A 134,854-nucleotide genomic window follows, 5' to 3' on the forward strand; every position below is an offset into this window, starting at 1 on the left:
ATATATATATTGTCTCAAACATGGTAAGATGCACCCCAGTTACCCAGTCAAAAATAATTCATTGACATCTCTTGTGTACTCTATGGCCTGTGGTGTACTATATCAATGAGGGGGTTATTATCATTGAGATTCGTTATTTCTTGTCATTTGTTATTTAGTACTATGGTTTTTCACTCAAATTTTTTTTGAAAAACTTTTGAGACACTTTATTCTTCACTCGTGATAAGTGTCGATCGAAGAGCCATTTGCTATTACCATCAAATTTGGTAGATGCATTTTTTTTAAATTTGATTTACTTTTAAGAAAAACGTACACGAGTACTTTTAATTGGTGAGTAGCGACTCTTCTAAACACATGATATTATTAGTCGGAAGTTTACGTAGCGCATTCTAGCTCTACGTTTTTGCATTATTTCTTCGCCAGTTTTCCACCGTTCCGGTACCTCAAGTCCTGTTTTCAATATCGAATAGTATCTTCTTATGTTGGCAGGACTTTTTTACCCTTGCAATAGCCAAAAATAGTTCTACCTGTTCATTTCTGCTCGGTCTTCTGCACATGTTCCATCACACATTCCAGCATCGACAGCAGCGGCAGCAATGGCATCAAACAAGATCGAGAGCCGCAAAGACACTGTTCTTTCCGGTACTCACTTTGACCTCTTCGTGTGCGCGCGCTTCTACGTTCGAAGCAGACATCTTTCGTGGGCCTTTGACAAACACTTACAAGTCTTGCCTGCTCGAACCGCAGAATTAGGCGGTTATAAGCGACGAAACCAAAAAATGCTTGTTCATCTCGCCAGACTAACAGCGGCCGAATGGTGGACACATTGACCTAAGGCACAGCGGAAGCACTAGAGAATAATTTGTCGTTCATTATTTTTAAAGTGGGTGTTGTTGATATTTGCCCTCATTTCTTGCATGCCATACATCTGCTAGCCACGACTGTTATGGTAGGTAGCTATTAGGTCGAATAGAAACGGCAGCATTTTCTCTATCTGGCATAGCTATATATATATATATATATAGCTAATAGACAGCATTTTGAGCGGCGTTTATTTAGCGGAACTACAGATATCCATTTGGATACACCCCAGTGGTAATTTTCGTCCAGTGCCATCTTAGCCGATGATGTTGTCCTGCTAGTTTCAGGTGCCTGCTTGTGTTTCCAGTAGGCTTCGTTCCAGTAGATTTCGTTTTTACTATTCTTGCGAAGGATCTCTTCGACTCGCGTTAGTAATAACAGCTATTTTGGATTCGTAGGCCCGCTCCTGCCGGCGATGACGCGGGTGGCAAGCGTATTTCGTAGCGTCTTAAAATGTTTTGCCGGACGGTTAAACCGAGTCGTCTGTTTACGCATGCACTATCTGCGTGGCCCTGGGAAGCGTGATACGCCAACGGGGTGACAGAATGCCCTAGGCGACCAATGACCTTAAACCCGATTTTTTAAAAATATTCTTCCTACGCGTTGCGCTGAATTTGAGACAAGCTCAAAAGAGATGACTTCAATACGTTGAATTGGTATGAAAAACGGTACTGACAGCAGCGATGCCTTGTTGACCCTTCTTCCTTCTCTATCACCTCAAAGACGCGTGAGTTGCGCTCGGACTCGAAGGCTTTCGTAGCGTTAAAAGCCGCTGCGGATGAAAGCAGCAGGACGGCGCTGGATGCTGAGTGGCTGGCGTTTCAATGCTACAAGCTAGTGGCAGGCAGCTGGGAAGCTATTCATCTTGACAAAACGCGACCACCGAGATCCAACAGCTCCACGAGGGGCTGGTAGTTTCAAAAGCGCTGTTTGCCAAGGACGTTACCAGCACGTCAGAAGATGACGCCACAAAGAAATGATTCATAATTTTTGCTTATCCGTTATTTGTTTGTAATTCATAGTCTGTTGTGTTTCTCACGTTTGCGCTAATTTCTTCTTAATTTTTCTTTAATTAACTTGTAATTTAAGGGCACATTTAGGAAAATAACTTTTTTTTTTCTATAACGTGTAACTATGGCAGCAATTGAATCGTTCTTTTCATTAAGTTCATCAGAGCTATAAGCATAAATGCACATTAATAATAGTTCGTCTTACTATGTAAAAGTTATGGTACGTTTCTTCCATTTAAAATCCGAACGATTTGGTTGTCCCGTCCTTTGCGAATTACCAACAGATTTTAGTATGATATTTCCAATGGTGTCCTGTTAAGGGCCGTACTTTTTAAGTAGCATTTTCCAGATAGTGCTGGTAGTCGAAAGCAATCCGCTTGGAAAATTGTTAGCGAACATTGATTCTTTATATTAGGACAACAGGTAAGGATCCCGAGCCTTCTCCAAGATCTTTTCAATTTTAGAGAAAGATTGAAATTAGTTAGCGGAACATCTGTTTTACATCGATAGTCTGCCAACTAGATAAACGTTATAGAAAACTAGTACGTATAAAAACAAAAAAAAAAGAACGGTTTAATTTAATTTTGTATGTTATAACTTCTTAAGTTAATTGGAAATCAGGATAATCGTTTTATGGGTGATATTTAGTGGCCGCCATGTATCCAAAGTGGTTCGTCTCTTGAACTTGATTCTCTAGTACGTGCATCATGAAAAGCATAATTGGATTATATTTTTAAACATGTATGAATTTGCAAAGACTCCGAATAGTTTTACTGGACATACCGTTGATTTGATGTAAGTTACACACGTAATCTTTAATTCGTACCAGCTATTAGCTAGGATCAGGATAGCTCATCATTAGCTAAATGACATCAAGATAAGGCAAAGTGGTGTAGAACTTTCTATCAAATGACCAGTGTAATTTATTTCAACAATTTCGACATTCCGCTTAACTGAAACTTTGCTAACTTCACCTGAGCGACCCTATAGCGCATGACAAGACAACATAACGCTCTAAGTTTCCGGCGTGCCGCTCCAACGTACACAAAATTCAATCCTACACTAGTCAGAAATGAAATTCAGAGCGTGTTTTTGAATCGCTCTCGCTATCTGTGCTTCAAACCTTAATGCACTAGTGTCTATTTTGATTGTCCTTGCAGATCTCTGTAAGATCTTCCTAATCTGTCACCCATCTACGGCATCTTTGGTTTTCAGGTCAACTGATACTGACGTACGCCAAAAGAAGAAGTACCAGCCGTTAGATAGTATTTTGACAGTTCTAGAAGATAGACGATTACTTATATATAGTCTGACATTATAAAGTACGCATTTTCGTCCAGTTTAACCTTCCAGCCAGTCATAACGGAATTCATTACGGAAGGAATCCTATGTGACAAAAGATCAGATCTCGAACATATTTTAACCATGCGTAGTCCATTGATTTGTACGACAATATCTATTTTAGTCGGAAACTTGACGGAAAGTGGAGCATACACATAGTTACATGGTAGAATGTCGCTACAAAGTTACTTTTCTTTAAGTCATCTCCGATTGTATGCTACTGTTTGATTTTGGGTAGGGTCGATTATGAAGTGCTGCAGTATTTTCATAGCAAAATTCATAGCGTTTATCAAGGGGGTAGTGAAGAATATTGGAAAAACGTCGAAGATCCTTCCTAATCATATGATACAGTCGAACTGAAGGGGCAAATCGCTCGTGCGAAGCTTCACCACTAGGCAGAAATTGTCGCGTCTATAAATGTTGCATATACACAAAAAGCGACGGATAAGTCACTTGGGTATGCATTCGAATTGCTCGATGAGCAAAAAAGCAGCGAACCCTCAAAGTGATAGATTTATCGGGAACTGCAAACAGAGATTATCTAAATTAGATAGAATGATTTACCTTCAAAGTGGCACACATGCATCTTTGGAAGGCAAGCTCCAGTTGGTCTTATCAGAAGAAAAGTCTGTAATAACTTCCTTTCCGATAGTGAATGCAGGATTTTCTCTCAGTGTAAACGTACTCTTTTCTTCACGTCGAACTTATTCCCTTATAATCTATCTTACCCTCCGCCAAACCCTTCGTTGGCTCTTTTCTGGATCGCTGAGCGGGATCCTACGTATTCCTACATTAGTTATTCTCGTAGCTGCGTCTTGTCATCACTTCCAATTACGACTCATGTATTGTCTACGGACTTACATTTATTCCGATATATTGTTTCCTTTGTTAAGCAAATTCGCTCATTCAACAAAGTCATGTACCTTGTTTTGCTACGGATAAAGCCACATTTATTTTTTCGAATCACGAAAGGACTAATTGTTCATTGCTTTTCATACGCAAATTCATTTGCTTTTGTTGACGCAGCGTATATTACCTTAGCTGAGCCTCCTGCAACATTCACTGACAAAAGATATCCAGCGCGACCTTCTACAAAAATCAAGCCGCTTTGGCGCCTTTCTTTTTTCGATGTTCGTATCCTTATCGTCTTCTTTCGTTATCTCTCTCTCTCTCTCTCTCACTTTCATTTTTTCTCTGTAGCTAAAAGGGATACTCTCTATCTCGTCTGCTAGTAGCTTAGCCCAATAAAAGCAGGCAGACCAGACATCGCTGTCCATTCGCAAAAAGATGACTTGCACCGGCAACCACTACCGCCCATAGGTGCTCGCCGTTTTAGCCATTATCGCTTGGCTTGCCGGAGGGCACGACGGAGGCTGGGATGGGGGTGTAGCCAATTGAGCTGGTTTGGGGAGGTGTGCAATAAAAATGCAAATTAAATAGTTTTTGCTTTCCTTCGAGATCCAGCTTTCGACCGCTAGCCGAAGGCCGGAACCAGCTTTTTCTCGCCCGTACTCTCTCTCTTTCTGTGGCAACGTTTTGCTCTCGGGCTGTTGTGTATGCTCATGCATCTGTGGGCGTGTGTATGTATGTGTGTGCGCGTATTTCTTCTGTGTGTCTACCTATACGCCTAAGAACGGGAGATCGTGTTTGGAACGACAGGCCAGCCCGTTGGCCGTCCCTCTGGGTCAGGTTGCTATTTGGGTTTCTTCCGAAGAATCTGTAACGATTTTAGTTTGGGCTGTACATCGCCAAGGCGCCGAGGTTTAGTGAGTGCCGGTTGACATAAAGAGAAGAAGGGCAAACTCGGCAGCGGCTGTGTGCTGAAATACATAGCAAAAAAGCCATTGCTGATGAGGAAGTTGTTACGTCGAAGGCGCCGTCAAATACTTCACGGTGAAGATATGAACTTTAGGAAGATATTTTAAGAAAAGAGATTAGCTTAGATTGATGTGTATACTGGCTCTCGCAGTATCTGCGTTTAAGTAAACAACGTTTATAACGTGTCAACATTCAACGCAGACCTATAATGGTGGTTCATCTTGCAGGATTGTCCATAGAGATGCATAGTATAGCTCTGGACAGTTTGATAGAATTTTTAACTTCATGCTACAGACCAGCATTTTATCCCTTATAATAGATAATTTTGGTTTCTATGAGGTTATGCTGACATTGGACAGACAGTTATGAGTGCAGAGAGTTTATCCTGCCTGGATAACGGCAGAGTAAATTACATTTGAGGGAATATTTGCATACAATTCGAGAAAAAATATCGCTATGTAAAAACAAAATATCCGACACACTGATCCGAAGTTGGGTTGTCCACCTTGCCTTAGATCAACGAGATTTTGTCAATTACGTTGCCTGATAACACTTTGCTCAATATAAAATTTCCTGAAACGATTATGATAATTTATAGCCCTTTCTGGTAGCCATTTTGCCTGCGTAGAAGTGGGTTATCCTTACTATACTAGCTGTTGCTTGTACAACTAATATCCGTGCGATCAATCCGAAATGTCGATTAGTATCTTTCGCGGGGTTAATCCATTTCGGATAAATCATATGAATCATGATAATTATGCAACCATCTTCCGATCTTCTCTGCTTACTGCCGACCCTCTTTACTAGCCGCATTGCCATCCTGTTAGGTATCTTACTGAGGATATTTTCTGTTGCCTCGCCGCTTCTTCTGCTGCTTACTCTTTCCACTAAGCTCCTCCTTGCTGAAAGTCCTGTTTAGCCTCGAACCCATGCACCAGTTTCAACTCGCATAAGCCATCACAGTAGCATAACTACACGTTGCCTAACCTTGAAACAAAAATGGCTTAAGCATCCAAGTCTGGTGCCGGGTTCCCGTCTTGAAAGCTTCATTCGCCGAAGGCCTAGCCGACCTCCGAGTGGCTGAACTGGTCCCAACCCCCAGAATTTTCCGTGGAATGTATTTTGTACCCGAGCACCAACAGTTAGTAGAAGGGTCGTTCTACCACAAGCAAACCGCACAGGCGAGTGAAGTGAGTCTTTTCATTCTAACCATTTTCCAACCTTAGATCTCTCTCTCTCTCTCTATCGCTTCCACACCTCTTCCACGTTTCGGAACTTCGCCGAAATAGAGAACGACAGAGGGCAAAATGGAGAGGGACGTGTGGTTCAGAGCTCTACGAAGCGAAGCGGAAGGCTCTCCCGTTTATCCGACAGTGGCCAACGACTGACGCCGTACAACTAGTTCTCTTCTGCTGTTCACCGGACGCGCGCTATCCCTTTTATCTCTTTTCGACATAACCCGGTTCCAGGTCCACCAAAGTCCCAAAACCAGCTTCTCCGGCATGACCCGCGGTTCCCCAGCCTTGCCTCTTTCCCGAGGGCTCAACTACGGTTCTCGAACAGCAGAAGCGAGGGCTGTCTCAGCATCAGCAAAGGCCTAGTTGTTATGCATAGCATGTTGCCTTCGCATGGTCTACCCTGTTCCGCACTCCTCCAGTCAAAGCTAATGGCGGTAGCTGCAGCGGCGGTCTGTTCCTCAAGCAAACGAGGAATACGATGGCATAAAGATAAATTCTTTAGGATTTTACGTACACAGGCAAGCTACTTTCGACCAGCCGGCCCCTCGGCCTCCGGCCTGCCTGCCCGCTTGCTTGGTTCAGCCGTACATCGCCTATGCTCATTTCTTCGTTGTCTCTTGGCCCTTTTCTGTTCAACAAGGCTGGACGCGAACGGCAAATGCGGTCAGCACAAAGGCTACGATAGAGAGCATATGTTTGAAAAGTTTTAAATTCCCTTTCTATTGCCCCTGCCTTTCCTCTCTCTGGCACCCCATTTTAGTCCAATATCTTCTTCGTCTTCCCCGCACTCTACTCTCAGCTATAAAGCACATGACGCCTAGCCTCATCCCGTGCATGTATGTTTTGGAAACGACCAACTAACGACAGCATGGAAGCAACCCGTGAGAAAAAGAGATGGCTAGAGTGACGAAGACGAAAAGCACTACAGAAAAGAGAGGGCAAAGGCAGGGAGTTCAAGACTAAGAGCTAAAAGACTAAGAAAAAAATAGAAATAACAAATAAACATAATCCTCTTGCTAGGGTAACACGGGGCGCATAAACTCTCACTCGTGGCCGCAGCCGGGATGCTGATACTAACCCTAACGCGTCGCTTGCGCCGACAGCTACCACCAGCTTTTCAATAGTGTTCAAATAATAGTGTTTATACTCATTTAAATTCTAGGACAGTCTGAAACATTTACACCTAACATACAGTTGTTAAATATGTGTCTTATAAATGTCTGCTTTCTCTCTCTATGTAATACCGAATGTGTGTCTGAGACATTTTTGTACATATTTATATAGAAGTCTTCAGCACACGCTGTGTTTCTAAAGAAGCAGGCACGAATACCCATGTACACGGATCGCCTTGTCTGGAAATGTGATCGATATATTTCGAATCCTATACTCAAAACAACGGAGAATGTAAATGAAGCTCACGGCAAATAAAGTATGATGATACAGTGCTTTTAGATGAGGCAGTAATTCTGCTTGGCTAACAAGCGAAGGACAAAAGGGCAAAAAACATTTCCTGCGCCTAATAATTACTAACGCGCACCTGTTACAGCTTCAATAAAACATTTAGTTTTTTTTGTTTGGTGATTGACATTGTAGTTTCTCGGGGAAAAGTTGAATACATCTGGGAGGTCCTTGTAGAGGCTTCATCTTCAGGGTTGGTTGGCTTACCAAGCTCGGAGTAAAAAGGAAAGCGCCCAACGCTTGCCTCAGTGGCTAGTTTTATCTAGATCTTTATTGATACAAAGATTACTGACAAGTACTTGATAATTGACGCTAGTACAGATATCAGAAGTGTACATAGTATTTACCGATGCCTGATAGTTATTTACCAAGTGTTTAATTGAGAGCATTTTTTAGATGCTACATGTTAGGATTATGATGATTCTATTGTTTATATTTGGAAACATGAAAATTTCAGACATAAGATAAACATGTATGATACGCCTTTACAATAAAACACATGAAGACTGTATATACACAGCATCCGGCAAATTTCTTCATTTTTTCCAAACGCCAAATTGTATAAATTACATTTAAATACTCATTTCTGTTTAAGTAGTCCGAACGCAGGCAAATTAAATATATAACATCTATACCTACGCTGTACTTATTTTAACTTACACTTATTTTAATATAGAAAATCCGCTCCTTTTTTGATGAAAGAGACTTTGAAATAAGCACACATAGAAAGCCCATTACGTTCGACAAAACAAACAAAGATAAACACCGCACGGGCGACAGATCCTGTCTAAAAGACGATACTTGAAATGATCAGGGTGGTGGGCGATCGTCTGAGGCAGAAAAAATGACAAAGAAAAATGTCACGCGCAAGCAACGGAATAAAGGATCTGCCTTTTGGTCGAAGACCGTATTCATGAAGTCATCTCACAGCCCAGCTAGGAGATCTGGCTCGATGCTAGTGGCCACCAGCAGTATCCAGAGATGAAAGCACGTTTTGAAAACGAAATATGGCCTGGCAAAAACTTGAAGAAAAAAGAAGACAAAGCGAAGCTCTTTATTCTCAATTTAAGTAAATGTGGCTATTGTCGAAGAGCCTAGAAGTCCAGCAAAACTTGACATAACACTCGCCGTTGTGTTATTGTGACAGATTCGTTGCACCGTGTGCCCATCTTCGTACATCGTAAAACGTGTTCGAGTGGTGTGTCTTTATAGAGTCTATTGGACGACCGGTCTGGACTTCATGTACCTGTAAGTTAATGAGAACGGGTAAGTTTTAACTTTATATCTATGAACAACATATCCGATTGACTGAATCCTCAAAATGGATTGTTTGCCACAATTACTAGTTACCATTGTGCGAGTTGGACGCATTTGATTCCTCTTAACGCTTTTTTTTTGGATCTGGCTTTTCGTGACTACTAGTATTAAATGAACAAACTAAGCCTGAATGTACCTTTCAAGTTCTTATAACACAATTTCCCACCATCACATAGTTATATTCTGAGTGCTGCTTGCTTAGCTGGGGCAAAGTTTCCACTAAAATTCTCGATTGAGGTACTCCCAGCTTAAATGGCTCTTTCTGTCTATCTCTGACGGTTTGGGAACTACATTATTCTTAAACGGCTTTTACGTTTGCTTTACTCTATTCTATTATCTCCGCAGTTTTGTTTTCTTTTTATTGAGTCACGACAATTTCTCGACGTCATCCGTAGTAAACCGCGCTTCTGTCTTGTAGCACAAAAAGCGTTGATCCACTAGTTACTGCTCCTTTATCGCTAATAGCGTTGCTTCAGGGGTTTGCGATGGGACGCTCTAGGAGATCTATGGGTCTGCAGGGTGGCGGCCGGTGATCGTAAACTACTGAGGGTCAACAGATGAAGAGCAAAACGAGAAGCGAAGAAAGGGAAGAGGAGGACATGCAGATAACAAATCACATTATAAATACTATAGCTACTGTTGACTGTAGTGGATCCCGCTGCTAGCTATGTTGCATAGGACATTGTGCGTGCATAAAAATTCATGTAATTTCGTTTGTATCACTATGAACGGAGACACGACCGTTCGGTCTCCAGTTCGTCTGCCTGTTACCCGAGCTATATGTAAGAAACACGGGAGAAGATGACTTGCCACAGCCACCACCATCACTGATCTGATCCACTCTCCTTCGACCAGTGACCCCCACAAACTTCTTTTCGTTCTTTCTGTAAGTGTCAGAGAAAGAAAAAGTTTTCAGCTTTGCCGGTCGTCGACCGGGCTTGCTCGGGAGAGTGGGGTCTATTCCTCTGCTGCCATAACCTCTATACGGTGCCGCCTTTGTCGACATTGCCCTTGCCGTAGCCGGCTTCCACCAGTCACCGCTTTTGCCTTCTTCAAGACTGGCCAAGTAATAGAAACATGGCTGGGCCTGGCAGTCAGCTAGCCCCTGAGTTGTTTGCCTGAGGGTATATTTATTATGAGTGGGTGTTCTTTGCGTAATAGAATAAGTGAGAATAGATTTTATTTTAAGAATAGCAACGACACGAGATGGCCGCACTTCTCTCGGAGCCACCGCATCCTTCCGAATTCCCTCAGCCCCCAGCTTGCTGCACATTGCGCGCTCTTTATCTTTTCAGTGCACATTCTTCACTTATCTCTCGCTGCCAATTCCGAAGTAGTGGACCCCCATTACCCATATAGAAAGTGCGGTGAAATTGCCGAGGGCATTCTATGACGACAAAAGCAGGAGCGACGAAAAGTCGCATCTAGGGGCTCTATATCAGCGGCCTCGGCCTCGGCAAGTCTCAGAGATGAACGTGGTTTACCTTGAGACTCAGGTGGCCGTTGTTCGAACTGGTTACTGGGCGAGCCCAGATGTGATATGTTTCTGAGTCGATTTGGATTCACGATGGGATTCATGGGTTGACATGAAAATATAGAATACTAAAACCTGCTGGGGGTGACATCATGCAGCGCAAAGGGTTCTATAAAATTCAGGCTTATTGTAGGGTTACTCCGTTACCACAGTTGCTCTTTTTAGTGAGCGAAGTAGGTATTTTTAAATGCTGTTGCCGTTGTTGCAACGATGGATGTTTGAGCTTCCACCGTCGTACCCACTGCTGTGAATGGATTGGCGGAAAAAGGTGGATACGAGGCTTAGCCAAGGCTTTTTTCGTTACTGTTTACATTAATCACCTTTACACAACCTCAATGCTTGGAGCTCTACGTCCGGCGCAGTCGTTAGGCGTTCCATTGAACGGCTGATTCTCAGCGCGAAACGGATTGTGTCTATCCTTGAATTCCAATCCTTGTCTCTAATATTAGCACGCAAATACATTTACCCACGAAACCATCACGAGCACACATTTAAAGAACCTGTAGACAGTATACCTAATATTGATTCGTGTCAACGAGTGCTTGCGATATGCGATGCGTGAATGTCGTAATTTGCTTCCTTATCCTCACAAAGAAGCAAGCTACGAGCTAGTCTTGGCCTGAGCAGAAAAGGCAACAAAGGGTACATCTATCCGCTTTACTGGCTTGTTGTAGCGATTAGTTGTCTGATTCGTGTGAGCAAATCAACAGAGCTCTGTTATTTCCAGAATTATGCAATTTTTTCTAACTAGAGAAAAATCTAAAGATGAGATTAGATGCGTACCAGCTGTCGATGCTCACGTAGAGGATGAGCTGACCGCCCCTAAGCCTTTCAGTAAACTGCCCAAGCGGATCGATAGAAACCAGCCTGTCACGTAAAACACTAGAAAAAAGGTCTTATTTTCGCTGCTGTTACACAAGAGTCAAGTATCAAATCAGATCAGGAATAATGCGGCTTATGCAGTAACTAATTCAGTTCTTACGATAAGATATAGATCTTTCGAACTCTACTGCAATGTGCTATTCTGTAGGTCAATTCTAACACACCTGTTACCTTCTCTTATCAATTAAGGGCTGTGACACTCATCAATTAAAAATAATTATTTCGGATTTTTACATCGGATGATTTCTACTATTTCGAACGTTTCTATTTGAAAATTTCTGCATTGCTACAGATGGGTCTCGGCTGAGCGATTGTAGGGACCGCCATCCCACCTAGTGCTGAGAAGTTGTTTGTTTGCTTCCCTCTGGTTTTGTCGGCATATTGGCAGTGTTTTTTTCCTTAACCTTCAGTGCAGGTCTAATATATTATACGTACGATTTAAATCGTTGCACGTCAACGTATTTGTGTCTCTCTGTGCAGCAACTTCGCAACGCGGAGATCTTTTGCATCACATTGCTTTGCACCCTTCATGAAGTAAATGTGTTCCTTCAATGCTCTGATCTCAGCTGAGAGCGAAAACAGACTCGAATATAACTGATCGCCTCAATTCTTTTATCACGTATTATCATTTGTTTTCCTATTGATACAAATACGTTAATAATTACAACTTCAGAAACGATTTCATTTAACTAGACTCCACTATGCGCCCGATATGTGTTTACTGCCATTCTAGTTAAACCACTGTCGGTAGAAAGTCGTTTAACTATAAAAAAAAAAAAAAAAAAAAAAGGAAATATGTTATACTCTGCGCGAAATTTGATGATAACAATGTTTATTTGATTCTGTAACATGTCAAGTATCTAATTCAGCTTCTATCATCGCCACCGTATGCCTTAATTTTTAATTTTCCATGTAAATTTTTTTCATTTGCTTTATTAGAATTGCCTATAAGAAAAATTGCTGACTGAAAACGGCGTCCGTGAATACGAATTAGGAGTAATCCTAACTCGAAGTGCGGGCAGTTTCCGGACTACCTGCTTCTACGTTCTCGGCCTACAACAAATAAGCTCTTTCGGTAAATTCGTACGATATCGTACAGCGTAAAAGCCGTCAAGGGACTGGTCCTGAATTTAGCAGTAAATTTTTCTAATTTTACTTATTTCGTGATTTTTTAGATCACATGTCAACTTGAGGCGTCCACCTTACTTGAATAGGGAATAGTAGACACGAATAGCGCAAGTTATATAACAGTTTATTTATTATGAGTATCTAGAGCATCATGTCTCTAGAAAATGTGAGGGCCAATAATCTGTTTTTCCTGATACAGTACGCTTTCTCGTATCAACTTTGTGCCATCGCTGGAAATTATTGATGACAAATGACAACGTCGTTAATTGTCTCATTTCTAATTCCCGATTAATACCCAACATATATATATATATATATATATATATGTATATGTATGCGCGACATCCACTCCTCCCGAAACGGACGCTACCTGCGACGTTTCCTGTGGGCTCGTCCTTTGATCGGTTTATATTTTCGTTTATGTCTACTTTTTTTCCTGCTGCTAAATATCGCTACCTCGCCAGACGACAAAATCAATCCTTTTATGTATATGTATTTAACTTCACCATTTTATCTCTTGTAGTAACTATTCAAGATGTTGGCAGCGGGGTAACTAATCGTTCCATGAATACAGTTTTTTTTTTCCAAACGAACCCGACGCTGTGCAAGAGAAGATTCTTTTTAAGCCGTCTGGAGCATCGTTATATGTTGTTGTTTGCGGCCTACTTTTACGCTACGTCCCTGTACACATCCTAGCGGACCCTGGCACCGACGTCGGATTATTTGTATAACAACAACAATGGCATCGATGGCACGAACACCACCCGGGCTAGGACCTGAAACTCGGCAGGCCCACTCGTTGGCGCCAGCCATCTTAAGCAAGTTTCTTGCTTTCGACAATTCTTTCTCGAGGGCATGTCCTCATTTGCGCTTAACCCGGCCTGCTTCTTTGCCTCTTCCTCGTTCCGCTGGTTTCTTCTGATCAGAACCAGTTCCCCGACTTTTTGCGGGCGAACGACTACGAGCCTCTACGTACTCGGGGTTACTCCCGAGCGGTCTGAACCAGTCACAGCCGTCAGTAATTAATGCTTCCTGGCGGATAGTGTTGGGCCTGCCCGAAGGACCTCTGCAGCTGGCGCAGCTACGGGCTTGACTATTTGCGCCTAGATGTATTTAGCTTATCTGTATAGCACTGCTCGTTGTTATTGTCGTCTGGCTGTTGTTTAATTAAGACGCACTTTATTTTAGCTCGACTCGATTGCTCTTTAGCCTCAGTAAGCGGCTAGGCGTCCAGACATCGACTTACAACAAGGAAGTTACCGTTTCTGACTGTGTCCACTACCGCGACTTCTTTTCTTATCGCTCCCACCTTTGTCTCTCTGCTATGGCCTATTGCAGCTCCACGGGCACCTGCTCGCGTGCCATCGTCCTCTGCACGCCTACTTGTCTACCGGCTTCACTGTTGTTAAGGCTACAGTTGTTCGGCTAACCCGCACGAAATATACAGAATTCGTATTCGTCACGATCTCATGAAATAGCAAGAGCGGGAAACGAGAGAGTATTAATGCAGTTTCGATGAACGATGTTTTCTTCCTCCGCACGACAACAACCAGTCTCCTTCTGCACACAGTACATTCATTTCTTGGCAGCGCTTTGCCTGTGCTGGCTTTTTCCGTTCAATAGGCCTACGGCGCCGCTCCACTTTCATCGTTTACAGTCTCATGTTCCTAAGCGAGAGACAGGCGAATGACAGGAAAGTAAGGAAGATTATATATAGATATATACAGGGGCAAAGAGAGGAAAAGTGGTTGCACGGACTCTAATTACGTCTTTGGGTTTCTTGCTCGCCTGTCTGACTATCCATCCGTATTGTATAGAGCCATGGGGTAGTGGGTAGCCATGGGCGATTGCCAGCAAACAAACAATTATGGCCACTCCACTATTTAGCAGAGTCGGGCTGTCTGGGAAAGGTGGGGACCGGTTCCGATTGGCCTCTTTTGTAGAAACTTCTGGGGTAGCTGTACGAGACAGGTTACGGCAACCACTGTCGCCGTCGTACTGGAGCCGTAACATTCATTTGCGGTTTGTCGCTTATCGACTTCGTCCGCTGCTTCCCTGCAGAAAACGTGAACGAGTGTTTAGCTGTGGTCAGGAAAATCAGCCGCATAAAGTAACCAGCTGGCAACGATCTGCACTTCGGCGTCAGATCTGCCGTTGCTATGTGAGGCAGTGAAGATCTGCGTTACTACGAAAAGGTTGCCGTTTATTTTTTTGGCGTACTACGATCTGAGCACGGTACAAACATGCGTACACATATAGCATCACTCAGCACATACAAGGCCACAAATGTAATTATTACTTAGATTATGGTAAAGCTAAAGAGACGCAATTACGTAAGAGTGTCACTAATAAATTTCAACCGGCCTCGCTGATATATATCTTAATGTGGTACTACTGTTAATTTCGTTTTCACTTAGAGATTTAGATTCCTATGTCTTAAAAGGCTTTTGCTCGAGTCTGCTTGCTCATAACGGCATGCCAGGACCCATACAGCTACTGTATTTGTACTGTTTACGTTGCTTTTTAATCCGTCAACCAAAACTGGTAGGCGAGGATTGGAGGTAAAGTGTGGTCGCTGAGAGGGTTATTGTGGATGCTCGACGAGATTTACGACAGGGGAGCCTGTTTTGCTGCTGACACTAGCCAGGGGTCGTATTCCCGTCCGTGGGTGCAGCGGGAGAACGGCAAGGCAAAGCAGGGGGAGTTAGAAAGAATGGGGCTGGCCCACAGATGGGGGTTGTCGATGAACCCTGCCCGGATTCGAATAGCCATTGATACATATACGCAATTTACAATGCCTGTCTTGTATGTGCAGTGCCTTACGGTCATCGTTGCCTACACAGTGAAGCAAAAAAATAGTATTTTCATGTGTATATATATACTCTAACTCAACTTATATATAAGATGAGTTAGAGGGTAGAAACGCTAGTTTGCTTCAGTCCTTATTGCCCTATACAGCTGGCCACTCAATTCTGCTACAGGTCTCTCTGCTACTGCTGTTGTTGCAGTAGCCCTCTACAACGCTTGTAACGACTGCTCTCAACACAGCGGGTCAAGGAAAACCAGATCGTACCGAAGCGGTCCACGCGTCAAGAACGCTGCGGCAGCACCACCATCGGCATAGCTGGTGCTGCTTTTGCCCTGACGGATTCACCCAAGTGGCAAATCTTTGTTCGGCGTGGCCGTTCTGGCCTGACTCTATTGTACTGTACTTTGCCAGCACAGATACTAGCGATACCGCAGAAGAGTGCAAGGCAAAGAAAACGGTCTTGGACTACTCCGTCTTTCTCTTCGTCGTCGGCGTTTAACGCATCCAACTTTTTTAGTTCTACAAGTAAGACCGTCACAGCAGCACTGGCACCGACAGCGTTCAGTCAGTTAGTGAGCTCACTTTGCCACTAGCTGTCTCATCGTCACTGTAAGTGGTGTGGCCGAACGGCCTAGGCTTCGAGCCACCTTCAATAGCAGCAACGGGGGCGACAGCAGCAACAGCAGAGGAAAAAAAGGGAGCAGGGGAAAGATAAAGCAACCGCCGCAGCCGACGCTTCCTCTTGGTCATCTTTTGGGGGGAATGGCCCGTCAGTGCAAGAAGAAGGCGTGGGGTTCTAGCCCGGCTCCGCACGAACGGTTACTGCCAAGAGGCATTGGTAAGCAGTTTTTGGCAACGCTTGGTCGAGCGGCGTGGCAAACAGCGTCTTGGCTTCGTGCACAACGGCCAAAAGAGCCCTGGCGGCAGGGCCAATCGCCAGATTGATAGCTAGATGCCCGTTTTCTTGTCTACCCGCCCACAATGAGTCTAGCTGAACTGGGTCGAGCGATGTGCGAGAGTTGGCTCGGCTTGGCTTGGCTTGGGCGAGGCTGCAAGAAGAAGGCAAGTCGATTTGCGGACACATGAAAGCACATAAGCGCGGATGAAAGGACAATTTCAGGACTTTCAGACAGCAGCAGCAGCAGGCGTTTGGTGCCCTTTGAAAGCACGGTAAGTCGCGAGTGGATCATTGTGTTGTGAACGCTGGCCACCCAACGACTAGAACGGCTAAGCATGACCGTTCAGCGAAACTAGGAGTAAGCAAGAAGTACGGCTGGTTGTTCGAGTTATAGCTTCGGCTGCAATTTAGACTTGTTGCTATTTCTTTTGTACCGCACGCTTAATTGACACAAGATGGTATATTTTGTTCTCGCAAAATCCACAGAAACTAATAGTTCAATAAAAAGAACCTCTTAATATCAATAATGCTGATGTGTGCATCGCCTTTGCATTTGTTATTCTAATATGCCATGACGATACCAGGAATGAGGAAATAAAAATCCTGTTTGTTTTTATAAAGTAGTATAAATCTAGGTAATAAACTCATTGAACTGATTCAGCGATAAGAAGGACGTCGATACCTGCAGATAGCTAATTGTTGCCAACGCCGTAACTGTTTCTCCGAACATGGGCAAACGAAGTTTGCGCGGCGACACACTAAATACTTAATGTTACAGTTTAACTTCTCTATAGTTCCGTCGGTTTTCTCTAGATCTATACGAATTGATTACTGTAAACGAATGTCTTAATCGATATGATGAACTGACGACAGAACCGCTTCCGTCAGCCTAAATAAAGTCTGTGACCGCCATGCTACCGGTACATGATACCGGCAGTATACATTTAATGAACCGAAACGCATCATGTATAGGATTCTTTTGAGGTATATTGAAATTCTATTGATAATATACGTCCTACAAACAAACGTTTGGCGTACGTACTTGAAAGGAAATATATACAATGAACAAGTATATTCATATGTTGAATTTTGGAAAGCGATGTATCATTATTACTGACCAACATGTGATACAGGTCAGTTTTTGGGAGCAATGCCAGCTAGGACACTTGACCTTGATTCAAATAGGACTTATCACAAAACAAATTCTTCCCAACTGGTGTTTCTCAAATACAATAATGATAACTAATGAAAACCATACATCGACTGATGATTATCTGCTGCGTTTCTGTTCGATTTGAAAGTAAAGCTGAGACTTCGTTATGGAGTTCCGCTTATTTTCACATTGATAGATCATTCAACAAGATTTGCACCTGATTCAAGTCATGTATGTGTGCGTGTATGGGAGATTTAGAGTCTGAAGTCGAGTTCTATTGGCTCTACGGCATAACTACTTTAGATGATGAGCGGCCAGCAACGCTTTTGACTGTCTCGAGTGAACGGTGCGGCCTCCAAGAGTACCTTCAAAAGGCCGAATTACTTAAAATGGATGTGGCGATAACGTCGAAGATGAAATCGTAAAAGATGGGGAGATGATGCTAGATGGGATGTGGCCTAGTGGCCGGAAAACGCAGTCGCGGCAGAAAGGCAAGAAAAAGAAAGAAAAACCAGTATGGTTCGGGCTGACATGGTGTGCAGCACGAAGGGTTGCGTAAACGTTGCCGCATTGTGTATTGTCAGTCTGTGGATAGCAGTTCGTCGTTTCAGCGAGGGGCAGCAGTAGGGAGTAGGTTAATGGCGTAGGCGTCAGCTTTCGGTCGACTGGGCAACTCAGCGAACCTACGAGCTCTCTTCTCGGCAAATCCACCTCTTTCTAGACGATCATGTCATCCGTCACCGATGCAATAAACCATGAAGCAGAATATCGACGTTAAGCACGCTCTCTCTTTTTGCACATATATATACCTTGTCCGTATTCGCCAACGCCATTCGGTCCTGAACGGAATTGGCGCCGGTATGAATAACGGCTTGCGTTACTGCCGAGACTCATCGGGCGCCGTTCAAATAACAAGCTTTGTCTGTCTCCATCCTTTTATACAATATAGAGAGAGAGAAAAAACCGACGCGACTATAGTTGTGGAGCAGTTCTGCTTTATACGCAAGGACACCGAGGTTCAGGCGGCAGCCGCCACCTTACCATCATACTGCTCATGAGTATTAGCACGTTTTCTATGTTGACAACCTTCTAGAATTCGCAGGTTGTGGCCATCTTTGCTCTTTTCAGAAATCCGACAATACGGAAAGGAGTGGCATGTATCTTCTTCTTTTACAGGTCATTGGCCTGATTTAGTGTGAGCATCCATGTGGACGACCTGTTGTGCTATGGGAATTAACTAAAGTCACCCCTAGTACGGTCAAAAGTTATATTAAGCTGCGTTTTGATCAGCACTCACGCTCCAACGGAAAAGTGGCGATTGAACTATACGGCATTATGGTGCTCTTTCAAACGCGTCTCCGTCCGAAGCAGGTTTGGCCAGTCGCATTGAACGCCATTGACTGGTTGTCAGGGGTATAGGGAATCCCATCGTTAACAGTCTACAGCGATCTGGCAACGGGATTAGGGAGACGGCACTCTTATTCACAGCAGACCCGGCAGATTTTAACAATTGATCAATTCGTCTTTTTGCATCTTCTCGCAAGAAAATCTCTAATTTTTTCTACCGTATTTTAGTGGCCGTAGTACCGTTGGCCAACCTTGCTACAAAACGTCACGTTTCAGCACTACTTGAATTGCCAGAGTACTGTTTTAACTTTTACCCTTGGCTATTAGTACTTTTCTTTTAAAAAGTGAAAAGTAGAATAGAAAATAAAACAAATTATTAGAATATCATTTAGTATACCTGACTATCATATACTTATTGTTCATTGTGATACGACAGGACGTCAACGTTGGCTCTTTACAAAACTCTATTTACAGTTAACGATAAAATCTTCATTGCGTTTTCGAGCACAAAAAGATTCACCTATGAACTTTCCGTTATGTTTTCGTTCCAAAGGTAGCTACTTCGAATTGATCATCAATAGCTGCTTTGGAAAATACTGCTTGAACATGCTGCGGAGGTACTATTTGGACGATTTTACTGGTCGACAGCAGCATAACCCTACTATTGGATTACCGTGTACAGAGGCATAGTTGCTTGATAATGATCCGACACCACTGAAGTTCTTGTTTGCCAGTCGTACTGATCATCTGTCAGATACCTACGGCAAATAGCCGGTGTCGTTAGATATCATTCGACACTCTAATATATCGATACGTATATTTTCTAGGTAATGATAAATAATTTAGTTTTAGTCATGAGAAACGCGCGAATATTCTGTATGTAGCTTTTTATAAACATATGTTGGAATTGGAAAAAGTACGATGCGCTTTACAGTTACTGTTGTCTCTACTCTGATACACTCTATAGATTCAGCCAATGAGTTCCGCGACTCATGTACAGGCGTGAAATGAACGTGACCATCTACCAGAATCGTTATTCGAGCGGTTTTATCATTCGAAATTAGAATCGTTACCGCAGTGGATTACACTCCGGGAGACCTTTGTGGCACAGCATCATCTTGCATCTTTGACTCGATAAAATAAGCATGCATGACCTTGCACGGTGAAAGGCCAGATAGGGCCGAAGCTGTCGGCCGTCTCCCTTTGTAGTCGGATGACTATCACCGCTATATATAACGGACTTCGTTTGCCCGGAGCAAAATTTTTTCTTAGTATCCATGATATATATATATATATATATCATGGATATTTTTTAAAGTAGAAACGGTTCTGAGTGTGGCTTGCTTTTTATTTCTTAAATATTTCTTTAAAATTTAATTGGTAATTTATTAAAATTTAGAATAGAACGTACCTCATCGTTAAGATATTTCGGTATTGGACCACGGCATCCGCTTAATGTATGAAATTGCATAGTATGTTATATTTTCCCTAGAGATCGAACGGCACGTAAAATGTATTACACAACAACAGGATGGAACCTAACCCATTTGTTAGGTACCATTCTTCGCAGTGCATTACTATATGCCGTTGACGGACGCTATTTAAATACAATGCATTGATAATAAAATAAGGTAAAAATATTGCGACTGGGCTTGCTTTAATACAACTATCACGAATACATCCAGTTTTAAGTTCAATGTTCAAAGTTTAATGCAAGTTTTAAATCATTTAATACTGATATAGCAGAAATTCTTCCAAGACGTTCTGGAATTAAACAAAAAATCTCTAAATATATGTTGCAAGAGGAACGTGTTCCTCATCCATTTCAGAAAGCAAAAGGAAGCCTAAAAATCGATACCTTCCCAACGAAGTTAATAACATATGAGTGCATAACAAACACACAGCAGAAGTCAATAGTACACAGGGAAAACTTCAAAAAACTCATTGTGAAAAAAATAGAAAATGCAAGGAGTACATGTATATTATGCTTTAACTACGCGCCGCTAGTAGATGATGTGTGCCTGCTAAATTTTTAGAAACTTATTAGTAAAAACTGGTCGGGGCTACCCTAGCTGAAATGAATATAAAAAAAAACATTTTGTAAATCTCGAAAATTTTATTTATCGAAGGCCACAGGTCTGCGGAAATTCATCGAAGACTGATGAGAACATTGGATAACGAGGACTTAAGTGAAAGCGCAGTACATGGATGGTGCAAGAACGGAGATTGTAAAGTTCAGGGCCACTAAGGAGGTGACCGGATCTCGGAGCCTGAAGGACAAAAACACATCGCCCTAATCGAGAAGGCTTATCACAGCCTTAAAGCAGAGCCTAGACTCTAAAAATTCTGTAGATCAATCAGGTATTTGCGACTGGCATTTCACATGTAATGTGTTACAGAATTATAAACCAAATACAGAAACCGAGTAAAAAATTGATCTGGGCTGAATTGATTTAAGGCCAGTTAGAGATGTGTGTGGCGTGTCTTATGAGCAGCTTGCAGAATTTTAATCAACAAAATACCCGCCTGGAAGATCTTGGTCGCCTAGGATGAGGCTTGGTTCAATCTTTACTACGAGCCAGAGAGAGATGAAGCGACGGACACTGCTGTGGAAGGAATTTAAGTTAGGTGGCGGTGTGAAGTAGGCTCGAACGTAAGATCATGGTAGTACTTGCAATAGACATCAGAAGTACCTGCTACTATGAAATTATTACCGAAAATGAAACGATGCGGTTTGTTATTTCGAGTTTCTCAACACACTCCCGAAGTGTCGGCGCGACAATGCCAGCTCTTATCTCCGTACCTCAGTTATTCGTTAAATAAAGCGGACAAATATCTAAATTGGCTTTAGGCCTTTTATCTTAATGCCTTAAAAAGGGGCGACTGATGAGTAAGAATATCTCTATTGATTTTCTTCGACAAGCTATAAGTAAAATAATCGTATAAAGGCTCGCAGCTGTTTTTCTTACGGCACTGAGGCAAGCGTATGAAAAATAAAAGAGAGAGAGAAAAAATCATCATTTTAATCTTCGAAATACTTCGAAAGCTATTCAACTTCAAAGTCCTGTTTGCGATAGCGTAATATTTTCAATCATCGTATTAGTAATATCACCAGACTGACGGGAAATTTAATCGTTCGGTTGAAGCAATCATGCCCCGTAAAACATTTTTTATCCATATAAATACGATAAAATAAAATACTGAAATCCGCAATTGTTAGTTACGTATAGTACGGCCTAAGCGTTGTCCAATCCCATTCTGTTTTACATATGAAAGAAGACCTAGCTGACGTCTTTATTTGCCTAAATGGCCCTGACCGCTTTTTACGTTTTCACGTTTGAAATAATTGTCAACATCTTGTAAAGCTATAAAGTCTTAGTTCAAGACGAAGAAAAAATCATGTTCACAAAATCCCGATTCATTTCTAACGAGCTTAGCTAACATTGCTAAGTTCTGCCTGTTGATCAAACCGAACAAATGAGATAGAACAGTGAATAGGCGCATATTCCAAGGGTGCGCCTATATAGAAGTTGATGCTATCAATTTTGGCAGAAATAGATATTGACGACTGTATATATTGAAAAGTTTTAAGTTTGCTTGCACAAGAACACCTTGCCTCGGTTGCCCCAGTAGACGTTAAAGTATCTATCTGTCAGCTACTTTCTCTTTACCTATATATATGTCAACCCAACCTTGCTTGGTTGATGGCGAGTGAGTCGCTGGAGGAAGAACAGTTTGGCTTCTGTTCCTGGGTCTGTGTCTGCAACATGGCAATCCGCCACTCTTATTCCCGACCTGTTCCTTTCTGGTCAACATGAGATCCGCGCTCTTTTCTCTCGTATACCTCATCTCGCTGGCACAAGGCCTAGTTCACACGACCTCTTCAGTTTGTGCTCTTCCTATGCTACTGCCAGTCCCCTGATGGGCGTTCGTTGAGTCTTCACCTCAGCAGTTTCTACCTATTTTCCCAGCAGTTTCGATCTATCCTCAGTTGTACCCCAACTGAACCCCCTCTTTCGGCTCCCAACCTACTAAGGCTGTAACGACCGCCAAGTCTATCAGACCAATTCTAAACTGCTGGTGCGTACCCTGCCGACGAAGAAACCCCAGTCGACATCTCTAGGAGTCCTCAACGCAGCAGACGTGCTATCCACCACTTATCCTTTGTCGCCTTTGCTTGCTCGCTAAAATTAGCTTTCCTTTTGGCTCCTCTTCCTGGCTAGACTCACTGCAAACACTAGAACACTCTCTAACGCAGCCGACACCAAGGAACCCCCACCCACAACTTTACCTCCTACCTACTGACCAGCTGCGTAGCTTAAGGAACGTCAAACCTTAAGGTCTGACGACTGAACACTTCAAGAGTTTCAGTAAAGCCTCTCCAGACACACACATTTACAGATATAGACATACATACTCACTATCAGACTGCACGGCTGTCCTGGGCGCACGACTTCTCCAAACCACTAATACACACACCACCAACATTCTAAGAAATCTCCCGCTACCCCCTTCTATTCTCAAAAGTAGGCACACCATTGATAACCCACGACTGACTAATTGCATGCTTCAAATCCACTTATAGCAGTAGACCTGCCTTTTTTTTTCGTTGACCCCACGCCAATATTAGTCTAGTGTGGTTCGCACAGCTCTGTTGTCGTCTTCAATAGAAAGCATTTTCAAAAGTTCATCAACCCACTTCTGCGACCGTTTACGAATGCAGTTCCGATTACATGCTCAATATGCGTCGGTCTATAGCATATACGGCATAGCCATTAGCAGAAAACTGTAAGAAAACTTGTTGGCGCAACGGTTTGGCCCTATAAGCTTATAATGACGTTGTATATCTGCTAATATGTAATCCACCGGAAAAGAAATGCCGCAGTTATAAGATGTTCACACTTGTGAAAAATACAGGTATATTAACGTGCAGTAGTCGGAGGCTATCTTAAGCTAGTCAGAATATGTTTTGCTTTGATAGCGATCATTTCTGTCTCTCTCTCCCCCTCTGAAGATGGCGGCACAAAATGATGACGATGATAACGACCAGTATTCCTCTGTCGACAAAAATACTGCATTTACCTATATAAAAAGAACAGAGGCCGCGATGAAAGAAAAGTCGTACACATCGCATGGTGCAGCGTATCATGGACGCAGACAGTTGTGACTCTATCGTATAAGGACAAAGACGATTTCTCCACTAGCCGTAGGAGCGGAAAGCGCTCCTTATATACCCTAACATATAACTTTGGTCAGGGTTGGCAGACAACACACAAAGGAAGAAGCGTTCAGCGCAGCTCAAGAAATGGGAGAATTGAGTAGGACGGGGCGGGAGGTGCAGTCGTTTGCTTGTTGAGACAGTAGCGTTCGTCTGCGGCGGCCGATTCGTAGCAACGAAAGTGGGTCTGGAGTTGAGTCTGTGAGCGTGCACATTTACGCTACCCGAGCGCTGAGCACGACAAGGACAACGTGTCCCCGCCAGGCATCTACAGACATCTACCCACCGACCGATATCTAGCCGTGATTTGTATTTTACTACGCTCGAGATCCACAGCGAAGTAGCATACGTGTATGTGGGAACGTTTCATTTTGCTCTTTATATTTATGGTGATTCTACGATGAAAATCAGTGGAGCAAGGGATGGGCCGAAGGGAAAAGTTCGTAAAATTCGTCGTGCCTTATGGCATATCAGTGAAGAAGCTAGGCGAAGAACTGAGACAACTATGTATAGCGGATGTGTTTCTATGAAGCCAGTTTCAAATATGATCGCCGTCCACCGACGATTAAACGTGATAAATGCCGTAGCCTCCACTACCGTTGCTTATGGTAATTGAATTTAGGTCTCTTGCGAGCTCACATTCCGTGCAATTTGCTCTGGGTTCCGAAAATGTGGCGTACTCGTTAACAATACATCGAAAATTTAAAATTCAACTTCTTTGGAAGTGATTATTTCCTCCGTCGAAACACAGCAAACCAAAGCGAGGATGAAAGATGCGAAAAAATCATGTCGGGTGACAAAGAATCAAGGTCAGGGTAAAAGAGCAAAAAGTAAATTACTAGAATCTAATTTAGTTTATCAGGAGTCATAATATTGGACCTATACCTGCGCATGCCGACGAAACAGAAAGATTAACGATAGATCCGCGCGGCACGTAGATTACTTTGTACGGCATTAACTCTTATCAAAAGCTTTTTATTTCACGCACTTCGTACAGCGACGGGAACGAAATCGGATTTGTCACACAAAGCTTGGCGCATAAAAGAGATTTTTTCTCGGTGAAGCCGTATTCGAGCCGTTTCCAATAAAGAAAAAATGTGCTTCTTTGAAGCTCATAGTGATAAACGGTGAAGTACCCAAGATCGCAGACATTGTGAAGTGAAATGGCAGCTCTAGTCACCATTACACTACAGTGAGGTATTAGCTTATTTATGTACGTATGTGCAAAGCCCATACGTTTAATTAATAATATATATATATATATATATATATATATATATATATATATATAATAGGACGCAATGGTCCGGCGTAATTCAATCGTTTGCGTAACAATTATTTTACTCGAGTTAACAAACGCAATTAATGACTGTAAGAAGCCTCATCGTGGCATGAGTTCAGTCCGGATTTGAAAAAAGACAGAGGTGAATAACTGAAGGAACAATGATGCCCGAGATCTGAAAACTCAAAGGCTCAGATGTTTGAATGATATCAACTCAACTGAAGTACATTCAGGCATAATCATAAATCGATGAAAAAATCATATTGGGTCACAAGCTCCTAGTTAGCATAGCGTCAAAAGTTATATCTGCGGAAGCCGCGGTGACTTAGCCTTTTTCGAAATTCCACCATGATATTTTCTAAATTCTGCGCACAAATAGCTGTAGTAGACGGTGTAGAACAGACAAGACTTATTGAACACACGACATTGTTCCTTCCCCTATAGACGTCACATGCTCTGCAATAGCCGATCTGTTGAAAGCGTCAAAGTGCTACTATTGTTGAGCTTAAGTTAAGCATACACTGCCAAAGGAATCGATCGCAGCAGGTAGCAGGGTAACTTTACACATATACAGACACACCCACCAGCAGCTGTCAACTACTTCGCCGGATTAAAAGTATGAAAGTTAAGGGGAAGCTTGTTATAGAACTTACGCTATTGCTGCCGCGTACAGAATCGTTCGGTATTAAGGAAACCTAAGTTCCACAGTCTTATAGCTGCGCTTTTCTAAAGAAGTGTAAATTAAAAATTAAAACTAATGGTGGAAATACATAGACTTCTCGGATTGTTTTAAAATTATAACGTGTAATCACCACCAGATCACAATAAAAAAGTGGCTGAAATTGTTACAGTATTTCACGTTTTACCCGTAGTCTGAAATCATCGTTGAAGTCTTCAGTTTTCTGTTATCGAAACTTGTTTCGAGAGGCTTTACTATCAATGAGCACAAAAGTGAGTAGTCCCACACCCTGCTAGAACTAGGTTAGGATATATATCTCTATATATGTATATTGCATATATCCGGCTATGCGCATGTGGGTATTTATTATTCATCCTATACGCAGAGTATAAAAAGATTCAACACATCTCATCATTCGTCAGGTCGATTTTCGCAATCTTCCACAAACTATTTACATTGCACACATTTCTTTACATCACTGATGGTGTGGGTGTCCTTCTTGCTTTTATTACTATCGACATCGTCAGCGGGGCTCACTGACTCGATACGCTGGCAGTCCAGATAGCATGCAAATAATACAGGTTTTTCTATAGGCATCTTTGTGTTCACGCACGTTCTGCTCTATTTCATGAGAAGTGCATTACGGGAGTAATTCCCCTACTCGACTAAGTAGAGTATATACTACGAAGAACGAGTCCCGGACGTTTTATAGTCGACGCCGACGGCATCGGGTGCTTGCAAAATCTTATTTAATACGAGAAGCATAGCCTAAGTTGCCGGCAATTTCCTGTGTAAAGCTAACCCACTCAACGGAAGTGGCCGGCAGTAATAACAATGTGTTCTTCAATATCAAGAAACTCCACAAAAGCTAGATCAGCTTTCTCTCTCTCTCTCTCTCTCTTACATATATATGCATATATATATATATATATATATATATATATATATATATGTTCTAACAATGACGAACATCGAAAATTGAGCGGAATTTCTTATACTGGCTGATTAAGCCGCCGACTATCGATTGGCGCGAAATTTAATCTACACATTATCGTCACGGATGAGATACCATTAATACAGCTCTATTATACTTACGGTTTTTTCATATGAATACGCGTGCACGCCCGCATCCGTAATCTCTAAATGGCCTGGTATCGTATAATAACGTATATTTGCTATCGCTAACATAACTTCATTTTAGTAATTGATTTATCAGATAAGCTACAAGCTAGCATATGTAGGACACTATTTACTTGTTCGTTTGTAAGCAATATGCACTTTCGTTGGTGACACGCCATAAACACTCATAAAACGACAAGAAACAATCCTCTCCCTATGTCCTTGAATTCTCGTATGTCGGTCTTATATCTAGTAGAATATTCCCTTCTTGAGGTCGCAGCGATCTGAGTGATACCCCAATAAGCCTTGCAAAAGCCTGCACCTTTGACAAAACGTTCTCGAAGTTCGCCGGTCTCGCTGGTCTACCCAACCCATTACCGCTTTCAGTTCACCCTTTATCTTTTGCACGACCGCCGTTAGATTGCCACTTACCGACTTCTGGCCAGGTTGCATCATCAACAGCCGCTATCGGCTTCATCATGAAGGTTGATGTGGCTTCTTGAACTTAGAACTGTCGCATAGAACAGCGCCATTAGAAACGTTCGTTGCTCACTATACTGGTACCAATGAACGATTAACATTAGTTCCTTCCGCGCCCAATACGATTCAACGGTAGCCCTTTCACTCGCCCTGTATAAATGACTTCCACTGGCCAGTCGTCAACGAAGGATGACCACTACTCCTAAAACATTATCAGTTCAGGACAGCTTGTCGCTTCTCTCAACACCGCGTTTATTTGGTAGCAAGGTCTGACACTTATTAGAAGCTTTAGATTTTACACTGTCGGGGTACGACAATACGCACAAACAAAATCAATGCATGACACAATTTGGCCTAAGGCATGAGATATGACTAATAGTTGTAATTCGCGGATGGAATAATTCGAAAACGACATGGCGTGAGACTAAACCGGCCACTAACTACCCTGTCGCGGACCCGTTTCCATTACAGCCGTTACAAGGATTTCGAATCGAAACTCCTAGCCGTACTATTGGACCCAAAACACCGCTTGGTCGGAGCGTATCTACAAGAAAGCTAGATGGTTAACTTATGATGCACTCCGCCGGCTCCCGAAGGAGGAGGACTAACGGTGAGAACGAAGTCGAGTCGTCCGCCACGCGCACGTACACATACTGATAGGCAGACACAGAAATCCATCGAGATACTTCTGTACTTCGAATTCTCGGTGCTGGATTATACTCTTCATCGCCTGCTACCTGCCTACTCGTATGTGTGTGCCCTCTGGGGAGGCCGCGCGGCTTGATGGGAAATTATTTATTTGCCATATTGGCGGCGTAACCGCTCGGCTTACAGCCGGATCGAGCTGATAGCTAGAGACAATTCGATCCGATATGAACCTTCGTCCGCTATGGATCCTCATTTTCTCTCCGGCCAACAGGCAGCTCGCTACCGGCTGTCGCTGTGGTGCTATCTAACACTGCAAACGAATGATAACCGACGCTTTTCCGAGTCTGGGCCATGACCCATTCTTTCCCTACCATACAATACATCGAGATATGCTGATACATCAGCATGAAGCTGTGACAAGCGAGGGGTCGGTCTGAAGAAGTCGAGCAGAGCAGGGCAGAGCGAGCAGACCTGGCCACGCAATACTAAGAGTTGGTTATGACAACATGGCAGTTACCGGCCTATCGAACTGCCGGTATTAAATTATAAACATGTCCGAGAATAGAAACACATCCATGAGCAGTTGTACTCGTACATCACTCAAATGAAAGTTACCAGTATATACAATGCAGATGACTTGCTTAGCAGACATGTTCCTAAAAAGAAGGTGCCACTGAAAGCTGAGGTCTCGAGCGACCTCAGTGGTAAATGAATGTGAATCATTGAATATTAAATGAACAAATCAGATATTTACTTTCAATATGTACGCTGAAAATACTACAAGACAAGAATGCGGCACACTAAAGGGATCAGATTATTTAAATCACTGTATCTATATATTTTGTCTACCTACTTCTCCGTGTACCTTTGTACAAAACTTCTATACTTCACTGTAGTAATAATAGGCAATAAACCACCATTAGCGGTTCGTGAGAAATATAACGTTATTCTATGCCGCCAAGGTTGGGACACTTAAATGAAGTAAATAAACATGTGTTATATATATAAGCGAACATCTTTAGGTATTTAATAATAAAAATCAATTGCACTTTGAAGCGCGGTACTTGCATATATCTAAGCAGATATAATCCAACGAATGGTACACAATCAGACAGTCAAAGCTGCCCGTTTTTCGTGGGCAAACGCCGACAGACAAATCCGCTTGAATATGCTATTCCACCTCTCAGATATAAGTGATCAACCATTTGAAATACCCTGAAAGGCGAGTAAACTTTCCGAGCAAGTTAGCTGTAACTTGACTTTTGGAAGTTGCTCACCGTTCGTACTAGATACGTAGTGACTGATCTAAGGCTGCCCTCGGACGTCATGCTATGGAGAAGAGGCCCAGATCCCATGCCTAGCAGCAGTAGCAGCAGTAACAAAAAATCGGCAGCAGAATTTTTTACAAAAACATTATAATTTTTCTTAACGTACTTTTGCCAAAATGGTTACACCAGTGGGTTCGCAGCTGAAAGAAGAAACTAAGGCTAGCTTGGATAGACTCGTGAACTTTTCGCTGCTATTCTTTTGTACCAAATTGCTCCATGTAAATAGGAAACAGGGTAGCTAGTCGCCGCAGGTAGTAATAAGACTTCTTGAAAGAAGCAATTCGCCAAGCTTTGGTTCTCTGCTATAGGAATTATTTTCCCTGAAAAGAAAAGACCCTTCAATTTTATACTCCATTGTCGTTTTCTCCAAGAAACGTCGTTTAGGAAGACTCAGAACGTATTTTACTATTACATTGAGAGATGCATAGTGTTCAGCTAGAAAACAGGAATTAAATGTATTGAAAACGTAATGAGCAGTGTTTTCCTCAAAAAAAAAAGTTAGGATGGCTTGTACTTGTGATGCTATTCGCGATTAGTAAAAGGCGATAATAACTATTAATGACTTGTAATCTTATCGTATTGAATTAAAAAAGATACCTATAATTATTGCTAGCCGGCCATTGTCCCATGTGTTAGGCATCGTTTTGCTAGAAAACCAAGTATAATTGTTTACTACGGAGCTTTAATGCACACATACAGTATTCAAAATGATCTAATGCACACTTTAAAAGGTTCCTGGCTAATGTATCCGTGCGAACACAAACAATTAAACACCTCATCAAATGCTCGCTAAGAGCGGGAATGATGACATTGCCTCCCCTTAGCCCGCGTTTTATGCTAAGCTTCCATCGAGCGATGAAAACATTCGATTTCAGTTGAACCTTTTTATTCTAAGTGTTCCTTCTCTCATTGTCACCACTCCTGGTTGACCCTCTTTAGTGCTGCTGCAGCTGTTGGGTGTGGGGGGCTTCTGATATTCGCAGTCCCTCGTGAATTTACCGCTACTACCTACCTATCCCCCCCACCCACCCCACCCCCCTTATGTCGTGCCCTTGGACACCGTCGTTGTCCCTCTGTACATCAGCGGAGCCAAACCTTTTCGCCCGTCTTACCTTCAAAGCAAAGAATAATCGATTCCGTTAACCATTCTGGGAAAACAACCGTAACGGACTCCTTGCCAGACGGTGTTTTCCGATGTTCAGCAACGATTCGAGCTGGCTAGCTGGCTAGCTAGTAAGATCTGAAATGGCGACCGGAAGGAGGTCGGCTTTAACGGCGCAAGGCTGTTGGAACAGCGAGAGAGGGAGAGACGGGAGAAACGAAAATCTGTGCTAGAAGAAACAGCGCGCAAACGCCCAAAAGCAAAGGGGAAGTGGCAGAGGATAGCTGACGGCGAGTAAGAGGTTTGCTAGGCTTGAGACGAAAGAAGCTTTTTTAGGGGGCTTCCATAATGGTGCTTCAAAGCAAAGGAGCAGTAACACAACGTAGAAAAAAAACACTAGCATTCATCGTTTTGTTCTTACCCTATACCTTTATGCTGGGAAGTGAACACAGCTATGCTAGCCATAGATGGCAATGGCCCAGACTTTATGAGGACAGGAAACGCTTTGTGGGGTCAAAGGACAAGTTATGAACTATTTATGCTTCTTCGTCTTTGAAGCGGCACAATGAAATAAAAGAAAGGCAGAGGGCCAAGACGCACACTTGTCTAACTGCGACAAGAAAAGTGTGGAGGAGTGACCTAGCGTGCGGGGGAAACGCACGCTCTCCCAGTATTTCTCCTCTGTACTGTATCCTAAGACTCGGCAACCTCCTTCGACCTTCGAGTGAACGACTCAACCAGGGTAACGACCCAGTAGTTGACAGCAGTGGCAGCGAGCCGGATTCACAATGCGCGAACTGAGTGCATAATTGTGTTAAAATCACTCGACGGCAGCGGGTTGTCCATTCACTCAGAGAAAAGCAATCGGCAGCGACAGAGGACTGTTATGAAGGAGTAACAAAGGGGCTTCGAGACAAACGTGCGCACTGCAGCATAACAGGGTTAGTGAATACAGTCGTTGTGCTGCGCCTTCTGCTGCTACGACTAACCTGTCACTGAAAGCGTGGACCCAAGATAAAAGAGAAGTTAAGAGAGAACCCGTTAGAAGAAGTGCTGTAAAAGGAGGCAGTCAAGAAAAGGACATCGGTTGGTCGAGGTGACAGCAGCCTCGTTTGCTAGTTACTGCCGCAACGACAAAAACTGCTAAGTAAGTGAGAACTATATGAAACTAAGATGTACACGCTAAAGTGACAGCAGCTGTTATTGACGCTATTCAAAGTTGTTATGGCTCAGATCATTCTCACATAACCTCTAACTCCAAACACGACCAATATTAATGGTCTATCTGCTCGCTGTACGGCACTCTAATTGAATCGCATGTAAACAGCTTGAGCGAACTGGCCGACCAATATATAATGTAACCAAGCTGCACAAGAATCTAAGCTAGTTGAGGAGTTGCGACTAAAAACTGAAAGCAGACCTCAATAGTCAACGTGAATATATTCATAATCGTACCCTGTACAATCGCGGTAGTTGTTCCAAGGCGGGATAGACGTTATGTCGTCCAACAGCTCCACGGTCAACGGCTATCTTCTTACGGTACGAAAATTGGTAGATGCAGCACCCCAGTGAAAAGCCCCCAATTTACTGTCGGAACTCATCCCTGTCCCAACCTGTCTTACTTCGAATCGAGCACTCACTCCTGTCATATTACGTATCGTACTCCTATCGTGCGCAACATTGCGCGCTTTTGCGTGCACGTAAGTACATACGACGATAAATGCATTCAGTGCATAGAGGGCGAGCGGATGGAATAAAACGACGTGGCGTGGGAGCCCGGAAACAAGGGGAGGAACTGATAGACGAGACAGCGTTGCCTGCCTAGGAAAGTATGTTGTGCGGATCTGAGTGACTGTTAGTATTTTGTCACCTCATAAACAGCATTATTATCGTCACTGTAATTGAATCGCTCCTCTTTATTGACCAATAGATGTATATCTGTTTGATAAAACTAGATGCTTGATACTTCTTCGCTGCGATACAATCTACCTAGAGCTCGCTCACTGCAGAAACTATGTCTAAACAGCATAATTGGCCTCGGCACATAGTGTTTGTGTCTATCTACTGCACGATCTCTTCGTAAGTTCCATCATACGTTAGTCAATGATAACGCAATACATGATCAATATTTATTCTATACATAAACCCATGCTTAATATGTAAAGCGTTGTCTATGTGGTGTTATTTTTATTCATTCGCGAGAAAAATAATGCTAATAATATCACATTCGTTCAATTAATTTTGTGTCTTCTGCACCAAACATGCGGAAGACTGCAGGTCGGTAACCTCACAAATAGTCATTAAGAAGAGGTGACAGAACGCTGCGTCGCAACTCTTCAGTGATATTTTATTCTTTGTTTATTATATATCAACTGAGGCTGTCGCTCGCTTCGAACATCGAGGACAGCCGGGAAAACTGGGGCTGCTGTGACGAGGTGTACCGTATGGAACAGAGTCTATTCAAAATGTACAAATTCTGTTCACGCGGCAGGCTGCGTGCACTCGCTAAGCAGCATGTATAAAGATGGCCACAACCACTACAGACTGAGTACAAACTTAAAATTTTCGCTCCAACCTAATCAAACACTCAGAAGCGTCGATGCCGCAGATGGAAAGGTAGGAGCCTATGAAGTTATTGGGTTTCTGCGCTACTTCTCCATGCCACACGTCCTGCATAAGGAAAGGTAAGGATTCGAACTTCGAATTAAAGCTTGATAAGAGCTGCAATGGAAGCGATGAGGTGATCGTGCATCACTAGCAGTAAGTGGTCGAGCAGGTGTTGCAGAGGCAAAGGGCTCAGTGAAGCAATGGCTGTTGGCCTGCCTGGGAAGAACGACAGGAAGGGATCAACAAATATTATTGATTATCGAAGCCGGCTAGGACCAGCGAGGGCCCCTGCTCTAGAGGGTGTGAGCTTCTGAGAACACGACTGAAGCCTCCGGTGCTAGTGGAACCGGTATCGCCACTGGTTCGGCCGACCGATAAAGACCAAAGGACGTTGTCGAAGAGAAGGCGGAATTTAGTGGCAATGATAATTAACACCATCAATTAGGGCCATCAATTACCTCAATCAACCGTCCACGCTGGACGGGGTACGGGTCGGGAATAAGGGGAGGCTGAAGAGAGATCCTTGCAGGGAAGTCCGGTCAGGGAAAGGGCTGGATTCCGATCGGGTGAAGCGGGAATCCGCCAGTGAGACCCGGTCAACGAGCCAACGGGCGAGATGCCAGCTACCATAGCCACGTTCTGAACAAGCTAACGGTGAAATACATCGGCTACCCACTACCATTAGCTGTATTGTTTAACGGGATACCACCCCCGTGGAAGACATGACCATGTAAGGAAAAAACGACAAAGATCGCGTGTAGAGTGATGGAGGACCACTAGATGGCGGGAGAACAAACGTCAGCGAACGAATCAAGTTGGTGCGCCGTCATAAACAGGGACGTGGAAGGTAGATCTATATTTCGACTTTCGTACTTGGGAATGTTACTTTAGTCGTGAAAGTCAAACGAGCAGATCGACTAAGGCTTACATAGTTAACAAAAAAGAGGGCGAAGAAACCCGTGTGTTCCAATATGTACGAAGGTGAGCAGCTTTAAGTGGTATTATTCCTATTATTTTCTCTTTGCACTGATTTTACTACATGTGCGAGTTTTACCCCCTTCTAAAAGCAATGTGTTACTTCTAGGTACTGAAGCAATTCTGCCGGCAGTTGACACTGTTAGAAGAGAACGCAAATCGAAATAAAGTAGGCACTTTGTACAATACGCTTGTCTAATAGAATAACCTAGTAGTATAGGAACAGGATAAAACTTTTGTGGAAAAAGGGTCATTGCCATATTAAGAAAAACACAGAACGATGTCAACATCTTTTTGTCGGAATCTTGCCTACTGCCGAACTCTCGCGCCACCTCTAACAAAGCCTCTCTAAAGGCATAGATATAGATAGAGCAAGTGCTGGTCGTGTCGCCCAAATGCTAGTTCTCCCAATCATTGACTCTCCGAGGTGTGCAGGGGTGCGAAACCCGCGAGTTCGGCGATGATTATTAATGGGACTTCCGGTTGCGACTTCATCATCAAGCTTTACTTGGATGCTATCCTTGTCGCTGCTTCTACTGACACCACAACTCCTATATACTTAACCGGGTCCCTCTCTGACTGCCACTGAAGTGCCGGCACTGTTTCCAGTTGTACTAACCATAGGTTTCGCCCTCATCTAGTCTGTGTTCTTCTGCTTCACAAATCGGCGATGGCAGTGGCGTTGTGCTTATCGCCTCGCCCTCACCATTGCTCAAGATGCCGGTAGGAAGCCCTACTGTACTCTACCACTCAAAGAGACAAAAAAAAAAAAAAAACGTAAAAATCCCTGAGCCTAGTTGGGCTTTGACCCTGGCTTTTGTTGCAGCTACTTCCCGCAAATTGACAACCTTGTTTGTCAGCAGCTGAGTTTCCGCAAGTGGACTACAGTAAAGATAGTAGACAAGGGTAAGCATTTAAGGCAGTTAGGGTACATCAGTTAACCCACTGACTCTACAAACGAGTTACTGTGGCTACCTCGACCTCTAAACTAATTCCAAAGAAACGACTATCTTATTCAAGTACGAAACGTTTTTTTGTATAAAGTTCACACACACCAGCTAGAAACGAGGAGTCATATTTTCGCTTATTTGCCTATTTTACGAGCGTGTACCCAATATTTATGGAAAGCACACATCGAAGCTCATTATTAAACAGATACCAGGGTAAATTGATAAGGTTTGCTATCAGAGGCTTAATAAATCGCGATGGACAGCTTTGTTACATACTTTATCATACGGAAATACATTCTATAAAAGATAACCACTATTTTTTTTTTTCTAAGAAAAACAGCATACTACAAGGCTATGGTACTATTTATCTACAATTAGGGCCTATTTTCGCCGTTATTTGCACAAGCGCAATTTAGACTCGGTAAGTTGTGTTCCTCAGGGCCAGACGCCGTTTAATCAAACGATGTTAGGGTTAAGAGCCTTTGGCAAAGAGTAGTACTTTTTCAGTTACTGATTACCTACAAGTAGGTAGCTCGAAATATTGACACACATATATGCTTATAAATATCGCCACTAGACACAATATAATGATAAAGAGTTAATAAGCTTTATCTATATGCTACGCCTACGATTACTACAACCAGTTCGTACAGCATAGTCGGTATATGACAATAGTTCAGATTGTGAAACAGGGAGACTACTCGGATCGGGGTATCAGGCGTCAGTCGATTTTTCTTAAAATACGTTTTGCTTCTACCTACGCTTGTCTCTCATCTCATGGGATGTTTGTAAGGATGGCACCCTCTCTGCACGGTTCACTGTTCTTAGCTTTGTCGCAGAGCCAAAAGCATGCCTTGGCCCCCCACCACGTACACATCGCGTCATTTTGTGGCCGCCATTGGTTATGCGTAGGCAGCTGATCTCTTTCTACTGGTGTCACTTGCACTTACGGAGGCACCTGCTGAAACACGCAAGGCAGTGAGCACGCGATCTACGTATGAGTGTATATGTGCCTGTGCATAGAGAATGTGCAATGGTGTCCAAGGGAGCTCTCTTCTCATCTGCACACCGCCAGTCGCATGACAGCGGTCGGAGCTGCAACGTCTTAGCAATATCTATCTAATCTGAATATTTTCAGTCGCGGCCTAGGCTACACGTCCTTTGCTACTCTTCTCCTGTTCCATACCGTAAACGTTTCTGTTTCTCTTATTTCACTTCGTTCGTTTCTCCGTCGTGCGCGTGTTCCTGCAGAAGCAGAAACAGAACCGTCAAAACCATAAGAGGAGAGATAGAAAGAAGCCGAGACCTTGCAGGAGGTAAGCTATGCCGCTATGGTCACTATGAGGATTCTCTGATCCCTGTGATCCTTCGTTCGTACCTTGCCGTTTCGCGGCACTTTTACGCCGTAGCTAAGGGTCGCTGACCGTCTTCTTGCTGCTGTTCGCACTTCTGCTGCAGCTGCTGGTCTGTTTCATGTTAGGATTCCCGTGTCTTTGGTCTTCTTTTTTCTCTCTTACGTATCACCGTCAATGACCGGCTAGGCTTTTGCCCTTGGTGCCCCGCAGGAGCAAGTCCCAGCTGCTGAAAGACGCCGTCTCGCCCGCTTCTGTCCGTTCTCGCCTTTCTTTACTGCCACTACCACTCATGGTTGCCCGTGTCTGGGTATGACCAAGCGGTGACCATCGCTTCCTGTTCTTTCTCGTACCAAGACAGCTCCATAGCCCTTGTCTGTGTCCGCGCTGCCACAGCTACCGCCGGCAGCGTAAACTAGAGACGCCGCATGGACTGAGGTTTCCTTGTCTCCGATCTCGGCTCCTTGGCGCGATCGGGCAGTCAACTACCAAAGGCATGTCGGTCGCTCGCCCACTGAGCAGGCTCAGAACGGGCGATAGTATGAGCTGAATGTGAGAGGTCTCGGCCTGACCCGACTCGTCTCATTCGTCTCATCTGTCACTGGGATCAGCGACCAGCGCCATTCCGCGCACGGAGACAGCGAGCGCTGCCGCTGCCACTGTCGGTGCCGGCGCCACTCCTGCACGCACAGCTACGTCCGAGTCTACTCGACCCCAAGTGTGCTCGTCCTCGCTCTGTCGCTCGCACCCATCTTTTCTATGCTATTCTCTTTCTATGGCTCAGCGCCTGCCTCTCGTGTCTACGTCATAGTGGCTATACCAGCAGGATTTTCAGCCTGTCGACCAACAAAGGCTGGGCTAGCAGCGAATCGACCTTTCGGCGATCGGTTCATGTTTAGAGCCGTCCGGTCCACAACTCGCAGCTGCGACTGCCTGGACGACCGAAGTGTTTGTCTGCAGAAGGGTCTCACGGTCTTCGCAGTGTCGAGCTTTGAGACGAGCTAATGTGTCGATACGGAGAGCCGGGTAAACGGGACGAGTCCACCGTGCGGCTTCCTCGTACATGCACTACTAAGATGGAAGGGATTGGTTCAGGCATGGTGAGCCTACTGAGCCGAATTGGGTACTGCTGATTCGACCAGCGTTGAAGAGCATAGATCGTGCTGACCCCGCAGGATTTCAAGAATTTCCTTTCCACCTAGAATTCACGGCGCACAAGCCTGTTGTAGACCGGAGGATCATTTTAGGCCTTGCTTAGACTTGCTTCATTGGTCCTAACTCATTTCTGTTTATATCTTCGAAGCCACTTCTTTCTTAGGGACATCCATTCTTCTTACCTGCTTCATATTTCTCTGTACGCAGCCACGATTCTCGCAGCTGTATTCCCTATTACTCCATTTCACACCTATCAAGGCACGTTTTTGAGCGGTGTTTGTCTCGCAATCGAGCGTACTTCCCACTGATTGATAGGCTATTTCTTCTCTGAGACTAACGAAAATGAATCAAAGATGCATTGATGTCGTTATGATATATGCCGTAGGCATACTTTGAACAATATGTACCTAGACTGGCTAAACAATAAAGAGATAGCGCGTCTACATCCAAATCTGAGGCTCTTCGTTAAAAAAAATTAAAACAATTAACGCTAATTTACTAGTCTATTCTACCGTATGGGTGTATGCAAGCTTTCATAGGTAAGAATAGCGTACGTGGTTTACTTTTTCGTCCGTAAGCTTTCCTACTGTAATGTGCAACTAGTGTTCCTTGAAAAAAACTCAGCTATAGTCTTTTAGAAAAGATCTAGCTGCGTTGTAAATACTTGATTTTTTATATGACAATTTTCTTAAGCCCTGGCCAACTTCCGACCCATAATGCTTTGTAACTTCTGACTATTAAGTCTTTCTGGGCAGTACTACGGAAGCTGTGAGGCGCATTTGCTAGCTTTCGTAGCCGCACAACCTTTATCACCTGTATGAGCGTCCAATATTGTTAGTATGTTGCTCGCGTCGTCGTCCCTAACGATCTGATACACCAGATCGTGACAAGGTTCAGGTGCATGTTCATATCCCCTGTCTAATTTGAGCCTTTTTCCTGGCTGGTTTGCAACTTAAATATGATTTCACTTTGAATGCCCTTGTCCTATTCAGGTGGACTGCACGTCCACAGATTTGAAATTAGCACTCGAGTCTCTATCAATAGAAATAGTCTCCGTGTAGCAAAGTTCCGAAGAAATCTTCAGATACTTAGATCCGAACACACGATTTATGTAAAACTGGCCCACGATTCTATCCTCGTTGTCGGCTGAACCATCACCGTTACAATTCTAGCATTCAGCAAAACACCAATTTCGCGTCAAGCTCATCCATGTAGTGCTACCCATACGTGCACAGAATGCTTCATGAAGTCAATGGGTCCACTATGATGAGCGCATCTATTGCATGCGGGCATGAACAAAATTGATAAAAGCCAATTCGTTGCTACATGTCTAAACAGTGAGGCGATCGGTCTAATTCTAAACCAGCCGGTGTTGTTAAGATTTATATGATCACTTGCAACTTCTCGTAGATAAAGGTACAAGACTATAAAAACTTTTTTTTACTAACCCGTATAAGTTACTTCTCGTAAAAGCTAAGACGGTAGTATTGGTTTGCTTTCGCTGCTTAAAGCTTCAGAAATTAACCGTACGTAATATACCAATTACGTCGTCACCACTCAATGTTGACATTCGGCTTATTATACATAATTCCATGGCAGTTTTGTTGTTGTTTACTTATTTAACATTAGAAATGAGAGAAGAACATAATGTAAATGTATAATTGATTTTGTGGTTAAAAGAGCTCGCTAAGTAAAATGCAGTTTCGCCTAGAGAATAAGAAGTATTGCTGTTTTACACTAAATTCGATTGATAAAATCCAAGCCAGAAAATCGAAGAAAAAGTTCTTAGAAAGAAAGGCTACCTGATTACGAAGTGCGATGGTATCACACTTCAGACATTTAGGCTTGGCTCTGCTGTTGAACGTCGAACGTTGCTATACTACGAAATACCCATTAAAACTGTAGCAATCTCATGCTTAATACGCTGCTTGCGCTTGCATTTTTTCATTTGTTCATCTACATTTGTTTTAAGCCAGAAGACAGTAGCTGTTTCTCTTTGTCTTCTTCTTTTCCTTTCGTTCAGATCCAATGCAATAACGATTCTAGTCTCGCTGTTTTACGCTTGTGATCCCCAAGAGGTCCAAATAAGTTTCAAATGGCATAGTCTACTCGTGTAGGTACATATCGCCGGCCAACTGAGCTCATATCACATTGCCCCAATTGACACTGCAAGTGTCACACAATGTAATGGTATATGCAAGCCAATACGCACAGACGTACGGTAAAGCTGAAGCCTGTGCCCACATAGACTGGTCTGTATGACTCAACCAAGCGTACCGGAGCTCCGTACTACGCTCCAAGGCTGTTGTCATATTTACCAACTATCCAGGCTCCTTCGCAAGCTGATTCTGCCTTTGCATCAGCCGCGTCAGTGAGGTTGTTGTTGCTAGCTGTAATTCCAACCGTTTGTCGACCTGTCGACCCAGGCATTCCGCGGACACCTTTTTCTTTTTCACCAAAGTCAACCAGATCGCCATAGCAGATCGTGGCATCGCTTCGCCGCCCAGGGCATCCCTGTACGACCACGCTAGTGGTTGGCGAGCTGTCGTCGACGTAGACATGGTGCCGACAGTTGCTGTCGCCGTCTGTGGTGCCAGGTTCTCGCCGTTCACGTTCCTCTCCTCGAGGGCTTTTCTGCTCGTTCCCATTTTTTCTCGTTCGCTATATTCTGTGTTGCCGCAGAGAAATTCGCAGCCTCGGGCCGGCTGCCACAGCGTCCCATCCGCTCGACATCGGGACGCCACCGCAGAACGAAGCTGCAGGAGGGACAGTCACCGACTATTCTTAGCGCCGCTGTAGCTCTATCTAGCAGTAGCGTTGGGCGTTCCTTTTCGCGGTACTGCCTCTGCTGTTTGTTATGCGAATAGCGTCGTCGGCATGTTTTGCCGGCCTGCTTGTGCCAGTCGCTGGGCGGCGTCTGGGGCTGTTGGAAGTCTGAAGCTCCTCGCAAGCCTAGCCAGGGCAAATCAAACCCAACCAACACCGGCTGCTTAGCTGCCTGTTCGACGCTTGAAGTCAAGCTCTCCTTGCCGCAACGTCCCATCATCAGCGCCGCGTAGTTGCCCTACTACCATCATCGTCGTACGAGCACTGCCCTGGGCCCCGTTCACTCGGTATACAGTTGGCTGCTCAGCGATCCTGTAGCAGTTCCCACTTGCTTGCCCCTGTGTGTCTATGTGTGTGTATGTTTATGCCTCTCCCGCTTCCCATTATGCCCAACGTCGACTCTGTTTGGCTGGTGTCGTCCATCCCGGTCGACCAAGCGAGCGGCCTAGTCCTAACGACATCCCCTATCGGAATGTTCCTCTGCATACACAAGAAGGTGAAGCTAAAAAACATTTCTCATGCACGGTTTTCCTTTTTCGTTCGCTGGTTCTCCCCTGCGTGAAGATTCTTGAACGTGGTTTGCGTCGAGATCGGATAACAGCACCTGAAAGGGGGAAGCATGGCATCGGAAACCTCCAGCCTACGCCGTTAGCAAAACCTCGTTCCCTTAGGGTCCCAAGCAGCAAAGCCTCGAGCACACTCACCAACGACACAACCACGCTTTCACACAAAATTGTCTCCCAGCGTTTCCTTGACGTGGACTGCCTTTCCTTGTTCTTCTGTCCAATCGCATCTGAGACGTTCATATTTTGGCGTCAACGTCTGCGTTGCAGCGAACTGTCGGCTCTTGCGATATATCTCCTTTCTTCCATTCTTCTTCTAGTTTTCTATAGTATAAATATCGACACTCTTTCGATCTTTTACTATGACCTGCAGACTTCCGTATGAAAAAAGCAAAAACAAGGGTCGTCGGGCGCCATCTCGGTTCACCGTTGTCAGCGTGTACTTTCACATTCGCTATCTTCCCTCTCAACCGCCACTATTACGCCCAATCACCTCGCTCCCACTGTCGCCCAATATACTACTACTGCTGCTGCAGATGCTATTGTGACCCACTTGCGATTGCGTTCGATCGACTTCAACCCAACTGTTGATCCCTCGCGACCTTTCAGCGACGACGCAGTCAGGCACTGGGTTGCAACAGTGACGCGTCGCTGTGCCCAGGCTCCCACAAGTTTTACAGATGGATAGCACACGGCCAGCCACTGTTGAGCGTTACCAGGGGGCCAGCGTAACGATGACGCCAGCTTGTTGCCCCTTTCAGAGTTCTTCGATGAAATGTCCAATCCTAACTAACTCTTTACCTTTCCTGAGTGCGAGCCGCAACGGCAGCGTAGCAGCGAGAGTAGCAATCGTAGTGCTGCAGCTTAAGGCGCAAAAGTCCGCCCTCACGCTACATTCACCTCACTCCAGTTAAACGCTTCAATTGAGTTTAATTTGCTAAGTTGCTTGCACACTGTCTGCCATCGCCACTTCTGCTGCAGCTGTTTCTCGCTTCCCAACTTCTTACACTGCTGTATTGGGACGATTTTGTGGGAAGCTGGAGGAACTGTTGGAAACGACCGCTGGAGGCAAAGTCGCTCTTTTGATCACTACAACCTCTCGATGCCTCGGTTAATGCGTTACATTTCGTTCAATCGATGACTGAGTATTTGATTCACTAGAACGGTGAGTGAGTATCCTGTTTCAACTAGATAGCCGTCGATCAGCTACCGCGTGACCGCACAAGCTGCATCTTGTGGCCATGCGACTGATCGCGTTGGCCACGTTCTAATCTACCCCTACCAGAAGTCATCTACAAGTTGGCCATTGGCGCAGCCAGACATCAGTAGCGAAAACTTCGTTTGTCTCGAATGATAATGACAAATACTTCTAACAATAGCTACAATAGTAGCAGAAAAGAAACGACAGAATCTAACTGAGATACAGCCCGGCCTGTCTTCTATAGCATCACAAGTTAATCATGCCTTCTTGTTAGTACTCCCGTTCTCTCTCTGCTCTGCACTGTCGCATTATCTCAAGCTGCCTTCATCACGCTCCCTCAATTGCGTCTCACCCTTCCCCTCGGTAGAGATGCTCTGGATCCACTTCTACAGAAGCACATATTACTCGACCGACTGGCGTGCCAGGCTGGGTTCGCGGTTGCCATCGCCCTAAGTGCCTAAAATGAGCGACGACGACGGTGGCGACGAGCATAGCCGGGACGGTTCGACTCGCTCCAATTTCTGCCTCAGCTTACTCCACTATCATGACGCCTAGTTTTCTCTAATGGTTCCTCTACGTTTTTCGTTTCCTTGAACAGTCTAGCATTTTCCCCTTCAACTCGGAAAGATAAGCTCGCTTGAACGCAGCACACCAAGCGAAAGGAGTGTCTCCAATGCTTCCTGAGCACTCCTTAGGGGATCATCCGAGTCTCCTTTCTGCCTGTCGACGAACTCGTTGCAGTGGTGCGCAGTAAACGAGCTCGTGCTAGAGAACTCGCGTAGGCAATTATTTGCTACTGATGGCCTTCTTTCTGGTCTCCGGCTGCCGGTTCGTGCTCGACAAAACCGCTGCTTCTGTCTCCATTGTATCGTTGGTTAGGGGCGTTACCACCGGAGTTTGGCCACAAGCGAGCCGCTGTACAAAGATAGATCACATATGCAAACAAGAAGCACCGAGCGCGCAACGCGTATCGCACAAAGCAGTTCGGAAAGAAGCATGCACCTACACACATCGAAGTTTTTCTCGTTTTGTTTGTCCGCTCAAATGGGTAACCGTCTTCAATCTTCAGGCAGAGTAACGGGGGCTTTTTAAACTAAAACACAACAAGCGGCAAACGCAATAGAACGAGAGACGAGCCTGCCAGTCATGTGGGACTTAGGTCTTCATAGCGCTATTTTTGCCACATCTAATACTGTTACTGATGCGTCTTTCTCCTGCTGCCGCTTCAGCTGCCAGCCTCACGTACTTCTACCCAGAAATAGCATTGCAGCTAGCTTTGCATGCATTATCTTCATGTATATATATATAAACTCGATGGTAATATTGTGTGCAATATCTAGCTGCTATTGATACTTGCAAAATGGCTAGATTACACCGGTTCTAGTCATCTCTCCGTCCGCTAACATGGAGATGAAGTCTTTCAGGTAACGCTCAGACAGGTTCGTTCGTCGCGCGATGGCTATGCTGGCATCGCCGCTCTGCACCGTTCCAATGATGACGATGGTAGCGGCAGCGACTCTTGCTTGCGGACTAAGCTCATCTCTCTTTCATACATATTCAGTGATCCATCCCGTGACATCGACGCGTCAGAGGACTAAACTAAGACTACCCTATCCTAGCTACGCAGGCGATAAGTAGATCCCGCCTCTTCCGAATCATCGATGAGTTTCCTCATCGCAACCGCTGTATAAGCTGCTGTCGTCGTGATGGCATCGTTGCCAAACTCAGCGTCTGATCCTGGCGCGCTTGCCAAAGCCGCCTATCATGCAGCCAACCAAGCAATAATTCTATCAAATCGTTCGCAGGAAGCGGTAGGGAACGAAGTGATTAAAGCAGTGTAAATCACCCACCAAGAGACCAGTTGCCTCATGGATACCATACTTTTATTTTCCAGCGTTTTTGTCAATCTAATTTTGTATGTTGCCTTTTAGCGTTTGATTTTTCATTAGTTTAATCTTATCACCATTTCACCTTAGTATAGCGATATGTGTGAGTTTCGGAAGTTTTAAAAACTATCTGTGCAGTTTGACAATGAATCTGTCTTTGGACATGCCGACTACCTTAGAATGTCAGATCATTAGGCTGCCGATATTGCTCCCCATAATTACATAAACGACATATCATAACTTCACCGTGCGAGTGTGCATTTAGATAATCGAATGAACCTACGGTCGAGTCTGTTTCCTAATTATTCGATCCATTCTCTTCAGCTTCCTCTCTGTTCCTTCGCAATGCATTTCCTTTTCCGCTTCTTGCATGTTTTGATTTCCACTACTTCAGCTTCTCTCAATTCTTGCCCGCGTCAACGTCTTCGTCGCCGTTGTTGTCCTTTTGCAACAAAGAGGGCTCAATGCTGATGAGTTGAAAGTCTTCGCCCTCTTCACGGCCGGCAAACTCATCATCTTAGTGTACAGTTTATAGCTTGCAGCCATACCGCTACGACGCTTTCCGTTGCCGGCGCTTCAACCGTTCAACGAACTCCGCATACCCTACTCCCTTTCCCGGTTACCTATTTATATATCCTCAAAATCCTGTCGCAAACGTCGCTGCTAATGCTGATGCCCCTACGGTTTATATGGCCGCTGCTGTTGCCGTGGTCGGACCCTGCTTCTCAGAAAGTACTTCTGTCCCCTCTTTTGTCGTGCCTGCTTAGATGAGGACAACGGTGAAGGCATACCGAATATAAGCCTTGAGGTGGACGAACCTGTAGCTCCTCGTAAGGGCGTGGCTTGTTGCGGTTGTCAGAGGACCCCCAAAGAAGCAAGGGTGAACCGTCGGAGTTTCGCCTTGCTTAACCGGGCGCTGCTGGGCAGGGGTCAAGACAACATCAAAGAAGGAAGAGCTCTGGCAGAACAACGGGGGTAGAAACGTTATTCTTGTGCTCTGCGGAGCGGAATTCAAGAATTAGTTTGCACACGGGCTAAAGAATTGGCGCAGCAGAAAGGATGGTTGGCTGGCAGACGGCGCCGACGAACTACGAGTTGGGTATGCTGCCGATCGTTATCGCACGCCTCTTCTAGGGTCAGGCAAACCGAAGGATGACACAAAAAGGCACTGGTGTCTGTGGCCAACGCAGCGGCGGCGACTGCTTGCTGCTGTAGTAAGAGGTAGCAGCTTCGAGAAAGCAGTTATCCATCGCCACTGCTACTTCCGCCGCTGGTCCTAACGTCATAGTTCGTGACGCTGCCGGTGCTCGTACTACGAGCCCCTGAGGTCCTGGCTGTCATAGTAGGATGCAAGGACAGGCTGGCCAGCTGGCTATCGACTGAATGGCTGGCCAGACCGGGTACTCGAGAAGCTGGCCAGCTGACTATCGACTGAATGGTTGGTCAGACCAGGTGCTCGAGAAGCTGGCTGGGTTTATGGGTGAAAGTGCTTAAAAGGGTTCATACGTAGCAAGCTTTCGAGCCAATAGCTGGTGGTAGCCGGTCACTGGATAGAGCGTTCGAATACCTTAAGAGAGACCCGGCTTGTTTGATACATCTTGCATACGGCAGGGCAGCGAAGGACGGATGCAGCAATGTACAGTCTGCTTGTAAAGGCTGAGACGGGCCGCGTCTTAACCGCATGTGCGTTATCCGTTATCATACGTCAAAAACTGGCGGCATAGGTTGAGAACGATGGGGAGAGTGGCATAGATGACGGTAGTACTAGTAGCAGCAGCGGTGACGATGACGACAACGTTAACGGAGCCATGCCTCAAGATATTAACGGTTCAGCCTCAAAACTGGCATGCTGCCTCGTCGCTGGCAGGATTAACAAACGGGGTGCCATCTGCAGCCATCCTGATATTACATACACATGCATAAGTTTGCATGAATTTGCACGAGAGAGTATGTGCTACCGCCCCCTTTCATTAGCCATCCCTACTCTGGCCTCAACTGGTAATGTTTCCCCTTTCACCCAAGTCCACTGTACACTACCACTCGTGGATACAAACGATGGTGGATCGAGCGATGTAGCGGCATCCCAGGGGGTACAGTTGACAAGACGACTCGATTTTTCTGTTTCGTGGATGTTAACTAAAGTGCTTTTGTCCTTGACTCTAAAAAACGCCGTAATAGATGACCTCAATTCAATGACGAACAAGTATCCAAGTAGCGCACCCCCCTTCTCTTAGTATATGCTTTATATATTTTTGCTTATCATGGATACCACTGAATGTCATTCTAAACGCACTACGCAGGGCTATTTTAGCTAAGGCCTAAAGTGTATGGCTATCATGTCATTTCTTCCGATTCATTTCCTTTAAACCGTGCGTACAGAAGCAACACCTATTCAACCCACTCGAACCAATGCTGTATTATAAATACATATAAGAAGCGATGGGCTGACAGAAAAACAAAACGATCTAGAAGAAACAAATGGTCACCCTGACAGAAGCAGCAAAGACAATATCATGGAGATGCGGCCACCTTCACCCTAGCGCGGCGGTGGGTGGCAACGCCAGCACCAGGGAACGACAGAACTCTTCCGCTGAGTGGCCTCTGGCCTCGCTAACGTTTGTGTCCCCAACGTTCTTGATGCCGCCCTATCGCCACTGAGTCTCTCTTGAGTATACATCTGTAGTCGCTGCAGAACCACGGCAATAGTGCCGCAGGCTTCCTTCGTAACGGCTGCCTCTTTTCAGTGCCGGTAAGCACGAAGAGATGCCCAACATTATGGACAGTCTGGTTGCAGAGGTTGCAGTCGTAGTAACAGCAGTAGTAGCAGAAGCCAAAGCCACTCTAACGTCAGTGCCAGCCTAGTTGAGTGCGCAAGAATCGAAGAGGGCAGTCACAGAGAATACTAATCGAGGCGACTGCTGACAACAAGCGCGGGGGTAGTTATTCTACTGTGCCTTTCAGTTCGCTGCTGCCGCCTCCTGCAGTGTCTCGTATTGATACACAGGTCTGTACGTTAGACATTAGGGGCCGCACTTGAAAGCCGGCGGCAGCAAGGGCGGCAGCGGAGTAGCCGTGTTAGAGAGTCTGCGTCAGTTAACGGTCGATTGCAATACCAGTTCTTACTAGAAGAGCTTCAGGAGCCACGGGTAGTGAATGGAAGACGTCACGACCTGCTTCAGTTGTTAGTAAAGCTGTCATCAGGCTTGGGATCCCCTTTATGGATCGCACCCCCAAGGTCGGCATTCTTCGCCAGTTTTCTTTCGTTAACCCAAACTGCTTACGCTGGCATGATATCAAAAAAAGATCCAATTTTTTTTACTTTTCAAAGTACCTTGTATTGAGTTTTTCGCTGCTTGAATCTCTCTTGTTTTCGTTTTTTTTCCCGTTTTCGTGGAGAGATTAGGGTCATCGTGCAAATGAATTCCGTCCATTTGGAGAATCGTCTGCGCGACTTCCCTCGGTTTCCTGTTTTAGTTTCTGTTTGAACCGTGGTTGAGGCAGGCAGTGATTATGCTAGCTAGGACAGAAGAGGGTCTTTGACCCTATGACTAGCTCTTCGACGAGGCTATCTCATGTCCTAAGCAATTGGAAATTAATCGATTGAGGGTCTTTTTAAGAAAACAAGCTTAAGATATGTTTCTGCGTACTTAAATGGTTAATGTTTGTAATCAAGAGATTTCTTATTAGAGAAATATTTACGGGCCTTGAATTGCTAACTTGATAACTTTCTCCATCTAAAAAACTCTGATCACTGTCGAATGAGATAAACTGACATTATTTGCTTACCTCAACAAGCTTAGTCGTCAGTTCTGAGTCATTCCTCTAAGGCGTTTGTGAAGTTGTCGCGGAATGATAAAATAATGCAAGAAAAGAATTTACGCAATAGTAGTAGTCTAGAAAATAAATGCAAAAGAATATGCAGCACATCATTTCTATGGGTTTACTTCTGCCGTCTGACATTTTGATGCCATATTTACACTCTATATTCACTTATCCTTTTGCCTAGATCACAGAACTTCCACAAATATTTCCGCTGTCACAAATTTTTCCAGCAGATATCTTATCCTGCTGTGATAGACAAAATGATCAATGCTTCGAGCCGGGTTTACTGTGTCAATTCGAATAATCAGGATCACACATTGAGAAGGTTCAAAGTTCTGTGTAACGTGAATCTCAAGCGTATAACCCTTGCCCGGTCAAAGTAACGAAACAAGTCCACCGAATGATTACATTGTATCAAACAAACATTACCTCTGTGATCTTCCTGGTGGCCTTGAACCTTGCCGCTTATCCTTTTTGAGCATTACTTTCATTCCAATTAAAACGACCAGTTGAACAGAAAGATGAATACCAAAACTGGCACAAAAAGGTCACGGCTTAATTTTTCTCCGGCTTGCTGCCAACCCGCCACTAACCAACGTATTTTAAAACCGAAATCAGCTAATCTGTAAGCGACGATGGCATACCACCCATGTTTGTATACGTACGATCTGCAATTGTCTGTATCAATCGCCTATTGCCTTCTTGCGCTATGGCGTTCTTTGCTGCATTACAGTGATTGTACATAGATAGCGCGAGAGAGAACTATTGAAATTCAGTGCATATCAAGCGAGAACAGGTATATCGAGACTCCTAAATAATATCATAGCAGAAGAGCCGCGGATGCATTGATGCAATCCAATTATGTGTCCGAAGTCGTTAAGGGCTTGAATACAGCCACGCCATAAAATTGCATACCAAACACCCTTGTTGGTCCTGAGGACGAGCATATCCTTGCTTTCACTCCTCCTGTCTATTCCAGACATTATACGTTGACTGAAATAGGACGAAGCTATTCTGAACAATAGTTTTGGCGTAGTTCAACTTGATTCCTTTTAATTGGTACAGCTGAGAGGGGGCAAATGTTGAAAAAGGCGTACCTTCCAGTAATAGATCGCTAACACCGAATATAGACTGTTGTAGTGGGTTGTTCATTGGGCACTGTATTGACGTAGAATTCCAGTCAACGTTGACCTACAAAGTGCTAGTCCAGTTCGTCTAATGAGACGGATATAAAATTTTACGCACAAATCATATATAATTAGAGGCTTACGCGATCGAGAAACAACTTTGAAACCCTAAAGCCTATGACTAAGTCAAGCTATAGCTAGTTTTGCTACTTGAAATTAGTCTGATATTTTGTCTGTTTGTAGTACAAGGCGATAGTTTAGGGGCCAGACCCGTTTCGTTACTGGCAATGTGTCTACCCTTAACTTCTTCAACTTGGCCTCATATACACATGAAGAGGATTTGTGTCAATGTGATTGTCTCAGTAATTCAATCGTCTACGAACTCTTCGTTTTTACATTTAGTTATACCCGAAGACAACTATTACAGCCATCATCGTTTGACTCTCCTTAGTTTAGCGATCTCCATTAAGGCAATGAACTGTTAACCCCGTTAGAAGAAACTGTAAACCTCCGTAGCTGTGAAACTGATTCGACCTCCTACGTCATCAACGGTGACTTCTCGATCCAGTCGGGTAGAGTTAGGGCCAAACTCCGACTAGTCAAGTAGGAACTGGGGCAGCGAAGAAGGAGAAATTTAAACAAAATTGAATACTACGCGCGAGACGGATACCAGGCCCCGCCAACTCTGTCGAAACAATTTAGCTAGCCGGACTGCTGGATAGTCATTAAGCATTAATATATAACAATAATACTCGAATAGGAAAATTAAGGTTTGATATTTGGAACGTAAACGACGGCATGCTGTTAAGTACATAGGCTTCGTCTCATTCGAGCGAATCGTTTTCAGGCTTTCTTATTTTTAATAGAGACTCTTTGCTACATTTGAGTAACAAATAGTAAATGAATGTATTTGAATAATAAAAAATTGATTTAATAAGTGACGACCCTTGCCAGATTTTGTTTAATTGTATCTTTTTACATCTATATTTCAACCAGTATCGGCATTATCGGGAGTGGTAGATGAAAATCTATAAAATTTTTCCTCGAAACATTAAGAGGATGACGCAAAGGATCATACAAGTATACATTACTGACAAACAAAATTATAGACGTAATGAGGTAACATACTGACTAGATTCCGTCCTCGGGATATTTTTCTATGCTTTGAGACGCAAAATTAAATTTCACTAAACACGTGGTTTTCAGTGCAGAATTCCAAATCTATGTAACACACGTAATCAAGGTCTATCTTGCTGTTTAGATATAAAAAAAAAACATATCTATTTACTTGTTGCGCATTCAGGGATATAGGGTCGGTACGTATGTGTGCCAACACATAAAATGCACGGATAACGTTTTTTTGGAAAGATGATGGTAATATGAACTTGCAACGATGGTCGAGAATAACAAACAGCACATTAGCCTATGAATTGAAAAATTGTGCCTCGTCAAAGGCCAGTGAAAAAAACAACAGACTTAAGGGACGGAGTAACGACAAAGTAACTGATGGCTTTCTCTCCTCTAATTGCTTACTCAAACAAATCCTTGTACACCCTAACTTTATGGTTGTCATAGACCAACGCTTTTATGATTTTACAATTCACATATAGCGCTTGGAGTGGCCTATTTTTTCTGGTAAAGGCCAATCATGGAAGCACACTTACAGCACGACACAAAGCGATACCTTATGCTATTTAAAACCAAAAATGATGAATTTTTTTATTGAACTAGATCACATGAGAGAAATGTACTTTCTATTTTATAAGGCTGCTTATTTTCCGTTGCGTATTCAACGAATGTAAATTATTGCCTTTAAAATTAGAGCATTAAGTAATATGTACCGCTAATTAAGTACTAGAAAAAAACGAGATTCTTGTTAAGACATGATTGCATATAAAGATCTGCTATTACTAACCTTCATATCTTACCCCCAGTTATTAATTACAAGCCAGTTTCAGACACCAGCTATCGAAAAAAAATACTAGTAGTACAAGTAATGCTATAAAAGTCGTGCTATACGAACCACTAGAATCTATCATCCGTTATCGGTTAGTGGTTACGACTCGATATATTGAGAATAGTTTGCATATTAACCAAAGTAGAAAGAAATACATTCCGTGTAAACAGAAAGTTGACAAGCATCCGATCTGTCCGATTTCTGTCTACGTCAATACGCAGAACATCTCAGAAAGAGCAGTTCGGATATCGTCTGCTTGACTGTGAAAAATCTGAATAAAGCCTTACAGCCTGAAAAGAAATCTATGTAAAACAGCGCTTACTATACGATGCGATGTGCTACTGAAGGTTCACTTGAATATATAATATTTAATATTATTGAAGATCACGACCAATAAGATTGCTGTAAGCATTCTATATTACCGTTTTCAACTGTACGTAAACTATGTACGACGCGAATTATTATGTTCGACGAGTTCTTCTCAAGCTATATATAATCCAAAGGCTTCCTCTACACAGGTTTTTTTTTTATATTTTAGTTACATTGGATATATATCGTGTCTATTGTCATTAAGCTCTGAAAAACAAATCCTTGCATCCTGCCGTAAGCTAGAATATGACAATGCGAGTCACTAACATGTACTGTTGTAAAAAGGTACTACCAGCGATTTCTTTTTCCGATATTTATAGCGAAAGGCAAGCGTAGTAACAGATTTTTACACTCTGCTAGTCTTATGTTTCAAATGTACTCGTGGCGTAAACAGTATTCCTGAATAATGATTATAGAAGCCTGAGTGAGAAGATCTTAGGAGAAGGGTTTAGTAAGAAATATATGTGTAAACACTTCTATACATTATATATAATTGCTAGTACTTCACGTCGTATTTGCATCCAGGCTATGGCCGTTCTACGTGACACCGCATTTAGCCTCAGCAACTTCTATACATCAACAGTTTAGTTAAACGGAAACGACAACAAGTAGTCCTTGTTTTCACCACCACAAAAGGCTAACAATTTCACTTAGAGGGTCTTTCAAAATCCTTCCTGATCTCCCATTTCCACGTGTGACCCATATTTTAAAATTTTGCTTGACTATTTTGCATCTCAACTATCTAGCCCGTTCGCTCGCTCGTCCCGCCATTGTGTTCAAAAAATTTAGCATGACCCATCCAGATTCCAGCCCTGCAGTTTGCGAACTCCCTTTGGTGGCGGCAGCTTCCCCAGCTTTCGACGCTCATTAGCCTTGGCGCGATATGACAATGGAAAGTTTGATATCGACTAGAGATAATCGGCATGTCTCCCATTCAAGCAACGGGTAAATTTAGCTATGGTATAGATGATTGACACTTTTTGATGAGCCAGCAGCAAACCCACTCACTGCGTCTTCAGATCACTTTCAGTATCACCGTGTTGCTGCGCGCCATCCTGGCCTCCGTTCCCCACACGAGCCATTCCTCGGCAGAGTATCCACTGGTGAACTTTAAGTCAGCGCCCAGGCCAATTTATCCTGCACCGTCGCGTTCGAACTTCGGGTGCCCTTTGCCATCCATACTGAGACAACCAGAACAAGAAAAGAGTATCACTATTTAAAGCGTTACTATATGCACACTTACTGTACACTGCGGGCCCCTTCTCTATCCACAGCCTGTTTGACACAGGAGTCAACAGCTTCTGTGGGCTATAGTCCCTCCTGGCCTGCAAGTCCTTCTTTGCGTCACTCAAACAAATAAACCAGCCAACTATACAGATGGGTGCAGCGAGACGCAATAACCTTCGGCATGGCGTAAAAATCCACCTCTCTACGAATTCTCATGAGGCTTTAAAGCGGTGCAACGCAGACGAGAGACAAAGGACTTTATTGCTTGTTCGATAATACCACTCGTAGGCACTGTGCGTTGCGACAAACCCGATGGCTCTATAAAGAGATATATGCTGGACATCTACGTTACATACGTGGAAAAACAGAAACACAGAGAAGTAACGATAGATAATTTTATCACACTTATAGCATTGCGGAAAGAAACTGTAGTAGCAACAGAAGCAACAATAACAACGAAAAAATACTCATTCTCTGATGGCAAAAACATTGCTTCTACATTGCACTCACTCACATATCGTATAGGGGAACAGGCATCATTTTTATGCGCAAAACCATCTTTTCGAGCCGCTTTGCCGTCTGCGTATATTGCGGAGTACGGTGACCGCTGTTATATGAACGAAGCCGCAAACCAAACACTGTGGCCGCTTTGAAGCATAGGGGCACTGTTCCGTAGTGACATGCTGTTTTTTGTTGGGAACGCGGTAAATAGATAAGTAAGAGGCATCTACGCGCTCAGCCCCATATCCAAACGCATAAGACTTACAAAGCAGCGAGCGAGTCGGGTCGCCGCTACGACAGAACGGTTGAGGAATCGGCCACGGCCTATTTTCGATTGGCGCCATGTCATCGAAAAAAAACTTTCGGCCCTGTGGACTCGACCTACTGTTTGAGCTGGAACTCCATCTTTTAAACTATATTACTCCATCTGCGTATCGAAAAATAAGGATACTGTTGGTTACTCCACAAAGGATGCGTGGGCAGTAATCTTCTCGCGGCTCTAGCCAAATCCCTTTGAATTTGTGTAGGTGATAGCAGCAATAGTACCAGCTGCTAGGATCTCTGTTAGTTAAGACAGGAATTGGTGATTTACATTGAAAACGTCTCTAAGGGAGTGCCGCGTGACGACATTTGGACGACTCCATGCGCTCAAAAGTACACATATTTTGCACGTAACGCAGTTTGAGTGACGTAGCTTGTAGCAATATGACAGCTAAATAGCAAAAATGTTTCAAGTGAAAAGCGCACTAAGTAATAATAGTAACATACAGAGGAGAAGGAGCCTGCTGAGCTATTCTCCGTGTTAAAATCTAGATATCGGCCACATTTTGTATGAGTGAACAACGATATGACAATACAGTTACTGCCTATTACCTCTCATTTGTCATTAAATTTTCTACCTGCAACTAAAATTCTTTAACTGTTTTAGCAATATCCTATGCCAAACACGAGCCAACCAACCTTATTAGTCACACGTTTCTAAAAACTGGTTATGGACACAAAAGGGCGCCAAATAAATAAGTTGTGTATGATGACTACTGTGGGAGCACACGAAGAAAGCCCGCGAAGCTCAAAATCGACGCCCCTAACCGGTACAACTCCAAAAGCAATTCCACCGCTGTATTAGTTTAGGTGGCTGGGTAGTACTATGAAGCAAAATCCAGCAACAGGAACGTACTGCCATCTACCCTACGAGCGACTTTTAGAATGTCTTCGAGCGATGAAAATGACAATGGTACCCAGTAATCCCGTTGGGACGAACGCAACGGCGAATGAGAGGATCAAGAGTAGATTTCACCGAGGCCAGTTGCCAGTGGAACTACGAGTGAGAACGCTGGCTATGCCACATTATGGCATACGAAGCTACGATGCCAAAACAAGTTCTTTTTATACATACACACATGATACCGCTAGCCTTGTGTCATCCATTGTTAACAAAAAGGCCTGCTGATGTAATGTTGTGGTCGAAATGATGGCGGCGTAACTCGATTGACACAAGCGCATTCAAATTATGTTCAGTACATTAGCTGGTTTGTAAGTTTACGAGGAAAATTAAAAGGACACTTCAGTGTACAAAAAAAAAAATAAATAAAACTATCACATAAAGTACAAATTCCTGAACTTCGACTAAGTGAAGCCATGTTTTTAGAAAGTACTTTCCTTTTCCTTTGGTATAATATTCATAAATTCTAAGTAGACAATGTATGATATAGGTGACACGTCCGGTATAATGTTTAATAGTAGTTACGGAAGTAAAACCCGAAACGTTTATTTTTATATAACTTCCAGTTTTACCTATTACAAGTATGCTTTATTGTGTAAATACTGTACTATAATAAAAAAAAGTATTAAATATACTGACTGACACTGAGAATATTAACCCGTAAATAAGTGTGCACGGGGTACGCAAGGAAACTCCTAAAGAACTGATTAAAAAATCTTAATTAAAGATGTTAATTAAGATTATAATCGTAACACGTAGTTATGTTCTGGAATATATGGTTGGACAAGTCCGACAAAATGAGATCAGCAGCGATAATTATAAAAGTTGTTATTATAACTGATAGTAAGGCAAGTAGCTAGTTTACATGACATTCGTAATGCGAGAACTCTTTCTCAAATATATTTTGTCTCAAATATTTTTAGTCAAAAATAATAGTCAAGTTTTCGTAAAACTTAACACTTTTGACGTTTTTTTATATATAAAAATATCATGGTCTACTTCTCCGGATATTCTTAGATCCATTATGATCACACTAAAGCATTCAGTGACTACGGCACCTCACTAAAACTCCTGGGCTTTTACTTGGTGTACTATTTGTAATATTTTCTAAAATGTATTTTTGTTCAGACCTATGCTTGTTGACTACCAAAACACTGGGTTACACCCAAAATAAGGCCACTTACTTTATATATTGAAGTCGGACATTTGTCATTTTATTACCCATCGAGCGCTGCCGGATAGGATAAACTGCCGAGTTACAGTAATTTTCAATATAATTATTAATAATGTTTATTATATTGTTACTGTTCTCATAATGATTCGTTCATCTTTTCTGTAAATCGAATCTTAAAATCAGAAAGATGCGGGAAAGGTGGTGTCTATACGAATGCTCCACACACTGCTAGGTATGCTTCAATGAACAGCGATTGTGGGTGCACACAAATACGTCTTCGAAAATATTTTACATTTTTTTAGAAAAAGTCTCAGTTTTTGAGCTTTTGCAACCTACAGACTGACACAGAAGTTTCTCACAGAAGCTATGATCGTAGCCAGAGAAGACAAATTTGTCTCTGAATTTGATTCTAGCGATGATGCGGTGCTCAATGAGCTTGATTTTACAGTGCGTCCTCTTGTAAGGGTACGACTACTAATTGCATTCCGACTTTCATCAGTGGCGTCACTATCGCTTCCGAAGCTCGTATATCTATGCAATAATGTTTGAAGATTTTCATTGTTCGATACAACGCAAACGTCTTCCATAATAAACCCCCAGCTGTCCCCTTTACGAGTTGCCTTCCATACCGCTGGTGGGTTAAAACGTTCAAATTAATTTTATTCGAGTATACAAACTTGAAAGTAGCATCGGTTTGAAGAGGCTGACTCCAACCAAAAATCCATATGACGATTTTGTACAGAGTATCTAAAGTGCAACGACAACGAACCGAGTCCCGACAACGAGCACCATCAACATGAATTAGTCAACGCGACAATAAATCTCAATAGCTTTAAGGGAAATACATTGTGATCTTCGGTGTAGCAGATAAAAAAAATGAAGAAGTTGCGAAAATAGGCCGGCTCAATACGAGCAGTCTAATACGAGCATTAAATATATTATCAGGTGACTGGCTTCTGCCAGCTCAAACCAGTTTCCGACCTCAGATTTTAAGTACGCACCATTACAGGGGGGTGAATACGAGCCATCTGGACGGATTTGCGACTGATTATAAAATATTTCTAATAGATATTTAAATGGGAGCCTGCAATAGACAAACTATGTCCGAACTCGAATATTTATCACCTAAGTCGCTAATATCATACAAGGTGCAAATGCGTTCTATCACATTTTCAGTTCAGTTCTACGCAAATATGTCTGCATTTTTTTTTGAATTTAGCTAGGTCGATTAATGCTAGAGCCAAAACTTGTGTTCGCAAGGAAGAATAATTCAACTTACGTTTGGCTAGAAAACGGACTCGTTATTGGCTGGATGCATCATAGATTCTGATTTATTCAACGAAATACCTCTAAACAACAGAATATTGCTAAGTTAAGTGCTGCAATTTTCGTCAATTCGCTTTAACCCAAGCAAGGTTTAAGCATCGTTGTCAGCTTGTATCTAGTTTGCATTCGAAACAACAGACTGGAACATCGCCGATGGGTGCAAAGTTGCCGCACAACGTTGGCCCATAACTTTCATCGTTGTTGACAAACCAACAAAAAAGCTTTAGCAGTTCGCATGAAGTTTCACTTGCACGAGTGCACATACAGCTTGTTTGGGTAAAGCTAACGTAGACTCGGCTACACGCGTCCTAGCAGCAGCGACACGACTGTGTGCTACGATACGGGTACGTTAAGGGAACGAAGTTTGGTCACATAGAAATCTGCCATTCTGTTCACAGTTCTAGTCAGAGATAGATGGTCGCTTAATGAATGCTAAATGTTGTGGTTTTGAAATCTTATAGAATAGAAGCTGTACAGACAAGCGCCTGTCGTAGGGGTCGACGAATGACTACAGGTTGCAGGGTGTGTGCTAGATTGAAGAAGAGCTCAAAGCTGAGATACTTAATTTCCTTACTATTGGTAGGAGTGTTAGTAGGTAGCACCAATAGGTGTTTCGGGATAAAGGTACCTCTCTTGCTAAAAGCAGCACTTGAAGAATTATATTTATAATGGCCAAAAAGAAGAGCCTGAAGAAGAATAAAAGGCAAAAGTCGACCATAATGGAAGTTCCAACTATCATGCCAGACGTGGATAATCTTCCTCACATGCCGACCAACATGGATCAATTGGTACCTTCAGTAAAACGCGAGGAACCTGACCTGACTTTGGAATTCGACGACTGTGGATTTACGGCAACGTGAGTATCAGCTCCAATATTACAGCCGCGTGTCAATGCCAATCGATACAAAAAGAAGTAAAAATTAAAAATACAATATACTAAGTTATTCAAGCGCTAGAGCCTGCCAGCGGTACGGAAGCTGTTTTATGAAAAAATCACATGAAACGAGAATGAATAGCTAGACATCAAAGAAACGTGTATAAATTATAACTGCAGGGTAAGCATTTCAATATTATTTCAGCTATGCACCACAGTTGAGAATGACGTTTTCGGTAAGATGTTGGCTCTATATATACTGACCATGTTGATGAAGATCGGCAGTGTTAGAGAACATAGGTTTAATTCAGATAGCTGTTGAAAAATGTATGTAGAATTTTTAAAGAATGAAGTATTATCGTTATTAGGCCTACATAGTAGGAGAAGGCAGATTGACTTGTTATGAATGTAAAAAGATAAAGGGTCTATGCGGTATTATAGATATACGCATGTATGTGAATCGTCGGTCACGCCACAAGAAAGCTATGTAACTTAAAATGGTCCGTAGTAGACTCTGGCTGTTTGGAAAAGAAATGTTTTTGGTATTTTTGTTAGTCGGCTTTGTGACTGGCGTTATTAGGAAAATAATTTGTGAAAGGTACGGTATTACTGCATAAAATCTTTCAGGAATCTTTCTTATATATATATATATATATATATAATCTATTATTTTTTCTGTCAAACCAAAAATTCAACAGAAGCTAGGTGTTTGGTTATTCGAAATTAAAAGTTTCACCTAAAAACTGCGGTTTGGCCGAATTGTGGCAGCAAATTATCAGTCATTTATGTAATGATAGTGACTCTGTACGGCCTTAGTCCACACTCAATTTACTCTCTCGCCAAAAGGAAAATTTTTGGCCGGTTATTAAGGAGGTCGTCCTGTCAGTTTTTCAGGTTCTAATTGCTCTCAAATATATTGTTACGACTTTTATTAACCGGTAAAAAGTCGTCGGGACTAAATTGGATAATATAGCGCGTACAAAAAAACCTTACAAAATAAGTCCTGCAAGGCGGCTTTAACAACCGTTGCCATATGTGGTCTGGCATTATATTGGAAAAGAATAACTTAGCTGTAATCGTACTGTCAATTCTGTTGGATAGTCTTATTAATTTGGTGCAGCTGGACTATATACAAATCTTTATTTTTCCTCTTATTTTTCCGAGTCAGTTCGCTGTGCATCGGACCTTTCCAGTTCCATCAGTCGTAAGTCATGGTCTCCTTCAGGTGGGGATTTAGTTTGCCTTCGGCTTGAATCTATGTCCTAGACCTTTTAATATTTCTGCTTCATCTTAGGCTAAAAACATTACTTCTCGTTATCCATAACAGTTGTTTCTAACCATATCCAGGAAACGCACAATATGTTGAGAAATATTAAACATCGATGTTTCTTTGTACTTTTCACCTGGTTTATAAAATACCCGAATTCCTATTTTGCTAGAAATCCACCGAGCGAGAATGGCTGATAACAATCGCATAATCGGTAGTTTATCTTCGCAGCCAATCTAAGAATTATTTATCGGCCGCCTTGTTTTAATGGTGCCTTTACCTATTCTCTACATATAAAAGACTCCACGTAGTCTACCGAAGCGAAGTGCACTGTACAGGCCTAAAGTGCTATTTCTGAACTAACCATATTACCTTTCAGTAGTCAAATGTGAGGTCCAGACGATGGCTGCTTAAGTAACTTTTTGACATTAGTTAAAGGAGAAATAAACCGTTAATAACTTTTTTCTCACGTGTTAAGTCTATCTTTGGAGATTAAATAACAAGTCCGGCTATCACAAAACGAATATGTACCATAAAGAAAGCGTTTTCGAATGCTATGTACAAACAAGAAATAACTGAGAGGTAAAAACGAGAATAAGTATATAACATAATAAACTCATTACATTTTGACTAACCTAATACAAGATAGGTTTTAATTTTCCTACTCCTAAAACGAACGAACGAATTATGCTTAGCTATAATTTAGTCTTCTATTATAATCTTGACTTATTACAAATGAGATATAGTGTAGTAAGAAATAAGATACTAATGCACATAGAAAATATAAAATAACGATTGATACACCAATATTGTCTGCATACCTAACAAACCAACATTGCCAGCCAAAGTTGTTGAAAATAAAAGAAACGCAGAAAACATCTCTTTGACAATCACAATAGCAATGACTCGTACATATAGTTAGCTTAATATATTTGATGTGTATATATTCTCTTTTTGATGTCGATCAACACTTGGAACGATAGCTGAATATACATTTCTTCTGTTATACGACTGGAAAAGCATACTTTTTTTTGGTTCTGGCTAAGAAAATATTACACCTATATAATATTGATCCTTGAGATACGTTCGTTATTGGCCAATAAAGTTGGAATTAATAGACGATGATCATAGTGAAAATAGTAATCAAAAGTTGTCCGTGAAAATATCCAATGTTATACTTAACTGAAGTCATAATAAGTCAATTTTTTCAGACCCGATCTGGAGTATATTACCGATGATGATGTCGTCGTACCTAGTTCACCTCCGCCCATCAAGCACCATCACGATGGATCGGGTGATTCGATCCTCCAAAACCGATTCATTATCAAGGAAGCAATTGTTCCACCACGATATAATAATGAAGTCGCGACTGGTATATCTGTGTCGTTCAAGGATATCTCCGAGAGTGGAAGAGATCAAACGACAGAGGCTGAAAAAACGTATTCCTTTAAGGAGTCAGCTTCAGAGGCGTGCACCAAGCATCCTTTACAAGATGTATGGGTCTTCTGGTACTATCAAGTAAGTAGCCTTATTTGGAATGTACCAGATGGAAAACCTATCTTCCATCTGGCACTTTTATTTTTGCTCTCGGTGTCCAGTACATACTTGAAAAACTAAATATGCTTTAGGATGCCGCACAGTTCAGTCTGCACTATTTCAGTGTTTTGCGTGATCGTCATATTAAAATTCCCATTTCTGATAATGTTGTCGCGTTTTCTGCTTGTAGGGAGACAAAAAGAAATCCTGGCAGGAAAACCTTCTCCGACTTTGGGAGTTTGACACCGTTGAGGATTTTTGGGCTATGTACAACCATACGATTCAACCGTCGAATCTCCAGCCTGGCCGTGATTTCAATCTTTTCAAAAAAGGCATCCGACCAGAATGGGAAGACGTCCATAATACTGGGGTTAGTTATTTGATGTTGTGAGACTCTGCCAATATTTTATTCATACGAAGTGTTATTTTTGCGTATTGGCGAAGAATGGATTTGTGACTTGTAGCAACATTAGTCTTGCATATGTGTATCGGATGCGAAAGTGAGGAATGTTTTTGTGACTGGGCAGACAAGACCAATTTAGCATTATCGAAATATCAATATGACTATATATATATGATCTGCAAACTGAGACATCGAAATGCAATTTTATGTTCATTCTAGGTTACAATATTATTTTTGGCATCAAAAATAATACTGATCACGTGTGTCACTTTAAAATTCAATATCTTTAGTTTGTTACAAGTGTACCTTGTCAAGCGTTTTTGCTTGGACATAAAAATTTTTTAAGGAGGACGGTGTCAGCAAAATAAGTTTGCCACAATGGGACCCCATTTATATATATATATATATATTACTAGTCAAAACTACTTAACAACGTATATGCATGTCCTTGGTAAGAATTCCTTTACAGGATCTGACTCTTGCCACAAGGCATCTACGTTTGGCTCAACTTATGCCATGATGATAATAGTAATTATCCTTAATGATAATTAAGAGTAATTTTATTGTAATAATAATCTGTTTAGCCTTCTTGTACTTTTAGGGCGGCATGTGGTCGATAACGCTACGTGAGCGTCGTACACGTTCACCAGAAATGGACGCAGTATGGACCGAGGTTGCTATGTTGCTTATAGGAGATCAGTTCGACAATCTTGCTCCATCTGTCAATGGGGCTACTTACTCCGCACGTAAAAATCAGGACCGAGTTTCGCTCTGGGTGAAAGCCGATTTCGACCGTCATCGCGATGAAATTCGGGCGATCGGTGAACGTCTTCGGAAAGCGGTACAGTTTGCTGGAAATAATTTTGTGCTTGAGTACGCGACTAGCGACGATTGGAAATATAAGGCTGGCCCCACAGTCAACGCTCGAATTATACTTCACTTGCAGTAGTAAAGGGCGGGTGGTACTAGCCAGCTATGAAGCTAACTTCCACTCAATTCCAGTCCGGAGTACCGATGCAATGTTTTTCTACAACTACGGAGGAAGAGTGTTAAGTTGCTCAATGTAGTGAAATCGCGGATTATGCACGGAATGTTCATGTTGTACACAAAGCATTTCGTACCTGGCGAGCAGAAGACATTGTCCTTCAATGAGAACAAAGTACAATTAGCAGGGCCGTTTTGTTCCATTAACGACGACCTAGAAAATTTCGAGCGATAACGACCACATAAGAATCTCTAGCCACTGTCGAGTATTATCCTACCCACCCTGTCCTAAACGCCACCAAGTAACCGAGGCGAATCAGTTTGTGCTTCGCATGCGCGCTTGTGTGTGTATGTGAGGAAAATACCAAATTCAAAGTTATTACAAAAGATAATTGTCTTTTGTAATAAAACAGATAGAACACGAGCAAGTGTTCTTGATACAGAACAAGGATGTCACTAATTTTCAACTCAAGCGTACTATTTATCTAAATATTAAATACAAACTGATTGACGTTATTAGATAAGTCAAACACTGTTGTACTTACATAATAAATTTCAGTAAACACAATGTTGTACTGGGATATATCATGTGCGTGTCCTTTTTTCGCTTTATTTCGTTTACGTCTTAGTAAGACATGACAGCTATTATATACAATAAACAGATGTCACACTTGACACACTTGTGACATTTTCCCGCCATTAGTTTGACTCAACCTCAACGATTAGTTCGTTATGTTCAAAAACTGTGAATCACTTGGCCAAAAGCTAGTATTTTGTTTCGCTACAAGAATTTCGCTACAGTCCTTGAGGCCCCATCTGGCCACCGATTCCTCCTATTCCAGCCATTCCACCCATTGGAGGTTGTTGACCCATCATGCCACCGGGTCCAGGTGGTCGCATACCCATCTGACCTGGAGCATTCCCCATTATGCCTGAACCTCCGTACTGATCATGGCCAATAGGAACGCCCTGTCCCATAGAATTTTGCTGGCTCATAGGTCCCATACCAGACATTTGGCCGCCACCTAAACCTCCCATTTGACCTTGCTGTCCCATTATAGTTCCTTGTTGATTCATGGGTCCACCCATTTGACCCTGGCTTGGTGACATTCCCATTTGGCTGCCCTGCATAGAACCGCCCAAAGGTCCACCTGGACTCTGTCCAATCTGTCCTATGCCGCTTCCGCCCATAGGACTCTGCATTCCACCCATTCCCTGAGGACCCTGCCCGCCTCCCATAGAACTTTGACTACCGCCCATCTGGCTTTGAGCTCCCATTGCCTGACCACCCATAGGGCCTTGCTGTTGTCCTTGCTGGCCACCAGCCATCTGCGGTGGCATTGGTGGATTGTGCTGCGCGTCTTGCTGCAGATGAGTCTGTCGAAGGCGCTCCAGCTCATTCATTCGCGACCGGGCATGTTCCAGACGATGTAATGCCATATGAAACACCTGTGAATAAAAAATGAAAACCGCGAAAATTATATCATATAAATACAATGTGATACACTGAGGTAAACGTCTTTCAACAGAAGTATAGCTAAATCTGTGTCTCCTCGCATCTTATAAAATATATGTGCAATTATTAATACCACATTATTTAAACACTTATGCTTGTGCGTAGTATTTGAATTACAGTCATGCAGGCGGAAAGAATCAAGTGCTCCACTTATGCCAGATTGTAGATTCGATTGCATCCAGTTGCTTTTTATGGCAAGGATGAAAGTCGCTAATTAGGAAAATTGCCGAATGCGCTCACTGACTGGCGAGAAACACGGTCAAAGCCAATCGCCTTAAGGTTTTGTCATATAGGTAGGGCTCAAGGTTATTATTAATAAGAATACATATGTAAATGGTTTTCTTCACTCATCGTGAGGCAAAATAAGGCAATTGATGCTTTACCGGGATTTTATAAAATCAGTGTATGGACATCAATATCACTAATTCTATTTTACCTTTTGAGCGGCGTAACTGCTGCCTTCGTGAGGTTGAACCGTTGAGACCTGAGTAAGATAGATGATGTGCTTCGACAGACCATTTTCGACTCCTTGAAGTGTTTTGATGAAATTTGACGCATTTGACTCTACTTGTTTCATTGACGGCTTCTCTTTGCCTACAAGAAATCGGCCAGCATAAACAACGAAAAACTACGGTCAACATTAACATAACACAATTAATCCGAATCGACAATTTATATTGGGAACAAAGTGCATATAAAAATGTTCTTTGCAAATCATTATGTGCAGAAATAATTTTTTAAGCGTTTCTTTTATAACATATACTAGTCCACATATTAGGATCAAAGAAAATTGGTTTCTAATTCTGATCAGCAGGATTCAGAACAGCAACTTAGAAAAAAACACAGGTTTTTATATTAACACATATATTGTACATAGTGTTCTTAGAAAGTACAAAAGGTGCCACTCAATCAACGTATTAATCAATGTGATCCTTAGACCCTCCAAAAAAATTTTATCTTTAGTGAGACGCAGAAATACCAAATTGCTACAATACTTGTGATAACACTAAATTATAAACATATAAATGTCTCGGACAATTCTCTGTTCATAAAAAAAACACACTGATTGACGATCACACGGTTTTGAAATGATAACATACAGTAAGTATAAAGAATCAATTCCGAAGTTTTATAATACGGGAATCAACGATAGGGGCGAGCTGTAGCAGGATTAATGTTTTAGAATCTTATAACGTAAGCTAATGATTGATAAAATACTTTTCAGTAACCGGTTATTGTTTAATAACCCATTACATGAAATTGCTGGCTAATATTATATTTTAAAACATATTTATACTCGAGAATAGATAAACAAGCGCAATTCAAAAACAGAAAAAATATGTGACGCTGACCCTAACTAATCACATTGTCGGACGAATAATGCGTTTTCCTACTAAAATAAGGGATACGTGGTGGTCTACGTCCGAATCCGAACGTAAACACACTTCATGATGGCAAAGGCCAGCCGTCTGAGAGAATGCCTAAGGTCAAGTATCGGACGCAAAACGTGAAAAACAAATCACAACAAAGTCATTTACTCTGATAAGCATTAGTACAGAAAATATTATAAATGTGTCTCATAGTTTGGTAAGCAAACAAATAGACATGTCTCATGTATGCTTGCTATAATGTGAGCAGTCAATTTTTAATATAAGCATTGACATTCATTAATAATAATAAAAATCAGCTTACACGTTGGTTATCATTACACATGGCTTCGTCAGCGTCCAGCAACATTCAATGAGAGGTACTAACCAGCACTGGCTAAAGAGAACATACGTTTTTCTATAAGGACCTTGAAACTGCCTTTATTCCTGTCCTCTCCCTGGATTCGAATATTTAACCGGTGCGATAAAAAAAATTATATACTAAAATATCGCATACGAATTCGACATCATTAATTTACAATAACATTCTACCACTTAACACGTATGCGCGTAATGCCTACTTGATTTTTTTCCCTTACTAAGTATTACATATATGTAAATATTGCCTTTTCTATATTCCACTCAATGAGCTTAACTCATGGAATAAAGTAGCTAAAAGCGAAAACGTTTAATTTAGAGACTTCTGTCGCAACCAGCACGTTTATGTTCTCCTAAATGGCTCACCGAAACATGATGGTCGTGTTCGTCATTTATTTGGTACCAGTGTTCGCTAAAAATAAACAATAAACAATCTTCACTTAAGGTCGTCTACATACACACGCGCGGGAGGAACTCAACTGAAGACTAAAAGAAAATGCCCTCAGTACGGAAGCCAACTGTCAGACTGGTGCATTGTTGTAACATTACGAACCGAGTTCTACGAGTGCGAGTCCAGCCGATTGCAGAGCCCCAGCCACCTCCTTTTCGATGTCGTCCAGCTCCTTGAGCTTGATTTTCAGGTTCTGTGACGAATTCATCTTGCCTGCTGGCTGAGGAGCTGAGGTGGCTGTGGCGTCCCCCAAGGGGACCTGTAACCATGACAAACAACACAAAACAAATCGCACCGCGATAAGTCAATATTATCCGTGGCACAAAAACGCACCACTGCACGCGCAATACCATCAGGTACGTTAGTTCTAGTCAAGTAAAAGGCGTGTCTTTGTCTCTGCCTCTATACGAATAAGATTCTTCGTATCTCCATATAAGAACTTTGCTTCTTATATGAACACGATAACAAACACCTAACACATGATTGCAGAATAACCCACTTAATACCTCTTGTTTAGACAGAAATTATTAGGCGAATACAATAGACATTTCGAAAGTGCGTCAAAATCCGTCTATCTCCATCATCTCTAGACGGTGATCTCGGACTATAAGCTAGCCCACTTCAGTGCTTCCACCACAACAGTATTCCTCTTTGTTGGCAAACAAAAATAGGGGGGAAAAGAACGCAAAATGCCTTACAGTCGTGTTTTCCTTTTTCTTCCGCGTCTTGTCGGTCTGCCGGGACTCCGGAATAATTATTGTTTACTACTACGGTGATGCGACTGAGCACTGGAGGAGGGCCGACTTTCGCTACCATCAGCAGCAGCCGCACAACAAAGAGAGGGCAACACACAGACGAGACTTAGGGCGGGCACGCCGCCAACAGCGGCGGGCTTCTCCAAACGATAGCGTAGCTGAGAATGAAAACGGACCATATACGCGCTAGCAAAGAAATACGGAATTGAACGAGCATTGGCTAGCACGTACCGCCAAAAGATGAACGAACATTTTCTGCATGTCCGTTTAAATAATGATAACAATCTCCACTTACTTGTATTGTGTCATAACTCTTGTCGTCATCACCAGTGTTAAGCGGTTTCTTGTATGTGACTCTATCTATTAATGAACCGACAATCTACGCGGAAAAGACGCGTTTGATTTATTTTATATGCAGATATTTGTCCTCAGTGCCCACCAGCATACGTACTAGCATTGTGGAAATGTTTATAGTAGCATACGTAGTGCCAACACATACCCGAACAGGGTCAGACAAAGCCTTGGCATAATTCAAACCGCTAGTTGAAAACTAACTCCCTTCATATGTACATAAATTCTGTGTACTCCATGTCGTTGGCGGGACTCCAAGCAGCAGCGGCTTCCCCAACCCGTAGTCTCCAGCCAGAAACCGCCAATTGTATTTAACACAGTTCCCTGAGCGAGATCGGCATCAAAATGGCGTCCTCGTTGTACTTCTTTATCAGCTATGCCAGCTCTGCTGGCCAGCATATCTTCTGCTAAAGCAGCAAAGCAACTAAATGCTTGCTGTGATCCAAATGCTTAGAGAGGATTGCCCCTTACCTATCCACCCCTTTCTTCTCTCGTTGCCTGAGTTTGTTCTACCTCTTCTTAAGCCGGCAACCTTACTAGCAGTCGCTCGCGGCATAAGAGCGGCCAGTGTTACATGAACGGATAGAGCGGCGAATGCTTCACACATGTGCTACCCCTTAAACACTGCAAACGTTCACAGACTTCATTGAGTAATACGGCTGTCAGCTGTATCGCTCCGACTCGGTCATTACGGCCAGTGTGAGCGTATATCAGGTAAGTCTCTATGGAGAACGTGCGTCGTGACAGAATCACCATACACACCCGCAGTGTGAATACACACAGAAATACGCTGACGCAGACACTGTAGAGTTGATTCAGTAGAGGTAATTACGGGCGCATACGCACACAGCAGCTTGTACGTACGGAAAACAGAAAGAGGGCCGTATCGCCAGACAACGTTGTTGGACGATTGCGTGCGTCGCGGCGACGTAACATCACCAACAGCAGTCTACCGAATAAACTGCGGTAGACGGTGAGCCACTGTGCGCGTCGGACGCAGAGCGGCAGCTACGACACCGAACAGCGCCCATAGTCAGTGAGCCGCTATACATATTACAAAGTGTGATGGGGTGAAACGATGAACGTTACTGTTCCTGCTCGTAGTACATTGAAACGAGGAAAGCTAACGTTTTAAGTAGCGTCTGTGTGCATTGACGTTGGGGTACAGTTATAGTTACCATTGTATGGTGTATATACACACGGATACACACACACGCGCACTGTAATTATTTCTCCTGGGTCGCCATGGTTTTTTTAGCAGTATTAGCCTTGCTATGTCTGTTGGTGCTTCCCGTGCCCGTTGGAAGCATTAAGCTTAGCATGAACAAGGTGAGCTTGTGATTGCTGCATTGCTACGGTTGACAGGGAGAATTGGGATTAGGTCTGGCCACCGACAACCCACCAGGCAGGCAGGCAGGCAGGCAAGCAATCAACGAGTGTGTGAGCGGTTGAACCCGTCTGCGTCAGCTAACAACAACGGTAGCGACAACAGCAAAAGCGACCGCGTCCCGTCAGTACATCTCTCCGTGTTTGTGTGTTAGCCCGGGTCGCGTCGGCATCTAGCTCTCTGTTTGCCAAAAACGTGTGTCAGCGTATCCTATCATAGCTCGCTGCAGCAGCGGCGTTAATGTCAGTGCGTTCTTCGGCATGGAACAGCAGCGACCCGACGACGGGGACAACATCGAGGAGTAGTCGGTGTCTATTACCGTAGAATACATACTTAGTGATTATTCTAGTTGTATCGGCCTCTAACTAACTGCTAGCTACTAGCTAGCTAGTCGTTAAGCTTTTGCTGGAGGGTTTTTCTTCTTTCGTGTTATATGTTACACTTCTAATTGCTGCCGCTTGTTGTTTGCTTAAAATAAAATTCTCAAAGTGATAGTAGCAGCCGGAAGCACAAAGTGGAGCTCATACTAGGAGCACGTCATAGTTGCGTTGCGGACGGAGCGGTGATTGAATTATTGGCGAGAAACTAAACAAACAGCGGAGTACGCCAGCTCAGCATCAGCAATAAATAACTACTTATCGTAGCTTCGACCTCTGATGAAGTTTAACTAACTTCAGCCAATGCCTTAGCAGTAAACCATGCAGCTTTCAAAAGTAACCGTAATTGTTGCCGGGCCCTAATTATCAGACTAGTGGCTGTAGCGGCCGAGAGGGACAATCCTTGGCGTCGTCATCGGCCCTGCGTGAATGGAAGACCGGAAGTCGTTAATATTTTCAATTCAGAAAAAGAATTTCCTTGTAACGCTTCCTGTATTGCGGTTCTTAAAATTATTATCAGTGCAATAGTGCTACCGCTGCTGCAATTGCGATTAAGTACCTGCTATTGTGAATGACGTAGAAGTACATGTTCGTTAGTGAGAAATTGTTTGTTGTTCAATAAGGATTTTGTATTCGTTCGGGCTTTTGCTAAGCTCGTGTCTCTGCCTTCTTAGAAACTATAAATAATCCTGTTTCATGGCCTTTTTTGTTTCTAGTGTTAATCTATGCCCTCCAGTTGCTATGAAAAGTCTTAATGATTGTTAAATGTTTTTCAGTCAGTGTTCAATGTTCGAAACAATGGCTAGCGTTTAAAACAGTGGAAGATAATGAGTGTTCCTTTTGCAATGCGTTTGTATGCATATAAATTTTTGTAAAATGTTGATAGTTAATACACGAATCTAGCTTATTTATTGTTCCTAGCAGTCTGGAGCAGGATGTACTATGACTAGGTGATAAGTCGAATCGGACTGCACTTTAGAAACACGACACTTCCTAGTTTCCATAACCAGCTAAATAGGTTACACAGTAACGAGTGAATGGTAGATGTAGAAATCCTAGTCGTCGTGGTCACTAACTCTGCTGACCAGTATCCTTACCGATAACTGGCTGTGAATATTGCACAGTTTTATATCAGTCACACATCTTAGCTAAATATAAAACACTTGTTATTATTACTGATAGTAATATCGAAACGTGAACATAAGATTCCAGCCACTAATAGATTTTCTTTACGGGCGGCACAAATGCTAGATCTACCCCTCTATTATGAACGATTGATTGATATTTGCGTAAGTTTCTTCTACTGTCGGCGTGACGAACGTGACCTGCAAGTGTTTGAATGGCAATCCATGATATAATTGATAGTCAATTGAATTATAACAGTCGCTCATCTATAACACCTTTTATCCTATTATTACTCTTTTATCCATAACTCCTTTTTCTGCGAAGACTTCTACAGAGGTCGTCACATCGTGCTGATCTATTCACTCCCCATTTTTTTCTGCGATAAAAAACGGTCGAAAAATGCTTTCTACAAGATAATGACTTAAGCTAGGTACTGTTCTAATTCTAAAGCTTATGAAAGTTTATCGTGTCCTCATCGTTACTGTTGTACTCTATCAACATGCTAAAAAATAGTAAGATAGAACACGTTACAAGAGTACCCTTTATTTATTTCCAATTGACAGATGACTTTTTTCTGTAACCTTGCGGTACTGGTATAATATTTCTTTGTGTCGTGCAATACAAATGCAAATCAGTAAGCGTCATATCTATAGAACACACACACACGTATATATATATACGTGTGTGTGTGTTCTGATTAAGGGAGGGTATTCGTGAGAAAAGCAGTCCTCCAGCTCCATAGATGCTAGTCTGGTAAGCGGTCAAGCGGACAGTCATCTGAAGTTGTTGGTCGGCTTCTGGCAACTTGTTGGTATCGGCGCTCCGTCAGTGAGCCAAAGCAACAGACGATTGGTTACTGACGACGTTCTTTCTATTGATTCTTTGGGCGCTGTATGTGTATCGAGGCATCGAGAAGCAGCCCTAGTGACAAAAACAACGCTTTTTCGTTTCGATATCACCAGAATGCTGGCCAATATGGGCCCCATTTATCTGTTTCTAATTATCTGGGTGTGTGTACCTTTCAGTTTGCTAGAGAGCGTTCGCAGTGATTCTGGCTTGAAGATCGCGATGGATGAACATAAAGTAGTGCCGGATGTTGTCGATAGTGTCCCCGAAAACATTGTTGAGGTAAGTGCTATTTAGCAAACGAGCTAAGGCGTCGATGACTGGCAACAGTGGGTGACAGTGTAATTGATAATCTGTAGTTCCGCAATGACATTACAGAGGCCAACTAATAGAAATTTACCATAAGATCGATGATGGTAATGACGTGTGAAAAACCGCTTTCGCGGTTATTCGTATTTTGTAATCTGTAGTTTACAAATCGTAGCCTGTAGTTTTTAGAACTCTCGAACTCCGAAGTTTGTCCTGCGTCCCGAGAGCTATACAAGCGAGCCCAAGTTCTAACAGAAATTTTGTTTAAAGAGATATTTATCTAAAAAAAATAATTTGTCTGTTCACAGCGCTGTATCCGAAGGACTGTAAGAGGCGGTACCTAAATCTTTAGTAGAAAATCAATTTCTGAGCCACATTAGACTGTCAAGGTACCGAATTGCCAAACTGGTCTTGCACTGCATACCTGAAACTGGCGATGGATAAATAAAACAATGTTGGATATATTGAAGAACAAGTTCCATTTGCAGTTTACACGCAAGTTATTAATGACTACACATGGTTTTTAATTCATAACATTGAAATAGCCACTGTGTCTTTCAAACGCGACGTGCGGTAATGCGCAAAAGGACCTTAACCGATTCCTTTGATTTTCATCTTAAGACAATATTTCACGATTTGCTAGTCTAGCCAGCAATTTCCATACTAATCGTCTTGGACGAACGGAGTATGTAGAGTTAATCATAAAGAATTCGATTTTATAAACACGTTGTTTATATGCTCAGAATTTCTAACGCCGCAGCACAGTCGATTGTGCTAGTGGATTGGCGAAGTCAAAATGGTAAGTTCGAATATTTCCTTTCGCAGTTTGCGACAATATACTGTATAGGTGTATGTATATATATATATTTTGCAAATATCCTATCTGAGTGAGATTAGTGATTTTTAGCTGGAAGCACGTTTCGAAGAATATGTTAGGTTGTCCAAAGTCAATTAGCGGTTAAAACATTTGAGTGATTTTGAAAGTGTTTAAAGTAAAACGCGACCTTTCATTAGATACTAAGTACACCTTTTTTCATTACTTACACATTGACGCTAGCGCTCTAGGAGCTTCCTACTGGCTGCGTGTTTGTCGTGTGTATGATGCGTGGACAACTTGTTTGAGAGAATCAATAGAAATATACACAACATCACTTACCGGTTCCTTTAAGGTATGGACCCAACCAAATTCGCGCGCATATAAGTTCAAAGAATCTAAAGACTCAAGCCATCGTTCAATTCTGTTTCCCTCGATTCAAGCCTTTAAAAAAAATAAAAAATTGAAGCAAAAAAGCGTGAAATGATGTGTTCCCCTCCGTATGATGAAAATTTAGAAAAAAAACATGACTGAAGCGTGGGGTCGTACGTTGTTAAGTCTTCGATTCACATTTCGTGCTGTCAATCTTCATACGCACACCCATAAGGTTCTTCGGGAATTCGAAATAATTTGCAGTATTCGCTCTTTACTTTTTGGGTAATCTTCCATATATATACTACGAAGACGAGCAGTAGCCTGAGCCCAAATCTATTTGCTAACATCGAAGTAGCATTCTCTCCTGACGCCTTTTGATCGATTTCATAATAGGTACCTCGATGAAGCCCATATTAAGCCAACACACTGTTCACTGAAAAGACTGCGTAATCACGACGACTCCCTTTTCTATTTGAGATCATAAATGTAGTTATTCCCTCCATGGTCTTCAGCTTACAAAGTCTTTCAAAATTTTCGGCTTGTTAAATAACTCTAAACAAAACCAATAAGCATTATAGTAGTAACTAGGTTTGTGTATTAAGAAACACGTGAAATAACAAAAAAAACTCATTAAATTTTCTGTGCGTCGTGGGTCAGATACCTATGCCGACCAATATTTTTTATCGATTCAAAGAATGCCAACTATAGTGACCCTTTCCACTCTATGCATGTCCTTCCGGATACGTGCGGCCTTGAATCGACTGATCGGTGCGCTTCAAAGTAGCATTTTTCGGAAAATTCGGAAACTTGTGATTTAACTTTGCCAGTAATAATTTGATTGTTAGAATATCGCGCAAAGAGGGAAAACTGTGTCGATGTGTGCTTATATAGCTTTCTTTTCAAAATTAATTAAACAAATATATTTGTTAGTGGTAATCATAATATAGAGTAATAGAAGTCATTGTAAACAGAAAAACATAGTTGCTTTACACAAGTATTTTGTTATCTGAGCATGTTGGCGACTAAAAAGGCGCACAAACTTCCACAGAGGTTTGGATTGAATAAGAGTAAGCAGTGATAAACTGTATTATTGCTCATTGGTCTCATTGTTAACCATTAAGGTCAACACACTTGGGTTTCCTGCGTCGCTTCGTGCTTTGGTAATGGCGATGCACTGTAGTAGCAGCACTTCCACCTATTACGGAGAAGCGCTGTAGTTAGTGCATCAGTTCGTTATTATCTAGAAGCCCAACTGTAAACACTCGGTATCGAGTTAGTATTTATAAAAAGGAAACTTCTCCAAGATGCAGTGAACATGCTCTCTGGGTTTTCTTCTGGGCTGGACTGAGCAGCACTCTTATTACAATCGATGATGCAATCGGATCTCAGAACGACGTATAGTACACGTTTAAAAATTACCGGTTAAAAATGGCGCGAATAACCACAATGCGTTATGATTATGGCGGCCTATATGGGTTACTAGTAGAAACTTGAATATCACGCTATGATCATCGATAATGCAGCATGGTGGAGGCTATATCTAACAAATGGTGGTAGCCAAAGCTGTAGCAATAGCTTAAGATGTGCAAAAACAAACTGAAAAATGCTTCAAGCATTTTGCTACGTGTTGGATTATTGTCATTGTTGTAACTGTTCTCCCTTAGTTAGGCACCCTGTATTTTCCTGCTTCGTTTAAAAGATTTTTCTCGTTGTATATAATTTATATTATCCAGTCTACTGGCAGTGTTTCCTTGTATTTGAACTCTGTTCTTTAACTTTATCCACTAACATAAACTCTAGGAACTAAAAAATCGGCAGGAATATATGTAAAACACTTAGTATATATAAGACATTTAACCGTCTGAATCACCACAGTGATTCTTTAGAATCATTGTAGCAGAAAATAACAAAGCTCAAAAGCTCCGAAACAGTTTGATATATATCTTTAGAACGGAGTAGAACTATCGAAAATCAAAATAAGTGATGTTCGAGTCAAATCTAAATAGAACAAAAATACAGCGGTTTATAAAAAGACTCGGAAGGCAAGTAAACTGACCAAACGATCTCTTGGTTTTGCTGACTGAGTATTATACGGTTGTTCGGGGCAAATTAGATGCTGAGAAAGATATTGCAAAATATCTAAAGGATCTTCAAGATAAACTAGTACGCATTATCCTTGTTATTCGACCGCAAAAATGTATTCTCTTTTTAGTGGCCAATTAACGTTCTATCTAATGCAGGATATGTAAATTACCTAAGTATGTGAAAAAAGTTTTTACTACCATCAATTTTTGTGACAACGTTATAATCTATAATTATTGTGGTGTAAGCTATTCTTGGCAACCTGAAACTTTTTTTCAGCATTCTTCACGAGAACTTGGGTTATTAAAACTGCAATTTCATCAACTTAAACGTTCGTATTGTACCTATTGAATTGATGCCACCTTTTTGAGCTTTTGGCCGTCTATACCATTTCATAGCATGGATGGAGGATCATTTAAGGAGCGCATGTTTAAAAACAAAGACATAGACAATGTGAATGCTTATTCAAATACCATTTCCGCTTCATGTTAACCATGTATAATATTTAAATGAGATCGTAAATGCTATTGATGTAAAAGATATGCTTATACTGTTTATTTTGGGTTATTCAACTGAGCGATCAAACACCCAATCACAGAGCAGACCACAAACTCATTGCGCAGGTTTGATAAATAGTAAGATAACCTGGATCATTAGATTAAGGTCAACTAGTGCTTTGTGTGTCTTAGCACAACGATCTCTGCTTGGTCGCTGTGACGGCAAAGTCGAGAGCCGCAAGAGAGGAGTCGGCAGACATTTGTGTCTTGTACTTACTGCGTTAGGCAATAGTAGTACTTCGCGCTACCATAGTTACGACATTCAGTGCGATTTGCGCCACCAAGTACTGGCTGGCGTTTGTTAATACATTGTTTGTCATTCTTAGCCCTGTCAAAAAGAGTGGACTGTATGTCTCTAAATATATCGATGCTTCCCTACACTGGGTAATGGCACAAATGACACCAACCACGCGCCCACTAAGTGTTGTGGCTAGGTGCGACTGTGGCATCTCGTCGTGGCACTGGGGACCCTACTGGGTTGAGTCTAACCCTCAATCGTCGTTTTCTGCATATAATGTCACTTCTTGTAATAATGCGACAGACAGCTTAAAACGATTTAGATCAGATAAACGCTTTAGGAAAGATAAACGGTAGAGTAGTTCTAAATTTGAGCTGAGAGCCGGTGATGACGAAACTGACTTCAAGCAGAATTGTTTACAATTTAGGTTCCCCTAGCGGAACCAATATGAGGCTTGCGACTTGATTAATATATTTCATACTGTTTGATTTAATTTCCTTCTGATTTTGAATGTCACAAGCACCTTGAGTTCAATACAATGACCCACATATGCAATTATCATAGTGTATGTAAGAAGTATAAATACTGATGAACAAGGATATAACTGGAAAATTCCAAAAACGTTGAGTAATCAGCAGGTTTAATAATTCATTATTTATAGGAGGGATTAGTCCATAGGCTTGAACGAGACATTACAAAAAAATACATTAATTTAATCTTTAATGGCGATAGCAATAGTAACAATAATAATATTAACAGAGGTGTTGAGGTACCACGGCAACTTCTCCCTGAATATAAAGCTTGCTTCCTTAATTAACACTTCAGGTGAACTACTCTGAAGGACGCGTTAATCTTGGAAATGTGCTTACGCCTACCCAGGTCAAGGACATCCCCAGCGTCAACTATACCGCCGATAATGACTCTCTCTACACTCTCTGTATGACGGATCCCGATGCGCCTTCTCGACAGACACCCAAGTACCGCGAATGGCACCATTGGCTAGTGGGTAACATTCCAGGCCAGCAGATAAGCGAGGGTGAAACTCTTTCCGAATATGTGGGAGCCGGACCGCCCAAGGGAACTGGTTGGTACTATACATTTTTAGCTATTTTCGACTATTCGAACTCAGTAATGTGTTTCTGGTTAAATGTTCTTTAGCATTCATGACAATAAATTACTGCTAAGATGACGCGTTACCGTTTTAGTATAACGTACAAATCTTCATTTATTAAACGTAAAATTTTATCAATTTTTTTGCTACTGCTTTACTTCGACAGGCTTGCATCGATACGTGTTTCTTGTGTATAAGCAGCCCGAGGGCAGGATCAACTTCGATGAGAAGCGGCTAACTAATCGCAGCGGGGATAACCGAGGTGGATTCCATATTCGAGATTTTGCAAAGAAGTACAAACTAGGCGAACCCATCGCCGCCAACTTTTTCCAGGCTGAATACGACGACTATGTCCCAAAGTTATACGAGCAGCTCAGCGGCGATTAAGTGGAAGTGTATCTGCTTAAACGGCTCCCCATTTTTGGAAACTTGCCCTCCTTATCGTCGCTCATTCTGTAAAGCCTATATATCAAAGTTACATCAGAGGCGAAAATGATGAAGAGTCAAGTTAAAGTGATAAAAGGCAATCACAAAATCGGAGGAACGAAAATTATTGCTATATGCGATATGTCTCTAGGTACTCGATGTGACAGTTCAGAAACGACAAAAAAACAAAAACAAATATGCAATGCGAAAACAACGCCAACAACAACTGGCTTCAAAAACGTAGTTATGCCCTAACAACTACGAACATGAGCAGCTTTATATGAAACAGAAGGCATAAGTTAATATTCATTGATCTACTATTATATATAACATCTAGGCTAATTTTTGAGGACCGGGCTCGAGTCCCTATCAGTTATTTTTCAGTTATGGGAGAGCGATTGTTAATTTCCGTTTTCCTGCTCTCAAAAGATGAAACACCAATAAAGGGTTGTGTTGGTAAAGTGTTGGCACATCGTGAATGTCGACTAAGTCGTTGGCATTTCTGAGGAAAAAGAGCGTAAACATTTCGTATTGTTCATCATGTAAAAATGGAGAAAGAAAAATAGGAAAGACGAATAATGATTACTTCACTGGTCGGTGATAGCCTTCGTAGGTAGAACACCGATTATCGGGTCTCAAGTATCAAATAAGCATTCTATATGCAGCAAATTTTCGATGCACTGCATCCTCTCATCGTAAATTATGATAAAGCACGAACGTGGAAATGGTAGCATACGTAAAAAGATACGCAGAACAGGTTCTATATTGAATCTATTAATCATGTCGCACCTGAACAGTACCGCGTATATAAATGTCTTTTTTACAAACGTAAAACTTTTTCCTTCCTAAGTAGTATCTATTTATTAATACTATATCATATATAATTGACGGAGCGTTTTATCTGAAAGTCGTATTACCGTTTTTATTAATAAATGACATCACCAGATTTCCTTTGTCTTAGTCGACGCTTGCAGTTTTATTCTGTGTTACAATAGCGTCCATATACTCTTATCATACATTTAAAAAAAAATGATTCCACGGGTCTAATTAGCTTAATAAATTAAATTTCTGTTAAAAATATTCAAGCTAGGATTTTAAACCGAAAAAAAAATACGTGTCTTTAAAATCTAGTAACACCGATCACAGTGACAATTTTTGTTTCTGTGTGATCCATATCGGCATAAGCTTTGCGCGTTGCAGATCGCAGAAGAACAGTCGGATTAGACCTAAAAGAAAACTGAATTTTTTTTTTTTATAATCGTCGATTCTGCCCGATCGTATGCATTAACAAGACATTGATTCTATTAAGTACATGAAAAACAACGCCATGTCGTGAGACAACGGCAGGGTGACCTTTGCGAAAAAAACACAGGAACATTTTCTAATACATTTATTTCAGAAGTGACTCAAAAGAATGATAGCAAGACGGAATGATGGGACAAAGCTCACACAGATGGTCAAAAAAATACGTGCTTTGGAACTTACTTGCTAATACATCATTATGCGTTGACAGTGTTTTTTTCATCTTTTTATGCCAGTCTTGCGCAGCAATATATCAAAACATCTTTATTAAGCAAACCCTTTTTTTATTAACATACAGCCGTTCTCAAAGAAGATTAAATCTTCTCACTGCAAATGCATCGAGGAAAGTTTTGTGCTTTTCGCTTTGTTTTTTTTTATCACCGTTATTAGATCCTACATTTCAATTTACAAAACCTTAACAGTATGGTTATAAAATACTAAACAACTTAGCGAAGTTAAAGTTGAAACGTTATCGATATTTCATCAGAGATGAGTTGAATCTACTTTGCATTTGAACATACCCTGGCTGGCACATATGTTTATCCAAACAGAAAAAAAAACGAGACAAATGAATAGATTAGGGTTTCATTGTGGGTCACTTACGCTTGCTTTTTTATTAATATTATTGGTCCGATTTTGTCAGAAATATGTAGTACAAGACTACATATTTACATAGGTACGTATACATATACCTACTACGTAAATAATTCAAAGACAATCGTACAAATAGTAAGCATAGTATTAACTCAATGCCATTATAAAGTTGCTATAAGCATACTATATACATGTGAGAAGATAAATTTAAGGACATTTGCGTTCGACGACTTGCTTTCCACCTTCTTCATACTCCTGTTTCGAAATCCACATTTGCTGAAATGTACCCAACGAAGCGAGAATAGAACCACCAATCCATGGGGCAAATCTGAAACCAACGCCATGTAAAAAGAAACGTCTAACATAAACAAAGAGCGGTAGATACCTCGGGCCTGTGTTGCTATTAAGTACAATTCGCTTTACCTGCATAGAGGTAAAAAGCAAATTGCGTTTATAATAAAGGGAACGTCGCAAGACAGACTATTATCAAGATAGGTTATTAAGCTATAATTTTTGTGTCCATAAAACATAGTAGCTCCTACAAGATTATAGTTTAGACACGGTTTTCCACGTAACACACGCTGAGCACGGTTATTCATACAACATATCTTAAACAGAAATTCTTTGATAACGATAAGCTAATAGCTTCTTTCACGATATAGTTTAAACAAAGCTTGAATGCAACACAAGCTGAGCAAATTTACTCACGTCACATAATTGTTACACTTATTATATATCAGCGCGGATAATATTAGTAACAACTTTAGTTTTGTAAACGTGGCGCGGAGGTTTTATCAATGCCAGAAGTTCAGAAAGAAAATGCTGCCGTCGACGTATGACCTAATTTGGTAGCATCACGCCTAATAAAAAAAAAGTATTCTTTTCTCTCTAAAAACAACAGTATTTGATCAGTGGCTTTCCGTTCTAGGCAGATCTCCGATGACTCAAAAAAAAATAAGCGTGATCCGACCACTTTAGGGGATCGTTTTGAGTCAGATAGGCAAATGGAAACGGGCTTCTAGAAGTGCAGAATAGATTACAAAGGCTATACCCTTTGTCTCAGGTGACTTTGGATATACATTCCAAACTGGGGTAGTATCGTTGACGGCCAAGGCTCTCACTGGTTACTGGCTCAAGTCCCACCAACGATAATACCACGCAACCTATGTGAATATAGAAAGTTGTTTTTTTTTTTATATTTATTTAAAGGTAGGTACACGCTATTTTAACACGCGTTACGTAAATTATTTCCGCTCGCATTACCTTCTCTCTGCAGGCGTGTTGGGTGCGATGAATTTGAGGCGCATTGATGGCGGCGTCTTACATGAGAGATCTCTCTGGAGGCGCTCCCCATAACCCTGTAGGAGTGTGGCACCTCCCACCAGTGTGATATTGCCATAAAGCGCGGGCCGAACATCAACGTCACAAAGGCCGACTGCCGTTGTCACAGTTTGTGCAGCACCCATCGGAGTGCCTGGAAGTTGCGGCTGTTTTCCATACAAACGTAAAATATTTGAGTACGTTACATAGAGTAGATCGCATACCTTTCAAATAAACCATCTATCCATCTGGTGGCAGCGTATAAGACAACAGATATAAAAATACGACTATATTATTACCAGAAATATTTTAGGCTTTTTTTTTGGTTAACGTCTTACCCTAATTACAGACGGATCAAAAAGACCTTCGGCAAGTTCGAATCGCTTTGCTCCGTAGTCAGCGTTATAGCCTGTAGGAAACTCGTAATGAACTGCGGGCATTCCTTCAGCGGTCTCCTGCTCGTAAGGGGCGTCTGCCACCTGCAGAACTGACGCTTGAAAATCACGCAAAAGATTCTTTACCTGAAGATCCGCCCAAGCTTTCGACACTTCGGGGATTGTTGTTTTGCGGGTAAATTTAGGCGCTTCTCGCTCTTTCACTGGTTCCTATAGAGACGTACCAACATGAGAAATTTAGATTTTTGCTTTTAGTTAATAACTATATATATTACAAGATATCTACTAATTACTGATATGCTACTAAAAAACCGCCAGGCATCGATAAGTGGGAGATGAAGCCAACTGGCATATTTGCTTACTGCAAAATAAGTTTAAAGTGTGCCTTGTGAAATAGTATTGCCATTAACCTTTTTCTTATCGTTACATATTACTTTACTACATATGTTAGGTGTCAATGTAAAAAAATGTAGAATCATGAATTTTATTCACCTTAGAGGCAATCTGATAATGGGGTACGAGTTCTACTTTTTCGTGCTCCTCCAAGAAGTTTTTGCACTGCAACGTCAGAAAGTCACCAGCCAAAGGCGACTTGACAATTGCTTGCTGGAGTACATATCCATCATGGACCGGAATCGCTGAGGTTTGAGTTGACCCTATATAATTCAAAAACAAAAGATACACAAGAAATGCAAGTAGAAAGGGACACATAGTTAAACCTCTGACATCACCAAGTAGAATCAATTAAAGAAAAGATGGCAGCATCCACAGGAAATCATATATACTTCACTAACGACGGAGCGTGAGTCAAAACCAATTCTTTGTTCTTAATTAGGTTTTTAGGCCTTCACCAAAACCAAAAATATTTCGGTAACATCTAAACGTACAGCAAAGCGATTACGATATTTGGCTCATCATAGTGAGCATTAAACACGATATATATGACTTTTCATGAAAAATTTCTAAGATAATAGTACTAATATTAACGACTGAATAAAAATATAAATATCTTTATTGATTTTTTACCAGCATCAAGAATTAACGCTGTTGCTCGACCATTGGCAAATGCAGAGAGCACCGCGTTTTTTACGAGAAAGAACGCTGGAACGTTGTACTTTTCAAACATTAATTCAGTCATTTTCTCCCGTTTTGCACGTTGATTCCACGGAGCTTCAGACATTAATACGGGATGTAATTGTGATTCAGACCTGCAATGCATTGAAATAAGTGAACACATAATCGACAATAAATATGAGGTGACAAACGGCAACACTTCGTCGTTCCTAGTAGGTAGGAAATGGAAAAGTACAGGTAAAGAATAAATAGAAAGGTTCAGAAATGACCAGATTTCTTCGTAATTGCCAGCTGAGATAGTTTTTAAATTTCATTTCTTTTACATTTAAACTTCATGATCATATTATTAAAAGTTTTCACGAGTTGCAAAAATGTGTTCAAATTCATTCCTATTGCATACGTGCCGAATTCAATAAATCGCATTTTTATATACAATCACATGAAGAAATGATGTAACATGCTCACCTAATATGTTTCTCATAAATATAGTCGAGCATCTTTTCAAACAGGTCCCAATCCTCGACAAGACCATCTTTCATGAAATTTTGAAGTTCGACGCCTTTGCGCGGTACGTTCAGAGCACCGACGTCGATAAGGTGACGTTTTTCCAGGAGTTCCTCTTTGCCCTCCCGGCCTTCAATCAATTGATCGACAGAACCCATAATGGAAGGGATATCAGCCTTCGGCGAGTCCTCTCCGGCATATCCTGCCCGAAATGAATACTGACCATAATCGAAGACGAGAGCGCCAACCTCATCTATGAAGTGCACAGCAATATGTAGAAATCAATTTTTTTTCTTGTTCTAATATTAGCTAGGTTCGAACGATTAAATATAGCTCCAAATTGACAATGTTTCGCATCCACAGTAAGTGAAGAGTGGTACGAAAAAATTAAAACATTATAAAAGTATAATGCTGAATGTTTAATTATATTTGAATCATAAATCTATTCCGTTGAATCATATCATGTTAGTTAATTTGCTAAGCTTTTAAATAAAGTTTGGTCCCTCACATACACACGACTGGACTGAGAAGAGACAAACATGTCTAGATATAGTAATTAACTTCAACACACTTCAGTGAACATGCTGATAATTCTTTTTTTTTTTTTCAGTAGCCTGTACTTGTGCCTATTTGAAAATACACCTCTCTAAATATTGTTCACAAAATATTTAGCACATTAGATAAGTAGATATCATTATATGTGAATAAAATTTAACGGTAACAAATACACACGACGTGATACCAAAAGTTATAAAACAAATTGTTAACCACAAATAGGTTATACAATGTTGTTATGCATTTATTTACGTGTAAACTGAATATGCGATCACGTTAGGCTCTTCTAGTAACACTGAGAATCAATACCTCCGTCTTACTAATTACTACTACTGATAGATGCTGCCTGAACAAATATGTTGCTTTTGCTTTAACAACAACTCTAGCTAGCTTTGAAAAGATATGATTCGAACCATAATGCCATTAGCTCGCTAGCATTTGAAGACGGCTGTTCCATTGTTGTTAGCTTTCCGCGGCGGTTTTTCACTCACTTCTGTATTACCCGTCGATATCGTTTGAAACGTGTCCACGCAACTATAATAACAGCATTGTACTTGCCTCCACCATATACTCCTGAGCTCATCGTGATGCCTTGCACACTTTACACGGCACAATACGCAATTTCACGGAATATCACCGAAGTTTTCGAACCACTGATGATGAAGAGAACGCTCTTCAAAAGCCGACAGCACTCCTTCGAGGCCAGTAAAGTCCAACCCTCACAAAAACACAACAACCTCTTGGTAAACGCCAATTCTCGATAAGGTGCGCCACGATTTTATTTCTGTGCAGGTGTTATTGCCTATTCTTGATAGCTACAGTATCAATATGAAATCACTAGATATTATTATTGTTAACTGACCATTTCGTGGGCGTCGTAAGCATAATCGTACGTGAAAATTATCAAAATGATTAGGAATATTTGTTGTTAGTGCATATATCTGTTTCAACTTCGTCATCGTAGGCATCGATGTAAATAAACAAACCCTGAAAGCAAAATCGTTTTGAGTCGTGTTCGCCGGGCTCCGCTGATTGCGTATAATACAGGCGTGTAAGTTCATTTTACCAAACCATTGTGTGATGCTAATGTGCCAATACGGAGTAATGTTAGATAACTGACTAGAATGGACGACTCTTTGAGACTTTTTTAACCTGCGGTGCCTTCATTCCGAAATGCCTAGTGTGCAATGACAAAAAAACGAAGTCGATTAGGAAAAATATATCTTTTTTGACAGATAATTATACTCATCGCATACACTTCTCATGATATACATATATGGAGTTTAAGTTAAGTGCTTCTGTGAGCTCATGCTGCAAGTTTTGTAAAGATGAAAAAAGAAGAAGTAAACACACAGAATGTTTAGGTAGCGATTTGGTTAAAAACAAGTTTTTCGCAAAATTTTTTCGTTTATTTCTGCTGAATTTGAGCTTCATATTTTTGTAATCTGGTATGTTCGTTAACAATACTTGAGGTGTCTTTATTACACGATGCGACAATATCTGATAATGTTGCATAAATAGCAGGTTACTGCTACTAAGGTCGAATAAAGAACAATATTAACAATCATTGGAATATTTCATTCTGGAATAGTAGCATAGTAATGCATTTCGTTTTGTACATGAGGAGAGTACGTTTTTGGAATTACATTTTGTATTGTGAATTAGAGGCCGTGGAGCTTTTCATCTGTCCAGCAGTAGTTTTGTGTTGATTCATATATAATAAAAAAAAAAAAGACTTAAAAACTTTATTAAGCAGAGCGAAAATACCACTGCAATTGGAGTACGAAGTTGTTCAAGCAAACTGTGCTTAATAGTTTAATCCACCTGAAGACTTATCATGCTATCCCATACGAACAAGCCATATCTTATTGGATATTTTTTCTTTTATTTAAAACACTATTTTTGTTTCCACCACTTTTATCAGTAAACAATTTTCTTATGAATTTTTCGGACGTTTATTTTTGACTGCATAATAAATGTTTCTTAAAAATTGCTTTACAGACAATATTTTATAAATAGATTGGAATCACTCAGCTACTCTATGGCATCGCCGTACCACCAGGGTGGTGGCAGTCACGGGCCAACTATGGGCGGTGGGGGCTCAGGAGGAGGTCCAATGGGTCCTGGGGGTGGAGGAATAGGAGGCTATACCCCCGTTCCTCAGATGCATCCCGGCGCGATGTCCCTGGAGGGTCATAATGGTATCAGTAATGAACAACCGGACCAGGATGGAAACCCTCAGGTTAGCAGACCGATGTACATTCGTTGCAAGCCAAGGATTTTCATGTATGAGAACCAAGGCTTATTTGCTAAGTATAGAGCTCGAATAACGCATGGGGCAATAATCTGACCGCCTTCTGTCTCTCCGTCTTTTGTTAACACTTTTTGTTTTTCATTAGGTAGCTAATACTTAAATGTGAAAGAGCTCCTCATATATCTTGAATCAGTGAAGATTGATAAACTCAATTGAAAAAGCTTTTAAGAATTTAAATTCAAAAATTAAAAAAAAACTTGAAATGAAATGCTATATACAGTTTCCTACCTCTTCGTCGTTTAAAGTTTATGAAAGATTTGTCCCGTACAATCTGATGATAGCAATTTTACCCACTGGATAAAACATTTATCTAATAAAAATGATATTCCACAGTACTACGTATTTTGCCGTCATACAGAATACGCATGATGTTATTCTTGCATGCATATGTACTCAATTAACCGAAACTTACTACTCTTAACTCTTAACAGTTACGTTCTGGTATATTAAAATCTGGTACATTAAACAAATTTATTCCTTTATTAATATTCATAAAAGTTTACACATGGAGTTTCTGATGTTTACGCATCGATTACTTCGTTTCAAAGCACAGTCATGAGTAAAGTTGAACTTTGTTTTATGTTAGTACCTATTTTGTGGTTAACGAAACATACTAAGATTCTAAATGAAACTTCAGAAGGTTTCCGTCGACATCAAAATTGCCAATACAAATGTTTAAAAGGAAAGTAAAAATATTCTGAAATGTAATAGATTTTTACGTTTTTTAGTGTCTACCGTCGATCTAGATAGAAGGATCAATACAGATGGCACAAACTCAGCTTACTATCGTATAAGCTTCTTCTCCTGTGAAACTTAATGATTAATGTTTTATTAATAATACATTTGGTACAAAATAGTTAAAAGTAAATGTTCTACAGATAAAATGGAGCCAAACTAGTGCAAGAATCTCATCACAACGGTACAGATTTTTGTGAAGAACGCCGAACCGCTGTCGTTAATCGTTTTTTTCTGTTTTTACAGCAGGACAGTCAGCAACAACAACAGCAGGAGTTCAACATTCCTGTGATGTGTCGAATAGGTCAAGAAACTGTTCAGGAAATTGTGTCGAGGGCTGGAGAGCTTTTTCAGCTTTTGAGAACTTTGGGTCCACCAACGGGTAGCATGAACCCGCAAGCGTCAACTGTGCAAGAGGTGCGTACTGAGTCTGTAGTCGAAAGGTATTCATTTAATACCAAATTATCAAACCTTTCTTGATCTTTTTGTTTCTTATGTTTTTTTTTAGTGAAAATGATTTTCGTTCTCTACGGTGTAGAAAATACAATCATGATCGCGAAGTAAATAGTTACCAAACAGAGAACTAACTCAGCTTATTACAATTTGGTTACGATCAGTTAAGTTGAAGTCATTTGCTTAATTAACACTGGTTTAGAAGACCGACAATAAATAACCATGATTCCTGTAGCTAAGTAGAAGATTGGCCGCCTTCTATTTCCAAGTTCTCTGATCATTTATTCTACCTGGTTCTGTTGCATTGTCGTTTCGATTGTTTGTAGGAGCGTAAGGTAAAGCTAAATGAAATTCTGAAGATTATACAGCAGTTATTTAAGCGTCTACGACGGGTGTATGAAATCTGTGATATGAACTGCGCTGGCGGAGAGTTCTCTACGCTTGAGCCAGACGTAGCGACGATTCAACTAGTACCTCTCGAGGACGAGCGACGAAAAGATGAAGAGGAAAAAAAGCCGTTGGATTCCGCGCGACAGTTTATAGAAGAACGGCAAATGTATCAGGTAATCACGATATAATTAAATACGTAAAGATATTAGCTACTATATTATAATCTTCAAAATTTTCATAAAAAATATAACCACTGCACTATTTAAGCTTGCACTCTAGGAAACTAGCCTTCCGAGCTTTTTTCGCTAATCGCAATAAGTGGTAAATGCAATATGATCGACATGTATACCCTATTTTGTGTTACAGGAGCAAGTATATATGAAAAATCGACAAATCAAGGAGATTATTGATATGTTGCGAAGTGTCGTGTGTGAAGTGAATACCATGCTTGGAATGAGAAAGAAGCACCTGCCTTTCTCTAACAGGATGAGTTCGTATGGCAAACCTAAGCCAAACATGTTCTAAAATGCGAGAACTTCATTGTGATGTTTCAATAATGTGCACGGAGACCGAACTGGTTCATTTTTGGGGCGTTTTGTATAATGTGTCAGCTGTATTAAAATAAATGTGCATACAGTGCCTATGAATTGTAATTTTCTGGGAGTGGGTCAGTAACGGTCACATTTCCACAATGGCAAATGGTCTATTACATAAAGGCTTTTTTGTCAAAAATAAATATCTTAAAATAAATAAAAAAATCGGATTGAACTTAGTATTTGAAATGTATTAGTTTTTATTGTGTATTTTTTTCTTAGCAACAACTAATTGGTACAATAACTAATAAAAGCAATTTATATGTATAAGCTGGCCCATCAGTCCTGTCACTTATCAGCCTTCCTTACAAACTTATGAAATATTATTGCAAAATAAATATGTTTTTAAGAACATATTGCCATTTCTGCTTATTCTACTCATCGTTTATTATAAACATATAGCGTGTAGTGATAGGAAAGACGGCGGTAAGTTGGCCGTTTGTTGTACATAATGTTCCCATTAAGAACTAAAGCTCTCAGTGGTAGTTTTGTTAATCAGTGCTCATTTAATCTAATAATTTTTACTTAATATTCAACGATTGTGCGCCAAATAGTGCTTCTGTTGTGTTTCGATTTCAGCTAAGGTGACTAACGGCATAACTCATATCATGGTACTTGGAGCTCATATGAATTTAACGCTGCTGAAAACTTTACCGTTTAAAGGGACCAGGCTTGTCTTCGAACATAATTCTATTCTATCCATTCAAAGAAGTTCTAATTGCTTTACGGGCAGTGCCATTAGCGGGGATAATTATGCTAACGGATTGTTGTCTATATAAAAAAAGATATATCTCTGTAAAATATGGAAGAAAAGAAGTATGGAAAATAAAGTTTTGATTGAAAGAAAGAGAACGTGACTGGTGTAGTTGAAATTCTAAAACCTGCTTTTTGCCGCAAAGATGCTCAAACGCTTCGATGACGTCTATAGTCATACTCTAGGACTGGACATCTTAGAAACGATTTTACAGAGGGTAGCAAAAAAAATCACTGCGTCCGTACTTTAAAACCAAGAAGATTAATTCACGAACTTAATTACCAATAAATGAATTACCAAATGAACCAATATGTTCAGTAACTTTTCAAAAAGGCACTAACAAAGAGTACAGGCTTCTCGCTACAGGTGTTTCTTATTTGATTTCATATAAAGTGCTAGCTAAAATAGAAAGTTTCGGTGAAATGGATCAACTTCATTTTCGCAAATCCCAATAAGAAGTGTACACAAACTGTAAAGTAATGAAGCCGCAGCACATACATCTGTATCACAGATATCATACATTAAGGTAATAATTATGACGATACTCCTGCTTTATTTTGCATCATTGAGCGATTTCCTCGCTCTTTGTGTAACTGTGAGGTCCATAATATGTGTGTACTTTAACATATTCTATAATTTGTTTCGTACATTTGTGCCCAGCGCGAATTAACCTGATGAGTATTCTATTTGTACATACTGATATGCATTAACGTAAGCCCTTTTAGCGTCTCGCTGTAAAAATTCAGGCTTTTTAACATTCACTTGTGATCACTCATTGTTACTGGACAGATTCTTTCGAATTCAGGTTGTCAGAAATATTTTTTGGACGTGTGCGGAAAAGTACTTTAAAATGTTGTCTTCTTTTATGTTTTATTAATGCAATCAGTGACGGAACCATAAGTATAAGAGTACATAGGTCTCCATAATTTTCATTTTCTAAATAATACATATTTTTCGAATATTATATTTTCGGGGAAATATCTTTTGTGCGATTTATAGGCTAAGTGTGGACATTAGTTTATTTAGGATTTAAGAAACTTGCTTTAAATTATGTTAGAAATTTTCCATTACTGTCTAAATGTCTAACGTGAGGACAGGGCCCTAACCAAATTTTACATCAGTCTATGAAACAAGTCAAATTTTTTTGAATGAAGGGTCTGCTCAGGCCCGTTAACCACTGTATCACCCACACAAAAAGCAGACTTAGTCCACCTCAACAAACACCTTTCAGTTTCGACCCGACTTGAGATTGGAAACCTAAGGTAATCCATATTACTTATCGTTATTGTTATTTATATGCTCCCTCGCCGTCTTTTTAAAATTCTTGCTAGTCGAAATATTGAGCAACGGAAAACAAGCAATGTATTTTTTACGGTACGGCTCGAAGACACTGTGGCAAAAATATGGGCAGCGCTTGCCCCCGTTCTTTGAACAGTTTATATGGCCAGTGAAGCAAACAAGATTCGTTAATGTTCCATAGGAAACTGTCAAGTTCAATGTCAGGCAAGGTGGTTTGCGATACTCTATATTTGGTAGAGGTTTTACGACGGTTATTTTTTGAGAGTACCGAACATATTGCATGTGTATAGAAAAGTCTAATAGGTGCTACAAATATCGAGTTTGTATTTCTACAGAAGCTTATATTAAACAGTGTTTTGTGACTAAATGAAGGCGCAAATCGCGATTTTCCGTAGAGCATATAAAAGTTGCGTGTTATAGTAATATAAATTATTATTATTATTTTATTATCTATGAATAAGCAAAGGTTTCTGAAGTACAGTGTACACTGTGCTTATTACTAAGAACACTTGAGTAATCTTCAAAAGTGGTCACGAATTTATTTACGCAAGTTAGATTATGTACAAATAGTCATCGATGGCACTTGTAAGTTAAGCTACGTGAAACTGAAATATATCTTATCCAAAGACTGCACCTATTTTCGAACAACGTGAATTCTAAATAGTGTGATTATATTCTCTTGTAAAGGCCTTACATATTGGTTGTGTTCTTCAGAACTGGACGAAACAAGTCGTACCAATCTATGAAACATTTAATAGATAAATGAATAAATGGAGAGATATTATCCAATAGTCGTGCGAATATTAGAGGATTTTATTATAAATCATTGCTGAAATAACACAACTTTTTACAAAATTCCATTTCGCTTGCTACTTTTACAAGTTCGAGTATATTTTAAACATTTCATATTCTTCTGTCTTCATTTAATTGCAATTTTTGTGCATATCCTTCGGATTTTTGGAATATCTACGGTTTTCTTTTCCTTAAAAAGTGCTGTATAAGGTTATTTCAATTAGTACTTATATGAGCCACACACTTAAAATATCACCAAAGTGGTCACTTAATAGAACAAAAGGCTACGCGCGTATCTGTTCAATGACAATCAGTGACGAGTGAAGACGGTTGACTCCTAATTTTATTAGCAGTCTGTGCCCAATTCAGTCCTTGCAACCTCCCGCAACAATAACGGAGTATTAGTACGACCATATTAGTTTCTCCTGATTTACTTCTCTCCTTTTAAGACACGCAATATAAAGAGCGCACACATTCTGATAAACCTCTCCAAACGGGCATCGTAAATCTACACGCGAACTAAGTAGAATATCATTTCAGCTTTCTTCGACCTCGTTCTTCCTTATGATATGGCTAATTCGTACATATGTATGTTAGAGTGGAAATCAGCGATAAATATACTAACATTCTACTAGTAGTGTTGGCTGCATTACACGAGACTAATAGACTGGAACATGTGATGAGTTTGGGACAATTTCTTTTCTGCTGTTTTTGATTTGACCAACTTGAAGAGGGCGTCAAGGAACAAAGCCATCGGCATCGGGTTATGACCCTCGCAAAATGCCAGCAAAGGCAGCTTCCTCAAGGAACGTCCACTAACTCCGACGGATAATCGGCAAATCTCCGTCCAAATGTTCGCGAACTCCGAACTCTCGGCAAACGCCTTGTCTTCTAAAAGATTCCGCTAAAATCAAAGTTTAAATCAGTTTAACTTGAAAAACGATTCGTCATAACTTCATGCGATAAGGTCACGTTTGGTCTATGGACTGAGCAAGGGTACAATTCATATTGGATTAAATATATATACAAAACATAGATCTACAAAAAGCATTCTGAATAACCTAATCAAACCCAAACGCCGTTAAGTTTTAAATTTTCTTAAAGCAACCATTATGGGTTCCCTTTATAATGTTTTTCAGTATTCTATGATTATTCAAATATTTTATTTTTTCGAAACATATTTAAATGGACTCAACCTTTCTGTAGGAGTACTTTTGATTTTCCATTTCACTAGAACTGGCAAGTATACCTTAATTAGCTCCTTAGCGCAAGATGCAAGAATCTTTGAAATGGCTGGTGGTGAAGGATGCCCGATATACACACAGAGATCTGCCCGATCAACAAACGCGCCATCGATCGAAGTTTCTACATTCGACGTCGTCAAGATTAAAGCATTTGGCAGCCTGTAAAGTAAAACCAAATAAAATACGACACAAATGTTGAAAGCAGTAATAAACATATTTTTTTACAAACTAAAAGATATATGATTAAAAAATTCACTGAAAAAAGAAGAAAAAACATCCGTATAATTTGCTTTCACAATGAAGTTCCGCTTGATTCTTTCGTATCTCTCGTGCATGTTGACCGCTTACATTTTGAGTCGATCCAACTGAGTAAGGACGGCGTTGACCACTCGAATTGCGTCGGAAGGTTCGCTGCCTGCTGCAGCTGCTGCTCGGGAGTGGGCGAGGCTTTCAACTTCATCTATGAGAATAAAGACGAGCGCCGCCTCATCGCTAGCGATTTCCTCGATCTTCTCGAACATCTTTAGCACAAGCTTACCGCTCTAATGGGACAGAAATTGGAGAGGAACATTTTAGAGTTCAGATAGGCTTTTGTGAATGCACTTTTAACACAGCTAGCAGCGGCCTTTCACTTGGTCATCAATGGTTCAAATAACTCTGCCGTCTGTTTCTATATGTAGATGATTGTGCATGGATAAAATGCCAGCGAATAGTTTCAGGCTACTAACCTCCGAAAAAAATTTGCTAAAAAGTGAATGGGCGTTAATTTCTATAAAATGACCAGTACGAAACCGAGGCGTCCATCGGATGGCCAGTTTCTGTGCGACACCTTTGCACAACGAAGTCTTGCCAGTACCGGGCGGACCATGTAGGAGAACAAGTTTATTGAAGGAGATCACATTGTGGTCAACGCCCCGTTCCGCGAATAGGAGCGCCTTCATCAAGTAGTCCAGCAACTGCAAACAAGAGGGGCAATAAAAGTGAGAAGCAAGGAAAAATCGCACGCTAGTAACTGTTACGCCTCGTGACTTGTGAACAGCGTCATGAGTAGCTTTTGAATAATTTCTATTTATTTTACTATAACGGCCACTAATCTAGCAAACTTTGATTTCGCCGCACAACACATAGTCATTTAAAACCACTGCTGACTCTATTCCCTGGCGAAAATTGTCGAAACAATTGAATTTACTTACATTGTTCTTAATTTCTGAATCAAAGTGCAGGTTTTCCCAGATGCCATCAAATTCTTTACAGGGCAGTGTAAATACGTAGGCGGCATTAAGGCACGTAGAGTCGGACTCGATAAATTCAGCTCCGAAGCCATCCGTGTTGAGAGTGTAGTAGTGGTAAGACTGAAACACATGAAATATTCCTTAAATTTAAGGAACGATAGCCTTTTTGAATTAATAGCAGATATAGCATATAACTGGGCGGTAAGTTTTAATTTTTTTAATTGTTTCATCAGCCATTTTATACAAATAAAGCTTAATATTTAAGAAAAGCTGTCATATGCTTGCGGTCTAGACAATTATGGTATACTTCAATGTTGGACTACGTACGGGAACAATTTTCTTATCGCTTTTGTCGATGACGATTTTATTTACGATTCCTTCTAAAGCTGTTCCGCTGAAGTCGTCGTAGATTTCTGCCGAAGCTCGTTCATGTAATAGCGCTTCAACCAGTGTTGCTACTTCTCCATTTTCTCGCCCTAAGCTGAAATAAAAGAAAAGCATAATATATATATAATCTTTCGAGGTTCTGCAAATGTAACTTATATTTATCGGGGTAGATGAATACATGGACAGAATGATGAGAATGTAAAGGTTTACTGCAGTTTACCAGATAAATCTAACAAAATTATATAGCCCTGTAAGAATACGAGCAGTGATTCGACCTTTTATTTTTTGTGGACCAAACGGTCTGGCTTTGCTCGATACGAATCAGCTCGTAATCTGAAGCGAATATATACTACATGGCATAGTGAGCACGACTTACAAGGATTCTGTTATTATTATTATTACCATTCGGTCGTTAACCAACAACGTGTTAAAGCGTGCAAAAGTAGCCGTACATGACCATCTTTCAGCTTTATATTGGAATATGATACATATACAGCAGGAAACCATTCACATATTGGACAATGAGAGAAAACCAGTAAATCGGCCTATTACGTATGTTTCGGTTTTTCCCATTATCGTTGATATGCCAATCTTTAACAGGATTATATAACTGAAAATTGTTTTTGCGTTTCTATATGATTTGAATGTAATGTAAATTTATATAGTTTTTGCAGAAATTCTAGAACCCGGTTATTATGGATATGTTTTCGGAACGCAGCGTAAATTCTACGTGGTCTCCGAATGAAACTTTCGAGACTGAAAAACACGCTAACAAACTGTGCTCTCTCTCTTAGCTGTTTTAGTGGACAATGTAAGGGATCTCTTTTAGGTAAATGTTTAAATTGCAAACCAATATATTTGCTCGTTTTCCTTCAACGATACAGTACTTGGAGTAAAAACCCTAACTGCTTGAACTACGCTAAACAACAAATATACTGGCATAATACATCTAACACACGCATTTTAGTTTTACTATAGGTTGATAGATGGTTAATAAAATCGCCAGCAAAATGGAGACGGATATGAGCTCTTCCTTTCTTTTTTCTTGTTTGCTCATGCCTAGCTAAAAGGAATGGCCTAGCAACTAATAGCTATTACGTGTTTATGATAAAAGGGTTGAGATTTTTGAGAGTGACTATTTGTTAGATTTTTTTATATTTTTTATTTTTGTCTTTGTTTTTATTTTGGTTTTGTTTTGTTAGATTCACCTTTGGGCAGAATATATGCACGCAACTGCTGTCAAAAAAAAATCCAGGAGCACCCTTTATTTAGTGTTCGTATATCATAATGCCTCTGACCGATCCGGTGGCGTGCGACAACGGCTAGGTCAGGTGCTCCAGCTCAAACGTCCGCTGAATTTTGAACATTATGATATCAGTTATTATAGGAATAAGATATGGCAACAGATTTGTCAACATGTCGTCAAGAGGCGCAGGGCCAAATGCTAACATTTAGTCAAAGCCTAATATAGCTATAAATATAGATTTTACGAACTTTGAAAAAAATAAAATCGTATCTCTGTAATATCAACATGATGATACAATGAAGTGGATTATATCCTGTTTTTTTACATATGGCCAATATTTTTCCGCATTCTACGTTATATCTGTTATATCGTACTTATTTCTTGATTTGCAAGACATAGTCAATACCTATTTTGATATAAACGTCCCATAAAAATCTGACCACAGAACACTTCTTTACTAATGAAAACGCCATTAGATTAATGCAAAAAATTATGTTTTATGGCCTCGACTCGGTTTTGAACCTGCAATCATTTGTTAAGTTAGCAGTCTGTATGATTGTGATGATGCAAGATAATCATTCGTTTGGCACATAACGAACGGAGTACTGTGAAATTTTGATGAATAAGAAATTGCTAACAGCGCTGTTCCCGAATAAGCTATTCGTTGTTGTATATAAAGAGTGCAGAACCTCTATCACCACTAGCTATATCAGTAAGCTTTTAACCAATTTTTAAGTACCAATATTGACTCAGATGTATTTCTTAGTTAACATCTGAATTCGAGCATGCACGCTAAAGATGTAACAATGGCACGTAGATATAAATTATTTTTGCTTGTTCAAGTAAAAAGTTTTTACATAATAAAAATCCATGATATATAAAATCGTTCAACACAAATTCACAGCTCATCACATAGCAACATTTATTTATTTGCATAAAATGATCCTGCATCTCTTCTGATTTGGCTATGAACCAAAGTAAGCTGTCTAAAGGTACTAAAGCGGTCACACAACAGTATCCATATCTTTAGAATACTCAGTTTGTATCTGTAGTCACCTAAATGTTTTGAGTTTCACATCCGGTACCGCCGACAGGCATTTCATCAGACGCCTGGTTCACAGCACGAAACTAATTGTGTGTCTACGCTCGGATTCGAACCCAGACCACCACGTGTCCCTCAAGATTAGCGGACAAGCACTTTACTTATTACACCGTCCCAAGAACGTATTCGTAGTCACCTAGCGGTTCCGAAGCTCCTGTTTTTATAGTTGTTGTACCATTAAATTACTTTCGCAAAAACATCTGTGCTCCTTCCATACTACACACAAAATTTGAACCATATTTATTACCGCTTTCTTACCCTTTTGGATCTCTCTCAATTTCCACGATCATTCTGACTAAAAAACGTTTGTCGCTGTAAGAAAGCCGCTTCGGTTGAATTTCTTCTACACAGCCCCAATGCACTTTATCCTCCACACCTCCGGACTCCAACAGTCTGCCTCCACTATATAAAACACCGGTCACGAAAAGCCAGCTAGCTTTGATGCTAACCTTTTCTTTATCTTCAATACAACAAACCAGCGGAAGAAAAAGCTTCGATAGTCGATCGACCGGTATTGAAGGTCTACAGGGCACAATCAGCAAGCCGGCAAACTATCCACCACAGCAGCATCTCGCAGAGCGAATTAAACTATGGAGAACCGCTGAAACAACCGAAGACGTATTAAAGACTGAAGAACCGGTTAGCCGTTCTCTCCGTGATGAGCAACGTCTCTTCTAATGGTCACCTCCGTTTTTTCACCTTCCAAGTCTTCAGCTCGACGTCAGTAGCCTTCTTTCGGCTGAATTTCGTACGCCGTTAGTAAGGAAATCACGGCTGTGTTGTTGCCACTGCGCTGAGCCCGCTACTGCAAAGTCGCCGAAGTCTTCAACTTTACCGGCGTTCACCCTGATACCGCCACAGTTTTACTGCCGCGTCTGCTTCATTGTCTTCCTCGTTAGCTTTGGTGTGGCCGTTGGCCAATAACTAACTGACGGTGGATGGCATCAGCCGAATTGATGTTCCGGAATTTCAAAATGATGATGGCTTCATCGATGCCGATGCGGCTGCGATCGATACGGGTAGAGCGTTAGTCAAAAAACGGACATTTTTTTAATGTTCAACTGTTCAATTTTACTGAACCGACTAGTTTGTTTTCAATCCAAGACGGAGAATGTGAAGTCAAATAGGAAGATAATCAAATAAGAAAAAAGATCAAGCGGATTGTATGTTTCTGACCGTGTATGTGTACCACAATAAAGGATCTAATAATCAGTAATTTTAAAAATGAAAAAGCACAGAAATTTTATGATTTACAAACACTGACTCATTTGCAGATATATAGTTCTTCTTTAGAACGGGTTTCATCGTAGTGCGGTCGGTTAAATAAATAAACGTTTATTTCGGTTAAGATGACCAGGACTGCTTTGTTTTACTTTACTTAGAGGAACACGTCTAAAGTAACTCTCATTTGACATAGAATATGTATGCTTTTGAAGCAATAGTTCCTTCATTGGGGAACGTTGGTACGATCATAGTGCGGCGCTATATACGCACCATGCGCCTGATGAGAGTAGCAAGCAAATAATTTTTTAATTATCACTTGTATTCAGATTATCTAGCAATAAGTGAAAAGTCCTTATAAACGCTTATATAAATACTCTACTGATAAACGAAATATTTTTTATCTTTCAATTTTGATAATTATTTGCAATCAACGACCGCTTTATCTACAAGTCTACTGATAATTGCTCTCTTAAAATTGAAACAATGTGTACACGTTGAATTCCGTCTGCTTATAACTGAATGTTATATACGTTTCAGTGTCTAATTGACAGAAACTATAAATCGTTACTTTGACTTCAATGCTGCATTGGGCGGAAAAAATACAAACCCAACCTACTATTTTTTGCCAATTGCTTTGGCGAAACCCATCATTTCAAGTCCAGCATAGTCGGTTGCGTCAAGCGGTAATACGTTCGATAGGACGATGATCTTCAAATGGACGATTTGAACGAACGACGAGGCTCAGCTGCTCAGACCGGTTGACTTGAGGCAAGTCATCTCAATTGTGTGTCTGTCCTCGTATGTGCGCGCCATACCCTATTGTAGATGTTGAAGGCTACAATTTCAGTCTGCTGTCACCATTACCACTTGCCATATCGTGGCAATGAAAATAGACAATTGTTGACAGTAAATCTGTCCGAAGGCGAAAATGGATTCCGGGCTACCCCACACACATCGTCTACTCTATTATATCATGTTGCCATAAGCGTCATTTACCGCGCCTGTTTTGATCTCTACCTAATGTGTGATTAGTATACTTTGATTGGTCTGATAAAATGGCTACAGAGCAGAGACGGGTGACGAGAGTGAGCAGCAGGTGATGAAGCTTATGTATTATCTTCTAATTCGAAGTTCGAAGTAGGAATATTTTTAAGGGCTACGGTTCCAGCTATAATATAGTATATAAAGCCTTTCTCGCATGGCCTGATCGACAAGTTCGGCTAGATACTTTTTTCATCTCGATAATCTTATGCGACAATAAGGGTTTAAACAGAAACAACGTTCGTTACTGAATAGAAATCAGGTACGTTGTCAGTTGTGAGAGTTTTAGCTAAAGCTTTGCGAGCAACTGCAGTCGAAAATCGCGCGGTGTTCCTCACTGAATTCTTAGCGTAGTCAAGCCAAAAACGGCCGGAACAGAATTTGCCGAAATCTAATTTCAAATCAAGACATTAATTGATTGATGCCGTTCGCCCTCTGAAGAAACGGAAAGTCGGCAAACGCTATTAGGTATTTAATGGAAACTGGTATGCAAATCATGTTTTTTTTTTATATTGCTACAACATTTAAGGTTCAGCTTGATGTTAATTCTATTTTGAGCTATACGTGTCCTAACTGCTTAGTGGCGATGTTCAAGTGCGGTCATGATTTTCGATCTACATTTTGTTCGATTAATACCTAAATGAATATCTTCAGTTCTACGTATGGTGCTGCCACTCAGCACTCATGCACAAAACGAAGTTTACCTACGATAAGTTTCGAACCACTACGTGTTCCTGACTCTAATAAACAAACGAATCAAACTAGTGAGGACCCAAACGCGGACCTCGGCTCAGTTATATCAAACAACAAGAATTTGGGATTAATTCGCAGCATCGCACTATGATGAAGTAAATGATTTTTGATTTTGCCACACTCGTCCGAGATAACTGTTCGCGCTTAACTTTTGTTATGCTTCAAGCTTCATGATTGCAGCTTACGATCAAAAACGACACTGTGAGTCCCTCCTTCCTTACCCAGATCGTTTCGAGAGGTTGGTTAGTGACCTAGGCTGGTAATCTTATCGTTAGGAAAACGATGTCAGGGCCAGTATCATCAACACCAGCAGCACTAACAGCTCCACCCAAATCTCCAAAAGTAGCACCAGCGCCACCTGCGCCAGCTGCGCCCACATTACGTGACAGCAATAATAACAACAACAACAACAACAACAATAACAACAACGTCGTAATCGATGGTATCTTGTCAAAATTACTAGGAGCGAGACAAACCGCGGATGGATCCTGTGCCCGGGTACAGCTCACGAATCGTGAACTACTGGAAGTAACTAGACGAGCTCAGCAGGTCTTCAGCGAAGAGTCAATGCTTCTTCGGGTATCTCCGCCACTGCGAGTATTCGGGGACTTACACGGACAGTTTCGAGATTTTTTGCTACTGCTTGACCAAACTGGACTGCCGCCGGGTACGCGATTCCTGTTTCTTGGTGACTACGTCGATCGTGGGGAACAGTCCCTTGAAGTAGTAACTTTGTTATTTGCCCTTAAAGTACGTTTTCCTACCTCGGTGTTTTTATTAAGAGGAAATCATGAGGTGCAGCCGGTTAATAGAAGGTACGGATTCTTCCAAGAGGTTACTAGTCGGTAAGTAGAGTTCTGGCCACAATCTATTGTTGTAAAGCTTCGCACAGACAGCATCTTATTTTCGATCTATCGTTCTATAGAAGGAAGGCGATGGCGACGTAATCTCGTGCACGTTACCCTTCCAAGTGTCTTTCTACGTCCCTGTGTCTATCTCTCTCTTGATCAGGTACAACTTGGAGATCTACGCGCGGTTTGGCTCTGCTTTCGCGTATATGCCGGTGGCCGCCGTCGTTGGTGAGAAAATTTTTTGTGTGCATGGCGGCATCTCGCCCCGTTTGCATAACCTAGATCAGATACGCGATATTCCACGACCTGCTAGAGTTCCCAAGCAGGGCCTGCTCACTGATCTTCTTTGGGCTGATCCACATCCTGCGGCCGAAAATTTCACCGACAACCTTGAACGAGGTATATCAGTTGTATTTGGACCTAAACAGGTGTGTAGATGTTGCCTTCCCTATTATTTTAGATGACTGAAAAATTTTTTATAATTCTTAAAAGCTTTTCTATGTTCGATGCGGCTTTGCCGGTGGCATCTCCCGAGAAATCTATTTCGGAAGCCGAATATCTGCAACATGTCAAATATTGCCCTTTTCAGATCTAATTTTTTCTCATTTATGCGTTTTGGGGTGATATTATTTATTCCTATCTTGAAAGTTTTTTTATTATACTACACAGTGAATAGCAGCGGCCTTATATGATCTTAGTATCGGTAAGAAAGTTCACCAACAGGCGGTTACTTGCAAACTATGTCGCCTCAAAACCTTCAAGCTATATATATGTATATATATGGGAGAAAGTGAGGCCATACAGGGGCACTCCGTTTGTTTCTAGCAAGAGCACGTTGATTTAGATTCTAGCAAGAGCACGTTGATTTAGATTTAATACTAAAACATTCAGGAGTCACGCGAGTTAGAAATTTCGTACAATTTACGTTACTGAATTTTCTTGTTTTATCGAACTTTAAAAAAAAGTGGGGTTATATGGAAAAATCCAAATTTCTCTTTAGCATTTACTCGAATTTTTAAACGGTCAAAGATCAAAATGACCATGCCGCTTTTCTATCACAGGTTTTTGCCTGTCCCAAAGCATTTTTCAAGAAGTAAAAACAGGTCATTACACTTACATGGTCACAATGGGGCTCTATGGGCCAAAGTGAGATGAAGTGTGGTAGGATGTGGCGTGGCTATGTGAGCCATTACAATTTAAACATACATTAAACCCGATTCCATCGATGCTGATTGTGCAGGGTAATAGAAAGAACTAAATGATCTCACAGTAAAACTGAAACTAATACGGACGTGTATAGGAGTGAAGTTCGGGCTGTAGCGTCGTCGTTTTGCATTCAATGTATTACATGGCGTTGTTCCCAACGAGCCACATTTATTGGAAAGCGCGTCGTTTGGACAAAACAAATACTATCAGAATATGCTCCGCACTCCAGATAATTATGATCATAAATCAATATGCGCTATGGATAATCGGAATCATGCATAACCACGGCAGGTTCCAAGCTGGCAAAGTTGGCTACCGAAAACGGTGCCCGTGTTCTTACTGTTCTCTATCCTTCACAAACAAAGTGCAACTCGTAGGTGTGCCAATACCTGGGCCATTCAAAGGTCGGCTTCACACTACGCAGCAGAATATTAGGATCTATGATAAATGAATCATGGTAAATCTTGACCTGCCTATCTTGGTGATAAATGATTATAAAGCACCGGCTTTTCAATTGATGATCACAGCTTTTGGTCGATAGGAAAGCATTTTCTCGTTAGTGTTATTGAATGACTGATTTCTTCATACGAAATTATCTGGCCTATATGACCCCACTATATAAAGTTTGAAATTATTTCAAATATGAGTAAATAGATTCGTTTCAGCCACAGCATCAAGTCTTTGACGAATATGCCAATAAACATTTTTCGCTTTCCCAAATTGCTTTAAGCATATTTTGGCCCATTTAGCCCAATCCTTTCTTATAAGAGACATGGATATAAGACTTCATATGAAAACTTTCTAGCCTGTGTATTTAGCGCTCTTACTTATTAGGAAGTGAGAGCGCTAAATACAACACACACACACACACACACACACACACACCGCGAATCGTTCTAGCTTTTTTAAATAAATTAACTAAATTGTAACTACTTACAAACCTATACTTATCTTTATTAGGTGGAGGAGTTCCTGGAGCGTTTCGATTTAGACCTCATATGTCGCGGCCACCAGCTTTGTACAAGAGGCCACGAATTTTTTGCCGATCAACGACTACTCACTATCTTCTCGGCGCCTAATTACTGCGGACAATTCGACAACGCCGCCGGCGTACTCAGCATCAACAAGGATCTCGAATGTGAAATTAGCACGTTCCGGCCAACTGCTATACCTGCTGCCCAAAGTTCACAGGCACCGGCGACTGTAAAAGCGTAATCTCCGTGTCGTTATGAAACAGCTTTCCCTTCCTTTCGTCGCCGTTTCTAACCTCTGCTTACGAGGCTCTAGCTTATTTTGCACCTAATTGACCCTGGTATTCGGTTGAAATCGCAACTTATAACCGCTGGGCTAAATTGAACTATGCAATTGCGTTGAGGCTTGCAAGCGACATGTGTATATCCATATTCGTATATTAAAAACGGGTCGTGGGATATATCTTCGCCGTAATGCTGTCCTTATTACCAGTGCTTTGCAATAACAATAATCGTAACCATAATAATAAACGGAACAAAAATGAATCCATGAGAGCGTACGCCTGAGCCCCGATGCAGTTAGTAGAATATTCTCTCGAACCCCTCAAGCCCTTGATCCCCGCTTCTTTTCCTGGATGTCTGTTCCCGTCTGAATCTTCGGCTTCTTACGAAATTCGCTATCTGATCTCGCTTACTCCGTCAGCAGAGATAGACGGCACGCGGCTCTTAGTCTCTTGGGTCTTCCGGGTGACCGAGGTAAGTCGCTATCGCGGTAGTCGCCGTGTTTTTGAATCGTAAGCTGCAAAAGCAGGCCGAGCCGCGCAACCTGTTTTAACCTATGTTCTAGTGCCGTAACTAGCCATTTTATTCGAAGTGTTCGAGAGCCTTCCGTCAGGTTACAGCCGGATTACGCAGCAGCGTTGCCTGTCCGTCTGTCCATTTGTCGTCATCATAGAATAATGAACTAGCAGATGGAACCTCCTGCAGCTGGCTATGGCGTCCGGCGGGCTGATAGTAGACGGCCAGGCGGCGTTCATTACTGCCCGCTCTGCTTCGCCTGCTCCGATGCTACCGAGGGTCATAGATGAACCCGGATCTGACGGCGGAAAACAAAACGACGGATGGCGATTTGTCGCGTTCATCTATACGTCAACCGTATGCCAAAGACAAACGGATTCGCCTTCACTGCTGCGTGTAGGCTGTGTATGGCATCCTGTACCGGTAGAGCGATTGTTTCGCGATGCCACGCTGTTGTCAGCAGTGGTAAATGGCTTGCACTACATAATTATTGAGTGCTTAATGCGGTACTAGTCAAATGCGGAACTTCGATACTTAAGTGGGAGCTGGCTGAGGTGATAGGGAGAGCGAGACGATGATAATCGAAGTCAAAACTGGTGGATTGCAGGAATTGCCGCGTTAGTATATGAAACCAACATGCTCGAATACGATATGGTACATGCCAAGTGCTACGATACGATTGGTTATGTCCGATATGGAGAAATTCTTAACGACTAAAGTTCAGTATATATTAATGTATTATATAACATCGATGCGGTGCAATGACTGTACTTAGCAAACGGATGATAAAGTAGTATCTAACAGTATCGTTAGTAAATTGCAACGTTCCATGCCAACAGACTAAATTAGACTGTTTTATAAGTTATATAGATATTTTTGAGTAGATTTTGTTAGGCCAACGAAAGGGCAAGAAGGAAGAATCGATTGCTTTAAACACGGGAGCATTTTGGTTTACACAAAGAAATTCCTTGTATTTGCGACATTCGAGATTTCATTGTGCTGGGGTTTGACGACGCTTGGGCCCGCCCGCCTGCTAAATTTTATAATTGATCAAACCATAGCGCCTATGCAGCTCACAGATTAATTTTGTCCCGTCCTTTGAATGAAATATGCATTGCCTTTTAATTCGTATGCTTTAGCCCAGAACTCTGGAAGCAGCATCGACATTACTTACTCCATAGCGTTCGACAGTTAATGCATTTCGAAATACCTTGTATAGAAATAGATACATACGTATATACATGCTGCTCGCAGATAAGCTATATCCGGCACGGCGGACACAACCTCCACATTTGTATAACTGCTCACGTCGCATGGTCCCCATTACAGACCAAAGGGACATGCTTAGGTATTTCAACTCGTCGAGGCAATCCTTTTTCAGGTCCAGCAGGCTTCTGATTGGCAATCAAGACGTACTTTGCTAGCCATATATATTAATTTCTTTGCTGGCTTCTGTCGTTCGTGTGCTATGCTTCTCTATTTCCCGCGGTGACTGGCTGCCATACGTTGGAGCGCTAACAGAAACCCCATTGGTCGAATGTCTTTCGTAGTAGCCGATCGTAGCCACTGAGGCCGTGCGTTACCCAAAAGAGAAGGCTCGAAACAGACAATCTGCGTCACATAAGGTCCTGTAGGATCATGCGGGAGAGAAAAATCAGAGCGAGACGGAGAAGAAAAGAGAAAAAGTGGGAAGGAGACGAACAAGTTGACCGAATCTGGCAGGAGTCTTAGGAGGCAAGCTACTGGCACAAGCAGGAACGGCAGCGGAAGTGTCCTATGTCGCTGTCCTTAAGGTAGAGAAGCTTTTGCTCGTTTTGTGATATCCCATAAGGAGAACAAGCTTGAGAAAGCAGACCTCGCCGCGGGTTGCTACATCGGTTAGGTGAGTGGTCCGCAAGCTAGGCAGCCAGCCAGTCAAAGAAGCGGTCGGAGCAACTAATCTTCATGTTGCTTGTTCGTATGGTCGGGGCAAGCAGCATTTCAGTTCTTAGTCCAACACTATCGTCGGTCCATCAGTCCATATGTCCCTTCTTTCTCAGCTTCCCTCTTTCCCACACGCTTTCTCCACGGTTGCTTGAATATCGTGTTCTTTTCGCCCACGTTCATTTTTGCTTGTGCGTCTACTGTCGCTACTGCCAAACAATCGAGCAGCAGGCACAACTCCGACTAACCCATAATCTCGCAGTGTGTTGGTTTACTGCCTTTTCATGTTTCGTGTCCTGGTCGGCCAACCCGCAGGCCTAACCAGATTAGCGTCCACACTGAGATTTTCCTTCTCAACTCAGTGTCCCTCAGTTTCCAACACCTACCAGCGCCACTATGTGCCTCAGCCTATGTATCTCAAGCACACAAAGGCGTTGCCTAGAATATCTTGCTCCTACATTCTTTCTACCCCCAGTTGCCTCTTCCTTTGCTCTCCTCCAAGCTGACGTCCCTTCAAACCCACTGATTTGTGCCCTAACCGCTCGTCGCTGCAATTACGTCTCAATATGGTGTCCGTGGCTAACTATCTTGTGGAACAGGAGCAACATACCGACCAGCGGACGCAGAATTAAACGCGCACGATGCTGGCCGGCTTCACAGGACTGTGTGTCGGCTATCATTGCTGTGCATCCCCGTCCGGTTCGGCTCTTTACGTCCTTAGCCTAACTTAGTTAAAGAATGGTAGTCGTACGAAGCGTAATCAGAGTCAACGGAGAACGTTACTCAAGCAGCGATAGCAACTAGGGTCGCCAAATACGGATGTTTGGTTGCTCCTTTTCCAGTGATTGAAACAACCCGCCTCACACAACTCGTGGTTCAGAGCACGTTGTTTCACCGCTCACTAGTCGCTATTCTGTTGTCTAACGTACGCCGCTATTCGCTGGACGGCGATAAGTCGTTGAATATTATGGGGCAAGACGGCGGTACACAAGGGATTGCAGTGCGCTTCACTTTGTCTTACCTGGCCAGCAACGCGTTTCGGCGGTCGAAAATGAGAAGCGTCCGTCGCGTCTTCAACTGCTATTTCACCCCGGGTCCTCTGCCATCCGTACGCCTTCTGTAGTCCCAATTCACCCTCTAACTTCATTCAATCGGAAACACCGTCCCACGTTATATGTGCAGGGTAGGCCTTTACTCTCCTATGCATGTACTCAAGTAGTCTCATGGCGTACAGTTGGAACATCTACAGCTGCTTTTGGATTCATACTAACAAGTCTCTATAAGGCAAACAGATAGTAAATGTTAATATTGTTAAGTCCATGTATGCTAAAATAAATAGTAAACGAGAACCTTTTTTTGCGCTCTGCATTTGCTTTTTTTTTTAAATAGCAATTCTTGCCTCCAGTCATTAATAATGCGTTTCTCTTGCGCCCCCAATACCTTTCACGTCGTTTTTAGCCATAATGGGGATTTTTGAATATGTTAAAGGAGTTCTAGCCAGAACGAGAAGAAAAAGAGACAAAGTAAGGGGAGGTCAAAAAATGGAAACTTATGTGGTGACAACACCTTTCATGGCCTGCGTAGATCCTTCCGAATGCCTTTCTTATCGAACCTACTAGGACACAGATACCAGCGAAATTCATCGACGGCTACACTTGAGTTAGGAAGAGTGGGATGTAAGAACTTGCTATCTCTTATTTCCTCATAAGTCTTTTCCCTAGCTGCCCACGTATCTTTTTTTGTCTTTCTTTGGGAACTCCTTGTTTTCCTATTTCCAGATAACTCCAAAAAGCCACGATAGCGCGAGTACTTCCTCGGCTTCAGGTAAATCTAGCTTCACTAGCAGTCAAGTAGGGACGAAAAATTTGCGTGTGTGTTATCAAAAAATCGTGCTATTCCCCCTCGTATCTCTTTTTCTTTAGAAGAGAAGAGCGACGGGATGTAGGGAAGCTTCGAACCGGTTTTGAATGCTTGAAATGGCGGATGGCTGGAAGACTTTGTCAATTTATTTCCATTGGGCCAAATTGCGGTGACGTCTTTATCTTAGCCGCCTCGTTCACATTTTAGCTCTCTGCCCCGACCGTTACGGCCGCTTGAGATGCTTGGTCGACCGCCGAGTCGACGAAGGCCAGAAGCTGTAGCCTTAGCTCTAGAGAACTCAATCCTTGGAGGGTTTCCGTTTTTGAACACCGAAGCCTCAGCCAATAGGCGGTGAAGTATGTGGTTCGAGAATGGATGGACCTGGCCACAAAAACAGAGTTAACGCAGGAAGCACCGACCAGAGTGCGCCACGACAGCTGACAACCAAGGCCCCTGAAGGGGCAACCATGGTACGCTCCTATGCGCTATGGTTAGCTGTTTGAAACTGTCTGGGCAGTTGCTGAGTGAATTTCAAGCTTTCGTTTGCGTCTGTTCAGAACTTGAACTGTCGAATATGGAAGGTACCGAAGGCTTGTTTGTATATTGCAGATTATATTGTATCGTGTTCTTTTGGTATCCACTCTTGAATTCACATGTGTATATATATAACTAAGTTCATATATACATATCAAAAAAAAAATATATATATATATTTATATATACATATATATATAATTTTAGAAAAATGCATCTATTCATTTTCGGAGTGGGACCCGCTCCCAAAACGCAAGTCATATCGAACTGGTTCAATGTTATCCGTAGTCATGAACTATTGGGCATAGGTATCGAACTTGAGTAGATTTATTTTTCTGTGTCATTTTGCTTATTTCCCCTTTCTACACTTGGCCTATTCGTATTTTTCTCAAAGCACTACCAGGTTCAGTTTCCCATGGTAGTTTATCGCTTAGGAAAACCTTTCATGGAGGGGAGCTCTATTAATACAACGGCTGAAAAAATAGACAAGTTAAATAAAAATTGCCTAAATTGCGAAACTGCAAAAAATTGCAAAATAGGATAAAAGGCTTCCGGCCACCCTCCGTCTGGTGCAGCTTCCATGCCCAGAACTGAACAAAACACTGGGCCAACGAAAAGCTGCTATCCAACGAAACTCGTTGGTATGCGTGCAGTAGCTTCAGCCCGAGAAAACACTGATCGTTCTTCTATTTGTAAGGCGCGGTGTGATCCAGGACAGCTGCAAAGTAACACCAGATTTTTTTCGCAATGACTAGTTCAGGGTTTCGAACAGGCGGAGTGTGAGGCCAGACAAAGCAGAGCGTGAAAGTATGGCACGTGGGTAGAGTTCTTCACTGAGGAGCGAAAGCATGAGAAAGAGACGACGTCGACGGGTCGATATGTCACCGCTAGTCAGATCGGCGGAACCCCGTTAGTGACCACTACAAAGACAACTTAAGGCTTAAAGGCTTCGAATGGTGATTCGCCATTCCCGCTCATCGTTTCTTCTGACGGCAGGGACGTAATGTTTTCTTCCTTCCTGTGTTGCCTTGGGCCTGTTAAAAGGGTTCTAGAGGTTCTGGAGAGTGGATGCCCAGAAAGCTAACATAGAATAAGCTTTTATTAAAATTACAAATATTGATTTATAGATGTCTCTCTACCCTCCTACAGTGCTGACGGACGCCCAGTGTACGGTTTTTCCGCAGGCAACGAGATTGTCGGCTTTGGTGTCTGGCCGAAGCCAACCTCGAGTAACGATTTTTTCCGATTGAGACATTGTTTTCTTTGTCGGCACCTTTGGCTAGTCGATAGAGACGTGCGAAAATCAAAGGGCGAAGTGTAAACGAAAGAATTAACAAGTGGCGTGGATGATCACAGGCGGAAATGCACTCGTCTGTATCTGAATAAGAATATTTAGGCGTATAGATGGAAGTGAGCGGTTGAATATGTGCATGAGAGTCCTATACAGGTTTTTAGCAGTCGTTTAGAGCTGGGGACGCAATAACGGGGGTGCATACCAATGCCAGCAGCGCGAAGCCGTAGTGAACGGGATATTTACAACTCATTACCAATCGTCGTTTATCAGATGATTGCTTTTTGACGGGAACACATTGCTGTTTACGTTGCATCAAATAGTTTTCGGATATGTTTTCGGTTTTTATTGGCCCTTATGTGCGGTATTAAAATAGTCGAGTGTAGTGGCTAAGAGCTCATCGTACGATCATGGATGTTTTTTTTTTTTGCTACAATGTATTTCATTTTAATTGCGCCAGAATAGTGGGTTAACCTATAGGCGTTTATACGCAGCAGGTCTTCCACTTTAAATTAATAATGTCCTGATAGCCGGTTTGAATGCATGCGGCATAATGTCTGTAGCTGATAAATTTGATTCTGACCACAAAATAGGCAAACGTAGGCTGTAGGTATAGTTCATGCATTGTGCAATCATTAAGTTGATGTTGAAAGGAAAGTATATAATAGGCTTTCTTGGCTTGAAACAATAATATATTCGTTAAAATTAACAACATTTTCGATACGTAACTAAATGTAGCAAAAACGTGCTTTAGGGCGCTACCACATGTACTTACCACATCACTTATTGGCCAATACAGGACAAAGGAACACACTGTTAATTTATCTATCAAGTCTAGTTAAATCTGTCCACTCGAGACGTATCCGAATTAATTCCCCACAGTATTAAAGATGGTGGTTTGTCGACATTGTAACGGAAGGGTTGTAGCCTTGATAAAGAGCAGTGGCGCCTTATGCATATTCCAAGTCAAACTTTTGCCAAAGATGTGAAAGGTCGTCTCGGATGATCGTTTTCAAAACGTTTACACCTTATCAAACGTAAAATGTTGACCTAGGAAGGCCGGCGATTAGCGAAGCCTAATACTCGATATTGAAACTTTTATTTGAAACAATCCTTTTCCGGTCATGCGTATAGTAGCCATGCGAATCTTTACCGATGGGTATTTTTTCTAGCCCCACAAGCGTTCTTCTTACGCCAAAAAAGTCTACCTATTTTCATACAAATACCTGTCCAAATGGCAGCGATAATCGCTGTCTATTTGCGTCACAGCTTAGCAGGACGCTCGCTCGCCGAATCTTTTCAAATGTCTCCGATTTCCACTATGTAGTTTGAGCTAGCAGGTCGGTTTTAGTTGGCTATTGCGAAATCGAGCGAGAGGAAAGGGCAGACAAAGCTCGTAGGCTCTCTTGCTGATAATTGGCCTGAACAGCAGGACAGTGATCCCTCGATAAGAACAAATGATGTCTTACTTAGTCAGTCGATTTTCTGGTCGGGTCGCCATTGAACCATCAGTGGTGGCTTTCCGGAAACGCTTCGAGCACACACTAGTCGGCCAGCGGCAGATCGAGCAAGTCAGAGTTTTGGTTATTGGGGTAGCCAGCTACGGCTTTCTCGTACGAGGTGTGCTTTCTTCCTTTCTTACAGGAGAATAAAGACTCATGCCGAATGCCATCTCTAGGTAAACCTTTGTGTTTCTTACTTTTGCACTTTCAGCAGCGTGCCCTCTGCCGCCGGTTGCTTATCCAGACGAAGGCAGCGGGAACGGTTAGGGATAACCAGCCCAGCTATAGAAAAGGAAGAGAGCAAAATAAACAGAAGGAACATGGACCACTAAGTGATGAAAGCGAGTCGGAAAGGGGTTAAAGCAGGACAAAGAGGGGAAGGTAAAGAAACAGCTATCCGCGCCGAAGTCAACAAGATATCGGAGTCCGTACGTGGATTGACTGACCAGTTAGCTATATCTTCTATTCTAGAAGCAAAAGAGAGCCAAAGCATTAGAAATAAATGAAGCTTGAGCTCTTAAACCCGGGCCGTCTGTAAGCGTTAGGTATCTGTAATTATGTACAAATTGCCGATAATAGAACATTGCGTGCTGAATACAGCCTATTTGCTGCGGTCTGAAGTGGACAGTTACTAGCTGTTTTAATACAGAGTGCCTGAGCGCTCCGGTATGAAAGTCTATCGAACTTGGCGGATGGCAACATTGTCAGACGTTCCGACTACTTATTTTCTGGTAAAGTGACGTAGCTGCAAGTACTCATTGCGTTCTCTCTTTCCCCTGGGTGGACTGGGTTAACTAGGCTGTACGGTAAAAGAGCCAGTTGTACGGCCGAGAATCAAAAGAGCGTGTCTGTAGCAATGAGTGATTCGAAGATATGGGGCTCCACGGGTTGCTGCTAGCACAAAAGAAGAAAAAAGATTGGCATAGCGCCAACGCTCAGCAACATTTAAATACTGCGCGTATGTGAGACAAATGGCTGATATGAATGTACGAAAGATGGTACTGACGGTGGCGGGTAAACAAAAGTACACTGGGGCTAAAAGATAGAGGTGCCCCGTCCGTCCGTTGCCTTTCGTCTTGCGCTACTATATGCGTATTGTTACAGTCGTTGTGTTGTTGTTGAACTCTTCTGCGATGTGTAGGTGAGATACTATGGGGGCAGAATACACGGGAGGATGCCGTCGGGCTATGGTCGGAGCTCGGCTTCGTCCACTATTTCCGTCGCGACTGACCGACAGGCCGGCGTCCCATGTTCGTTCTACAACCATCTATGCGCCATCTTGTCTGTCGCCTGCGTCAAGTTGTTGATGAAATGTGGCTGCTTAATGTGGGCCGGCGGCAGCGATGGCGGCGGTTTCTCGAAGCATTCCTGGGATGAGCAGGTGCATGTGCTGCACATAGGGCTTGACTTGGCCTGCTGGGCCAACGCTAGTGCTGTGCGGTGTAACATCACAGCAGTGCTTTACTCTTGTCTTTCCTTACCCACTGTGTCGGCCGCGGTCCCTCCGGAAGTCGAAGCCGCACGGGATGATGGTGCTCGTTTCCGGCTATAGCCGCTCTGCTTGGATGCCGTTGTCTTTTGTCTATGATGCGCTGCCGCTGCGGCTGGTACTGCTGGGAGGGTATGATACCGACTGAACCAGTCGCTCGCGTGTTAGCTTCGGAGGAAACTAAGCCATGCTGCTTTGGTCCACACTACCGCCGTTACGATTACTTCTACTACTAGCACTAGTGTTGCGTGTGTGGATATACTCGTTAAGGGATTTGGTTTGGCCTGCGTGCCTTGCCATAGAATCTTGAGAACAGTCCTCTTTCTTTTACCAATGTCAAAGAGCACTATCAAATACGAGCGTATCTAACATGAGAAAGACACTTGCTAGGCTCACAATGGCAGACAAGGCCATTTGCAGGTACTGCCTTCACTTACCAAAACAACAGTCAGTTGGAGGGTAAACTGTTTTTTGTTCTCGTGTCTCAGCCAAGTGCCTGCTTGGATCGATAGGTTAAAACTGAATTTAGGATAGGAAAGTGATATGAGTGAAACCAATGAATATACAAAGGTGTTTCGTAATTGTATCTTTTATCTGCATAGCCCTCGAGTTATAAAAATTGCACGCGGCATAGAAATATTTATTAGCCTGATGTATATAATACTACGTTTGTATTCAGAAATGCGTTAACGTCAAGTACATCCAATCAAGGGTAATTAGGAATTAAGACTCACTGCCTTTTTTGCTGTTTTTTTTTCTATGAGTGGCTTCCTTTGATCGTTCCGATTCTATCACTTTTCTTCTAATCTTTCTTATGGGTCCTTGCTGCAAACGTCCGATTACATTGCATTGCATTGCTTCATTTAACAGTGTTCCACACACGCATCCCGCTACTTGCTCTCCGGGTAAACCGCAAATTATATCTACATCCAGCGCTGATGTTGATTTTAACTTAAGAAGGGAGACAGCAAAAGAAAAGAAACCTCGGATCTCTGTCGCCACCGCCGCCGCGGAAACAATAAAGTACCATCTTGCTTTGCTCCTTCTTTGCTTCGTGGCAAATTCATTTTCATGGCACCTCATTGTACAGCCAAAGATTCCTATATTCTCTTCCTTCCAGCTGTCAAGCGGGTAGCATATGTTGTCTACCGCATAAGGTGGTTGTCGCTGTCACCGGTCCTTTGCGGACCAAAGGCGCACAGTGCGCGACCGCTGTGGCTTAAGACGTGCTGACACTCAATTCAACTTTTGAATATGCGTCGCGTCTGCTCGGCCACCAAGCAGGCGACTGACCCTCTATGGGAAAAACTGAGGGTCGGAGAGACAGGGTTAGAGAGATGGGGAAAAAGTAAAAAAAGACAGCGAATTTGACAGGAGTCGGTAGGACCAGCACCTCTCGACAAGAGAGCGAAGAGAAGTCGAGAAGCAGCCGAATATCCACGAACAGCATACATAGCCAACAGCGAAAAACGCCAGCAGCGAGCTGCATTATATAGCAGTGGAAAGGAAGCCGAAGCGGTCTCGAAAAAGAAAGCAAACTAGATATCCAACGACAGTAGCGACGGTAGCTGCAGGATCCTTAGCAGGTTAACGAGCTGCAGATCCTGTCCTGCTATTCTACAAAGCAGTCGAGTGTCTTGCGTTCGCCTGGCATCGCCTCAAGATCAGTGTGGGTGATGTAGAAGACTTCTGTCAGGAAGCTGAAGTCTTCTTTCGCCAGCATCTGCCTGCTTTTGCTTGGTTTGCTACGTTTCGACATTTTCGGTCTTTAAGGGGCTTTGCGGCGTTTCTTCTTTCTTTAGAATCAATCCTTTTCTTATCCTACGTCCTATGGTCGGATGGTCTTCGTAGTAGTAGTTAACTTTGATGCCGTTTACTGTTAGAGCTTGTCGTTGTCGTTATTGTCAGCAAGGTCGACTGCCTTCGCTGTCCACCAACAACTATTTTTTTTTGCTCAGGGTAGACTTTGATTTTGTGGCAGGGGACGGGGCTTCGCCAGCTGTCGAAGACAGCGACCGGTAGCCGACTTTCGAACGGTGACTCATCGGCCCCCTAGCCTGCCCAATACTTTTAGCTAGCGTGTAGGCTATGCGGAATTGTAACCCTAGCTACTTGTAATATTTCTCTTCGAGTTCCACTTCAGTTACACCTCAGAAACCTCCCATTCTATTTTTCCACCATACTCTCCCACGCTCCATTTTTTTGCTGTAAGCTTGTCATGAGAGATTTGCCTGCTTGAGCTGCCACGTTTTACAAAGAGCTCGGTACGGATTGGCATGACGCGGCGTTTCGTTTGCTCCTTCTTACACCTTTCAGATTTCCCCGCAACTCAGGGCTTCTTTTTGTCTGCCTGATAAACTAGATATTTACGTCATCACTAGCGGACAGTTGAGGCAACAAGGCCTGAGTAATCTAGTTTTAGCCCGCATGGCGTGCCTTCTTTCACTCGTATGTCAACAGGTCAACAGCTGGCTGGCACAGTTAGTGAGTGCGAGTGCAGCTAGCAAATGAACTGAGCTCACAACAGTCGAAGGATCATACCCTTTTCCTTTCTCTGTCGCCTCGCCATCGACACGCTAATACCAGTCTTTTCTTGACTACTATTCGTAAGACCCGATTATACATTGCGTAATCTGGGTGTCCCATCTATGGGCTGTGGTAACGACAGCAAACACACGTTGGTGGCGCCTTTACTGACGAAGCGAATTGGAGACAACAATAGGATCGTTACCAACATCGAAATAGAACGTTTCGACGTTTCAACAGATATTAACTAAACTTTGTTTAGTAGCTCTCTAAAGCAGTTCGGTGGGAGCATTGGTAACAGTGTGGCGCCGCACTAAAATGTCGAGCAATCAGCAAAGGACCTACGCTTTTGTTTCTTTGTCGAATCGTTATTTCGTAGGATATCATGTGCAAGTATATGCAAATACGTATGAACTAATGTAAACAAAGCGGTTTGTTAGTTAGCTGCAGTCTGCTATTCCGGCTTCCGGCTTCGGCCCAATGTGCCGTTCTTTCCGTAGGGTTTCGAATGGGGTGTCCTTTGCACGAGCAGCGGGAATTGTAGTACGCTTTTTTTTGCAGTTGTAATTTATCGCCGTTTGGTAGAAAAAAAGCGGGCATGATTAGCGGGCGGTCCTTTCAACCGACGAAACCACGAGTGGTCCTCCTGTTCTTCGGCACCGCAAATGAACGGAAAGCACAAAATTTAAGGGCGGCATACCAGGACAATGAGCCGAGAAAGTTTCTATGTGTGAGAGCCTACGGCTGTACTTGCAACTGAATTGTAGAGTGGGACCAACAACAGAGTTCCGGAGAGGCCGTTAGAAATTTACCTCATCAGCAAGCTGGCGGCCAATGGGGACAAGCACTAGCAGTGGTAGCGCAACGTTTAGGCGCTTTTTATGAAGAACATACTGGACCTAGTCGCAGAGCGACTAGAAACAAGAGAGAGTAAACGGAGCTAGCGATGTATGGCAGACCGGCTGGGTTGGGCTACGTCACTCGCTTTTGACCTTATCAAGCCAACAAGGGATCGCGCTAGCGACAGTGGCGGCCAGAGCAACAGCAGTAGCGGTTTTGGTCGGTGTAAGCTGTGGTTCACGAGGCTGCGTAAGGCCGATGTGGGCAATACTGCACCGGCCTCATGGGAACACATTGAGAACAAGTTGGAGGAGATGGGGAAAATGACTGGCAGTGGTTAGGAAGAGGCCAAAAACCAATCCGGAGAGCAGCTACTTGCTGCCTACTACGGCCTGGTGAACTGTCGGCGGGATCAGGCAATCAGTGGCTACGTCGCTAGTAGAATGAAGGGATGAAATAGAAATAAGGTCGCCATGAAGCGCGAGAAGAACGCTGGGTTCTTAGGCGCTCGTAGTTGGCTAGAACGGGACCTGCCGATCGTGGTTGGTGGTCAACCAACAAATAGGATTTCAATAATCTTTTCCACAAGGCGGTCTTGCAAACGAAGAGTTCGATGGACGACTTGCGAGCGACCGTCAGTCTCTATCCTAATCAGGAACTCGAAGAAACTGGTGGCGGCTGCTGCTGTTACCGTGAACTAACGGCAACAAACGAAGTCAACTAGCAAAACGGTTCCTCGGTGAGCGAGAACAGAAAGAAAAAAGAAAAAGAAGATACTCCTTTGGGAAAACCGTCGGGCAATCCTTGGTTTGCGATGGAATAGCTCATACTAAAAGACGGGTTTGTCAATGGATGCCGGAGTTGCTAGAGGCGGTAGGAAGTGTGTTTCTTTTGAGAGGAGGATCAAAAAGAGAGGACGGAAGAACGAGCGACTTTCAAGCCATGGTCGACGATTTAAAACGAAAAAGAACAAAAAGAGCATCGAATGATTTCTGGCACCACCGGCACCGCTCTTGGTCGGACTGAAAGATACGGACGAGGCTGACGAGACTAAACGGGGAAGATCGTCGAAGTCCATTTAGAGAAAAGTAGCCTGCCGTTGCCGATTTCCTGCCTGTAGCTTCTCTGGTCGGCGAAGTGCCGTCGCAGTTAGTCCGGGTTCCAGTAAGAGAGAAGTGAGCGAACAGCTTGGTTTCTTCGAAACTTCTAAGTGTAACTGGACAAAGCTCGCCGCTGCTTCTTTCTTTTGGCCTAGCTGTATGGCCGGCTAGCCGGCTGGCTCGGTTGGCGGTCTGAAGTGAAGATTTTCGCAGCTAGTCCCAGGAGGAAAGAAGACGGCAAAGGATTCCTAGCCGCGTCACCACCATTGCCGCCTGCCAACGGGCTCGCCCGCCCAAGCGGATGGGGAAGATTTAGAGGTTTCACACTCTTTCACGTTTTCTTTCGGCCAGACTCTCAACAGCCGACTGTCGTTTTCTACATTTTATCCTTTCCTGTTCTCTCTCACGTTGACTTAAGCATAAAGACGCAGGGGACCAGCCACCCGCGCGCTTGCTTTCGAACATACACAATTCCCAGCATTACCAATCGGTTTGTCCTACTTTGGCGGATTTATTTTGTTTTATTGAACAATCCAGCCTGTCGTATGCAGTGGAGAAGGAAGAATTCGATTTGAAGACGAAGATGTTGACGGACGACGACCGACGATTTTTTTGCCAGAGAGTTCTGTGACCGAACTTCTCGAACGGCGAATGTTGCCAATCGGATAGCGAAACGTATGCGTACATTTGTTGAGCAATGGGGAAAACGAGAGAAGAGCCGAGAAAAAGCAAAAGAAAGGTCAGAACGGGATGGGATGGAATAGTTTAGCGAAACGAATAAACCTGACCTTTTGGCTGTCGACGGCTTTTTTCAAAACGTGAGGGGAGTCTAAGCGAAATCAAGAAAAAAAAAGATATATACCAAGCACTTACAAGATCAAGCCTACAAAAAATGGCGGCTCTCCTGAACGTTGGGGACGGTAAACGTCTGACAATCGTCGAAAAGTAACGGCAGCACTTTTGCCGGGAAAAAACCAACCCATCAGTAAGGTTCATATTGACGTGAGCAGATTTGCCGGCAGGTGTGCGACGTTCGATGTCCCGTAATTCCTCGAATCGCTACTCGAAACTTTATAGGAGAAGCCTCAAAAATGCGATCGACTTTACTTGCACGATAGAATAATTTAACAGCTTTTTATGAGCTTGAATCCACAGCGTTGAAGCGAGGATACACATGTCCGTGAATCGTTCCGCTCGGGCCGTAAACATCGTCCGAGGTAATGCCAGACAGCTTCCGTCCATACGTAGAACATGAAAAACAAGGATCGGCAAACGTTATCTTATCGGCAAGCTTTGCTCGTTGAGAAGTTCATACTGTGGAAGTACGTGTCGATTATTTTTTGGCTGGCGCTTTCACAGGTTCTCTAACTGAATGTTACTGGTTTTGTAGGACAATCAGGCTTTATTTATAGACTACATAGGTCTTATATCAAGGAAACACTAATTTTTCACTAGATATTTGTACGTATTTTATCACTATTAAATAATATAACACTGAACCTTCATTCAATGGCTTAACAAAATAGTTCCAGTTACAACTTAGTAGAGTTTGTGGTATCTTGTGCTATAGAAGTGGATGTTCGGGTCGGAGTGCAGTTTGAAGAAATAATGCGTTTTTTCCGCACTGCTATTGCCACACGCATCTTATACTTTTGTATGTGGCTGTTGGATCCTCCCTACGTCAAACGGCCTCATCAATTTTTCAGCATGGTCGAAGAGAGAAACCGGTCAATTCTCGTTTATTCGCCTTTAGCTCATTCCACATCGTGGGCAGGCCTCACTGCAGACTTCTTTCTCGGGTCGACTTCATTGCTTCAAGTTTTTTTCGCGCTCTCTCCACAGTGTAGCTCAGTAATACTTCGAATTTCTCTGCGCCCAAGCTTTTTCCCTGAAATTCTCTTGGAATAACGGTCACTGCACCTACAGCGCCTGCAGGCTCACGGCTCATGCCGGACTTGGCCAGACAAGATTCACAACTCTCCTAGCAGGTTGCGCCGGACCTCCGGATTCCTGGTTCCCAGGTCTCGCAAACAGCAGAACTCGCAGACCTGAGGATCGTAGCTGCTGGTTTGTGAGTAGACGGCGGAGTTGAGCTTCACAGGTATTTTGTGGATCTTCAAATGTAAGAGAGACGGGAAGAACGAAACTCGCCTGATGCTGCTATTGCTTCGAGTTCGTGCTTGAAGCTCGAATGCCCTGGGAACAATAAGCGAGAGCAGTACAGACTCGAGTGCGAGGACGTTGTTGGTCTACGCTTTTGAGGTTCTTTCGAGGACCGACCTGGCAGGCAGGCGGATAGGCAAAGAAACAGCGGTGAAGAACCCAAGGAGACGAAGTGCATTGTGATATATGGACAGTTTCAATTTTGGGAATTCGCTTTGCTAGGAGGACTTACCGATCACGCCATACCTAGGAACGCGCGGTTCGCGCCGCGCGACGATCAGGCTTGCTTTGCGTTTCCAATCTCTCCTCCTTTGTCTTTCCCTTTCTCGATACGACTACGGAATAGTGCTACTACTTTTGGTTGTGCTACCATTGCAGCCACGACGCTATGCTCATTCTATACCCGCCGGCTGCAATCGAACGATGGCTTCCCGTCTGCAGCCGCGGACAGACCGACGGCTTTAGGGCCCATAGATCCCCAACGCTTGTTTTGGTTCCCCTTAAACCTCCCGCTCAAACACACTATCCAACGTTGTTTTTTTTCCCCTGTGGATGTCATTTGTCTCGAGACGTCTCCTCTTTCATTGGTTGCTTCTCTTCCTGCACACGCTGTCGTTTCCGCCGGTGCTGCCCCTATTACTGCCGCGGTGGCAGCAACGCCCGCTGCCGTCGCCGTCAATCGAGACAGCGCTGCGTCACTGCCTTAGCGCTGCCGGCTGGCCCCACAGCTCAAAATCTGCTCTTGGGACAGGCGCTGCGTCAGAAAGAGAAGAAGGCCTAGCAAGTAAAACCTTTGCACAGCAGCAAGGCGGCACACGACCCGCCGTGCTGCAGGCCCTCTGGTCGTCCCGACCGAGTCATACAACCAACAACTCACCCAGCCAGCCAGCCAGCCATTGCCTTCCTCGTGTGCCAAGCAACGGCTGAAACAGCAAGCAGATTGTAGTGCTCCGGGACAGTAATAGTAGAAGCTTCACGAGATCTGCTGTGTTTGTTGCTGTAGGACAGAAATGGAAGACGGGAATGGATGTTGCCGTTGACGTGGTTGCTGCTGGGCTACACCGGCGAACTGCTCCAGAAAGGTTCGGAAGGGCACGATGAGCGTTCGTAAAGACGGACGAGATGTACAAAAGCTGGGTAAATGGACAAACGATAATAGAGCTGCTAGCAGCTTTTCCAGAGCTCGGTTTTAGTAATAGTGGCCTCTGTCGTTGTATTGTGAAAGCAGGGAACTGATTTGACACAACTAACTGATGCCGTGAAGAATATACGACGATACGTCAGTGGATATTCTATGGCTGCTACTACTGTAGCCGTCAGTTCAAGACAGATGAGTTCCAAAGTTGATAAGAACGAATCGTAAGACCAGAAGCGTATGTCCTGCTAGGAGAGGTTGTAGAACTGGCCGTAGGGACGCTGGGTCAAACATTTGACGAATCGCAGACACAGAAGGTTATGTAGAGCCCAACAACTCGAAAACGAACCTCTAAAACCGATAAAACGTTATAGTATATAATCAATGAGGCCTAATAATAGTTAGTAGATTGCCGCAACGGCTTTCAGAATTTCCGTGTAGAAAAAAGTCTGCTATCCAAACGGCGTGTTCACGCTCGTAACGATCGACAAAGTTTATTTCAGCGCTGTCTAAGTATTGAGTTCGTTGACCACGCTTACGTCCGTCTAGAGACTGCGTAAGTTCCTAGGTTAGTTACACAATAGATAAGCACCATTTTCAGTATTTTAAAAATTTTCGTTCACTATATTAATCCTATCGATTGATTCCGATATTGGGAGCGTTCAATATAAATATAGGTACAAAAATACAACACCGGAATAATACGGAAATAACTGTACACGTGTATCAAATAATAAGTTAATTGAGAACATCACGAAAAGTTCCAAACTAGGACGGCGTCTTTCAAAATTGACAATGCTCAATAGTTACTATAAAGGAATACTATACGACTGCCAGGACAGCGTCCTGGTGAAACTGGGATTCTGCTCGCTTCGAAAACTGATTGCCCCGAACCATATCATTCACTGTAGCAATAGCTATGATATCCTTGAAATACGGTTTTATAATTACAATAAAACCAATAAGATGTACTATAAAGATGTAAGAACTTCCTGATTATAATGAAGTCAGCACTGAAAATACAAAAATATGACGCTACTTGTCATTAGAAAAAAAAATGCGTCTCGTAGCTTTCGCAATACACAAATGGCACCTAGTTTGCAAGACCTCATCCGTAGATACATGAAGGTCTACGATCAGGTGTTCACTTCGTTTTCATTTGACCTATCTTGCCCCTGCCTACTCAGACAACTGTCTCAGATCAAACTGAACAGCTTCAACATTACCCTTCCCAAACATATCAGATCGCTTTGACATTTTCAGTTATCTAAGGCAAAAAAAAACGCATTATGATTATTGTATTCTCAAAGGATATTTAGCCATTTTTGTATTCCAGGTAAAAAGCATACGATTAACACTCTGAAGATTAACACACGAGTATCATCCAGGAAGAGCGGCGCTGCTGCGGCGGAGGTAGCTACCTTGAGTATTAAACGTGTTTATTCAATGTGGACACAGTGTCACAGATAATATTCGAAAGAGGAGCGGCATCAAGGAAAAGGTACGCCCCATACGCTGCTGTCATTTTGTATGCGCCCAAACAATTACTCTTCTTCTCAAATGAAGATAAAACGGGCATTGTACGCGAGCAATGCTAAACAGGGAAATGCTATTTACAAGATCTAAGTGAGCGAGTTTTGCAATATCAGAATCCTATCCTGAAAAAAAGGAAATTAGGACTGTATATACTAATTCAGTCCTAACTAACCGCTATTTTTATGCGCGAAGATTTTAGATCTTCCCCAATAGGAAGGGATTTATTTATTGAAGACAAAGACTTTTTTCTTTAAAAAGCTGTTATAGTGGAAGGCATTAAGAAAGAGTTGCTGGTATGTGCCCTTCTGAGAAAACATTTACTGGAAGACGGAGGTGATGCAGGTAACGTCTAATAGCTTGATAGTCTCTGGTAATGTGATTTTTTTTCTCTATCCTTCATACCGCTTATGTTATTTAGGCTTTATAGTATCACTTTGACTTAATTTAGTAGCCCAGGAGTTTAGGAACTACCTTTTTGAGGCTGAGTTTTAGACCGTTATGTATTTACTTACCACATCGTGCAAACTAGGCAAACAATTAGTCTACCTTCTCTACTCCAGATACAAAGGTTGACATAGTTTAAGGCATAAGGTAGCTAGCATAATTAAAGTTACAGCGATTATCGTATCTTAATAATACGTCTGTAACGTCAAATAACATAGTTTGCGTTTGCGCGCAATAGAGCTCACGCATATTTTGCTGCACAGACCCATTGTCTACCGTTTCAGTTTGAGCTACTCTCAACGCTATGATGATCTCCATATTGCAAGCTGAGTCGTCTCGAACATTAATAACTATATTTACATATATTCTAATGAGTAGCGTACATATGTAGATTATTTAGCAGTACATCCCGAATACAAGGTTAGCTATCTCATCTACAGTTCATACGTGTGCCCTCCGAGCCAAGCTTCAAGCTCATAGACCTCATATAACTTAAGTACAGTACATTTCAATAGGTTTATCTTGGTAAGCGAGTATATTTAAATATATTCATATATAATTTTCCAGGCACAGACTGGTATCTTCCATGAACAGTTTCCTTTATTTCGACAACAACTATGATATCCTATTTTCGGCAAGTATATACAACACTCAGCACATCTAAATACTATTACCACAGCTTCTATGCGTAAATGCATGCATCAACCACATCAACTAACACGTGAATGCCAGCTAAGAACACGCTGATATCCAGCCATGATGCTCTTTCCGCTGACCAGAAAAACAAGCTTTATTTTGGTCTGAAAAAGGACGGCCGTGTGCTCTGTAAGGGCACCAGTCGCCTTTTCCATCCGCTCCGTAAGCTCGGCTCTTGCAAACGACCACCAGCTAGCGCTCGTTATCGTCATATCGGGCCTAACTCGTTTTTCGGTTCGACGAGGGTCGCCTCTTCGCGTGGCATGCTGCATCTGGACTCAACGGCTCAGCCAGCGTCAACAATCAGAATTCACGTAACTTGCGATCGAATCGTGCTATGATTGAAGTTCGACAGTGAATGTATGTTAGTACCTCAAATGGGGTTAGGCTCAACCAGCGGTGGTGGGTTTGCCGACGGCATCGCCTGCAGCTTCATTTCACTAACGGTCGTGGTTCGTGGTCCTCTTTCGCGTTTTTTAGCCTTTTACTCTGTCTTGGCGTTCCTAGCTCGACGAAAGAAGCCAAGTTTGTTCGTTTTCATTTCGATCTCGCTTGCTCACTCTATCGCCCCCTCCGAGTTTGCTACTGAAGGGAACCTGCCGGCATCCATTGGTATTGCTCTTGCCTGTCTCCCCCTCGTTTTACCAGTTTTGCCCTGAGTCTAACGGTCGCTGTATAACAATAAACAACGCGCAACATATGTTAGTGAGTGTTGGCTGTATTGATTTCTAACATATAAATTGGTTCTAACACTCTCTCGGCAACGCGCCTTAGCCGAAGCTGGTGCCTTACCGAGGGCAATGCCACCGGCCAACGCGCTGCCATAGCTAACCTATAAGACTACACAAGCACACTCACACAGCCATACAGACGTAAGAAGTGCATTGATATGATGCCGTCCAAAAGTATTACTTTTTCTCGTTCCATATGTAGAATGCATACAATCGCACTTACGCCGGTATCCTGAGAAACCTCGTAGGAGTTGAGGTCAGCAGGGAAGACAAGCAAGCGAATCATAACACATTTCGACGACATACTTTGTTCCGCTCCTTTATCTAGTGATCGTAACAAATTCCACGTAGGAGATGCGCGGCTAACAGGGGCGTGGTTGACGAAATGCACATAGACGTTTTTTTAAAGACGGATTTTTTAAATTTATATATAGGATTGATTTCACCTTCAGGATTTCGAGTCGTCGCTCCCATCCACCGCGCCTTCGTCACCTTGCTTGTTCGCCTTCTACCTTCAATGCAGGCAAGCGGGCGCACGTATCCACCATCATGCAATTTGCCTATTAGAAACATATGTTTGCTTCAGAACAGGCCCATATCCGAGGGTTTGCGAAATAGGGAACAACGGCGCCTAGGTACAATGGGGCTGAAAAAGTAATTCGAGCTGGAAGCAGATACAGAAAGAAGAAAAGCGGATTGGACGAAATTCCGGAAGACGTTTTTGATGTCACTCATGCTGATTTGCGTTTGCATCCGGATAGCGTAGCCAGAAGCAGCCCAAAACGCGGGTGACACAAGGAGTCACTGGGGGTAAAATCGACTACGGCGAATCAGACACGAAGTAAAACCATCGCCGCCGAGACACAGCTTAGACGAGCTAGCCGAGTGAGCAGCAGCAGCAGCAACGACTGCCGCGCCAATAACAGCAATACGAGAAAGCAAACAAGCAAGGGAGATCCGGAAATAGACGTATTACAGGCAGCCGTCCGTTAGAAGGCGTCAGTGCAACCTCGGCCGCTGCTATTGACGCAGTCGCCGAGCGAATTTGATATAGTTGTCTCTCTGTTTCTCCTTGCGCCGTCCTGCGCTCCAGCCTTCTTTTCTGATAGTGATTTTCTGTATACTGTGCCTATGCGAGCCTGTTACGTTCTTTATCTTCTCGTTTGGATAGACACATTCGTCCTTCCTTTCTCTTCAGCCTTCCCGTAGCGTTTTCGCGAGGGTGCTCATTGCATTCGCATAGACTGGTCGTCACCGCCGCTCGACCGATATTGCGCCTGGATGACAGTCAGTGCCGATGCAACTCCGAGAACATCTCCAGATTTAGCGGGACTAGAAGCGGTAGCAATAGTGGTAACCATTGGGGTAGTTGTGACGATAACGGTCGCTTAAGCCTTCCATGTAGTTTTAGTGTGCTAGGCGTCCTGCTGGAATCTTGCTGGTTCTATGCGAACACTATAATATGCTTGCTATTATAGGTTCAGACTACTAAGTCGCCTGCTTTAGCAGGCGATTTACCTGCTCTGTATACGCATCAAATATGGGGATACGTCCGCCTGGTCGACCGACCAATCAATCGACTGACCGTCCTCGGGTGACTTGACAAGTGATTCAGTTACATTAATTGTAGGGCTTCACGAGTACGTTACAGTATCAATAGACGATGGATGTATCGTACATGCAATAATGACAGTGATCGTAACGCTGACGAAAGAGATATCTATGGGATGGGAATCAGGTAGCCGATTGCAGTAACCACTATTGATCAATATTTCTGGCCTGAGCCGCGCTACGTGAGAAATTGATTTTATTAACGCATCGCTTGTGATCATGGTTTTCTTATGTGATATTTAGTATACGATCTTCTTAGATTGGAAAATCTGGGCAGGGGTAAATCTGAGATAAGCGGGTGCGACAATCGCTTATGTCTAGTACCTTGTTGTAAAGGCTTGTTGCTGCCACTACTATTGAGATCGGTGATTTCTGTTATGAATTTTGTTCTTAATGATGTTACTGTAGAGGTTTTGTATATGCTGCGTGGTGTATGGGTACCGTGACCGTGGCCATTAAATTAAAACCTGTGCTGGCTACTAATACCGCTAAAATCTTTTCGGTTACCGTCTTGCCCACCAGAGACTCTGTAGGAGTTCTGGGTAATACTGGCGAACGCCAGTGGCGCCCCGACATCTTCAGCAAGCTGGTGGCCGAGATTGAGATCTGTCGGGAACTGGTACCGAGTTTGATGGTTTACGAAGTACCCTCACGGCGACTATCAGATTATTACAAAACTTCGCGGTAGACCTTGAATCAACACGTCCGACTCAGATAGCGATCTACTTGAAAACGCAATTCTACCACGCGGTAGATCCCAATCTTCGAATCAACGATCATAAAGGTAAGTGTAGTTGTGCAGTGTGTAAAGCCATATACACGAATTCGCTGTTGATCATCAGGTTTAACATATTTTTTTTCTTTTCGATTTTTGCTTGAAAGGTTGTCATGCAATATATATAGGCTTATTTTAACGGAATTTTAGGTAGAGTTTTTGGATTCCCTGTTTTCCTGTGGAAGATTTTTTAAGAAGCAGAATATCACTAGGATAGTCAAGCATATAACGAAGAACTAATCGCAAAATTTGTAATGTGATGTATACATACTATAAATGAACCCATTTGCGCCTATAACTACTCAAAAATCACAGCCACTGATTTGTTATGATCGTATAGGTCCTGCTTAGATGTGATATGAGAAGTTTTTAGAAGGTACTTCGGCATCGGTTTTATGTCAACAAAAATACATCGCGTTTGCTTATTTTAGCTAGTTACTAGATTTTGGTTCATATGACAGATTGCACGGTTACATTATTAATCAAATATTATTCTATTGTTCCCCTTTCCGCCGACTCTGATAAGATCGGATACTTTCAACGATTGCCAGTTTGCTTGAAGCATATGGATAGGAACGTGGTGGTCTTTTTTGTTCAAATAAAAGCCTCCATCGTCTTAAGGGATGAATTCGTTTCTCGTGGCTTTTGCATGGGGGTAAACTGGGAGCTGAAGATTAGGGTGACTCAAGTGAAGACTTTCTCTGCCCGCACCAGGGGTCACTATTGCAGAATTTCTTTCAAACCCGATGTCTTCACGCCTCGCGAGCGCCTCTAGCGACGCCCGCCGCCATCTGAGTTAGGAGCCTTCGCATGCGAGCGGCCACAAAAAATCGGTTCCGTTTCTGGCGTTTAGTAGTTGGCACAACGGCTACGGCCAACAACTGCCCCAGCCCGGCAGGGAACTTTCCCACTGTTTCTCCACGTTTGGATGCCGACGGCACTGACTCGATTGAAGTCGGCGCTTGCTGGAGTGGCTGGATTTTATAGCGCATTTGCTGCCGCCAGCGTTACTACCACTAACGCTGACGTCCAGTGAGGGCTTCACGACCTCGCAGTCCAACCAACGAGTAATAGAAGCGCGTACGCTGTCTGGAAGAGCTGGCCCTTGCGGCGGCGATGGTTGCTGGGGAGTTAGCACACTCTATTCCCCATAGTACAAGGCAGCGGTCTTAAGTGTCTTACCCCCCCCCCCCCCCCAAGACGCTGGTTCGCCCTCTTCGACCCATCCCTCTGGCCGGCTCCCCAATTTGCTTGAGTCCTTTTCGTAACTCAAAGAGCTCTTCAGTTTTAAAGCTTTACTCCCACCTCGTCGAAGGACCGAAGTCCCGGGAGGTATGAAACATTTTGTTCTATCTAACAGCGATGACTACTATCGGTGGTTCAGTGTCTGGCTTGGACCAGGCAGCCTGGCTGCCTTTTTGGGGCAGCAGGCAAGTGGAGAACAAACTGTTCTTTCAGCGATCGAGCGTAAGTCGAGGCACTGCATTTATTTTACAACTGATAGCTACCGCTTGTATGCAGTACTGTGGGGTATTGAAGTTAAAATAAACGCACAGAGGCGACGGGGGTTACTCACAGATATGATACAAAATAACTCTATCGAGTTGCTGGTAGTCGAGCTGCAGGCATATTAGAATAAAGTCAAGGGCGAGCGTCAAGTTTATTGTTTTGATAAATCAGAATCAAGGTTTTTAATTATGTGAAATAATCGACACTCGAAGTAAAAAACTCGTACGGTGGAAATCAGTGCTCTGATTTCTAATGTTATGATTAGGTAAAAATGAGTAGAACTAATGTAAGTTACTTTTTAGTTAGATACATGAACTTAGAAGGACTGATGTGATCAATTATTGTTAGTAGTTGATTGGCACAGCTTCTGTAGACCTCGTGTTGAACACTGCGGGAGCTAACAGCTAGGCATATAATAAACAGAACGAAAGTCTTTTTTTTTGGCTTCTAAGGTAGGCCTGACTCAGAAAAACGATTATTCCGTGATGAAGAACGAATTCAAATTTTCGAGCTTTAGATTATCGGTCGAAATAATAATCTAAGCTCTAATATATCGGCCTGACGGGTAAAAAAGGCAGACCCATTTACCCACCTATCCCAAATGAGAATCAAATAGTTTGACCTGTTTATTTTTTTCGATCAGAGCCTCACTCTCTTTCTCTCTACGATATATACTAGATTGAATGTACCCTAATATCAAAAATATAAGCAATATTAAATTAAAGCCATCAAGTTAGTTTTAGGCGATAGGATGAAGAGTCTTTCGTAAACACAAAAGCGGCTGTATCTGGCCTCGGTATCTTGTGAGCACCTTTTAAGTAAACGAAATCACAGTTTTTCTGTTTTAATAAATACGCGAACCTGCGCAGGTCCTAAACGCCGGTAGAGGACCCTGTTCCTTCTACGCCATCTTGCATTGGACTGTTTCTGTCGAGTTATTTATTTAGCTCTGGTGTATTAAGCGTACACGTCAGACGAATAGGAAACGATGTTTAAAGTACGGCAAATTGTTTGGATAGGAGGCAAGCATATTTACTAGAAATAACAATGCAATACTGGTCGCCATTTATAGCCTACTTCATGATATTTGCAAAAACAAATTTTGATCCAATCAAAGCATTATTAAACAATACCAGCACGTACCTGTTTCTTTGACTTAGGCAATGATTTCACCATCTCAGCTGACCGATACACTCGATGGAACCGTCAAGTATGTCGATACATTGTTGATTTAAAAATCTCTTTTTCGTATTTTACTAATGCTACGCAATAAGTTACTTAGTATAATAGAAGTTTTGTTTTTTTGTAGAATGGTTTTCTTCGCACCCACCCCAAATTAATAATTTTTAATTAGGCAGCAAGTCAAGGAGGGGGGTAAATAGTATGCCGCCATCGCCATGTTTACATTATGTAAAGCTACGAACTACTATAGTTTAATAAATGATCAATCGTTGATTAATTCTCTATGTCCAATCAATCATACCCAAATAAAAAGTTGTTTTGGTTCATTACAATTAAATCAGACGGCTAACATTCAATACGAAATAAGCGTATCTATTTCAAATATTCTAACCCGATATTTATCGGTCCCTAGGTTCAATGAAATAACACGTTGCTACTGCACCATCGTCAAAAAGTAATACCTTCTATCCAGCTTCTATCGACTAACCTTGCGAATCCCTTCTTGTCTTCGCAGTAGGTTTCGAGGCAAGCCGGTCTTTTACGAAGTATTATGATTGCTACGTCAACTTTTCCTCTCCGACTACTTTCTAACTGTTCATGATGCGCAATTGTTCTAAATCACCCTGTAATTTTCGGAGAGTCGGCATCTTCTGCGTTAAATTTCTTCGGTCAAATTAAAAGTTATCGGCCGCCCTATATGGCTCGACTGGCAGATCCGAGCGTCGATTACCATGTAGTGCTAGGTTTAATCCAAACATTTGCCATGTCGCTTCTAAACAAAAAAAAACAGATCCACGTTTACTATACTTGTGTTCTGTCTCGAATGCAGGCAGCCTCACAATGTCACTGGTTTCCTATTCTATTTTTCAAACGTTTTGGATATTACGTTAGTGCTCGCTCTGAACGGGAGGTGACGAGACGTCACTGCTGAACAAGTTCACCCTATAACAACGAGACACTCCTTATCTCGTCAACTGTGTTCCCTGTTCTGAGTGAGCTCTATATTACGACGTCAACATTACGTAGCACCAGCATATTACTAGGACGAGTAAAGCCACACGTACCGCCCATCACGTCGCAGAGTAAACGGTAGCGGGCCGCTCCCACGATACAAGCGTCTAGTTCACAATATACACAAAAATGATCGCCAGCACCCAGCTCGTTTGTTTATTCTTTCTTATTTTTTGCTCGTCCCAGTCGGCAAAAACACAGTTTTGCGGCGGCAGTTCCGTGACAGTAAAAAGCAGGCGTATTCGTGTACCATGGGGCTGCAGTTTTGCGAACGTCAACAGAGACAGTGGAAACAACAGTATCCATGATAGCGACGGCTTTTTGTGAGCGTGACGCGCGTCGTTTATAGAAAGACAGGCGCTGGCGGGCATCAAAAAGTACCAGGCACCTACAATGTATGTTGGACATCTCGTTGCCGCACAAAGATAAGGCGAACTGCATTTCTTCTGGCGGCCTATTTGGTTACTGGCCGACGAAACGATCTGTGCGGAGCCCGTGTTAGATGACCTAGGCCACCTCAAACTAGCGGTAAGCACTTGTGTCCACAGCGCAATCAAGCGTGACCGTAGTCCACAAGAAAATTTCATTTAGCGCGGGCCCTGTCACTGTAGACAGTACTGTCTGTAGTCCTTGCAAGGACGGAGGGGGCTCTATAGGGTGAAAAAGGGTGGGCAACAGACAATCAAGTGACTGTGGTAAGTATCCAAGTTAACGTTATGCATAGCTGTCAAAGAGAAGAAGCTATCACCAGGCAGACTGTTAGTGGCCAAGGGTTAACGCGTGTAGTTAATATACAGTAATTCACATGAAACCCTAGTACTCGTTTAGTTCTCTCACCATGATCGTCCTTTTGCTCTGGCTCCTGCTTGTCCCTCGCTATTTCCCTCTAGTTAATAATACTAGGGACGTAGTCGTAATATTACGGGTAGCAGTGGTAATCTCTTCTCATTTGTTAACCACTCCCTTCCTTTCGTTCCCCAGCGTCCAGTCCGGTCTCAACTACCTCACCGGCTTTCGCGGTTCCGAGTCAGTTTGACTGACCCTGCCGGCTTTTGCCTTTTCTGGCAGAAGGAGCTCCATGTGGCTACAATCGCTGTGCAGTGCTGTCGGCGTTAGTAATGCTATATCAAAATTTTTTTGCCTCACAACGATAAAGCAAATTAAACCCTATTCAGGTTCCCTATCCGACTTCTTCTGATTCCATATTTGCCCTTGCTTAGCCAGCCTTTTATTTCTTGGTTATCGTATTACACACTGGGTCGATTTTGGGGATCCTCGCATGTCGGTTGCTTCGTTTTAACGCTTCGCGTCCTTAAGTCTCTTAGAGGATTGTAAACCGAAAGGTTTCGCATGTCCAATCGACACAAAGTGAGCCGAGGAAGTGCGAGGCAAACCGACGCGGGCACAGTGACATTGACGACTCCCTATTGGTGATCCTACTCGGCTTATAATCCTCAACGGGTACATTAGTTGCTTCTGCTTAGCAGTGTTCTATGTTCCCCTCGCCACTCCCTATTCATGCCAGGCAGTCTCGTGTCTGTTAATGCGCTTTCGTGTGCACTTCTCGATTTTAGCAAATGCCCTTGCGGCAACATGCTAGCCCTTTAACTCGCCCAGCTCGGAAACGAGGTATTGCTTCTGTATCATTAATGTTCTACTAGTTCCTGTCTTGCTTTGCTTCTCTCTTTATCCTGTCGTGTTTGCCCTCTTTTGCTTTTAAAGTTTCCGTCGTATTGGTTCGCACTGGCGTGCATACCACGGAAACAACGATAAGTGGGGCAGTCCTTTTCTAAGGCCCTGTTCGGACAGGTCCTGCCGCAGTGCTCTCAGTTCGTGCATGTGTCCGTTTAGTATCTATTCCTTGGGGATCTTCCTTCGCCACTAAGAGGCGCTAGGACGGGGGGTTTCTCCGTAGTTTCTCTGCATCGCTTTGCCTTGACGACGACGACGGGCACAAGCACTCCCGATACGTTCCTCAATTTTGGGGGGAAACAGATAAGGAGCAAGGTTTGTTGTGGAAGCACACCATTGTAGAGGGTGCTTAATTTTTAAACACTTTCAAAAGTGGTATTTCTGATCCCCACTGAAAATTCAGTACCTCAGTCGGCCACTTCAGTCCCTCTTCCTGCTCCCCTCTCGACTGTGTCTGAGTCGGTGCCCCTTAGTTCTTCGAATCGTTACGGGCAGGAGCTCATCGGATGGCCGGCGACGAAAAAAACGTTCTGTCTTTCTCTCCTTTTTCATTTGTATATGTTAAACGCGCACGCTTCGTGGACGATTGGCATCTTTCTAGATGTTTTGGAGCTCTAGGTACTACTGGTCGGCGAAAGCAGACAGCCAAGAAAATGAAAATTTTTACCAAATTCATTAGATCGGACAAGCTTGCTGCTTGCTTTCGGACGGAAGTAACATAAGGCACAGCTCGGTATTGGCGAGGTCCATAATGTTCGGGTTGCCTTTCGCAAAGCTTCGGAATCTGCTGCCTGTTAGTCCTTAATTAAGCTGAGTTTCACGAAATGGAAGTAAACATAAATTTCACTTTCAAAGGTCCTATGGCACCGTTACGCTTCAAGAAATCTCTATATGATCTCTAAAACGATTGGCCTTGACGAGCGGAACCATAGAACTTCCAATTTCTGCGTGAACTCATAACTTCACTCGAAGGCCTTCGTCTGACATGAATTTTCACGTAATCAGTTCACTGCTGCAATATATGATGAGTGTTAGAGCTCTTTTAGAAGGACCACTTTTTCTCTAGAACTGCTAAGGTTTGGTTATGTGCATTTATTATCAAATAGACAGTTTTATTTATTTTTCTATATCGCGTAAAGGACTTAGGTCCGTACAAAATTGTTACACTAATGGGCAAAAAACACTTTTTAAAAATTCTGTTCAACTTTCGCTTTCGGTCTTTATAATTCGTTAGTTTCGTTTCAACTTATCTTCTAAATAGATTGCTTTCTCAAATGTAATCTTATTTGAGGCGCTTATACGTCGAAGAAAGCTTGGAAGCACTGCCCTGTGCCATAGCTCTAAGAACTAAGTTCTACCAAGTTTTTCTTGATAGAACTCAAGGCCAATTGCGTAGACCTTTAAGGACCGAAAAGCGTATTCGCACAAAAATAAGAACAACAGAGTTAACTGTAATCGGGGCATAGGCTGCTGTCGCCGACACAAACTAACGATAAGTTTGTTCCGTCAAAGCTGGCCACACTATATATAATAACACACACATCGCTCTAACTAGAAACGGGAAGTGGTTATTGGCTACTTAGCTACCACTGACTGCTAATTATAACTGTAAGGCGAGGTTATTTAAAGAAAATGTTATAATTATTTCCTTCGTTTAAGGTGATCATAAAAGCAGTGGCTGGGCATTAAAGTTTTTACGCGCTTCCGATATCCGAAACGCATCTGTCAAGGTTGGTATCCATGCTGGGCTAAATCTTTGATTTTCCCCAGCTGATATATGGTTTACCCCATATAAAAACAGAATACAATTAGATTATGCTAACTTGCCTTTAGAGTTTGCTGTTCGTACGTTTGACGCGAATCTGTCCTTTGATGTTAAAATCCTATTAGTTGCTATAGCGTCAACACAGTCATTATAAAATTTCAAATTATAACAAAAGTAGGCACGATTCGAGCAAAGGTTTCGTGATTAAATATGCTCATTCTATCGTACGCTTCCAAAGGGGTAAGCTCGTAGAAGTTATAAAACATAGCTTACCATGGCGAACCTTTTTTCCACTAGCATTATTTTATGTCGCTACAAAATTGTCCTAGCCTAAGAAGATTAATTAAGGTATTACTGCTCTGCATAGGATAGCAGAAGAATAGAACAGCCAGAATCGTTATGTGAAGTATCATAATGTAAATATTTATCTTTACTCTAAGCTATAGCAAGTGATTCCAGTACTATGATCAGCAGACAGTGTAGACCACACAAGCGGCTCTATTTTTAGCACGCCAAAGGACAAAAGCAATCTAACTTTCAGCCGAGGGCAAATTTCCATCTTAATTAAACATCTTTCGCTAGTCACCGAGTTGTCCGTCGTCGGAGATAACTCATTCCGTCACCGTCCACCCCTACCGCATTACCTCGTCTTTTCACCCATCTGGCAGCATTACATTGCTAAAAGTCAAAAAGTACTAAACGAATTATTCAATGCTCATTATCGCCGCAACAATTTCGTTTAACTAAATTTTATGTATTATCCGATCGTCTTTTGCGTCGAGATCTGATTTGGTTGTGTTAATGTTCAAAACATAAACGGTTTATTACATTCTTAACCGTGTCTAGTGATATTATACAGTGTAAACAAAAGAAAAAAAAAAAAAAACTTTCCAAGGAATGAGCAGGCGGGTTTCGGTGTATCGTATTCATTCGTATTTGTGTGTTGATTTCAATACTGTCGAACTGGGCTTCCGAAATAGTATAGCACATGCATATCGCTGATAGCTATAAACAAAAAACCGAGGCATCTCGTTTTCTTGATGTCAGTTTGTGTGTTCAGGTATAAGCTGCGGATGCGTCCCGTAGCCGAGAGTCGGCCTGTACATTTGGTAGGAACATGCCATAGTTATCAGGGTATATTTCTTTGACTGCATTCATTATCTTTCATCTGGGTCCCATTCATGGGTACTGTTCGTTTTCGATTACAGCCCCAATTTAACAGGGGAACCCTCTTACGGTTCCGAGCTTGAGCCACGAAAAAATGACGGACGAGGCTACGTTAAACGAATACCCTTTTTTTTGCCCTAAACTTCCTTCATAATTCGAATGGCGCATAGTAACGCGGGCGGAATAATGCCTCAATGTTCATTGAGTGGGTTTTGCACCAGTGGCAGGAGGCAAGGGAAAAGATGCAATCTGCGGTTTAAGCCATAACTTGAAATATAGGAGCATGCTTTCTGTCTCTCCCATAGGGCTCAATTATTCGACAAAGGCAGACAGTCGCTTCTTTGTTCTGCTCATGGAGAATACTCAAGCCTCGTCCGTAAGTACTGCGCGGTCCGTCCACGTCCCCTTCATTCCTCCGTATGACACTGCTGAGCACGCGTATGTGCCTGCGCGTACTCTAAGCACCAGTAGCCGTTGTTCCACAAAGTATACGTCTACTGCTGTTAGCCTGTTTCGGTCGACGATGCCATGCGCTTTCCAGCTACAGATGTCCATCTCCGAGCTTTTTCTCTGTCCTTTTCCAACTCGCCGTCGATGACGCGTCACGGATGTCCCTGGCGCGAAGTCTTTTGCTTTGCCCCGGCACGTCGTAGTCACGCTGGCGTCTGGTTGGACGAACAACCGTACAGCCGCATATGTAGGCTGTGGCACGAAGGTAATGTGTGCGCTTCCGCCTTCCGCCGATGAAATGGATACGCGGACTTGGGTGAGCCAAGCATAAACATGGACTGCTTCTCTGACTGATCGACATCGTTGTAAAAACAATAACAGCAACACCAATAACAACAACGATGTAGTCTTTGGGCTTGCTGCTATTAGGGGCCTGAAAAGCGGCCGACGTTGGCACCAACATTACACGTTGTACCGACAACCATAATAGAAGAAGAGTTTACTGGCAAATAATAACAGGAGTAATAACGAAGCAGAATAGAAGGAAGCCGGACTAACAGTAGGCAGTCTGCTGTTAGTATCCTCTAAGACAGGATGCGACGGACGCTTCGAATAAACTTCCTAGCAATGAAAAGCAAGCAGTTCGTGTTTGCTTTGCGCTTCTATTTAACTTCCTGTGTGTGGCTTATGTCTAGGCAACTAACGTTCCATCTAACGAGATCCTTTCGTATAGACGGAAATCGCGATCTGTGCGCGAAACGACTTAAAATTTTGAGTTTGAGCCTTTGCGTGCACAAATCGAGTTTGTGATGTGCGTCCCTTATATATATATATATATATATATATATATATATATATATATGTAGCGACAACTCCATCGAGTTTGTGATGTGCGTCCCTTATATATATATATATATATATATATATATATATGTAGCGACAACTCCTTCGAGTTTGGTAATAAATGTTATATGGTTTTAATGAACAGTACCTTTGTTATTGTCGTAAAGATATAGCAGCGACTGGACTGGTTGGAAAAGGGAGTCTAACTGTAGGTTGCTTGGCATATCGCTGATAGCTATAAACAAAAAACCGAGGCATCTCGTTTTCTTGATGTCAGTTTGTGTGTTCAGGTATAAGCTGCGGATGCGTCCCGTAGCCGAGAGTCGGCCTGTACATTTGGTAGGAACATGCCATAGTTATCAGGGTATATTTCTTTGACTGCATTCATTATCTTTCATCTGGGTCCCATTCATGGGTACTGTTCGTTTTCGATTACAGCCCCAATTTAACAGGGGAACCCTCTTACGGTTCCGAGCTTGAGCCACGAAAAAATGACGGACGAGGCTACGTTAAACGAATACCCTTTTTTTTGCCCTAAACTTCCTTCATAATTCGAATGGCGCATAGTAACGCGGGCGGAATAATGCCTCAATGTTCATTGAGTGGGTTTTGCACCAGTGGCAGGAGGCAAGGGAAAAGATGCAATCTGCGGTTTAAGCCATAACTTGAAATATAGGAGCATGCTTTCTGTCTCTCCCATAGGGCTCAATTATTCGACAAAGGCAGACAGTCGCTTCTTTGTTCTGCTCATGGAGAATACTCAAGCCTCGTCCGTAAGTACTGCGCGGTCCGTCCACGTCCCCTTCATTCCTCCGTATGACACTGCTGAGCACGCGTATGTGCCTGCGCGTACTCTAAGCACCAGTAGCCGTTGTTCCACAAAGTATACGTCTACTGCTGTTAGCCTGTTTCGGTCGACGATGCCATGCGCTTTCCAGCTACAGATGTCCATCTCCGAGCTTTTTCTCTGTCCTTTTCCAACTCGCCGTCGATGACGCGTCACGGATGTCCCTGGCGCGAAGTCTTTTGCTTTGCCCCGGCACGTCGTAGTCACGCTGGCGTCTGGTTGGACGAACAACCGTACAGCCGCATATGTAGGCTGTGGCACGAAGGTAATGTGTGCGCTTCCGCCTTCCGCCGATGAAATGGATACGCGGACTTGGGTGAGCCAAGCATAAACATGGACTGCTTCTCTGACTGATCGACATCGTTGTAAAAACAATAACAGCAACACCAATAACAACAACGATGTAGTCTTTGGGCTTGCTGCTATTAGGGGCCTGAAAAGCGGCCGACGTTGGCACCAACATTACACGTTGTACCGACAACCATAATAGAAGAAGAGTTTACTGGCAAATAATAACAGGAGTAATAACGAAGCAGAATAGAAGGAAGCCGGACTAACAGTAGGCAGTCTGCTGTTAGTATCCTCTAAGACAGGATGCGACGGACGCTTCGAATAAACTTCCTAGCAATGAAAAGCAAGCAGTTCGTGTTTGCTTTGCGCTTCTATTTAACTTCCTGTGTGTGG

General features: G+C 42.4%; 7 protein-coding genes and 1 long non-coding RNA gene across 21 annotated transcripts; 4 read left to right on the top strand and 4 right to left on the bottom strand.

Annotated features, from left to right (window-relative positions):
• Window positions 1-51,465: 51,465 nt before the first annotated feature.
• Window positions 51,466-57,172, bottom strand: LOC147756109 (uncharacterized). Its single transcript, XR_015327614.1, has 2 exons — window positions 56,844-57,172; window positions 51,466-52,621 (listed from the first exon to the last, which is right to left on the bottom strand). It is a non-coding gene; the product is annotated as an uncharacterized LOC147756109 (long non-coding RNA).
• Window positions 57,173-57,278: 106 nt separating this feature from the next.
• LOC111250374 (eukaryotic translation initiation factor 4E-like) lies at window positions 57,279-62,542 on the top strand. Its single transcript, XM_022805529.2, has 4 exons — window positions 57,279-57,746; window positions 60,243-60,549; window positions 60,758-60,937; window positions 61,572-62,542. The coding sequence occupies exons 1-4, from the start codon at window positions 57,559-57,561 to the stop codon at window positions 61,917-61,919; spliced, it is 1,023 nt and encodes a 340-aa protein (XP_022661264.1). The 5' UTR covers window positions 57,279-57,558; the 3' UTR covers window positions 61,920-62,542.
• Window positions 62,525-66,496, bottom strand: LOC111250375 (uncharacterized). 2 transcript variants are annotated; one of them, XM_022805532.2, is made up of 4 exons: window positions 66,365-66,496; window positions 65,769-65,925; window positions 63,907-64,064; window positions 62,525-63,403 (listed from the first exon to the last, which is right to left on the bottom strand). In XM_022805532.2, exons 2-4 carry the CDS (start codon window positions 65,872-65,874, stop codon window positions 62,750-62,752), a joined length of 918 nt encoding a protein of 305 aa, XP_022661267.1. In that variant the 5' UTR covers window positions 65,875-65,925; window positions 66,365-66,496; the 3' UTR covers window positions 62,525-62,749. The 2 variants fall into 2 exon arrangements, with proteins under 2 accessions (XP_022661267.1, XP_022661268.1); XM_022805533.2 differs by lacking the exon at window positions 66,365-66,496 and adding an exon at window positions 66,173-66,330.
• Window positions 66,497-67,256: 760 nt separating this feature from the next.
• On the top strand, window positions 67,257-77,384 carry LOC111250377 (protein D2-like). 6 transcript variants are annotated; one of them, XM_022805544.2, is made up of 4 exons: window positions 67,257-67,486; window positions 70,687-70,789; window positions 75,708-75,966; window positions 76,160-77,384. In XM_022805544.2, the coding sequence occupies exons 2-4, from the start codon at window positions 70,730-70,732 to the stop codon at window positions 76,378-76,380; spliced, it is 540 nt and encodes a 179-aa protein (XP_022661279.1). In that variant the 5' UTR covers window positions 67,257-67,486; window positions 70,687-70,729; the 3' UTR covers window positions 76,381-77,384. The 6 variants fall into 6 exon arrangements, with proteins under 6 accessions (XP_022661279.1, XP_022661281.1, XP_022661275.1 ...); XM_022805546.2 differs by lacking the exon at window positions 67,257-67,486 and adding an exon at window positions 67,625-67,804; XM_022805540.2 differs by lacking the exon at window positions 67,257-67,486 and adding an exon at window positions 68,134-68,463.
• A 920-nt stretch (window positions 77,385-78,304) lies between these two features.
• Bap55 (Brahma associated protein 55kD) lies at window positions 78,305-82,862 on the bottom strand. Of its 3 annotated transcripts, none has more exons than XM_022805526.2 (7): window positions 82,722-82,862; window positions 81,570-81,861; window positions 81,057-81,238; window positions 80,523-80,686; window positions 79,974-80,240; window positions 79,579-79,802; window positions 78,305-78,643 (listed from the first exon to the last, which is right to left on the bottom strand). In XM_022805526.2, exons 1-7 carry the CDS (start codon window positions 82,744-82,746, stop codon window positions 78,523-78,525), a joined length of 1,275 nt encoding a protein of 424 aa, XP_022661261.1. In that variant the 5' UTR covers window positions 82,747-82,862; the 3' UTR covers window positions 78,305-78,522. The 3 variants fall into 3 exon arrangements, with proteins under 3 accessions (XP_022661261.1, XP_022661262.1, XP_086845084.1); XM_022805527.2 differs by lacking the exon at window positions 82,722-82,862 and adding an exon at window positions 82,577-82,717; XM_086988958.1 differs by lacking the exon at window positions 82,722-82,862 and adding an exon at window positions 82,655-82,675.
• Window positions 82,791-86,841, top strand: LOC111250376 (mediator of RNA polymerase II transcription subunit 30-like). 4 transcript variants are annotated; one of them, XM_086988960.1, is made up of 5 exons: window positions 82,791-82,928; window positions 84,165-84,405; window positions 85,459-85,629; window positions 85,992-86,228; window positions 86,422-86,841. In XM_086988960.1, the coding sequence occupies exons 2-5, from the start codon at window positions 84,205-84,207 to the stop codon at window positions 86,578-86,580; spliced, it is 768 nt and encodes a 255-aa protein (XP_086845086.1). In that variant the 5' UTR covers window positions 82,791-82,928; window positions 84,165-84,204; the 3' UTR covers window positions 86,581-86,841. The 4 variants fall into 4 exon arrangements, with proteins under 4 accessions (XP_086845086.1, XP_022661273.1, XP_022661271.1 ...); XM_022805538.2 differs by lacking the exon at window positions 82,791-82,928 and adding an exon at window positions 82,935-83,214; XM_022805536.2 differs by lacking the exon at window positions 82,791-82,928 and adding an exon at window positions 83,505-83,527.
• Window positions 86,842-89,215: 2,374 nt separating this feature from the next.
• On the bottom strand, window positions 89,216-95,813 carry pch2 (pachytene checkpoint 2 protein). 2 transcript variants are annotated; one of them, XM_022803559.2, is made up of 7 exons: window positions 94,659-95,813; window positions 92,297-92,450; window positions 91,931-92,089; window positions 91,466-91,693; window positions 91,086-91,279; window positions 90,743-90,896; window positions 89,216-90,397 (listed from the first exon to the last, which is right to left on the bottom strand). In XM_022803559.2, the coding sequence occupies exons 1-7, from the start codon at window positions 94,703-94,705 to the stop codon at window positions 90,143-90,145; spliced, it is 1,191 nt and encodes a 396-aa protein (XP_022659294.1). In that variant the 5' UTR covers window positions 94,706-95,813; the 3' UTR covers window positions 89,216-90,142. The 2 variants fall into 2 exon arrangements, with proteins under 2 accessions (XP_022659294.1, XP_022659295.1); XM_022803560.2 differs by having other exon boundaries at window positions 94,963-95,726.
• A 1,463-nt stretch (window positions 95,814-97,276) lies between these two features.
• On the top strand, window positions 97,277-104,825 carry LOC111249556 (uncharacterized). 2 transcript variants are annotated; one of them, XM_022803562.2, is made up of 3 exons: window positions 97,277-98,567; window positions 98,734-98,972; window positions 100,740-104,825. In XM_022803562.2, the coding sequence occupies exons 1-3, from the start codon at window positions 98,005-98,007 to the stop codon at window positions 100,856-100,858; spliced, it is 921 nt and encodes a 306-aa protein (XP_022659297.1). In that variant the 5' UTR covers window positions 97,277-98,004; the 3' UTR covers window positions 100,859-104,825. The 2 variants fall into 2 exon arrangements, with proteins under 2 accessions (XP_022659297.1, XP_022659296.1); XM_022803561.2 differs by having other exon boundaries at window positions 97,567-98,567; window positions 98,734-99,001.
• Window positions 104,826-134,854: the final 30,029 nt, after the last annotated feature.

The sequence above is a fragment of the Varroa destructor genome, unplaced genomic scaffold (assembly GCF_002443255.2).
Source record: "Varroa destructor unplaced genomic scaffold, Vdes_3.0 BEIS01000004.1, whole genome shotgun sequence".
Lineage (NCBI taxonomy): Eukaryota > Metazoa > Arthropoda > Arachnida > Mesostigmata > Varroidae > Varroa > Varroa destructor.

Excerpts from the sequence above, each read along its gene's own strand:
- LOC111250377 (XM_022805539.2), top strand. The coding sequence starts at position 70,625 with ATGCTGGCCAATATGGGCCCCATTTATCTGTTTCTAATTATCTGGGTG. Across the intron at positions 70,790-75,707 it reads TCCCCGAAAACATTGTTGAG|GTGAACTACTCTGAAGGACG; the intron begins GTAAGTGCTATT and ends TTAACACTTCAG. Across the intron at positions 75,967-76,159 it reads CGGACCGCCCAAGGGAACTG|GCTTGCATCGATACGTGTTT; the intron begins GTTGGTACTATA and ends TTACTTCGACAG.
- LOC111249556 (XM_022803561.2), top strand. The coding sequence starts at position 98,005 with ATGTCAGGGCCAGTATCATCAACACCAGCAGCACTAACAGCTCCACCC. Across the intron at positions 98,568-98,733 it reads TTCCAAGAGGTTACTAGTCG|GTACAACTTGGAGATCTACG; the intron begins GTAAGTAGAGTT and ends TCTCTTGATCAG. Across the intron at positions 99,002-100,739 it reads TTGTATTTGGACCTAAACAG|GTGGAGGAGTTCCTGGAGCG; the intron begins GTGTGTAGATGT and ends TATCTTTATTAG.
- Bap55 (XM_022805526.2), bottom strand. The coding sequence starts at position 82,746 with ATGAGCTCAGGAGTATATGGTGGAG. Across the intron at positions 79,803-79,973 it reads TTGATCCGTCTGTAATTAGG|CCGCAACTTCCAGGCACTCC; the intron begins GTAAGACGTTAA and ends TATGGAAAACAG. Across the intron at positions 78,644-79,578 it reads AACACGCCTGCAGAGAGAAG|ATTTGCCCCATGGATTGGTG; the intron begins GTAATGCGAGCG and ends CGTTGGTTTCAG.
- LOC111250374 (XM_022805529.2), top strand. The coding sequence starts at position 57,559 with ATGGCCAAAAAGAAGAGCCTGAAGAAGAATAAAAGGCAAAAGTCGACC. Across the intron at positions 57,747-60,242 it reads GACTGTGGATTTACGGCAAC|ACCCGATCTGGAGTATATTA; the intron begins GTGAGTATCAGC and ends CAATTTTTTCAG. Across the intron at positions 60,550-60,757 it reads GGGTCTTCTGGTACTATCAA|GGAGACAAAAAGAAATCCTG; the intron begins GTAAGTAGCCTT and ends TTCTGCTTGTAG.
- LOC111250376 (XM_022805536.2), top strand. Across the intron at positions 84,406-85,458 it reads ACCAGGATGGAAACCCTCAG|CAGGACAGTCAGCAACAACA; the intron begins GTTAGCAGACCG and ends CTGTTTTTACAG. Across the intron at positions 86,229-86,421 it reads AAGAACGGCAAATGTATCAG|GAGCAAGTATATATGAAAAA; the intron begins GTAATCACGATA and ends TTTGTGTTACAG.
- pch2 (XM_022803559.2), bottom strand. The coding sequence starts at position 94,705 with ATGAAATGCCTGTCGGCGGTACCGGATGTGAAACTCAAAACATTTAG. Across the intron at positions 91,280-91,465 it reads TTAGCAAATTTTTTTCGGAG|AGCGGTAAGCTTGTGCTAAA; the intron begins GTTAGTAGCCTG and ends CTGTCCCATTAG. Across the intron at positions 90,897-91,085 it reads CAGTTGGATCGACTCAAAAT|GCTGCCAAATGCTTTAATCT; the intron begins GTAAGCGGTCAA and ends TTTACTTTACAG.
- LOC111250375 (XM_022805532.2), bottom strand. The coding sequence starts at position 65,874 with ATGAATTCGTCACAGAACCTGAAAATCAAGCTCAAGGAGCTGGACGAC. Across the intron at positions 64,065-65,768 it reads ACTCGCACTCGTAGAACTCG|GCAAAGAGAAGCCGTCAATG; the intron begins GTTCGTAATGTT and ends GATTTCTTGTAG. Across the intron at positions 63,404-63,906 it reads GCAGTTACGCCGCTCAAAAG|GTGTTTCATATGGCATTACA; the intron begins GTAAAATAGAAT and ends TTTTATTCACAG.